The sequence below is a fragment of the Aristolochia californica genome, unplaced genomic scaffold (genome assembly GCF_029961685.1).
Source record: "Aristolochia californica isolate CCGP_79_NKW_82.1479 unplaced genomic scaffold, dmAriCali1.0.hap1 SCAF_10, whole genome shotgun sequence".
NCBI classification, from domain to species: domain Eukaryota; kingdom Viridiplantae; phylum Streptophyta; class Magnoliopsida; order Piperales; family Aristolochiaceae; genus Aristolochia; species Aristolochia californica.
Genome location: NW_027181771.1, coordinates 4,340,676 through 4,466,237, shown reverse-complemented (window position 1 = coordinate 4,466,237; position 125,562 = coordinate 4,340,676). Strand labels below are relative to the sequence as shown.

General features: G+C 38.6%; 6 protein-coding genes across 7 annotated transcripts; 4 read left to right on the top strand and 2 right to left on the bottom strand.

The window, feature by feature from the left end:
* The first annotated feature begins 13,806 nt into the window (after positions 1-13,806).
* On the top strand, positions 13,807-14,445 carry LOC137941050 (LOB domain-containing protein 12-like). The gene is made up of 2 exons (XM_068786286.1): positions 13,807-13,962; positions 14,113-14,445. Exons 1-2 carry the CDS (start codon positions 13,807-13,809, stop codon positions 14,443-14,445), a joined length of 489 nt encoding a protein of 162 aa, XP_068642387.1.
* Positions 14,446-17,976: 3,531 nt separating this feature from the next.
* Positions 17,977-48,591, top strand: LOC137940640 (uncharacterized protein At4g17910). 2 transcript variants are annotated; one of them, XM_068785793.1, is made up of 17 exons: positions 17,977-18,263; positions 36,037-36,159; positions 36,253-36,316; positions 36,416-36,461; positions 37,128-37,246; positions 37,437-37,510; positions 37,826-37,916; positions 38,008-38,097; positions 39,051-39,124; positions 46,026-46,113; positions 46,456-46,582; positions 46,678-46,782; positions 46,883-47,012; positions 47,133-47,184; positions 47,870-47,914; positions 48,137-48,235; positions 48,321-48,591. In XM_068785793.1, exons 2-17 carry the CDS (start codon positions 36,110-36,112, stop codon positions 48,471-48,473), a joined length of 1,407 nt encoding a protein of 468 aa, XP_068641894.1. In that variant the 5' UTR covers positions 17,977-18,263; positions 36,037-36,109; the 3' UTR covers positions 48,474-48,591. The 2 variants fall into 2 exon arrangements, with proteins under 2 accessions (XP_068641894.1, XP_068641896.1); XM_068785795.1 differs by having other exon boundaries at positions 36,025-36,159.
* LOC137942810 (uncharacterized) lies at positions 25,569-26,126 on the top strand. The gene has a single exon (XM_068788546.1). It carries the CDS (start codon positions 25,569-25,571, stop codon positions 26,124-26,126), a length of 558 nt encoding a protein of 185 aa, XP_068644647.1.
* A 6,464-nt stretch (positions 48,592-55,055) lies between the features above and the next one.
* Positions 55,056-58,388, top strand: LOC137934225 (subtilisin-like protease SBT4.3). Its single transcript, XM_068778501.1, has 10 exons — positions 55,056-55,171; positions 55,242-55,333; positions 55,462-55,553; positions 55,663-55,909; positions 55,992-56,490; positions 56,580-56,674; positions 56,995-57,216; positions 57,309-57,420; positions 57,514-57,727; positions 57,817-58,388. The coding sequence occupies exons 1-10, from the start codon at positions 55,082-55,084 to the stop codon at positions 58,341-58,343; spliced, it is 2,190 nt and encodes a 729-aa protein (XP_068634602.1). The 5' UTR covers positions 55,056-55,081; the 3' UTR covers positions 58,344-58,388.
* Positions 58,389-60,718: 2,330 nt separating this feature from the next.
* Positions 60,719-111,248, bottom strand: LOC137934213 (E3 ubiquitin-protein ligase listerin). The gene is made up of 16 exons (XM_068778491.1): positions 110,868-111,248; positions 110,647-110,749; positions 110,260-110,322; positions 109,766-109,843; positions 93,426-93,517; positions 93,099-93,201; positions 92,166-92,318; positions 85,316-85,971; positions 84,598-85,069; positions 83,676-84,169; positions 81,527-82,271; positions 80,538-81,255; positions 78,601-79,637; positions 62,211-62,675; positions 61,520-61,750; positions 60,719-61,240 (listed from the first exon to the last, which is right to left on the bottom strand). Exons 1-16 carry the CDS (start codon positions 110,921-110,923, stop codon positions 61,013-61,015), a joined length of 5,694 nt encoding a protein of 1,897 aa, XP_068634592.1. The 5' UTR covers positions 110,924-111,248; the 3' UTR covers positions 60,719-61,012.
* Positions 111,249-121,022: 9,774 nt separating this feature from the next.
* LOC137942809 (pentatricopeptide repeat-containing protein At2g06000-like) lies at positions 121,023-121,895 on the bottom strand. Its single transcript, XM_068788545.1, has one exon. The coding sequence runs from the start codon at positions 121,893-121,895 to the stop codon at positions 121,023-121,025; it is 873 nt and encodes a 290-aa protein (XP_068644646.1).
* Positions 121,896-125,562: the final 3,667 nt, after the last annotated feature.

Here is a 125,562-nt window from a genome sequence, read left to right as displayed (position 1 = left end):
GTATTTTGAATACACGGTCAATCTTGCTCAAATATTCAAACCTTTGGGTTGTTCAACATAGACTTCTTCTTGAATGTACCCATTCAAGAATGTGCTCTTTACATCTATTTGGTACCATTTGAACTTCTTGTTACAAGCATATGATAAGAGGACTAGAATTGACTCTAGTCTTGCCACATGTGCGTATATTTTTTCTATATCAATACCAGGCTATATCCTTTGGCAACTAACCTAGCTTTGTTTCTCACTAGTTGATTCTCTTCCTTTGCATTGTTCCTAAAGACCCATTTTGTTCCTAACATGTTGATTTTTGGGTCTAGGTACTAGAGTCCAAAACTTTGTTTCTTTCAAATTGATTCAATTCTTCTTGCATTGCCATGATCCACAAGTCATCTTTTTCAGCCTCGACAAAACTTTTGGGCTCAAGTATAGAAAGGAAGGTACTATTTGCCATAGTTTCATGAGTTTCACTTCTAGTTACAATTTTTCTTTGAGGGTCACCAATGATTTTCTCTAAGGGATGATCAACCATGAGCCTATAATTCTTTTGCTCCATAGGTGGTTTTTCATGGTCATTCAGGTCATTTGGGCTTTGTTCAAGATTTTGGCCTTGAGGTTGAGATCCCGGGGATTAATCCAAGGGGCTTCCCTCTTTGTCATCGTAAATTGGAGTTGGGGCTGGATTTGGGGAATCGGATTCAACAAACTCAACTTGAACCGACTCCAAGACTCTCATAGATGTCTTGTTGTAAACTCTATATGTTTTGCTATGAGTAGAATAACCCAAGAAAATTCGTATATCAGTCCTATGGTCAAACCTCCCTAGTTTTCCTTTGGTTCTTTCAATATGAACCCTTTTACATCCAAAAGTCTAAAGTAAGTAATGTTGGGAAGGGTGACCGTATACAACTCATATGGAGTTTTGTTGAAAAGTAGTCTTATGCTAACTTGATTTATGATACAATATGTGATGTTTATAGTTTCAGCCCAAACCTATGTGGCATGTTGTATACGTGAAGCACAGCTTTAACCATCTCAATTATGGTGTGGTTTCTTCTCTCAACAAAACCATTTTGTTAAGGAGTTCAAGGATGTTGGAAGATACGATAGACATACACAATTTGTAGCAAGTTGGGCATTCATGATGTTCTCTTATCCCCAACTTGAAGGGGAGTGTTGAAATATGGGCCCAAGCCCACATGACCAAGGAAGGCTCTCGGGTCCAAGTGTGCGGAAGATGGGTTGAAGCCCACAAAACCAAGGAAGACCTACACACCCAAGAAATGTGGAAGATAGACTCAAGGCCCATAGACCAAGGAGAAGGCCCACACAGTGGTAGCATTATGGTAAAAAAAGAGTAATCTCATAAAGATGACACGTAATTAGTTTAATTTCTAATGCATAATTTTAATATTATAAAATTATTAATCTATAAATTGAGCTTCAAAGGAAGGGCTAGGACACAAGTCCATAACCCTTGTCTTCCTCCTTTTTTCTCCCAATGGTTGTCTTTTTTTTTTCTTCATTATTTAAAACCGCGGAGTCCTGAAAATCAACATAGTATCGGATCATTGATGTTTTAAGACTCGTAGTATGGTCTTTTTAGAATTTCTAGCTTACTGTCTTGGCTAATCATTCAGAGTTGTCCAATCCATATTATTTTTCTTTTCTTCTTCCAATTACTAGTATCATTGAACCTTTCAAATTTTCAATCTTTGAATGGCCAAAATATTTAACACTTTCAACAGTCGCGGACTATGGCAGGGGCAGTTGAAATGGTCGGCCCGTCGGCGGGTGTTTATCAGCAACCACGATGACCACAAATTAATTGGGCGTGTCCAGTTCGGTGGGAGATAGCAGAGAAAGAAGCCCCGAGAAAATATGATTGGTTGTCCTACCTCGCACTCGTCGAGATGATCCGCAGTGCCGGCCTCAAACTAAGAGTCTCCCTCTCTTTCCATTCCTCTACTGATCCGACTATTCCACTCCCGCAATGGGTTTCTCAGATTGGATTCCATCCTGATATCGCATCTAGCATCTTCCCGTGATTGCTGGTTGGCATCTTCATTCGGAGAGATGCTATTCATCTCCGAGATTTTTTATTTTTTTTTGCCATCTTCAAAAATTTATCATCGGTTGGAAGCTTCCTTCCCTGATTATCGATGTTGCCTCTCTATGATTGTCTCTGCTTTTAATCCAGAAGTTGCCTTCTCTTTGCCAGTTTGGTTTCAGTTTCTTCTCCTCACCGTTCGCTTATTTCTGGAATAAAGCTACTGGATCGTCACTGCTTTCCAGTTTTAGTTTCCATCTAGCTAGTCCAAAATCTGGAAAAATATTTCAAAACAGCACAGGTAATCACACTTCCAGCTTTGCTTCGTCTATTTTTAGCAGCCATATCGTCTTTCGTTACCAGCTGGTAGCTCACTGTTTGACTTCCATCCGAAGCCTAAAATCAGCTAAGAAAAGATCCGCTATCTTTCCTCAACTCTTTCGAGAATATCTGACGAAAATAACTCCCAAGTTGCCCTCCCGGATTCAAGTGAGCCAACGATAATTCCGCTCTGTTCGGAAGCGGGGAAGATGATGATTTTCATAATTAAATTGACAACTTAGGTGCTGCAACGCTTTTAATCCGCCGAGCGGGCGGACGCCAGACTCATTCTGGGTCGGGTCAAACTCAGATTGAGTCAACTCGGTTTGGTCAACCTGACTTGGTCCACTTGTTTTTCTGCCTTGGTTATACATGTCTAGGTCCTGAGTTCTATATAGGTTTTTCGCAACTCAACTATATTGGTCTGATATTTGACTCGGCTTAACTCGACCTTTTTCTTTGACTGAATTATTATCTTGGATTATTACTCAGTTTCAACTTATAATTTAGTGCAACTTCCTTATTTAATGATGGCCTATCTCAGATTATTTTATGGGTTATTTTTAAGAATTTTCTTTATTTGGTACTGTTATTGGGCCCAGACCCATTTCCACTCCTGCTATTATATCTCTTTGATTGAGACATTATTATTGAAGGACTTCTCGGTTGCTGACTGTTGTCAGGATTGGTTCTTCTGATGAAGAAAAAAGCACATGATGGTCCCACAATATTATCTTCTAGATGATTACCCATTACCTCCCTTAATTGGCATCTTTACTCCAACCATTTGAGAGTCGGTGCCTTGTGTCGGGACACCATGATGGAGAAGTTTTATTACATTTATGAGCAATGCCTATGGACCCACGATCTACATAGGATAGGAGTGTGCCCAACATCCAACATGAGCCATTTGATTGGAGTATGGAGCGATGTTTTATGGCTAGGAGTAATTTTACTTTCACTTATATTATGCCAGTTGGGTCTCTTAGAAAATAACAAATAGACCACCACCTTGAGGGAGAGTATTGGTAGATATGGTGGACTGTCATTTTATATGGGAAGATCCTATACACCATTTACAACAAGTTGGGCATTCATGATGTTCTCTCACCCCCAGCTTGAGGGGGAGTGTTGCAAGAAGGGCCCACACACCCAAGAGATGTGAAAGATGGGCTCAAGACCCATAGACCAAGGAGAAGGCCCCCAGGCCCACACAAGGGTAGCATTATGGTAAATAAAGACTCATATCATAAAGATAGCATTGATGTAATTAGTTTACGTTCCAGGGTCTAATTGTAATACTGTAGAATTATTAATCTATAAATTAAGCTTCATGAGAAGGGTTAGGACACAAGTCCACAACCCTTTTCTTCCTCTTATTTTCTCCCAATGGTTGTCTCTCTCTTTCTCCATGAGCTAAATCCATGGAGTCTTGAAAATCAACGAAGGACCTGAGAATGTATGGTCTATACCATGCTTTGTGCAATAGTCTTCGAAGTGTGAATTTTAAAATTCTCCTCCATGGCCACTCCCAATTTTGATAATGTTATAGCCTTGCTCTTTTTGAACTTTTTAACACATGCAAAGGTCGAAAAAGCATCAACCATATGGGTTAGGAAATCTACCCATGTGAACCTTGAATAATCATCTACCACTACTATGGTAAGATGCTTCTTGTTTAGGCTTAACATTCGAGTAGGTCCAACTAGATCCATATAGATTAGTTGAAGAAGAAGAGAGGTTGAAACTACATTCTTTGATTTGAAACAAATTTTATGTTGCTTTCCAAGTTGGCAAGCATCACAAGATTTCTCTCTTACAAATTTTTGGTCTAGTAGTGCTTCACTAGTTTTTTTTCACTAATTTGTTCAATGAATCTATTCTTATATGTCCTAGTCTCTTATGTCATAACCAAGATTCATCAATTTTTGCACCCAAACATATGGCAGGAGTTGAGGGTAAATTGACTATGTTCACTACATAGAGATTCCAATTTCTATGTCCCTCTAGTACTAGTTCATCATTTTCGTTCTTTACTAAGTATTTGTATTTTTCAAATAAAACTTTGTTTCTTTTATCATAGATTTGATTAATGCTAAGTAAATCTTGCATCAACCCTTCAACATAATATACATCGGATATGAAAGAGGTTGAGGTATTGCTTTTACCAATTTTTTTTTATGGTACCTTTGCTATTGTCTCCAAAAGTTATATGACCCCCATTTTTAGGTTCGAGTTCAACGAACTTCTTCTTATCTCAGTTCATGTGCCTCGAGCAACCACTATCCAAAATCCAAACGTTTTTTTGTGACTTAGCTCAGAGACAAACCTACATCATGAAATATTTAACTCTTACAGATTCATTTTAAGTTGGGTCCCTTTGAGATAACATTTGTTGCACTAGGTGATTTGGGCTTCCAAATTTGTTTGCTCGTGTTCTTTTGGGTTACCAAAACCTTTTTGATTGTCTTGGGTACCCAACTTTGTTTGATGTCAATTGCATTCTTAACATTGCAAATGTGAGCATATTGACCCATCTTATTGCAATAGTGGCATTGGATGTGAGGAATGAGAGAGAACTTCTTAATTTGCTTCTTTTTTCTCTTCCCAACTTTCCCCTTGGGTGTGGATTTGAGAGATAGAATTTTGACTTGTTATGGTAAGTCTAAATTCTTGTTTTCAAATGCAATTTTTATTACATGATAAATTTTTTATCGATCCACTTTGTCGTTAAGCATTGATTGTGTAGCTTTTATTAGCTTCCTTCAAGACACTAAACTCTTCCTCTAGGTTTGCAATCTCATGTAATTGAGCATTGCATTTATCCTTATATTTGTTTAGACTATGAATTGTTTTTCTAATAAAAATTCAAGTTTGGTTTCATAGTCCGAGTCGTTTACCTCTTCAGAAGTCATAAACTCATTATCATCTTAAATTCCATGAGTCCATCATCATTATCTTTTTCTTTCGGATGGCTAGAATCTTCATCCATAGCATCCCAAGTTGAGATCAAGATTTTTTTCTTCTTGTTCTTGGTATCTTTGTCTGTGGATGGGTTTCTTCCTTCAAAATTTGGGCATTTGTTCCTTCTATGCCTTGGTTTCCCACATTCAAAATAAACATAAGTTTTTCTAAGTGATTTGTCATTTTGATTTCTATGTTGGTCTTTTTTGAAAATTTTCTTTTTCCAATAAATTCTTTGAAGGTGTCTAGTGATGAAACTGATGTCATCGAAGCTTTCTTCACTAGAGATGCTTTTAGCACTCATTTTAGCCTTGAGAGCAATAGTTTTTCTTTCGGGTTAATCTTCCTCAACTTCTTGAGGTTCTATCTCATATGTGAGAAAGATTCTTGAGCTCATTTCCCTAAAATCTGCATTCTCATGAATGACGGTCTTCCTCGTGTCTCATGACTTTGGAAGTGCCTTAAAAAGCTTATCATTTTGCCTATACAAAGAAATCTCTTGTCCTTGGATTTTCAACTCATTGATTATATGAGTGAATCTGGAGTTCATCTCAGTTATTGATTCTCCCCCTTTCATTGTAAATTCGTCATATTGAGCTATCAATATGCCAATCCTAGAGTCTTTGACTCTAGTGGTTCCCCTCATGCATGACCTTTAGCTTTTTTCCATACTTCCTTGTTGGTCTTTCATGTAGAGACACAATTGAACTCATTGGGTCCTAAACACATGACAAAAGGTTAACTACCTTAGAGTTCATTTTGAGCTGCTCTTTATCTTCCCTAGTCGGCTCATCGAATTCTTTTGCAACTAGAATGCCATTTTCATGTTTTTGAGACTCAAAAGGGTCATTCTTGGTTACATGTCATATGTTCCAATCCATGGATTGGAGGAAGAATTCCATCATACTTTCCAATAGCCATAGTTTGTTCCATTGAACGAAGGAGGATGGTTGGCAAAGTATCCTTCGGGGAGGAGCAATTTATCTTGAGATTCTATTTAATTGTTTCAAAATCAAGGGGATTTTTATTCTAATTAATTATTTGGCCTACTCAGATACCAATTGTTGGTCCAAGTGGTTTCTCAAAAGGGGGGTGAATTAAGATTTACAAATTAAAAGCTTAAGTAGGGCATGTAATGTAAAGCATGCAATATAGAAAATTCAATGTAAAAAATCAATTGCACACCATAGGAGCCCTTATTGGTATTCATCGCCCAAGAACCCTTGCTTGAAAAATTCAACTATTCCAAGATTTAATAGCTAGAATTTACACAAAGAGATTCTGACTCTCTTTAAGCCACATGTAGCTTCTTAATAAAGGTTTTTTACAAATACAATCTCCCCATGAGATTGGTTAGATTCTAGGTCTAGTTGGCCCTTTCTATCTAGATTAAATAGGTTTTAGATGAACCTTTCACAAGATAAAAACAAAGATAGGAAAAGTCCTCTTACACATGTTTACTAGGAGAGTACCTTCTCCTTGTGAGATCCAAACATCCACTTCTTTTCAGCATAATGATAGTATGTAGGAGTTTTACTTTATGAAAAACAAGGTGTTGAATTTTTGGAAAAGAGAAAAACTTTATTGACTTGTTGTAATATGAGTATATGAGCCCCTATTTAAAATAGAGGAAAGTAATAGAGTCCAACTACAATTAAAGTACCCTTGTCCCAATTACACCCAAAGTCTAATACTTAAAGATAAGTCCTAGCATAATTAAATAAATCAACATAAATAGAAGACTAACATGACTAAAAGACCTTTAAACTGAGACTCTTCTATGAGATCACCTTTTGTGAGACTCTTGTAAGACTCCATCATATTAATTCTGTCTCTGTGAGACTTCTTACTATGAGAGTCATGTAAGAGGCTTCCATATATTCTCATATAGAGTAGATTATGTGGAGACCTTCTCTCATGTTGCTAAATTTAATTTGGTAATTATCCTGTTATCACTTGCTTCTAACTTTGGATGACCCATCTATCAACTCGATGTCAAAAATGCTTTCTTAAATGGTGATATACGCGAGAAAATTTATATGATTCAATCACCTGGTTATGTGGTTGAGGGGGAGTCCGTATGCCACTTAAAGAAGTTCTTATATGGGTTAAACAACCCCTTCGGGCTTGGTTTGATAAATTTAGCCTAGCACTACAAAGGTTTGGATTTTGTTGATGTTCCATAGATCATTCAGTATTTATTAAAGATACCTTGAAAGGAAAGATATTATTGGGAGTGTGTGTTGATGATATTTCTTTAACTGGCAATGATGCGAATAACATACAAAAATTCAAAAACATAATATGTCATGAATTTAAAACTAAAGATCTTGGACTTCTAAATTATTTTTTGGGCATAGAAGTTCTTCAATCCAAGTATGGGATAATATTATCTCAGAGGAAGTATATCTTGGACCTTCTCGAATAAATGAGAATGATGGGGTGCCACCCAGCTGACACACCTATGGATGCGAATATTAAATTATATACAAGTTCTAGAGAACTTATTGATATTAGCAAATATAAAAGAGACTTGTGGGCAAGTTTATCTACCTCATTATAACTAGAGCAGACATATCACATGACGTAAGTGTGGTGAGTTAGTTAATGCATAAACCACAACTTACCTATTGGCAAACCTTGGAGAGAATATTACGATACTTAAAAAGAACCCTGGGAAAATGATTACTTTATAAGAAAAATAGTCATTTCAATATAGAAGGTTTCTTAGATGCAAATTGGGTTGGATCACCTGAAGACAAGAAGTTCACTTCTGGATATTGCACTTTTGTTGGAGGGAACCTGGTTACATGGAGAAGCAAGAAGTAAAATGTGGTTATGAGATCTAGTGCAGAAGCAGAATTCAGGGTTATGGCTCACACAGTCAGAGAACTCTTATGGACCAAGTCTGTATTGTGATAATCAAGAGGTTTCTATATCTTCTCTTCAACCGAAGGAATAAGTAGAGGAAAGAGTAGACAATATGCAAGGTTGAGGCTCTCTTTCACTCAAAATCACTTAATTTGTAAGACTTTGAGAATAAAAGCTTATGGATTTGCTAATAACCTCTTTATGTGTGGTTTGGTGGGATATTTATAACTTCCCAAACCCTAACTACCCATTGTTTGCCCATTTAAAAAAAATAGTACATTGATTGATTGATCAATTGTGTATAAGAACTATTTCTCTATCAGGATGTGACTTATTAATTGATGGATTGGTCGATCAAAATATTTTTGTTGGGTTTGTTGAAGAGCATATATGAAAGAGTCTTACATGACTCTCATAGTTAGAAATCTCATAAAGCCAAAATTAATATGGTGGAGTCTTAGAGGTGTCTCATAGGAAGCCGTCTTACAAAAGAGTCTCAGTTAAATGTGTTTTAGTTATGTTAGTCTTCTATTTATGTGTTCAATTGTTCTAGGATTCATCTTTTAGTGTTTAATTTTGGGTGTAATTTGGATAAGAGTAGTGTAATTGTAATTAGATTCTACTTGTTTTCCCTATTATAAATAGAGGTTCATTGTACTCAAATAACATCAAGTTAATGAGTTTTTCTATTTTTCCAAAAATTTAACATGGCATCATAGCAGGTTCTGTGAGTTGGCTTGGTCAACACACAAAGATAATGTGATCCTTTTCTGATTAATCATCTCTAGTAGTTTAGGTTCTTATCCTATCTTTTTTCTTTCTTTCCTGTCCCAGTACCCATTGTTTTCTTGGTGTTTGCACCTCTATACTAAACTTTTCATATTGCAAAATATATATTGATGTAAATATCCTCGAGTCTACTTTCCAATAAAAAAATTTGGCAATTGAATTTTTCTACAAAGCGTCAATACTTGAAGCAAGAAAGGTCAGGCTACAAGAGAGGTTTGAGCAGCAACAAAGAGTTTCAAGTTTCAAGATATTTTAAACCATCAAGAATGAGAATTTATATGAAGAACTATATATCACAAGAAATATTTGTAAGTCTATTTTCTTACCTATCCAATCAATTCTCAATTTGAGTTTTCTAGATGAAGATATCAATTTTGTAAGAGTCAATGGTCATGTTGGCCAAAGAAGACAAAGTACTTAGTTCGATCAGATTAAATAGTCCAAAATCTATCAAATTATTTCTCTCAAAAGAAGTATATTTTATGAAGAAAAATTATACACGAGTTAAAGGTATTTAAGTCTAGTTATAGATGGGAAATACTTAATGTCAATCTGATCTATATTTAAGAAGATATTTGCATTGGAATGGTCAAGGGTCAAACTTCTTAATGAAGAAAATCAAGAGGTCATAAAATATTCAAGAATGAAGCTTTTTATGTCAGATTATGTATCACTTTAAATCTCTTTGAGTCTAGTTACTTTAGCAAAAAACCTTTTATTATTTTGAACTATATTTTATGAGATATTGATATTAGAAGCACCTAAGGTCAGATTTGCTAAAAATCTCTTTTTTTTCTTATTTTCTCTCCTAGTATCTCTCCATGCATTGGCGTAAACTGAGTTCCCTTTTCTCCTAAAATCCAAGTTTTTATCCAAATTTCTCTTCTAATTTGAGAGTTTTTCTCAAACTTAATCACTTTATGATGTGCTCGTTCAAGATATGCAAAAATTTCTTGCTTCGATATTGTTTTTATGTTTTACGTTTTTTTTTACTTGGTTGTGTATCATATGCATTATCAATTCCAAAAATTGTGATGACCCCAAAAAAATTATACTTGGTCAAATTTATTAAGTTTTACCGCTATAGTCTCCCCTGGTTTTAGAAAAAAATTGTCACTTTGGAAGTATGACTGTTGCATAGTGGCCTCCTTCTCGTTAAAATTATTTTTCTCTAGTATTTCTTCAGTTTATCGTCTTGTGTTTTTATCACTTCAGAGCAATGCTTAGACCCACTGCCTAAAAATTATAGGAGTGTGCCCAACATCCAGCTTGAGTCAAGTCTTTTATCCTTCACCCAAAAGGTTATTTGTGTTTGAACCACCCTTAAAAAGTGAGTAGTCTAGGTTATTTGTGTTTGAAACACCCTTATAAAGTGAGTAGTCTCTTTGGTAAGCCCTAAAGTTGGGTTATTTTTTTGCCTTTGAAATTGACCAAAGTGTGTTTTAGACTATGACCATTTTTTACTAGTGTATGAAGCTTTGTCATATGGCTAGGAGTGATTTTATTCTCTCATATTGTATTTTGTCCAAGTTGGGGCTCTATGTCCTTTTTATCTCCAGATTAAGGGGGAGAAGTAGAAGAAAAAATGCACAAAAGAGATATTTTGTTACACATGTTGTGGTATTTTTTATGTGACCAAAATATTTAAGAAAGAGGGAGAAAAACTGATGAAGATTTAATATTTATGAAAAAGTTTTAGCCAATGAAGATTGAACAGCAAGAATCCTTTTCATTGCAAATTGAAGTTATAAACTGCAACTTGAGGGGAAGTGTTGAAAAACAGATATGGAAGTGTCTTACATGACTCTCACAGTAAGAAGTCTCACAAAGCTCCATGTTTAACATTGTATCTTCAGAGAAGGAGTTTGGAAGTTTCTCTTACCTATTAACTGAGTTTTGATATACACCAATAACTCTTAAAATCTATTCTTCACATTGTCTTCTTCTTCAAGAGTTGTCTTTCAATGATGTTTGTGGTCTTGAGTAGGCTTAATCGTTTTGAGGCTTTAGACCTTGAGATACATATCTTTTGAAGGCAAAGTATTTGAAATACCATTATTTATTAAAGTATTTTAGAATTAATTTATTAAATACCCTTATATTCAAATAAATTTTTATTAGAAAGTAAATATAATAGATTGCATAAGTGATTAAAAAAATGTTAGATTATGGATCCACTAGTTTTGTAGCATTATTGAGTTCCACATTACATGTGTAGACTCATATTAGGTAGTCTATTTTGTATATGATTTGTTTGGGGGTCTCACATAAGATGTATGAACCAATAGAAAAAGTGAATCTGTTATCTTCCACTTTTTATGAAAGAGTTTCATTCCAAGAAACTACAAAACTCTGGGTTTTAACATGAAAGCTAGTCCAGGCATTAAAGCGTTGAGGAGGCGTGCAACAGCAAATAGAAAAGGTTGAAGAGAAAGGGAGAATCGGAAAAGACGAAGGGAGAGAGACAAGAGAGCATTAATTTGCCCGATGCACCGTGCGTTACGAGAAAGGCAAGAGCATGGAAAGCGAATCGAATCTTCGTCTCCACCACCAGGCCGCATTAAATGTGCATCGAAGGTCCCATGTTTTTTTCTTGTAAGCTTAGAGAAAGATGTCTGTTATTTCTCCCTTGTTTATTCCTGCCTCCCTTCTGCTTAGGGCTGGAACTACGCGCTTTCAAATGGAGACTCCCTCCGTAGATAAATCCAAGATCGTGACAACCAGGAAATGAGCGCTGTTTTTTTCTCGGAACGCAAGAACCCCTGCGATTTCAAACATGTGAGCCTCATTTAATGCTACTTAGACTTGGGTACTCCAACTCTTCTTTTCAATCTTCATCTTCCTAGAAACTACAAACCCTAGTCACCCCAGTTTTTTAATTAATTATTCAGTATTCGACCGTCTTCGTTTCATTCATCTCCCATCTCTTCCAACTGGTTTCCTTTCTTCTGTTAAGAATACTTAATTAAGAGTTAAGACCCCCTCGAGAGCCTGAATTATCTTGCAGTGTTTTTTAATCCACATTTGAGTCTGACGAGGATTCCAAGAGTGTCTGAACTGTAACTCCACGCCGAGATCTTGATGACTATCCAATCCTTCCATTCATATCAGTCCCATATGGAAGAATGGTATCTTGATTCTGTTTCAAATTTAAAACCTCGTAGCTTATTTTTTTTGAAAGTCTTTATGACTATGCGACAAACATTTGCTTGAAAACACGGAAATTAATTTCATTCATGGGATGGGATGGCGTTTTAGTTTCTGCTTTGGAGAAAGAACTGAATCATGGGGTGTCAAGTTTCTCCATGGGAACCTAAACCTTGATCAGGGCGACGTTTGCTTCATTAATTTAAACCCATGTGAATAGGTTCTAACAGAGCTTCTCAATTCTCTCTCTAAAATATAAAAAAACAGCTTGACCTTGGATATATATATGAAAGAATCACTGAGACACCCAGACTCTCTTCAATTCTCAAAACTTCTTTAGTCGTAACTGACATTCCAAACTTAAACAAAGCTTCCTACATCTACTTGATTATAAGGTGTATCTACAGAAGCAGCAACGGCATTTAGATACGCTACGAGTGAGGGTTTACTGGTATAGATTCCATCGGTGGTGAATGTAAGGCAACATTCACCCATCTGTACTCCATCATCGATAGCTTTCTATCACTACATGGGTGATGAAATATGCTAGGAATTAAATGCCTTAATTCAATACTAACCAGAGTAATAATAATCGTAAAAGAAGAAATAATCAAACACGAAAAAATACAATATATATACATATTCGCCTCAAGGTGAGACTACGTCCTGTCTTCCGCTGCTACAATAATTCACTATAATGAAGAAGTAGTTTACAAGAGAAATTACACACACTCAAGTGTTTTTTTCTCTAACCTTTCTACACGAATTGATGATAACCCTAATAGCGACGCTCCCCCAAATATAATAAAAAAACTAGAGCAACAGAAATACAAAAGTGAAATCTCAAAACTATACTTAATGAAACAACAGTCAATATATCGTCGATCGTCGATTCATGTACTGACTCAGGGTAAGGCATTAATTAGATTGGAAATGTAGAGAGAGATGAACCGGAGTTGGTAGAGGACAATATTGAAAACGATGGAAAACCCTAACCCTAGGAGCCGGAGATTAGAACGGCTCGACGTGAATGTTTGTTTCCCCAGCTCTCGCTTTCTCTCTCTATATAACAAACTCCTTTTCACCTTCTCTCTCTAAAAAAACATCGCTAAGAGAGAGAGAGAGAGAGAGAGAGGTAGTCAAACGAACGTGTAAGCCAGACCCTTGCATGGATTGAAAAAACCTTTACGCGGCTCGGCGGCGGTCAACATTTGTGTTTTGCACGACCCATTCCCGGTTAATTATTAAATCATGCAGCTCAATTTACTAAAACACCACATGCAGTGAAGGCAGCCGTTGATGTCCGTGGGCCACCACAGAAAGAAACGACACTTGTTTCCCTGATGTTATATTTGGCGACCGATGCAAAGACTGCAGGATGGACGGTGGAGATTGTGAGTTTCGGAGGGCTATTTTGGGTATTTTAACTGAGGAGGGAGGATGCTTATAGATTACTCATTATTGTGTAATATATTTAATTATATCTATGTAGGCTTACACGCTCTTGATTAGTATAAATAAGTACTCTCCGTCTTCCTCTCTTCCATTCTTCCTCGTTGGGCTTTTCTTTTCTACCATTGTCGTCTCCTTCTCTTTGCAAATCTCTCCTTTTCTCTCTCTCTTTCTTTCACAGTTTATTTCTGTCGAGTTGTAAGGAGGTTTCCATGGCTGGAAGCTCGCCCTGCGCTTCATGCAAACTGCTTCGACGTCGCTGCGCTAAGGACTGCGTTTTTGCACCTTACTTCCCTTCTGAAGATCCTCACAAGTTTGCAATCGTGCATAAGGTCTTCGGCGCCAGCAATGTCAGCAAAATGTTGCAGGTAGCGAGCCATCTCTTCTCTCGCATATCCTCCCAGTTTTTTTTTTTTTCTTTTTCTTTTTTTTTTCCCATGAAAGGAGTCTGGATTATTATAATTCATAAAGAAGATCACGGGCTAACTTATTTCCGTGACTCATATCTTTTGTTACAGGAGCTTCCAGTTCATCAGAGAGCGGACGCAGTGAGTAGTCTGGTTTATGAGGCAAACGCAAGAGTGAGAGACCCAGTTTACGGATGCGTTGGGGCCATCTCCTACCTCCAGAACCAAGTATCTCAGCTGCAAATGCAGCTCGCTGTCGCCCAAGCAGAGATCCTATGCATTCAGATGCAGCAGGAGCCTCAATTGCCGACCCACCACATGGACCTAGATGACAAATCAGTTTTGATGCCAAGTAATCTCAACACCCTTCCTCAGTTCATCAACTTCGGCTCTTCCAGCAATGTAATGCAAGAACCTCTTAAGAGAGAGTCTCTTTGGACCTGATATCATGTTTTTTACTAATTAATGAAATGACAAATCTCTTTAACCGATCCCTCTATTGTTGTCACTGATCTTTTATTCCCATAGGTGTTCATTTTAATTTCTTTTTCTTTGGTGCCCATTAAAGACAGCAGCGAAAATGCAAGGCGAAGTCCATTGAAAACTAAGAATAGCATTGGAAAGCTTAACGTCGCAATGAATATATATATACAGGGCAGATCACAGCAGCAAAGACGAAGAAAACTGAAATCAGTTAAAACCCATTAGAAATCTTCCATAAAATTACTGAAGACAGCACCACGTCCGATCGAAAGCCACAAACTAATTTGAAAATGAGGAAAGACAAGGACGACAGTGGATGAGAGAGGGAAAAGCAAGGTAAAGAAAAGAGTTTTATATAGGCAGCACACGTAGGTAACTTAAAAGTAGCTGGAAGTGATTGGGAAGGATTAGTCAACCCTAGCATGTGAGATGTGGTGTAAGTTAGGTTTTTGTTTTTTCCTTGTTAAACAGACAAAACAAGCTTCCAAAGGATTGATGGCACTTGGGGGGTGCAGTTTCCAATTCCTCCAAATCACACAGAATTCAGCTTCACAATATTCTTTCTCCTTGACTCTTCTTGCTTTGGTGTTCACGTAGGGGAGCAGTTCACAGGAGAAGATCGAGACTCTTTCCTTATGGCATCCGATCTACAAGCCCTAACTCAATTCATTTTTATTATGCGCTTCTTCTTCTTCTTCTTCTTTCGATTCCTGAACCTTCATGGTCTGACAGTTTACGGAAACTCTGAAACGTTAGTTTACATATTAATGTGGCTTAGATTGATCGACACATATTAGAAGACAAATCATGAGCGAGAAAAGTAGTTTTTTAGACAGAGAAAGCCAAGCAAAACTTGGAATTTTCTTTTGAGGGCTCGAAGGTAAAATATAATGGATGTCTAAATTTGAAGCTTGCTTTGTTATTATGCAACTGCGGATTCTCTATTAAATTTGAGTAAATTGTTTGTCTATTCCTCTTTATCTTCCCTTGCTTTGCAAGATGTTGAATTTAAGGATTCGAGAGCTTGCGTTCAGAAGAAGACGATGGAAGTTGTTGTTGGCCGTCATTCATTACTTAATTAATGGTCTTGTCTCCACAGAGACCTTTGATCAGCTATCAAGGAAAATTATAATTTAAAGCTCCCACCAGGAAATTACAGGTAGCTGATAGCAATCAGTAAGACTAACCTGATGAAAAATGGGATCCAAAAGATGAAGTTGTACTATTAACTAGGAAATACAAGCTGGGACACTGAAACCAAAAACACTAGACTGTCAAATTTCAACACAGTTTCATCACTCCTAAGCTTGATCTAATCTTCTTTGAGCTTCAACAAAGAGGGAGTTCCACCTCTTCAGTGACCTATAATCATGTCGGCAGGGTTTGACATGAAATCACCCCACAAAGTAGTCCCCATAGTCCTCTCCTTGTGTGGGACTTTGAATCAAAGAAAAAGAAATTAATCATGGCTTGTAGATGGAAAATTGAATGTCATTCCCCATAGAAAGTATTGGAATTTGAATTGAACTCAATTGAATTAGGGTGTATCTTTTGGGTTTTCAAACTCGTAACTTGCTTTGGCATCAACAGTAAGTGAAGGGCAAACCGAAGTCAAACGTTTGGCTTTTATTGGGACCCCCTCAAGTTAGATTATACATATCAAATAGTCCTAATTTGTTATATAAATAAGTAAAAAAATTATTAATTTTTTTTTATAAATATATTACCTAGTTGTTCCAATGACTAAACGTAAGGCTAAGAAAATTTTCCACTTAAAACTGGATCTCTAATAAAATGACAATCTATTTCAACATGCTTCTCTCTTATAAAAATACCAGATTTCGGCAATAAAAATAACTGCCTAATTATCAATGAGGAAAATCAGCAAGTCATAGGAACTAAATGGGTTTTTAGGAACAAAACCAATGAGGAAAATCAAGTAGTGAAAAACAAAGCTAGGTTAGGTGCAAATGTATATAACAAAGAAGAAGGAATTGATTTTGAAGAGACTTACACACCCATGGCAAGCCTAAGATAAGGTAAGTTAGGATTAGTATTAAATCATGCTTAATAAGTAAATGAAAAGCAAATCAAACAAAACGGTCCTAAAAGGCTTCATTCTTCAATCATTGCTAAAATTCCATCTAGGGGAAATTTAAAAAAATAAAAAATAAATCTTTCTTAGACAAATAAAGAAGCAAATGCAGGCGAGTCAGGAAAATAAGAGAACAAATATATGAACCATCATCGGCCCTCCAAATTGGATGGACAGTGATTCTTTGTTTTACCTTTCGTTTCTTCTTCTCTTTTCTAATGAGTACTTCCTCAATCAGGAAACACTGATCATGCCTGCTTCACCGAATCCCTTCCCTCAAAACCAATGAATACTCCAGCCCATGCCACCGACAACGTCATGAAATGCACCTCCTTTCGATTGTATGTTTGGATAAGATAATAGTTGTGGCACAGTACTATCATCCCTTTCTGTTGTTACTTCCCGAGGAAAGCTCAACCCTTCCTTCTACATAACACAAGACCAACACAGTGGTACCAATAAGTATTATTTTAATCCTTCATGTGTAGCCATTAGTGGATGGATCAATCTCAAAAAATAGGTATGTCTATGAATGTTTTGAGCTTTGCTTTTTTGAGCATGGGGCCTAAGTTATAGGTTTCTGTATGGGTCAAAATAGAGGTAGTGGGGGGCAATGCTGTAAGTGGGCGCAGATGTCGACAGGGGAGAGGTGCATGCTTCTTCCTTGGATGTGAATTACGAGGAAACTACAATAGATAAATATTAAATTTAGGATACACAATATCCATAACTAGGATGGATAAAAAAATATAAAAAAATGATTAAAATTCAAGTAACAATCAATCCCTAGACAAATTGGTCGATCCCTTTGGGTGGCAAGAAATAAGTTGCATATGAACAAAACAACTAATTATCATGAGTTTGACCAATTGCGCATCCAAACAAGAGAAACCAAGTTTTTCTTTTCTTTTCTGTCTTATTTTCTATGGCCATCTAAACAAGAGAAAATAAACCTATTTTCTTTTCTTTTATTTTCTCTTTATTTTCTTTTATTTTCTTTTCCAGGGGTTTCAAACAAACCCTAAGGAGTCTCCATTGAAACAAAGTAATCCCTCTTTCTCTAATCTTCATCTTTGTTTTATTAATTCGAGGTATGATTTTGTTTTTTAATGTTCTTTTTTAGGTTTGGTTGAATATGGACTAATATTAAGAGATCCAACAAATTTGAATTGACAATGGAGACTGCATATTTCATGTTGTTGTTTTGAGAGACTTTGAACTTCTTATTCTTTTACGTCTAGTTTGGTAATATTTTGAATATTAGGTGTATGTTCAAAACGTAATAGTGAAATATTTGTAATGTTTGCAGTTGGGAATTCTTATTAAGAGAAATGAAAATTGGATTCTACTTTATGACCGGTGGAAATTCTATTGTCTGGTTTTTATGAAGGTAATGAAGGTATTGGGGTGATCAACTGATTCTTACGATCAAGTTTTCGTTTACGATAATATAATTTTATCACTTGAAAGAGTGGAATTCATATTCGACTCCACCTTTCCAATTGCGCTAAATTTTGAAGTGCTTTGACGGGGCCAAAAGAAAGTACAGAGATGTTCTCAATGTGGTTGAGAGAGACGGAGAGTGTTTTCTATCGAGCCCGTGGCGTCATCGCCGTGCAGTTGTTTCTCCGTCGCCAATGAGGTTCTCTGCCTGCCGGACCGCGTGACCTGGGTCGACGTACAGGTACGCTCTCTCTCTCTGCTTCTCTCTTTCTCATGCGACCTGTCTAGTTGTGATAATTTTCTTGGGGAGAAAGCACTTTGGATCTACTTGACTAGGTTGATTTATATCTGGGCCTTTTCCCCTTCATTCTAGTTCCCATTCGTAGGATAGGATTTTGACGCTTCTGTCGCATTTTCTGCATACTGAATTCTTTCATGATTTTTATTGTGTACGCATTGGTTTTTTCGGCCACCTGGATTCATATGATGATTGGGACGAGTTTCATGGTTTTTGTTTTCAATTAGATTTGAATGTTTTCTACCTCGCTTTTCGATTTTTTGTATTTGCCCTAGTTCTGTCTCCTAGCTCTATTGTGGGCTCATTTGATTTCCTTTGTTGCTTCAGTTTGCTAGAATCCTTGATTTTTCGTTAAGGTTTTCGTACGCTTTTGCACTCTTATGGTGCGATTCCTGCTTTGGGATTGAATTCCTAGCCTTCCTGCGGTATGATATGGACAAGTTTCCTGTCGAAAACTATTTTTTTTTTTTTTTTGCATCCTAGACTTCTCACAAGGTCTCCTATACATTCTCACAATATCTGATACGGTGTAGTTAGGATTGGTGTTGGTTTGGTTAGCTTGCTGGCTCTCTTTTGCTCTCTTTTTGTTGAAGAAACTGATCTTCTCTATACTTATATTATCACTATTATCCTGAATTGTTGGGAGAAATTTAATGGCGACAGTCCCTTTTCACTTGTGCTAAATATCACAAGCCCCTTTGTTTTTCCATTTGTTTCTACAAACTTTGATTTGTGATCACCAACTCTTTGGAGTGCCATTATATTGTGCATTAAGATGTTAATGTAGTTGACATGGGTTTATGATGCAACTGAAAATACAGATTAGTGTAGCAAAACGTAGTCACTTAATAGGTTGATATTGATCTAGATTTTTTTTTTATAAGCAACTTCATCCAGATTTTATATACTGTGCCCCATTCATGTCATTACTGATCTCATTCAGGGTATTTTCCAAATATGCCCATCTTAGATGTCATATTTTCAAATACATACACTTGGATGTTGTCTATCCAAATATAGGATGATTCCAATTATGGAAAGCTGAATATATTAAAATCAGGAAATAATAATATTTTTCAAAATATCTAATTAAAAATCGGTTAAAAGATTAAAAAAGAGGGCCCACTTCTCCCCTTTCTTCTTCTTGGTTGGAGAAATGGAAAAGGAGAAGTGGGCTTTTCCCTTTTCCTTTTCCTCATGGACAAGAACTACCAATGTGGAGTTGACAAGAATTCCTGCTGTATACCCTGTTACGTTTTATCCCAATAGTAGATTGTAAATCTGATTGCTCTTGCTGTTAGTGTCTCATATTTTTCATACAAAACAGATAGATTGGCATGATTAATTGGAGGTTTACAGGATCCAATATGTTTTCATATAAAGTTGATCATTGCTTTCATCCATTGACTTCTGTTTCTAGCATGAGAAAATATTAGTATTATGTGCTCACCCTGACCAAAAATGTAAGTTGCCAACCAAATTGAACAATGTGTGCATCCTTCAATAGTCATGTTCTTAGATAAGAGTACTTAAAAGCATACTTATGATCGATTTGGAAATCTGTTTATAAGTGGCTTCCAACCTTCAAGGTCCCGACCACCTTCTACCTGGGAAATGGGAGGATTCTGTTGTTCTTGGCCGATCAGTGGTGCGGTTCTCGTCCCCTCTCTGAGGAATACTCGGGGCTGTCCAGGATTGCTATGGACCTATCATGGTCGGTAGCAGAAGTTTGGAGTAATCATTCTTGGAGTCTTCTCTTCCACTGAAGTTTGAATGATGATGAAGCTATAGCCTTCTGCTCCCTTCTTTCCAGTCTTAGTCTCAGTAGTACCATCCTCCGGGAGGGAGTGCCAAATAAATTGATTTGGAAGCCTAGCGTCAGTGGTATATTCACAGTTGCTTCAGCCTATTTCCACATTAGGGAAGTTGTCCTCAGCCTGACAGAGCACAAGGCAAATCTTGCCTAGAGACTCTCAATGCCTAAGAGAGTAAAATTCTTTATTTGGACAGCCATAAGAGAGCAAATCCTCACTGCAGACAATCTTCATAGGAGAGGCTTCGCCGCTTGGGATAGTACCTGCCCCCTCTGTGGCATATGTGAGGAATCAGTACAGTATGTTCTTCTACACTGTTTTTTCGTGGAGAGTTTGGATGATAGTGTTCCAAAAAGTTGGCATTCAAGTGGGGCTCCATCAGGATCTATTTGGCACTTTTTAGATGGTGTCGGGGACTCATGTTCCTAAAATTGGCCAGCTTCTGCTTTCTGCTTGCCTTGCTCATATCCCTTGGTGTCTACGGCTCGGGAGAAATAATCGGAGATTCAATTCCAAGTTCAGCAATCTAGATAGTACAGTCTCTTGCGACGTGGGTATGGTTTCCAGCTAGCTCCACACCAGAAAAGAATTTGCTCCTTAGGCTGGTGTCTTCCTTCGATGGAATTGGTGTTTTCTGGCCCACATGGTGGCTCCCTAGAAGATTCCGATCATGGTAAAGTGGGAGCCCTCCCCCTAGCGAGTGCATTAAGCTGAATTTCGACGTTAGTGCTCTGGGATGCCTTGGATCAGCCGGGGCGGGGGGTGTATTCAGGAATCATATTGGAGAGACTATTCTTACCTATGCTGGGCCAGTTGGCATCGCGGATTCCAACACTATGGAGGTGAATGGTCTTCATTTTGGTTTGAAGATCTTCAAAGACCGTCTTCAAGGGAAGCTGTTGATGGAGGGAGACTCTAAAGTGGTCATCAGCTGGTGCTCTAGTTCAGCCTCCCCCCCTTGGCGTCATTGGCCAATTACTTCATCTATTGCAGATATTGTATCTTCCATTTCTTGTACTTGGAATCACATTCCTAGGTTAGCCAATTTTGTGGCTGATAGGCGAGCTAAATTTGGAACTTCCCAACAATCTCTCATTGTTGGGGATGGTTCCCCCTCCTTGTAATCTTGCTCTTTTGAGCCTATTAATATAACTCAATATATTTAAAAAAAAAAAATACTCATGATGACCTAGTTTTGACATTTTTTTGGTAGTTGTTGGTAAGGGACCCCTTTATTATTCAAATCAATTAAATTTGTAAGAAGGCAATGAATTGTACACATGGATGTCATTGAGCAGTCCTCTAGCTCTCTGGGTCATGTCATTGAGATGACCATTCACTCAATTCTCCTTTAAGCTTCCTCCCTCCAACAAATGCTATGATGAGAAGACATTTGAATGAAATAATGAATATATATCCAAACCTCATTGAGTGGCAGCCTCTTCCCCAAGTATGGATAAAGTTGAATTTTGATGGGTCCTTTATGGGGAGTCCTTGGCAGGCAGGTTTTGGGGGCAGTATTAAATATCACAATAGTGCTGTTCTCCATAGAAATGGGAAGCTTGCTCAATTATTTTTTGGCCCTCAGGTTCTGGAAGGAGATTCAGCAAATATAGCTAAGCTAAGAAATCATCCCCTCCTCGGTTCTACGCTACATCTTTGATGAGATTGTCTATCTGTCCTCCTCTTGGAGGGTGGGATGGAAGCATGTGTCTTGTTCTTCCAGTAATCTTGCACGTTTATTAGCAAAGGAGGATGTCTGCTAGGCCCATCTGGCTGTTGGGAGCTCCCTCCCTCTTTCATTTAGGGATTAATCCCCCTCATAAAATGTTTCAAATATCATTTTATAGCTGTTCTTAATAAAAGTGATAAGTTCCAGATTTCAGCAACCTTGAATCAGGAGAATTCTGCCTTGAATAGAAGAGAAAATGTGTAGTGGAGGAGAGAGAGAGAATGAAATTGGATTGATTTGAAAGCGGGTTGGTTCCAATTTGAGAAGGAACAAGATCTACCTAAACTCTGAAAATTTAGTGTTTGGTGTCAATTCTAGTCTGCCTTGAACTTGGCCAGACTATTCCTTTTATTAGCATATACTTGTGGGCAACAATCGACTAAAATGGCCTAATGTGCCTACTAGTTTAAAGTCTTCTAATAAATCATCAAAATTGATAGAAATAAACCCACACCAGAAATTAAATTCTAAAAGCATATAAGTAGATGCTAAAACATGTAAGTGTGTCATTCTATTGCCCCTTCAAAGAATCTTATTCTCAATGTTCAGAAAAACAAAAAGGATATTGCAAAAATAAAAAAAAGCGCAAGTCAATTTCCCACCATAAGATCGGTCGATGGCTGGGCGAGGGGTCGGTCAAGGAGTAATTTCCTCCCACCAACCATCTGGGGAACGAAGTAACTCCCACTCAACGACCACTCCCTCTGATCCAGCACCTCTAGTAGGACAGTGCCCAGGAAGGGGCGAAGATCGAACCAGTCTGGGGAAGCAGCACCGGCAGCAGCAGCAACAAAAAGGTAAACAACCGGAAGAAGAAGACAAGAAGGAAAAAGAAAGTATTGACTCTGAAGATAGTTCAGGCGAGAAATGGCAAACTGTAATCTCGAGATCCTCACGCCGAAGGATCCTAGTGGAGGATCCGACCAGATACGAATTCCGGAATGGAAAAGCAAAGCTGACTTTTCGAAAGAGGAAGGAGAAGAGTGGGGAGGCCATCCAGATTCATGCACTAGAGGGGGGAAAAATCATACATCTCCCTCCCGATCTCCATAGTCATCTATTTCCTATACATCTTTAGGAAAGTCCAATTAGGGAACACGAGAAGAAAATACAGCATATCACTCCTCACCGGGGATCTGGAATTCCAAGTACACAACCAGTATCATGGAGGACTTCTTCAATGCGTCATCTACCAAAGACGTGGCCAAATGATAATGGGTATGATTTTTCTCCCACAGCTCTCCACTTCTGGAATGGGATGGAAACGCTTTGATCAAATTCTCCAGCAGCTAGCCACACCCCAAAAAATCCACTCACAACCCAACACTTCACACCGGTCAATTCTGTCGCTTCCACCAGATCCTCCACCAGAGAAGACTCAGGTCTACAAAACCAATTGTCCAACACCACCACCAATATCACTCCCCCAAGTTTCACCCCAAAAAAACCAGTTCTCTATATCCCTGCCAGCCCACATCGAATCTGAGGGCAAGCACAAAATGTCCCTGGCAGTGCTCTTGGAAGATCCGGAAATTTTTTTCACCAGCAAACAACTCCAAGAATGGCTGCAAAAACAAAATATCGTGTCCACTACAATCATCAAAGCTCATGAGAGGAGCTGGCTAATCAACTGTCATTCGGAGGAGGACCGTAGGAGACTACATTCACTGAAGACAGAGACTAATTCAATGATCCTCCACATGATCAATTGGAGCCCAGAACTCACAGCCCCCATCTCGGGGTAATGGGTGATCGTCAAAGGTCTTCCGGTGGAAATCCGATGCCGGCATACTCTGGAATGCCTCACAAAAGATTTCGGAGAGCTTATTTGGGCCGAAAGCCAGCCAATGCAGTTTCACAAAGAAAAAATTTTCATCCGGCCAAAATCACCGGTAAGTGGTTTACAGTTTTTTCATATTTCCTGCGGAAAAACCACGATCTGGGTCTCCATGGAATTTGGAGATCTGGAAGTCCTTCCGGCAGCCAACTCGGAAGAAACCTCACAAAACATAACCCAGGCTGAGCCGACCCACCAGTTGCTGACTCGGAAACATCACTCGGAGCTCAATCGGACATGGGTTCCAAAAAAAAAAAATCCGACCACACAAAATCAATCCCCATATCCCGAAACAGTCCAATCAATACCAGTTCACAGTAATCCTCTTAATGCCTCCGCCGAAAAAGCTTCAATCCACATAAATGCCTCCGCCGAAAAAATCCCATCTCTGAAATTGCCCTTGCCCACAGTGCCACTCCCCAGTTTTCCCAAAGCATCTGGAATACATCTGTCCCCAAACCCAAAATCTGACAAGATCTCTCAACCTGATCTACAGCCACATCCTTCACCTGACAAGGGGATTCTCATTACTTCCCCATGCTCACCTCCATCGCCGTCACACTCTACCTCACCTCGACACAAAAACCAAAAAAAGAAACACTTTCCCCCACACACCTTTCTCTCCATTTACCAAAAACCATCACCACCCTCTCAAATCAATGGTATTTCCAATGCCCCTCCGATCTGGCAACCTCGAGCCCCGCACCGTACTTCTTCACATAAAAAAACACCTTTTCAACCATCAAATCCACAACCGTCGACCACATCAATTCCCAAAACCCCTCAGTCCACATCACGCCGCCGCCCCGTCTTTTCATTTCTACATCACCCCCTTCCCCTCCGCCGCTCCTCGATTCCCGAAGCAGTACCACTCTCCTGTCATACGTCAACCTCTCAATCCACATCACGCTGCCCTCCCGTCCTTTCATATTTAAATCCCTCCCCTCCCCTCCGCCGCCTAAAGCTCTCGTTTCCCGAAGCCGTACCCCTCGCCTGACATACACAAACTCTCCCCCGTTCCGCGGCTTCTCTACCTCGATAAATCCCCTTTCCTCCCCACTCCCACCCACATTCTTGGCTCCTTCTCGAGGATTACCTCCTGTGACCCCCCCTATCTCAAACCTTCCACATCAACTCTCCCAGCATCCCGCTCCTCTCGCCGTCCCATCAGACCCTCCCTCTCTGACACAAACCTCCCTATATACGGCCACCCCTCGAGCCCCGCTAAGCCCATCCCTCCTCTCCAATGAATCCGCCTGGGATTTCGACCCCCCTTTTTACTCCTTCCCCCCTTTATATTCACTCTCCCACTATCCTCTGCCTCACCCCCCTTCGTATTATCTTCCTCCACTCGGACACCATGGAAAACCCAACCCCCAAAACATTCACCCCTCCCTTGCACACCAATACTGGAAAACAAATCGCCAACACCCCTTACCGGTATACCTATTCCAGAAAAAAGAAAGAAGGGAAAAATAAAGCCAAAATCAGCACCCCCGCACCTTCCGAAAAAAACACTGACAAAGATAAAATCAAAGACACTACCCCCCCACCTTCCCCCCTTCAAATCCCCCTCCTGTCCTTCCATTGGAATTTCCCCCTGATTGGTACGATCTCCCCCTTGCTTTCCCCTCTGGAATCCCTCCAATTTGGTCTGACCTCCCCCCAACTATAACCTCTGAATCTACCCCAACCAAGACCTTCATTCCCAATCCGCGGGATGAGCTCCTCCTGTTTCTGCTGGAACAGAAACAAGACTTTCCACAGGAGGAATTTTCAGAAATGACGGAGCTCGCCAACATCTTCGGTGCGGGCTACTCTGAAGCTGGCGCCGTGGCGCGGAATATCAACACCCACCGTTCCCCATGATCGTTCTATCATGGAATGTTAGAGGTCTCGGCTCTTTGGCCAAGCGAGCCCTCATCAAAGCGGCGCTTTTTGATGTTAAACCAAAAATTGCTATTCTTCTTGAAACTAAGATACAGTCTTTTGATTACTTAATTGTTTGTAATTTATGGTATGACACCAACCCAGCGTGGGCAAATGTGGGTGCAATTGGCCATTCTGGTGGCATAATTGTCATCTGGGATCCAATTGCTTTTGATGCTATTTCCGTCATTCCGGGGCAATACTCAATCGGTCTCCAGCTCCTGGATCACAACCTCGGTACTTCTTGGGCGCTAGCCGGCATATATGGGCCAACTCGTTCCCGTGACCGAGCATCTTTCTGGGAGGAAATCTTTCAGCTTGTCCAATTGTGGGACCTCCCTTGGCTCATTGGAGGAGACTTCAATGCGACTCTACTTTGCTCTGACAAAAGTCCTTCTGCCTCCCGAACCTCATCAACCATGAGAGCTTTTTCTGATTTTATCAATAGTCTTGCTCTCTCTGAGGCTCCTCTCTCGGGGAAAAAATTCACCTAGAAAAATTGTCAGAATCCCCCTATTTTGTCTAAATTGGACAAATTTTTTGTCAATATAGAATGGAACCTCCTCTTTCCCAACGCCTCTGGCCAAGTCCTAAACAAAATAGGATCTGACCATTGGCCTATCCAACTCAACTCTCGGCCAGTTACGTGGGAAAGATCTCCCTTTCGGTTTGAGAACGCCTGGTTACGTGGGAAAGATCTCCCTTGTGGGATAAAAATCACCGAATTTCTGCTACTTCCCAGAAAGATTCGATTCACCGCCGCATTTCTAAGCTGGATCTACTGGAGGAACAGAGGTTAATCTCTCCTACTGATTTACTGATTAGAAATAATTTAAATTATGAATATCTTACGTTTCTTCGTTCTGAATCTGTCCGTTGGAAACAACGTTCAAGATTTCGTTGGATGGCTGAGGGTGATGGAAATACAAAGTTTTTCCATTCCATCGCCTCGGCCAGGAGGAGGACTAACCGTATCATTGCTCTCTGTAATGGAGACCAAGTGGTAACGGATAGTGCCTCCATTTCTAACCTTTTGGTGAAGTATTTCTCAAAGCTATATTCAGAAGTCTGTTTCAGAAGACCAAAAATCCATCAGCTCGACTTCGAGCGCATCTCAGTTGAAGACGCTGCTGATCTTGAAAAACCATTTTCCTCAGAAGAAATTGAACGAGTTGTCCTTGGCCTTCCTAAAGATAAAGCCCCCGGACCAGATGGCTTTAATGGTGAGTTTTATCACTGTTTTTGGGACCTGTTAAAAAATGATGTTTGTGCCCTTGTTCACAATTTTCACCAAGTGGGAATAACTCACTCTGGAATCGGCGCATCTTTTATTGCACTTATTCCTAAAAAAACTAATTCGGAGGTTCCTAAAGATTTTCGCCCTATTAGTCTCACTTCCAGTTCATATAAAATTATTGGGCGTTTATTGGCTAATCGGCTAAAAGTTGTCCTTTACAAGGTAACTAATCCTTGTCAAAGTGCTTTTATCTGAGACAGAAACATCCTGAACTCTTCTCTAACAACTCATGAACTCCTTGATTCTTTCAAAAAATCTTCCCTTCCAAGGTTTGTTCTGAAAATTGATTTTGAGAAAGCTTTTGATCGGGTTGATTGGAAACTGGTGGACTATCTTTTTGACCGTATGGGTTTTGGCACAAGATGGAAATTCTGGATGAGGAGCTGTATTTCCTCTCCTTCTTATTTTGTCTTGGTAAATGGGAAACCTCGAGGCTATTTCAAAGCTTCTAGGGGGATAAGACAAGGCGACCCCCTTTCTCCATTTATTTTTACTCTCGTTGGAGAATACCTTACCTCTATGATCCGGTTTGCTAAATGTTCGGGTTGGCTCAGTCCTGTTTTTTCTGATCCAAACCAAGACGTTCCCATTCTTCAGTTTGCTAATGATTCTATCTTTTTTGGAGAAGGGTCCATGAGACAAATCAAACACATGAAAGCAATTTTGAACATCTTTGAATTGACGTCTGGTCAAAAGATAAGCTGGGAAAAAACATCAATTTTTGGATTTAATATTGAAGCCTCTATTCTCAGCTCAATGGCGAACTATCTGGGTTGTAAGGTAGCGTCCGTTCCGAGTACATATCTGGGCTTACCTTTGACTCCGCTCCTGCCTTCGAAAAACTCCTGGTTTCCGGTTGTTGAGAGGCTTGAGAAGCGTCTGGCTTCTTGGAAAGGAAATTTTTCATCCAAAGCTGGTAAACTGGTTCTTATAAAATCTTGCCTTCATGGAATCCCATCCTATTTTTTATCTTTGTACCATTGTCCAGCATCTATTCGGGATAGAATTGAATTGTTGAAAAGAAGATTCCTATGGGATGGGCCAAATGGGGAAGAAAAGTTTAATCTTGTAAAATGGGTAGATATTTGTAAACCAATTGTAATGGGGGGCCTCGGGATTCGGGACATTGCTACCACAAACAAGGCTTTGCTCTTAAAGTGGAATTGGAAGTTCAGCATGCAATCCAATCTACTGTGGCGCCGAATGGTTGCAATTAAATCCGGAACAGATAATGGCTGGTTGACGGACGGGGGGAGATTTTACAAGTTGTCCCCCATTTGGAAGAAAATTGCCAAACTCTTACCTACCTTCAAATCTGCCGTCAAATGCTACATTGGGAGCGGTACAGATACTCTATTCTGGTCGGATTGGTGGATAGGGTCTAGTTGTTTAAAGGAAAGTCATCCTCGATTATATCAACTGTCAAGATCTCGTAGCTCAATGATTTCTAACCATTGGCAGTCTTCGGCGGCTGGAATCTTCATCTCAGGCGAGCGTTGAATGACTCTGAAGCTGTTGAAGCCACCTGTCTGGTCAATTTGCTTTCTGGTGTGACTTTAAAAAGCTCTACCGCTACACTCATCTGGACGCTCAACAAACAAGGTATGTTCTCTACAGCTTCAACGTACCATCATAGGATTTCATACCCGCCTCCCCACGCAGAACATACTGCTGCCTTTGCATGGTCACTCCCGATTCCTCCTCGAATTAAGTTTTTCATCTGGACGGTATGTCGTAAGAAAATCTTAACTTCTGACGCTTTGCAAAGACGAGGCATTAATACTCCTAATCCAGAATGCCCATTTTGTAACACATCTCCTGAAACAGCAGATCACACGCTTCTATACTACGAATTTGCTCATAAGATTTGGACCGAATTAATGGACAAAATCGGTTTATTATATTGCTCTTCGCCAGATTTGCAAAACACTATCTTAACTTTGGTTAGCTCTCGTCTTCCGAAGTTGGGGAAAATTTTAATCTCTTGTTGTGTTGGGCACATTGCGTGGAATTTATGGAAAGAAAGAAACAATCGTAAATTCAATCAGAAAGCTATCCCTTGGAATATTCTTTGTGAACATATAATCGGTCAAGTTAGCTCTTGGGTTCTCCTTCGCAAAGAATTCTGTAATTTAAGAGCGACAAACATGCGGGAAAATTGGCGAAATGTTGCGGGTATGTCTTTTCCATCGAAGGTTCCTATAATGGTTGAATGGACCAAACCTCCTCCTGGACACTTTAATCTCAAATTTTGATGGAAGTGCTCTCGGGTGTCCGGGGCCAGCTGGTTTTGGCGGAGTAATTCACGATGATCAAGCGAATCTTCTCTTCACTTATGCGGGTCCAATTGGAGTATCTGACTCTACTTGTGCGGAATTGCATGGTTTGTTCAACGGACTGAAACTCTTCAAACAAAAAAAGGAGGGTGCTCTCTTGGTTGAAGGGGATTCTCAAGTCATTATTAACTGGTGCTCCAAGCCATCAAAACCTCCTTGGCATCATTGGGAGATTTTTGATGAAATTTGTAATTTAACTTCTGGTTTACAATGCACTTGGAAACATGTTCCAAGATCTGCTAATCACTTAGCCGATGCTCAAGTGAAAAAAGGAGTTACCCTCCAACATCTTGTTGTGGAGGAAATGTCTTTTTAGCTTCTAGGTATGTAATTTTTCTTTTGTAATACATTCACACATCCTCTCAAAAAAAATATTGCAAAAAGAAATGCTCTTCAGCATTGGAATCTGGAAATTTTTTCATCCCGTTGATACCCCAGTTTGTAGAAGCCCATTAGCATCAATATGCTAGGTGCAGAGAATGTTGTGCCAACTCGTCCAAGAGGAATCCATTGTCATCACATTGTAGAGAGAAGAGGAAACAACTACCTCCAGAGTCATAATATCAGCCATTGGCTTGTGGAGTTAGAATGTTTCATGCCAAAAAAACTGTGCACACTTTGTCAGTCTGTCCACCACCACTAAAATGAGTGAATGATTGCTCAAAAGTGGTAGTCCCTCTATGAAATACATAGAGATGTCCTCCCAAATCTGCTCAGGTATAGAACGCAGTTGTAATATCCTCACGGGGAAGGTTGTTTCATGCTTCACCCGTTGGCATGTGTCATAAACAGCCACAAAATTCTTCATATCCTTCATGAGCTGAGGCCAAAAGAAATTCTTGCTAATACACTTGTATGTCTTGAAGTTTCCTTCATGTCCTGTAGAAACAGAAGAATGGAATTCTGTGAGTATTGCCCAACATAGAAGAGCATCCTTAGGCACATATAAACATCCCTTGTAGAAGGGATCCTGCTGGACTTTATGAGAAAGCCATTGTTGTGGCTGTTAACAGCACTATTTGAATAAAACTTGAGTACTTCTACAATTTTCAAATAGGTGGCCTGCCATTTATCTCTATAAGCCAAATTGTTGAACAAAGCCAATGGCAAGAAACAGGGAAACACTTCGCAAGATAGAGCATCTGCCATAGGGTTTTCGGTACCCTTCCAATTTCCAATCTCATAATCATAGGTCAAATTGTTCGCCAACCATTGCTGCTGTTGGTGACAAACAATTCACTTGTCTAACACGTTCTTCAAGGATGTGTGATCTGTCAAAATTTGAAATCGTTGGCCTAGAAAACAAGGCCTCCAATGCTTCATAGCCACAACCACAACTAACATTTCTTTCCCATAAGTTGAGCACCTTTGCTAAAAATGAAATCGGATGTCCTCTTGGCTTAACACCACACCAATACAGCCGTGAGTGCGGAAAACAATTTACTCTGTCTTGTGGTGCCATTTGAATCTAGTGGTACCTAGATTGGAGATCCAACCTGAAAAAAATTCTAGCGCCATGCAATTCATCCAACAATTATTCTATAACTGGGGTAGGAAATTTGTCCTTCAAAGGAATACCATTTAAAACCCTACAATTAGTGCAAAAATGCCAACCACCATGCTCTTTGCCTGTTAAGAAGATTGGTGAAGAATAAGGGTTGTACTTGCCTGAAATTTCCTACATCAAGCATCTTGTTAACAAGTCTTTCAACTTTAGTTTTTTGGTTATGAGTGTGCCTGTAAGCCCAAATATTGGCCGGTGGTGTCCTAGGAAGGATTAGAACGGTCTTTGTAATTGCCTTGCCCTCTGTTGCTTCGAGGGATAACATACCCATTGTGGCTCTTCAATTTGCCATCGACCAGTCCTGCCTGCTGGAGTATGAACAAACACTTTAGTGGAAGGTTCCCATAGGTTGGCTTGATCTTCCATTTCATCAGCATTGGCTGCTTCATCTAGCTCTTCATAAAGTAATAACTGAAAGTCCTGTGGCAAGCTGGTCATTATAATTAAATCATAATCCTTGCACCCATTTGCTGGCCATTTCCCCCTAAGAAAGTTTATGAAAGTCTTAGGCCCAGTGATGGCAGCTGGGCTCTATGGCAGCCTCGGGGCATCCTCTTTCCATGGCTCAATTTTGGGTTGTGGGAGTGGAAGTGGGTCTTGGAGTCATCCCCAGGTTTTGGAGGATATAAAGTTTCTCCTCCTATATGTTAGCCAGCCCTGTGGCCTCCACCATAATTTTAGGAGTACAAAGAGTTAGCTTTTGTGGCCTACTCGACTTTCTGGTCCTCTCAAGTGTTGTGGTAATAATATATTGTTCGACTCTCGTGATCCTTGTAGTGAGCTCATCATGATTTACAACTGTTGGGTCGTCAAGTTGCATAATCCTTGTACTATTGGCAGCTGTTTGGTTGAAGGCCTGCATAGGTCTCAATCTTGCCGAGTCACCCTTTAATCAAAGCTTCCAACACTGTGGATTTGGCTTTAAGTGATTGCGCCAATGTGTCAAACTTGACTTGGACCCTCTTGGATCCTTCATCTAACCTATCATAATGTGTAGCCAAGGATACTAAGGTAGGTTTTATCTCGTTTTCGTCATTTGGGTTTTTGTCGAACACCTAATATGCCTTTATGTGCACACTTAACAAAAAAATCTCTTGGAAGGTCTGCAAATCCTCTGAACTGAACAAATATAGAAGTATTGACCTTAAGCTCTTCCTCTGATAAATCTTCTAGTATCCATAGTCGCAAGTCATCCACTTTGATACCAATTGATACATAGAGAGAGAGAGAGTGAGCAAATATAGAAGTAAGCTGATACCAACTGATGTCTAAAGGATTGGGTGAATTGGGTCTAGCCAAAGGCGGTATTATGGCCTCCGAGATAGCAATGCAGGCCATGGTTTGGTCTCTGTATTGGACGATGCGGCATTCAGCGGTTTCTCTCTTGCAAATAGTGAGGAAATTGAAATGCTAGGGTCTAGACCAGAGCTCCCCGGTTCACGGCAGGGAGTCGTGGCCTCTGAACTGAATGATGAAGGAGGCGCAAGCAGCCATTAGGATGGTGATGAAGGCCTGATGAGCCCCGGTCCTTGCTATCACCCGAATGCAAGGAGTGTCGTAGAGAGCCACTCATGTGATCGACATCGAGGTTGGGCCATAAGCAAAGTGAAATGGGGCAGTGGGGGACGTCGCAGAGCCTCGGTGATGTTGCTGTCGATGCTTCTGGTGATGAGTGGTGGTTCAATTGGTGTCACCATCGTTGTCTTCAGTTCTTAGAACGTCGTGTCGGATGCCAAGTCTGGAAGTCCTCTCTGCATCTTTAGCAATGCGGTAGTGAGGTGAGATCGGAGCACAAGCTAGCCGTCGGTCGTCGTCAGCGGTGGTTGCTGGTTCTTGCTGGCCGCAAGAGCCTTGTAAGGTTGTTGGACTTCTTCCTCGAGAACGGCGACGGGGGTGACTGCGATGTCTGTCACGATCTGAAGGAGTTTCCGATTGAGGACGATGATCGCCTCTCACGCTCCGGCGTCGCTCATCCCTCTCTTTGATTGCTCGAATCTCTCTCGCTCGATGCTCAACTCTCTCACGCCACTCGACTTGCCCGTCTCTCGTCGCACGCTCAACTCGAGCATGTATTTATGTTGTGTTAGAAGAAACTTGTGCCGTATGGTGCTGGAGGCCATTTGCTTAATACATGCTGAATTGCACATAAGATTATCACAACCTTGTTCTTTGCAATTTTTTACATGGTATTAGAGCATTGATACACACATGGAGCCTTTTTTGAAGGATTTGAAACTCTGCTGGAAGAACCAGTGAATCTTTTTCCTCCTTATTTTTCAAATCCACACGCAGTTGAGTTTCTCGATCTGATTTGTCCAGAAAGCTTTAGATCTTTGTTAGAGTCACGAGAGAAGGGTTGGTTGAATCCCTCCAAAACTTTATTGTGGAGTGGTGGCCCCTCTCTATAGGTTGTATTTTCTTTCCTCTGTTTATAATATTCACACATTCCATAAAAAAAAGGGTTGGTTGCATCCAAGACGATATCCTGGTTTTCTCTATCACTGCAAACATCGAGTCTACTCGAGGTCAGCAGAGTCAACTTGAGGTGTACCTTTCCTCATAGAGGTGGCTTGAGCAAGATGGAGCCGATTCTAGCACAAACTTATTTGCTAATTGTGGTTTCCAGCTGTCCTGTTTGGTAACTTTCAGATTTCCTATTGATCTTTTTGTTTAAAATTATACTTTGGCACATCATATTTATGATCATTAACTAAAAAATAGTGACCTGTGGCTATTAAGTTGGACAATACCAATTTTCTCGTTTGGCAAGATCTCATCAAAACCTTTTTATTGATCATATCAATGAAACAGAGACGGTTCCACCTAATTTTTTGTCAGTAAAGAGCTAGACTGACAATATGGTGGAAAATGACAAGGGCAAGGGACAGGAACCTTTCATTGCATCTAACCCTGAATACAAAAAATAGAATTTATGAGACATGTGGGTTGTTAGTAGCCACTTTGTCTGCATACATATTCTCTCTCGTCACTGAAATTCAGAATCCATTAGAATATTGGAACATTTTGCATTTTACTGTTACTATTCAGACTGCTGCCAGTGTATTTCAGTTAAAACTGCAATTACAAACATCAAAGTGAGGTGGCAAATACGTCACTGAACTCCCCAACCAAGTCAAAACTTTGTGCTGTCAGTCGCAGATAGTTGGTGAATTTTTGTCATCAAGGGACGATGTATCTTATATACTTTGTGAGTTAAGATAAAAGTACAACATGTTTGCTTAAGCTCGTGTTAGTTTCAGTTACCCATCTTTGAGACTTTGCTCTCAATGCTCTAACAGCAGAAGCAGTTTCTCCTCTGATCTCAGACACTAGTATGGTTTCTCAAAAATACCCATCTTTGGAAATACTGAACTTTCAAATGTCTCTGTGGCTGACTAGAACATAAATAATAGATCTAAATGATACACAAGAAGAGGGGTATACCATTGAACCTGAATTTGCCGACTCCAGTCACGAATTTCATCATCGAAGTGAAGAAATCTCCATGAAGGGCCTTACTAGAATTGGACCGTGATATGACCACACTGTAGTCGCCTTCTATAATAAGGGGACCAGAGAAATTTTGACAAAAAATCCTTACTCCACAAAGGAGGGCATGGAGCTCCGCTTCGAACAAATCACATTGCTCAAATGGCACAGAGTTAATCTGTCTCAAATGGTCCTGTCTTCTTTGAGATCCTGTGAAAATTCAGCTTCAACCGTTTCTTGTGCATCTTTTTGTTTTTTGGTTTTGCTTTTTATAAAGACCACATGTCTAAGTGGATCTTTAAGATAAAAATTGTGAGGAACACTTAAGTTTCTTTAAGAGGATGGTGGCTTGAATCCACCAAGATCCATCTTGTTAGTTTCATTTAGGATTAATTTCCAAATGAGTCCCTTGTAGATACCATATTTCGAAATACAATTATTAAAATGTCAGATTCTTAAATCTGCCTTTCATCAGCATTTAGTGGATAAATATGGTCTTGCTCTTTGTGGCCTTTGATTGAGATGTTTGAAATCATATGAAATACTATACTACTGCAACAAATTTAAAAAGTTAATAGTTGAAGGTAGAGTGGATCTGGGCTCTTAGCCTCCCTCCTCTACCGCACAACATAAGTGAGGGAAGGAGTAGGGTAGTGGGCATCCCCCTAAACCTTGTTTCTACTCTTCTGTTTTGTGATTGATTACAGTGCACAAGAGATGGGAGAGGTAGGCCTTTGCTTCCCACTCCCGTGCAAGAAGGCCTACTTCCAATGGGACTGGGAGACTGGTGGGTACACCTCCCCTCTCTCGACACCAGGAGAGGAGGGAGTGGTGGCCTCCCTTTTTGTATAATATAACTTTTTGAAATAGAAATGTAATTTATTTTAGATATATAAAACAATCAACATGAAAAGCCATGTTACTCCTTAAATTAACAGTTCTGATATGATTCCATAGGTTGTGTTCACAATTTGACCACATTTCAGAATACAATTTCTGAATGATTGCAACTTAAATTCTTAGCCTCTTCTCGACTTTACTGGAGAGTTGTTAGCTCTTTAATTTGCATGATCAGTGTGAAGTGGGGTCCAAGGCGCATCCCCAAATGACTAACCATCTTAGGAAACCTCTTTTCCAACTAATAAACTCAAGATCTTTGATCTCACTAATCCATATGGTACTATTCATTAACACTCTCCCTCAGGTGTAGGCACGTGGATAATTTGGGTGGAGGCCCACATACGAGTACTCGCTCTGATACCATGTGAAATTGGGTTCAATGGGACTATTCCTACAATCAGAAAATAATAATGAAGTTTTTTCCTTTTTTCTATAGAGGAGTTTTAACACAGGTTATTTTACTTTGGTGAAATAGCTGTTGAATTTCATATTCAATTTTAAAGATGTTTTGCCATTTACACAATGGATCTTGTCCACTTAAGTCAGCATTTTCCATTGGTATTTTTGAAAGTCAAAAGCAGTTGCATTGTGATAGCATTAGAGCTCTAGATTTCTGCACTGTTTAGGGAAGGGCACTAATAACTAAAGGAAAAGGGTTATATGACAATTTTAAAAAAAAATGTAATTAGTTTTTCTATAGCAGAATGAAGTTTTCACAACATTCAAAAACAATCCTAGTTTTTCCTAAAAACTTATAACCAAAAAACCCATATCCTGCTTTTTTTGGCTTACTTATTTCCATGCAGGGACATTAACAGGGCTTTTGTTTGCTGGATTGTTGGTGGTTTCACCTGTTTGCGCCTATTAGTCATCTTTTTTTCCTTCTATTTGATGGATCCTCTTCAAATGTCTCTCAATCCAAACAAGCATCTCAAGGAAGAGTACGCTTTCTTGTTATTTTTTTCTATAAAATGCTGAAGAATTTTTTTTCTGATGGATAAAATAGAATGATATTCTATTTTGATTCTTTTCAGATTTGTGAGCAACTTGACAGGATCTTCCATGCTCGAAATTGCTTCTCTCTCCACAATTGTCCCCGTAGTTGTTTCAACTAAGTTCACTATGCATTACCTTGTCATTCATTTCAAAACCAATTTTTTAGGATGTATGACTTTTATGCACTTTGAAAATTTACAGATTCTTATGGTTCTACGACACTGGAACTGCTCCAATAACTTGACTGGTAGCTCTCTCCTACTTTATTCAAATGAAAGTTTTCATCTTTTTATCTCATTTCAGTGGAAGTTATTTTGGTTTACATTTATCTGGTTTAATGGTGGCTCTGTAATTTGGAGTCAAAACTTTGTTTATAAATTCCTCTGAAGAAATTCATAATTTCTGTGGGAAATCTGATATGATATGAACTGATGTGAGATTAATTTTCTTTTCGCTTTTTGATGCAAGAACACAATACTTCCAGGAATATGTTGCTTCATGTCCCTTAAAGAAATATGCAGTCTTTGTGCTCAAGCGTTTTCATCATAACATATACCTTTTGATTTTCATTGCAAATTAGGTTCTCAATGATTTTGGTAAAAACATAGATTTCACATTTACTATTGCTAATGTAAGTTCATTTTCCTGTAAGTTTTACCTACCTTTTGATATTTCAGCCACTTGGTGTTGGCATACTAATCCTTTCATCTAATGACTGCCAAAAAAGTATTTTCTGTCTGAAATTGAATAAATAAGGGGCATCTGGAAGCTAATTGGCTGACATGAGCTGCTCTATTTTCATGGAAAAATTGTCAACTGAAACTCCTCAAAGTTTCAAGTCATTTATTCTATTAAAAAAGAATCTTTTCCCCATTCTAAATAGGACTTTTCTTTCTCGGTTTCTATGTGACAGTGATATCTCATAAAAAGAATGATGATTTCGCTCGTGGTAACAAGTTTTGGAGGGATTGCATTGCTTCGCTTCTTATGGATTTTCTTTGGGTCATTTTACCCATCCTTTCAGTTTTTACGGTATGTGCTTTTTCTTTCCATCAAAAGCTGTGTAGTTTCCTCCTGAAAGAAAGTTTAGTTCTTAGTTCTTTCTATGTTAGCTGTATTATTTTTTTGTTTAATCTTGTACCCTAGTCCCGGTTTAATTAGTGTTTCTAATAAATGCAGTTTCAATGAGGTGCTACAATATAGTTTCTCATACTGATCTCAGGTTTTATCAGACTGGGCACATTTCTTTGCAGTTTCCCTGATGTTGATACTGCTTTTCTGCTTTTTGGTGACAAGGTAGTATCTTCAATTTTTACTGTTAATGTTTTTATTATTTCCATTTGAAGTATTGAAGCTTTCCTTAAATATTACTGACTTGGTCTCATATCATTCAAAGTTGTATTGATGCTTTACCTTTTGTTCTTTCTAATTTGGTAGCTTGATTAAGCTAGTTGCTTTTTTTGAATGTTCTATTTTCCTTCTTTCGATGATGTTCTCATCATCAAAAAAATATTCAAGCTTTGCGTCCACCAATTAAGCATATGAATGGATTTTAGTTTTGAACTGCATCTAATGTTCTTCAGCATTTTATTTCTCTCTTTCTTACTGCAGATATATGGTTTCTTCTACTACTAATTCTGAGGAAAGGATTGAATCTGTGTATTCAATTAGGTCATGTATCTCATCATACAGAGTGTCCATGGTATGCTTGTATTATTTTACTCATTTACATTGTTTCTTATTGGAATCATTTCGGTTTGTTATTCAAAGAGACTGGTTTATATTTGGTGTAGATGATTGTAACATGCTTATGCATCCTGGCTGTTGATTTTAAAATATATCCTCGAAGATATGCTAAGACTGAGACGTATGGTACTGGTCTGGTGAGTTCTTCAATCGACCAAAAGTTTCTTTATTTATCTGCAGATGTTATTTGGCTCCTTGCATGTGAATCTTCATTTCAACATGAGCCCTTGAAATTCAAGTTGACATCTTTTCTGCTGAAATTCCTTTTGCTTTCAATATGTGGCTATTATATACTGAAAAAGAAGTATACATTTCCTGTGACATTTTTATTTTTTATTTTGAAATGATGCTGAATTTTATGAAGACAAAAGCTCAAGAGAGCAAATTACAAAGGGGGGGAGCCTTCCCAAACAATGAGAGATTGCTGGGAAGTTCCGAATTTAGCCAATTTATTAGCCAAAGAGTTGGCTGATCTAGGAATGAGTTTCCAATTACAATGATTAGAAGACACAATGTCAGTAATACAATCGGTGATAGACCAGTGACACCAAGGGGGGAATTATCTTTTGAACACAAGCTGATGATAGTCTTAGAGTTTCCTTCAATAATAAGCTTGCCATGGAGACGCTCCTTGAAGATTCGAAGGCCGAATAGAAGAGCACATACTTCAGCTGTATTAGAATCAGTAATACCCACCGGTCCAACATAAGAAAGAATAGGGTCTCCATTGTTACCTCTGAAAACACCACCTGCTTCAGCTGGCCCAGGACAGCCAATAGCTGTTCTTTTACATTTCCTATTACATAAATCTATGAGATGTTCATTTTTTTAATTTAATGTTAGGTATTTCTGTGTCTATAGTTGTTTTTATCTATTTTTTGATCCTTAGTTTGATTCATTTGACATAAGTTGGTAATATTACCTTTTCTATTTTCCCTATATCCTGTATTTGACATTTATGCTCTCCATATTGTTCTATCACCTTTCCATTATAATCTCCACCTGTACCAAGGGAGTTTAGAAAGATGTTTACATGTATTAAATGTTATTCTTAGGAACTTATTGATATCAGATTACTGATGTCTAACAGATGGATCTTGGGGTAGGCTCATTTGTAGTGGCAAATGCGTTGGTTTCTCGACAAGCACGTAATTTGATCTGTGTGTAAGTTGTCTTTTCTTTCATTTTAAGTTAACAAGGTACATTTTACTCTGTTTTGTCTTTTCCACGATCACAAATCCATTTTATCTTTTCCTTCTTTGGTGTTGTTAGTCTTTTTGTTTTTTCTTTTAAATGACTATAGTGTAGTTTGTCATGTCATGCCTGTCATAGAAATTGGGAATCAAGACCACTTTTATTTTGCTTGAACCTAAATGACCATGTGAATCAAGACAACACTTGTACCTATATGACCATGATGTAAATGTTGGATATTTCGAAACAGTATTTGTGCACCTTAGAAGTTACTTCGGTTATGACTTTTTTATGCTTGGTTTTTGGTTATTTATTGGACACACTGCCATCATATTGAATTTTCTGATGGTCAATTTTGTATGCTATATGTTGATTATTTGTCAGTGTTATGATGTGAAGAACAGTTAGCAAAACAATCTCATAAGTATAGATGGACGTGGAGTTAGCACGAGTAACCTAATCTTCTATGTAGATTGGGATTACACGAGAAAGTAAGGCAAGGTTGCTATCAACTCAGCAGAATTGAAAGATAGAAAAATGAAAAAAAAAAAAAAAAAACAACTCAACTGAACCAGTAGCAGTACATGTTTTATTAAATTACTTAAAAAGCTCTCTATGAGACTATGAGGTGCTTACTGTGGAGAGTTATGTAGGAGTTGAACATTATGAAGTAGAAAAGAGAGGAGAATGAGAGAAGAAGAGACCACAACAAAAAAAAAAAAAATGAGAAAAGAAGAGAGAAAGTGTGAGAAGGCTGCACCAGAGAAAGCAGCAGCTAAGTCGACCCCTAACTCCTTTTTATTAACTCACCTAAAGTGATTACATAAATGGACAAAAATACTCCTCACTCCTGAACAACTCGTTACTTAATAATTACATGCTAGATTTCTCTAAAAACAGGACCAACTTGATTCTAATAAAAACATAATGACATCTGACCTAAGAGGGGTAACACATACAAATGTGGTATGGTTGAAGTTTTAATTGAACGTACCTGGTTGATGAATAATCGAGCATCTGCGTTGCTGGAATTTGAAAGAGAAGAAGAAAAACAGAGAAGGAGAAGAAGAGAAACGGGAAGAGAAGATGGAGAGGCAAGATGGAGAAGAAGATGCGTTGCCTTGCCCAGCTTCTGTTTGTCAGCTGCTTTATTTGGAGAGGAAACAGCCCTGACTTCAAGTACCATTTGGTCAACTTAGAGGAAGTTTGCCTCCCGAAGAGTTTTGGAGGTCTCGGAATCCGGCTCTCCAAAGACATGAATCAGGCCTTGCTCCTTAAATGGATTTGGAGACTCAATTCATCTGCTCCAAACCTTTGGAAAAATATGGTGCTTTCAAAGCTCGGCATTTCTTCAAATTGGCAGACAGAAGGGGGAAACAGAAGGAATTTATCTCCTATATAGAGGTTGCTCTATCTCTTAACTCCTACTTTCTCAGCGGCAGTCCGATTCTATATGGGTGATGGCCATCATATCAGATTCTGGGAAGATTGGTGGTTGGGTGATATGCCTCTTCAGAACACCTTTCCTAGCCTCTTTAGAATTTCAAGATTGAGGAATAGAACCATTGCTGAAGTTGCTGATAATGGGGGATCGAACCATCATATCGTCGTGGCCTATCTAAGTTAGAAGCTCTTGAAGCCAGTCGTCTGTTGGACGCTCTGTAGCCAACCAGAATTCAAGCTAACAAATCAGACAAATTAATCTGGTGGCTAGATAAAAGTGGCTCTTTCTCTGTCTCCTCCTCTTATCTTGCTATTCGAGGAGGGATCACTCATGGTCCCAAACATGCAATAGAATTCACATGGCGTCTTAGCACCCCCCCCCCCCCCCCCCCCCAAAAAAAAAAAAAAATTCTTCATGTGGAGTGCTTGTCGTAACAAGATTCTCTCTGCTGACAACCTCAGAATTCGGAGTTGACCCCATTTGCCCTTTCTCCCATGCAAAGGAAGAAACTGTTAGCCACCTGCTTCTTTTGTGCCCTTTCTCTTGGGGGATTTGGATGTCGATTCTTAGCAAAATTGGGCTCCAATTCTGCTTCCCTGAGGACTTGACAACCACCTGTCGTATGCTTGTTGGGATTCCTATCTTCGGTCTTGGGAAATTGATGATCTCTGCTCTATCTGCATTCATCCCCTGGGGTATCTGATTGGAGCAAAATCAACCATCAGAAATAATTGGAGAAGTCTAGCCCAGATTCACTCTCTTCGAAGCCTCTTGTCATCTGCGAATGGACCCCGCCTCCTGCTGGAGTCCTTAAGCTGAATTTTGACGGATCTTCTCTTGGTAATCCTGACTTAGCCGGTTTTGGTGGCGTGATTTGTGACTCTTTTGGGAACTAGATCGTCTCTTTCTCCGGTCCTCTTGGTATTGTAGACTCCACGACGGCTGAGCTTCAAAGCCTTCTTAATGGGCTTCGTGTTTTTCGCGACCATTGCTCCGAACCTATCCTGATTGAGGGAGACTCTAAGGTGGTGATCTGTTTGTGCGAGAATGCCTCTTCACCTCTGTGGCGCCATTGGGATGCCTTTTTTGAAATTCTGGATATTGTTAAGCTCTTTGATTGTTTCTGGTCTCTCATTCCGCGATCAACAAATTTTGTGGCTGATGCTTTAGCCAAGCAAGGAGCCTCCTTGCAATCTATTGTTGTCAGGAGTTAACTCCTTTTGTTCTCTTAATAAATTCACATTTATAAAAAAAAAAAAAAAAAGAGGCAAGGCAAAGTGTCTCGATGTCAAATCGGGCTTAACAAGAAATGAAACTAACTACCAGCAAAAAAATAGATATTTAATGCTATTTAAGAAAAACAGTGCAATACCAAATAGAGGAGTTAGAACGACGTAACCTTGTACACAGGTTGGGGCTGATTGAATCGACGTATGTAAAGTAGACGAACAAATGGACAGGCGAACCCTAGAGCATGAATGTTTTTTTCTTTGTTTTCACACATGCGAAATTGGACGTGTGCGTTGAAGAATCGCGTGCCATCTTCCCTTGCTGGAGCATTTTGTTGTGGAGCATTGGGCTGTCCTGGGCCGGTTGGAGCATGCGGTGTTTTCAGAGGTAACAATGGAGACCCTATTCTTTCTTATGCTGGACTAGTGGGCTTTGCTGATTCCAATACTGCTAAAGTAAGTGCTCTTCTATTCGGCCTCCGAATCTTCAAGGAGCGTCTCCATGTCAAACTTATTATTGAAGGAGACTTAAAGACTGTCATCAGTTGGTGTTCAAAAGATAGTTCCCCCCCCTTGGCGCCACTGGCCTATCACCGATTGTATTGCTGACATTGTGTTTTCTATTCATTGTAATTGGAATCTCATTCCTAGATCAGCCAACTCTTTGGCTGATAAATTGACTAAATTCGGAACTTCCTAGCAATCTCTCATTGTTTGGGAAAACTCTCCCCTTTGTAATTTGCTCTCTTGAGCTTTTGTCTTAATAAAATTCAGCATCATTTTAAAAAAAGTCTATTTTTTACCCTATTAAACCAATTCTCAATCTGAGTTTACCAGAAGGAGATATCAATTTCACTAGGATCAATGGTCATGTTGGCTAAAGAAGAAAGAGTACTCAATTCAGCCAGATTATAGAGTTCGAAATCTATCATATTTTTTCTCTAAAAAGAAGTATATTTAGAGAAGAAAAATTATACTTGAATGAAAGGAATCAAAGTCTAGTTTAAGGAGCAAATTTCATGTCAATATGATCTATCTATAAGGAGATATTCCATTGGAGTCGTCAAGGGTCAAGCTACAGAACGAAGCAAATCAAGAGATCATAAAAGATTCAACAACGAAGTCTTTTTTTGTCACATTAGGTATCAAATTAAAGCCATTTGAGTCTAGTTTTTTGAAAAACAAACTGTTTGTGATTTATTAGTTATATTTTGAGAGATATGGATATCAGAAGTGTCAAAGGTCAGTTATGCCGAAAATCTCTACTTTTCCTATTTTTTCTCCTATTATCTCTCCATGCATTGATGTGAATTGAATTTCCTTTTCTTCTATAAACCAAGTTGTTTTTTTGCCAAATTTTTCTTCTAATCAGAGAGTTTTTGTTAGATTTAACCACTCTATGATGTGCTCATTCATGGTATGCAAAATTCTGCTTTGGTGTTGCTTTCAAGTTTTGCATTTTTGTTACTTAGTTGTGTATCTTTTGCATTGTCAACTTCGAAAAATTGTGGTCACCCCTCAAAAGTTATACTTGGTCAAACTTGTTAACTTCTACTGTTATAGTCTCCCCTAGATTTAAAAAAAAAAAAAAACAAACAAACAAACAAACAAACAAAAGGTCGTATTCTAAATTTGTTTGAAAGTATGAGTGTTGCATAGTCGTCTCCTTCTTATTAAAGTTGTTTTCTTTTGATATTTCTTCAATTGACCATTTTGTGTTTTCATCACTTCAAAGCAAAGCTTAGACCTATTACCTAAAAAGTATAGGAATGTGCCCAACATCTAGCTTGAGTAAAATCTTTTATTCTTCACCTAAGAGGTGATTTGTGTTTGAGCTACCCTTAAAAAGTGAGTAGTCTCTTTGTTGTGCCCTAAAGTTGGACCGTTATTCCTCTAAAATTTAGTGTATTTCAGGCTATGACTGTTTTGACTAGTGTTTGGAGCTTTGTCGTACGACTATGAGTGATTTTCTTCTCTCATATTGTGTTTTGTCCAAGTTGGATCTCTATGTCATTTTCATCCCCGGCTTGAGAGGGAGAAAAAGAAGAAGAAGAAGAATTACAAGAAAGATATATTTTATTCCACATGTTGTGGTAATTTTTATGTGATGAAAATATTCAAAGAAAGGGGAGTACAAAAGATGAAGAATTTTGCATCTATTAAGATTTTTGTTTTCAGCAAAAGAAGATTGAAAACCAAAAATCTTTTTCCTTGCAAGTTGAAGTTTGAGGGGGAGTGTTGAAGAGCAGGTATGGTGGAGTCTTATATGAATCTCATAATAACAAGTCTCACAGAGCCAAAATTATTATGGTAGAGTCTTACTGAAGTCTCATAGGAGGTCTCATAAAACAAAAAAGTCTCAGTTAAATGTGTTTTAGTTATGTTAGGCTTCTGTTTATGTTTAGTTGTTCAATTGTTCTAGGACTTGTCTTTTAGTGTTTAAGTTTGGGTGTAATTGGGACAAGAGAAGTGTAATTGTAATTGGATTACATTTGTTTCCTATATTATAAATAGAGGTTCATTGTATTCAAATTACATCAAGTTGACACCACAATATCATCCACATATACTATTAAGACCACAAATCTGAATGATTTTTTTGTCACAAATAAGGAATGGTCATAATGACTCCTAAAGAACCCGACGAACATAATAGTTTTACTGAACTTATCAAACCGTGCCCTTGGACTCTATTTTAGACCATAGATGACATTTTTATGTTTAGCCGAAACAATGGCCATCCCTCACTGCCAATGAAGTCAAAATAAGCATAGAACTTTAAGCGAGCCACAGGAGAGGAAGTCTCAAACACATAAGTTTGCCTTTTCCACCAAAACTTTCCTTATAACCTTCAATTTACCCATTAACATTATACTTGATTGTATAAACCCAACGATGACCCACAATAGCAACATCAGAAGGTGGGTCTGACAGTATCCAATTAACCTTTGAAGTTTGTGTCCATCTCCACATCCATGACCTACTTCCAATGTGGAGAAGGCAACACCTCCTATACAGAACTGGATATAGAACACAAGGACAAAGAGAAGGCTAAAAACTTGATAGAAGAAGAGAAAGAATCAAATGAGACATATTGAGAGGACTAAACACCCTTCTTAAGAGCATTAGGAAGGTCCAAATCACTGAGACATATTGAGAGGACTAAACACCCTTCTTAAGAGCATTAGGAAGGTCCAAATCACTGAGGAGTTGCAGATGAAGAGAAAACTGGCAGGAGTGAAGAAAAGGGAACTCCACTCGCTTTCTTTGGGGTCTTCCTTCATTGATAAACTTGCAACAACTTTTGTATTATTGGCATGGGTAAGGAACAGCCCCCAGTGGAACATGTAGAGCAACGTCAAATGTCAACAAACAGGAACTCATAAGATTCATTGGAGAACGAAAATAGGGTAGATCCTCATATAATGTCACTTCGAGTGTGACATAAGTTTTCCTAGCGAGGGGATCATAGCACTTGTATCTTTTTTGATGATGCGAATAACAAAGGAGCATAAATTTGACAGACCTAGGAGACAATTAACAACAAATGGACTGAGAACGTGAATAAAATAAACAACACAAAAAGCACAAGGACAAAAATCAAACTGTCGAATGTGAGGTTTTAAGACCTATAAAGGGTCTTGTCCTCATAATACTTATGATGGCATGTGATTAATTAGAAAGTATGCAGTAAGGACAACATTACCCTAATATGATTTTTGGAACTTGCATTTGAAACAATATAGTTTGGGTAACTTCTAAAAAATGGTGATTTTTCCTTTCTGCCACCTCATTTTGTTGTGGGATATATACACATTGGATGCATACCACGAGTTAAATTTGTGATTCATAAAGTCTAACCCATTATTTTCACAAAAAAAAAAAACCCTCTTAAGATTGGAACAAAATGAATTGATACACCAAACTGATTTTTTATTACATCATAAAAATTCAAAAATACATCAAAGACTTTTGGATTTCTCCTTGGGACATGTACCCATGATCTACTGACGTCATCAATAAAGGACTAAAGGGTTGATAACCTAAGACACTGGGCACTAGAAATCGGCCTTGTACATTCGAGTGAACAACTTTAAACATGCTTGAACACCTATGAGTCTGACTGGTGGACTGGGTGTTACCATCAATGGTTGTTTTGCACAACTCTATGATTATTACTAAGGTATCTTTTCCTTAGGAAATGGAAGGATGCAATTCGATCTGTTACTCCACTATTACTGCTTGGATTTGGTCGACTCATTTTTACAGCAGGGGTGGATTATCAGGTGAGGGACATATTCATACTTTGATTTTGCTGTGGGTTCAGGATTTGATGCCTTGGCTGAAACTTCTAGCTAGGCAGTCAAAATTCATCTTCAAAACTGAAAAAAAAAAGGAAACCCAGTGAATGTTCAGGTGTTTGAATTAGAACAATGCTTGCAAGTTGATGCTGTTCATTTGAGATGCTTGATAATTTGTTAGAATTTCATGTGAAAATGAACTAAACATAGGTTTTCGAATCCATTGAGAAACCATTGAGGAGCTCCATGTGGTTTTCTTCGTGTTTTGCTTCCACCCTTGATCTTATTGTTAATACCTGTGCGTATTCATGTGTTACCTCTTTATAGGTTCATGTGGGGGAATATGGTGTGCACTGGAACTTCTTCTTCACGCTTGCAGCAGTATCTCTCTTAACATCAATAATTTGCATCCGCCCTTGTTATTCTGGCCCACTAGGCTCCCTGATTCTTATAGGTATAGGAGTCTGTGATTAGCTGGATTTATTTGATTCTGTGCAATATTTATTAAATATGGTCATACATAAAACAAGCATTTTAATTCGTTTTCAGGTTACCAGATGTTTCTGATGTGTGGCTTGAACAATTATCTCCTTTCTGATGAAAGAACTAACAACATTGTCAGCCAAAACAAGGAGGGCTTTTTTAGCATATTTGGTAGGTTGAAACCATGAAGTATCTTGGCTTGGTGCATGTGTATGTGTGAAGGCACATTCATGCGTATTGTTGACTCTAGGCAGTGTATCTTAATTTTCAGGATATTGGGGTATGTATCTTGTTGGCGTCCAATTAGGAAACCGTTTATTGTTTGGGCATACTAAATCTAAGCAGATTAGAAGCATTGTATGGATAAGAATGAGCATCTGGATTTTCTGTATTTTGTTCTGGTATGGCATTCATTACCAGGGAAAATAATTACTTATTATCTTTTTCTCTTTTGTCCCTAGATTTTCTTTCATATGTTTTTTTCTCAATGATTTTGAGTCCTGCAATATATGCTGGTACAGGTTGATGACAATCTTTCTTGACAAGTATGTTGAAAGAGTTTCTCGACGAATGGTAATGTACAGTCTGTTATTACTATCTCTGAGTTGGGGTTGCATTCTAGAAGTGAGTTTGAAATAACTAACTTTTTTGGGAAAAAGGATAATGGGGTACTTTATTTAAGAAACAGTGCTTGTTTAAAAAAGTCAGTGGGTTACACGTGGGAAAAGAAATTTGGTACTTTGCCTCCATTTTTTTTCCAAGTGAGAGGGTTTATAATATGGAAGAAAACGAGTTCAAAACATAGTAAATAATATAGCATCTGAATAAGAGGAAGAGGAAAATTGTCAAACCTCAAGATATAAGTGGAAAGTATTGCCTGTAGCTCCTACGAGATTCCATCTTTAGCTAGTATCTGAAAAACCATTAGCAGCTCTTAGTATGTGCTGCCAGGGAGAGCTAAAAAGGTCAGATCTTCTCGGGCTGGCCCCCTTCAATGATTAGAAGGGAAGAGGGTAACAGTGTGTAAGCTAGCTGTAACCCTATTGTGAATGGTCCTGTTCTCACCTTCAGCAGAGTTACTTCAACTAGCTGGGCCTGAGAAGAAGAGAGAGCTCTTTCTCCGCTTCCCCTGATCATTTGTCTACACTAGCAAGGCCTGGTTCTGCAGGATTACTGTACCACTTGAACTATTGTATTCTTTTTCTTTTTTAATCATTTCTTCCATAGTTTGCTGATTCAAAGACAATTTTCAATGCAGTGCAATTTGGGCTATGTTACCTTTGTGCTCGCTCAAAATTTTCAGGTAATAATTCCGTTTTCATATTGAACAATCATGTAAATTTGTCGGTCAATTTGCCCTCCTGTTGGAATTTCTTTAAATCGACTAGTATGTGCACCATGACTGAAGACTAGACAGTTTACTGTTTTCTTATGTCTTGTCTACTTCTTGAAAATCTAGGAAGCGTTGTATAAGCCGTCACTGGCTATTCTATAAAAGCTAAAATTTTGGTACAAATATTTGCAGGTTTTGGCAATACTATCACTGTCAGATTTGATCCCTGGGTCTAAGCTTTCTTTGTTAGAGGAAGCGTTTAACAGGAATTTGCTAGGCTTGTTTGTGTTGGTAAGCTGTAAATTCTTCATTTTTCCTTAAAAATGCCTTTGTATATAAAACTCCTAACATGACACGTTAATTCCTCTCACTGCAGGCAAACATACTTACAGGTGTAACAAACTTATCTGTTGATACCCTCTCTGCCTCTCCCCTGGTATCCTTCAGTATTTTGGTACTTTACACCTTTGCTTTGTCTCTCCTTGGAGGTTTTGCCCTGTTTGCCGGCGTGAATCCAAAATTTTGGTAAACTTTAGATGTTTGAAGTTATTTAGAGTGACTTGTAATGCTTATTCAGTGGACCAAATTGCTCGTGAGTACAATCTCCACCATGCGTTGCATTTGGTAAATTATTCAGCTTTCGGATTGCTGGATTTTGCACATTGGTGCTATAGTTGCCTCGTGCCCCTTAAGTTCTTTCTGTCAAAAATCTTGGACATTTTTCTATCTGATTGATGAAAAAATGCATCTAGCTGACTTTATACTGCATTGAGATGTGGCATAGGGATGTAAAAAATATGTAATCTGTATAATGTTTATTCGAGTATTCATACTTAATTCTATATATTGTTTGTTTAAGAAATTGACTTATGTGAGTGTAAAAAAAAGTTGAAGATTTTAAAGGGTAGATGAAGGAGGTAGGGTGGGTTGCCCCTTCCTCTCCTAGAATAATCTAAATTAAACGAGAAACATCTTTATTGGGATTGGGCATGACCTTTACTTAAAATTGAGTATAATATATATATAAATAATATTTATATAAAATTTGGCATGATTTTTTAACAAGAATTTATAATTAGAAAAATATTTTCAAAAAATATGAGACACTAATGGTTCCTATATTTCTACTAAAAATGTCTTTTCAACATTTATTGAAAAAACCACTAATAGTCTCTAGAAACGTATTTCTACTAAAATATCTTTTTAATTTCTTCAAGAGTCATGAGGAAGGGACAAAGAGTTTTTTTTTCCTTGTTTATGATCTCGCACGTAGGGGTGACTTCGAATAAATTATATATATTAAATTATGCATACATTTTAAAAAAAAATGAAAGGGGAGGTTTCAGATTGTATTTCAATAATGGATTAAAATGCACCAATATTAATTTTTTTTACTCCAATTGTTGTCTAGCTTGTTTTCTATTTTTTGAATCTGGCCATAAATTTACTCTGGTTTCCTTAGTTCCCCTAGATGAAAATTTATATTCTAGGAAAAACTAGAAATATTTTCCTATGATACATATTCCCAAAAAAACCTTTAAATAAAATCCTATTACTATTAGTGACTTATTAGAAAATTACAAGAAATATTTTAAAATTTTTTTAGGAAAGTTTAATGGACCTTTTATTGCCTCTTATAGGAAACAAATAAAAATTAATAATCAATCCAATATATTATTATACTTATCAATAAATTTTTAATCAAATAAAATGTCAAACACAAAATTGCAATGAAAATTGCTTCATGCTAAAAGTATTACATCATCAACTGTTAAATATTTATTCAAAAATTTTCTTTTCTATACGGTTTTCTACCCTATCTTGGTAGGAAAATATTACTTAGAAAATTATATGATTTTTAATAAGAATTTTTAATTAGAAAAATATTTTTAAAAAACATGAGACACTAATAGTTCGTAGAAACTTATTTCTATAAAGTATATTTTTAATTTTTTCAAGAGCTATAAGGAAGGAGAGTTTATGGAAAAAGGTTTTTTTTTTTTTTTTTTACTTTACGATATAGCACGTGCGAAATCATCTTCGCGCGGGAGGAGGGGGGATATTATTTCTCCCCTGAACTTACTGGTTCTGGTTTTTCGTCGAGACGACGCGGAGGGAAGGGGGTTACGGCGCCGAGGAGGACCTGTTGTCAGGGATGATGGCCACGACGGAGGCGGTGACGAGGAGAGGAAGAAATCGAATGGACGACACAGAGGCGGCTGATGAGCAGTTGTCGACGACGACAATAGCTGACGTGAGGGGCTTGGTGGTGACGAGGGGAGGAAAATTCCTCCCCCCCCCCCACTCCCGATCCCGACTCAACTCGAGCCGACGAACCGAACATGGCTTCGATCGAGCTTGGCTCGTTAATTTAAACGAGCCGATTTCGGGGCTCGAGCTCGAGAAATAACGAATTGAACCGAGCCGGCACCGAGCCGAACTCTAGCAGCTTACGAGCTGGCTCGGTTCGAAGCCACCCCTAGGCGTGGCATTGAGTCGAGCCAAGCTCAAATTTGCATATATTTGACTTGGTTTGATCAGAATACATCTAATTTGAGCTTGAGTGTAAAATTGGAATCGATTTTGAACCCTAAAATTTTATCTAAGTTTGAGTTTAAGTTTGAGCTAGGTTTGAGTTTCAATTTACAATTAAAACTAAAAATAAAAAGTTAAAAAAATATTGTAACGAACTTGATACCATTGAATTGCGAGCTAATTTATAATAACCAGTTTCATAGACCTAAAAGAAATAGTAAACAACTCCATCAATAGTGTTTATTCCATTAGCAAACAACAACATTAGATGTTGAGGGACCCAAAAGAGCTAAACGATTGATCGTCTTTGAGGTTTGAGGTAAATAAGAGCAACTATCAACCAACTAAAGAGGGAATTGACGAGAGAAATTTGAGTAAAAAAAATATGTTAACAAGTTTGGAAAATTGTGAACTTGGCTTGTTATACTTAACGAGCCTTATTTCAAGTTTGAGTTCGAGCTGAGTTTAAGTAAAAACTGAATGAGCTTAGCTTTTTTCAAGCCGAGTTCAAACGGTTTGCAAGCTGGTTTGGCTTGATGCCACCCTAGATAGAACTAAGGAAGACAAGAGTGGTGGGTTTGGTCCTTGAGGTTAGAAATGTCTCGACAGAGTGGAGAATGGGAATAGAAATAGGAAAAGATCCTCATTGGAGTTTTTATTTTTATTTTATATAATTTATACCTTTATAAGAATTTTATTAAACTACCATTACATGAAATTGGTTTTCGAGTACACATACTTGCTAATAAAGACCATTATAGGTTGGATTAGTCTGCTAATAAAAAAATTTAATATTTGGATGTTTAGCTTGAATGAATCCAGTCCAAAAGTTAAAATGGATCAGAATGGATATTAAATTTTTAGATCTCATTGAATTGGAAGCAATCCCACCTGATCTATAAATAAATATTCTATTATTTTTTATATATTAATATGTTGACATTAAACATTGTTGTTTTATGTAATGTTAGACAGTTTAATTGATACATTTTAACTGGGCTAGCAAGAAATATAAAAATCTTTGCTTTTCAATTTAAGAAATCGAAGTTTGTTTTGTAGTAAGAATACTCAATTCTTGGTAACAACTCTTGTAGGAGTATATTCACCAAGAATATATATATGGGCATAATATAGTAATTTCACAATTCTTTGTCAACTTAAGTCCTTGAAGACTAGTCCTACCAAGAAAAACACTTAAATTTAATGAAGAGGAATGCAAGCACAGAGACAAATCAATGCAATAAAATACAAAAAAAGTTCTATAGTTGTTCATAACCAAACTCTAGTTGTCAATTTAGTTCAATGTATCTTCACATCTTGGAGCTAAATATAAAAAATAAATTGCCAAGTTACACTTATAATAAACTTAACTAAGTTACACAAGTCTAGACCTAAAAAGGGATTAATAATAAGTCAAATAGACACATACCTATATGTAAGAATAGCACTACACAACAAATGTTTTGAAATTAGTGACAACACAACTCACTATACACATAACAACTCAATCTCAGTCGCAAAGGCTTTGCAAGTGAGTGAGCTAATGTTTAGGACTTACTTACACAAGGCTTGCCCAATGACAATATAAAGGTTACTTGCTAATTATTTAGAACAATTAGTATCTTTTAAGTAAACTATTTTATAATAATTAGTACAAACAAAAATTATACTCCGTTTGTGTGTTCCAAATATGAGAAGAGTGATGGCCTAAGTGGATTCTCAAGAGGGGGGTGAATTGAGATTCTAAATTCAAGATTTAACTATGCTAATCGTTCAAATAAGTTGTGATAAAATTAAACACATAAATTTGAATGTGTATATAAAATGATATAGATAAACACAATCAACACACATGCACACACCATGGGGACATAATATTTTTTGTTATCGATGTTCCCCTATTGGTAGTCACCGCCGAAGAACCCTTGTTTGAAAAATTTTCACTATATGCTCTAATAGCTAGAAATTACAAAGAGTTTCTGGCACTTTTAAGCCACGTGTATTCCCAATTACATGATTTACAATCTCCCTAGAGATTCAGTACAAGGGACTAGATTCCGGGTCTAGTCAAGCACTCCCCTTCTAAATTCCTGGTTCTAGAAACCAATTCCTCTAGCTTTCTAGGCACTAGAGAACCTATAAAAGAAGACATTAGGAATACAAAAGTAAAATAAAAACTTACAATTTCTTCTTAATATGGGACACAACCCTTCTCCAAATGAGTACCAAGCTTCCAGATGTTTAAGCACGAATGATAGAAGTGAAGGAGCTTGATGGAACTAAGTATGCTTTGGAAATTTTGGGAGAAGTAGGCAGATTTGAGAAAATGAACTGTTTTTCTCTCAAAGAAGGTAAAAAGGGAAAATTTACACTCAAATTAATTTTGCAGTGTTTTGGATATGCAAGTGAAAACTCGTAACTCTTATTCGTCAAGAGGTTTAGAGGGATATTTATATCTTCCCCAACTCAAACTAGACCTTTTTTGCCCATTTGCAAAAAATAAGACCGTTGATTGATATCGATCACTAGTAAGTGACTAATCGATCAATCAATCAAAATGACTACTTTTTTTTGTTAGACAATGACTTATTGATCGGACTGATTAATCAATATATTATCATTGGTCCAGAAAAGTCAAGTTGATCGAACAATCAATCAAAATTCCCTTTGGTTGTGCAATACAAGTATGATTGATCATTATATTTTTAATTGATCGATCATGCTTGTAATCCCTTACTGGCAAGGTTCTGCTTGATCGATAAATCTGGAGGGATGATCGACCATTCCATGTAAAATTTGCTTGCATGGACATCTATGATTGGTCAATCTCTGAGGGATGTTTGATCATGTGTTATAACATAAAATGACCACGTTTTCACATGATCATGCTTTATAAGCTTAACCTGTGCACTTCTGGATGATTGACCATTGGCAGAGGTTGATCGATAATTCTAGTGCTAGTTAATTTAAATTAACTTTAAAAATAAGGGAATTAATTACTCTAAGTGCTCTACCATGTTCAAAAAGATGTGTAGGATATTTTTAAGTTATGTATGAATGCAAAGTAAGTCCTAAAGCTTTTTCATTAGTTCAAGTGATATTTTAGACCTTGATTTTTGTCTCTTGATGGATGTGTATATGAAATGCTAAATTTATAATTATTAGATTGATTATTTTTGTTGTCATCAAAATATGAATGAGAGTCAATACTCGTCGACACTTTCTTAGACCAACCTTGAGTTTTTCCACAGGAGTATTTTTACTTTGAAATCAATTAGTTAAGAATGTAAATTTAGTTGGTATAATTTATCGGAAGGGATATAGGAAAAGGGCATACTCTCATTCTTGATTGTATTGTAAAATCAACTAATGTGGGCAACATTATAAGTTGACCCTTGTAGCTTCATATGTAGATTTTATTTTGGCCTTTTTATATAATGAATTCAATTCGCGTAGCAACATTTGGGTTGTGAACCATTATAATTTTTTACGTATTTATCAAACTTTCGATTAAATTTACATAGGCCCTTAATTTAGAATACAAGATAGAAAATTTTAATTCACTAAGAGTATGGACACACATCACCCAATCTAAAAGAAGATTAAAATTTGAAAAGAAAATTAACCAAAAAATTGAAGTCATAGAAAGAAAAATAACTCCATTCATCTAAGCAAAAGGCATGAATGGTAGGAATGTAATAGTGAACATGTCAAACATTCTCATAAATGAGAAATTAATTATTGAAGGCATGAGATGTCATCAGGTCAATGCATGGGCTATACACTTATTGTCATGTGCTAGAGATAAGGACTTGCAACCTCATTGATATGTGAGAGCTTAATAAAAAGAAAATTATTTTGATTATTATTATTTATTTATTTATTTTTATTATTATTATTATTACCATAAACAAACCTCTCAACTCTTCCTATTTATCTTCTGATCTCTGTTTGCAATATTGCTCATAATTTCATGTCCTTGAACTGATGTGGTCTCCACTAAAGCATGACCAGATGTCTCGTTTCTAGTCTAAAAAAACCTCGAAGGATTCTTGAAATAGCCAAAGTGATCTGCAAGCTTTACCTTCTCCATATTTCCCATTAAAGAGATAGCTTGTCATTTCCGCTGATGATCAATATAAAGGTTGTCTCACAACTTGTTCGAGTAAGAAGTTAGATGACTTCTACATCTGTTTCGACTTTTTTCCTCGTCAGGATTTGGCTTCTTTTCAGAGAGATCGGACCCAGTTACATTTTTGTTGTTTTCGAAAAAGAAGATGAAGGAAAGGGAACTCCCGATCGGATCAGTTGCACGTCAAACAGTATTGTTCCAGACGGTTCATTTGGATGTGAAGTTCAGTTCGTATGATAATGGCGCCTGAAGTTGAAGTAGAAATCAAAGAAATAGATGCTTTTTCATTCTATTACTTTCTGTTTCATGGACTATCAACCCTTCCACTGAGCGTTCTGATGGAAATATTTAGTTTCGACCCCACTAAGATCTCTCTTTTGTAAACTACAAGCAAGTGTTCTTAACTCTTCTCCGCCCAGAAAATAAATTGAAGGCACTAGCCCCTTCACTTCCTCACTACCCATAATCCAATGGCAAGCCTAAATTATCTCCTCATCCTTCTCCCTTCCCTTCTGCTCGCCCTTCCTAATCTCTGCTCTTCTCTTGATGCAGATAGAAAGGTAAAAATTCTTGTTTGCCGCGTTGCCTGAGCTGAACCTAACCAGGCGTTTTCTGTAAACGCTAATGCAGGTCTATATTGTGTACATGGGCTCAATCCCTAGAGGACAGTATGAGGCTAGAGCTCATCATCAGACAATTCTTCAACGAGTACTGCGAGGAAGGTAAGTATTTTAGAAACTAATCTAGGCCATCATATATGAACTGCAGTTAGTTACATCCTTCTTTGAGTTTAATTTTTATTTAGTTCTTTTATCACTCCCTGATATCTCCTTCTGGTTCTTCCGTGCAGCTCGGTTTCCGATTCCTTGATATACAGCTACTCGAGAAGTTTCAATGGTTTTGCAGCTAATCTCACATCCGAGGAGGAAAGGCACATCGCCGGTGAGTAAACAAATGATGATTTAACTTGTTTAAAATGGGTGCACCGAGTAATCAAAGCGTTTCAGTCAAGAAGTAGTTTAAGTTTAAGCTCGTTGCACGAATTTTACAGATATGGAAGACGTCGTCTCCGTTTTCCCTAGCAGAAATTTCGAGCTGCACACGACAAGATCATGGGACTTCGTCGGTCTCCATGGTTCAGCCACAAGAATGGCTGCAGTTGAAAGTGATCTCATTATCGGTGTTCTTGACAGTGGAATCCGCCCGGAATCTGATTCGTTTAGAGATGACGGATTGGGACCTCCTCCAAAGAAGTGGAAGGGCATCTGCCAATCCACAAAAAACTTCACCTGCAACAAGTATATTTAATTTCCTGTACGATCGATCAGCAAATCGAAGTGGTTTATTACGTTATTTCTTAATGTCTTTTCTGTGATGCAGTAAACTCATCGGTGCTCGATTCTACAAAGGGACCAGCTCGGACGGTTCTGCAATAGACATGGTTGGACATGGAAGCCACACTGCGTCCATTGCAGCTGGGCGAGATGTGGGAAACGCGAGTCTTTTCGGTCTCGCACAAGGGACTGCGAGAGGTGCAGTTCCCTCAGCACGACTGGCTGTTTACAAGGTCTGCTCTTACCTCTTCTGCATGAGCTCGGATATTTTGGCTGGTTTCGATGATGCGATTGCGGATGGTGTCGACTTCATCTCCGTTTCTCTTGGGGGTCAAGGAGCGGCTGACTATCCATACGATGTGATTGCTATTGGGAGCTTCCATGGAATGGCGAACGGAATCCTCACTTCACAATCCGCTGGTAATTCTGGACCGGAGCCTGGGACTCTTTCCAGTGTCGCTCCATGGATGTTTACAGTGGCCGCCAGTAGTACAGACAGAAGGATTATCAACAAAGTCTCATTAGGAGACGGACAAACTTTTGTTGTAAGTACTTGAAGTTTTGCCATTAATCATGCATCAACAGACAAGGTTTTCTCATGGCTAACTGATGTGTGAATTCATCATCGTTGCAGGGAAATGCTATCAACACTTTCAGAACGAAGGAATCCAAGACTCATTTGATCTATGGAGGAGATGCAGCCGATAGTTGCAGCCCAGATGCTGCCAGGTATTTCTATATATATCTATATATAGGGTTGTTCCAATACCAAAGGTAATTTGGTGCGAAACATACAAAACGGTTATCTCAGTCGTCCGATCATGATCAATGGTGCATAACGAGGTGGAGGCGAAGGCGAGGCTGAAGAAAGGGAGCGGGGAACGGGAGTATTTCACGCCATTGATCATAATTGAACGGCTGAGATAAGTATTTCGCACATTACGCACCAAATAGTCTTTCGTATTGGATCAACCTTTATATTAGACTAAAGGTTTTATTTTTTATTTAAAAAAATAACATAAGAACCGAACCATCAATTGTTTCTGCAGATACTGCTATCCTGGTTGCTTAAAAGAAAGTCTAGTGAAGGGGAAGGTTGTTTTCTGCGAAGGAATGACTTCCAAGCTTGGTGGTCCTATCAAGGCTGGTGCTAAAGGTGTTATCATGGAGGATGAAACGTACAGTGATATTGCTCTTGTTTATCCATTGCCTGCTTCTCTCTTCTCTGTCAAGCTTGGAACAGCTGTTAAGTCATACATAAACAGCTCAAAGTAAGCAATCTTGGCTTTTGATCTAGTTTAAATTGTAAAGTTCTGAACGGCAACTGACAAGATTAATCACAAGAACTCAATCAACTGAACAGAGAACCTCAAGCAAATATATTAAGAAGTGAGGAAATAAAGGATACAAAAGCACCAATAGTCGTCTCATTCTCTTCCAGGGGACCAAACAGCATTACAAGTGACATACTCAAGGTACTTAATTAGCTTTATCCAACCAGAAATCTGATATATTTCAAGATTTTCAAGCCTCACCATCTTCATTAATGGTTTTCGCGTGAAATGCAGCCAGATATTACAGCTCCAGGAGTGGCCATCCTTGCTGCTTTTTCCCCTGCAATTTCCATGACGGGTAGCAGTGATGACAAAAGACACGTCAAGTACAACATCATATCTGGGACTTCTATGTCCTGTCCTCATGTCACTGGTTCTGCAGCTTACGTTAAGTCGTTTCACCCCTCATGGTCCCCTGCAGCAGTAAAATCTGCGTTGATGACCACTGGTAATTCTCAGAAAGAATTCGTTTCTTTCTTCTTTTTTTGGATTGAGGTGTATCAGGCGTGAAGGGTTGATGGATTTTGGTGGCTACAGCTTCCCTCATGAGTCGTAGATCAAACAAGGATGCTGAATTCGCCTATGGAGCTGGCCAGATCGATCCAGTCAAGGCAGTTGATCCAGGTCTGGTTTACGATATCCAAAAGAGTGATTACATTCAAATGCTATGCAACCAAGGCTACAGCACAAAGCAAATTCGGCTGATTTCAGGAGATACAAGCACTTGTCCTCACGTTCCTGTGGGAACTGTGAGAGATCTCAATTACCCGACAATGGCAGTCAGGATCGTAGCAGAAAGCAGCTTCTCCGTCAACTTCTCGAGGACAGTGACAAACGTGGGTTCCCCTGATTCAACCTACAAGGCCACGATCTCCCCTAGTGACCTTGCCATTAAGATAACAATTACTCCCGGAGTCCTAAAGTTCAGCTCCAAGAACAAGCAGAAGTCGTTTGTTGTTACTGTTTCAGGAGGAGGGCTGGAAACTTCTTCCCTCATCTCTACTCAGCTTGTCTGGTCTGATCATGTTCACAGTGTGAGAAGCCCCATAGTTGTGTATACCTAAAATATAATTTTACTTGAGCAGAATAAAAACTGGTTTTCCTAAAAATCCTCCTTTTCTTCTTGTAAACTTATTTTCTTTTGTTACTCCCAGATGGGGACATGAACCTGCTAATCTATTTAACACATTTCATTAAGCTATTTTTAAAATTTAAAAATATTGGAAAAATTATTTTTTTTTGAAAATCTTATTTATCGGTACGTGTTTTATTACGTTCTATTTAAAAATTATATTCTAATACATTTAACACTTTTTATTATCAATTTAAGATATTTTAAAAATTTTAAAATATTTTCATTTTTAAAAATCCTATTTATCGGTACACATTTTATTACCTTCTATTTATTGTAATAAAAATATTTTATTTGAATAAAAAGAAGGTAATGAAACATGTACTGATACATAAGATTTTTAAAAACTAAAAAAACTTTTTTTCTAAATTTTTTAAATTTGAAAATATCTTTAATTGATAATGAAAGGTGTTAATCAAATTAAATTGATTTTTTTAAAAATTAATATATAAAATTTATATGTAATCATAATAAATAGAAGGTAATAAAATGTGTACCGATAAATAATATTTTTAAAATAAAAATAATTTTTAATATAATTTAAAAATTTGAAAGTATCTTAAATCAATAATGAAAGGTGTTAAATAGATTAGAATATAATTTTTAATTATTTAATAAAAAATATATTTTATTAAAATAAATAGAAGCTAATAAAACAAGTACCGACAAATAAGATTTTAAAAAACGAATATTTTTTTCTAATATTTTTAAAAATAAAAAATATCTTAAATCAATATATAAATTTTATATTTTATTATTTGAAATATAAGGTAATAAAATGTGTACCTATTTTTAAACTCTAAAATAATTTTTTCAATTAAAAATCGATAATGAAAGGTGTTAAATAGGTAAGATTATGATTTTTTAATTAATTAATATACGAATTTTATATTATATTATTATAAAAAAAGGTAATAAAATATGTACCAACAAATAAGATTTTTTTTAAAATAATTTATTAAAAAATATTCTATTAAATTAAATAATATCTTTAAATGATAATGTAAGGTATTAATTACATTAGAAAATATTTTTAAATAATTAATAATAAAATTATATATTTTTAATTATATTGAATTGAAGATAATAAAATAAAATATTTAAGATTTTTAAAACCAGAAAGTAATGTCTATAAAATATTTTTTATTACAAAATAACTTAAATCAATAATAAAAAGAAAATGAGAAAAAAAAAAGGTAAACTAACATGGAGTGCTGACATGGTGCGTAATGACGTATTATGTGGCATGGCATTTTACATGGATGATGAAATGGTAATTTGATGATGTGTCAAGTGACATTAAACCTCATGTGCTGATGTGGCATAATGATATGGCCCAAGTGGTCAAAACTGATATGTGGACTATTAAGTTTAGAAGTTATTTATTTATATTAATATTTGTAAAAAAATTGGGTAATTTGATGATGTGTCAAGTGACATGGCATTAAACCTCATGTTCCGGTTATCGTCACAGCGTTTACCTTCCACTTCGACGGTGAGGATAGAATCCCTGTTTGCCACGGAACTAATTGTGATATTCTCTGCTCATCATTTCTTCCTTGTTATGTAACCTCCTTGGACGCGGAGTTCATCCCATCGGAATAGAGCTGCAGAAATCTTCCGATATGACGAGAGCTGTTCGGCTTTCCCTGATCATATCTACTCTCATCTATGCTGCTGTTGGTTTTTTTTGCTATCTTCTCTATGGGGACTTGACTATGGCCGACATACTCGCAAATTTCGATCACAGTTCTGGTTCAGATTACTTCTTGATGATATCGTTTGCTTAAGCTATTCCCTGCATCTCATTCTCGTCTTTTCTCTTCTCAACTACTCCTTGAGGATCAGCATCGACGGGCTCAGTTTCCCCAAAGCTCCAACTACCCAGGCTTACGCCCAGTTGCGATTTACTGCAGTCACTATCTGCCTTTTTGGGCTAGCTTACCTTGTAGCTGTAGCCATTCCGAATATCTGGTTATTTTTCCAGTTCAAAGGATCCACGACTGGAGTGTGTATAGGCTATATAGCCTTTGTCTTCCCCGGTGCCATTGTTCTGAGGTATGATAACAAAACACTGGATTTCGTATGATTTTGCTGCTGACACCGTCAATGACAAGTTCTCTCCAATTGCAGAGATAAACATGGGATATCATCAAGCAAAGATAGACTTCTAGCCACTACAATGATGATGATGGCAGTACTTGCAAGTTCAATGGCGATTGCAAGCAACATCACCAACCTGCTTAAAAGCAAATTGTGATATTCCCAGTTTCTTTAATGTATGATTTACTAAGCAAATTACACTGCTCTTGAAGTATAAATATGTAGCTATCGTTTGAAACTGGAGACATTTTACAAAGCTCAATTATCTGGAATCAAACTTCCACTGTACAGGGAGAATATCACATTGACTACATTCGGCTATCAAAACCAGTTAAGAGTTCAGCTCAGCAATAAATACAGGACGAACAGAGGGTGGGCACAACAAAATATAACTTTTTAAGTCTTTCCATAATCCTCCCCAGTACAATAACCTGCCTATATAATATCCAAAATCTTGAACTATCTGTTGGTTTACCCCTCAATTTAGCAAGAATAATGTCAAAATGGGGTCTGACAGAGAGGGCAAGTAGATTTGTGTGAGGTTGAGAACCACTTATAAAGACAAGCAGAGTGAAATTTGTGTTTGCATGTCTTGCATGCTAGCTGGGGAAGGCTGTGATTGCTGGTATGGATGATGCTGTAACAGATGGGACATTCTTCCACTCCTTCAAATTCTTTGTCAAAGTTGCTTTTCCAGATCCTTATTGCTTCAGCCAAAGCCCCATTCTGCATTCAGCAAAAAGAAAAAATTTGTTTAGTGCATTAATGAGGAGAGTTTAAAAGTCACCAATGTATCATTAACAAAGTTGAGAATGTTGGGCACACCTCCTGTCCTAGGCATAGAGATGTACCATGCTTTAAGACAGCCAATACCACTCTATTATTTGAAGTGCCAAAATTTGTATATAGGATCACAACAATTACCACGTAGGATTGACAGGTCCCATCAACAAGTACTTGAAAGTTTTTCATTTAAATCTACGATAAAGTTTCTGAGTAAATCACCTGATTACGAACAAATGCAGCCAAAGACAGCAACCACTTTCTTTGCTTTACTTCACTAATGCCAAGACTCCTTGTACAATCAACATCCACAGGTCTCAGAGGGTAACAAGAGGGAAGCTGGATAACCAAATCCATTCCTGACTCCTCCTTTTTGTAGGTAGCAATGACCTCATACGCTGATTTGCTCACACAAACTGAGAAGTTCTCATCTCTAAGAGCTGCCCCTTTGATCTGAGAAGTTATAACCAAAATAAGCAGAAAGGGGCTTTCTCTTTTTTTGTGGTATCATACGTAAACCAGGCAATGAAATAAATATAAAATTACCATTTTGCAAAATAATCTCAAATCATACTTGAGTGCAATGTCATCAAGTGGAAAAACCATGGAGTTACTCAACTCTATGGTAGCAGATTTGTTGCACTCAGGCATCCCAAACTAATCAATAAAAAGTATTCAGCATAAAGATCAGGATTCCGATATCTTATGCCTGAACTAATACTAGCACGTGCAGTTTGTACTTTTTTTTTTGAAAAGGACGTGCAGTTTGTACTTTACCAGCACAACAAGTAGACGTTTTTTTCCTAGCAAAATAAATAAAAATAACCAGAAAATTTTCATGCTTTATAGCTGGATTTAAAGGCTAATATAAACTTCTTAATTAATTAATTAGCCATGATTAGAAATCACATACCTGAGATAATTCATCTGCAAGTAAAGGAGGACTACACCACATCTTTGTAAAAGACTCAATGGCAGATGAAGTAGCCCGGTCACGCAAACCTGCAAACCAGCTGCGCACATAACTGGGCAGAAGCCGAAGCATCAACCCATAAATTGCACCAGCAAGTGAGGCCATCTCCTGGCTCCCAACGGGACAAAGACACTCCACAGCAAACAATAGAGAGCAAGTGGTGATGGCACGTTTAGCTGAAGCTGCAGCCCGGGAAGTCTCTGGCAGAAGTTCCACTTCTTTCTTCTTTGAAATATTTGGACCAGATTTCAGTGGAATATGCTGAAAAATGCAATCCAGTATTGATGAACTGGCAGATTCCTGAACACGTTGAACCAGTCTCTCCCGTGTTGAGGATGAGGAAGATGAAGAGGACAATGATTGTAGATGAGTCAGCAACAAAGCCCAGGCGAGAAAGACATTTACCTGATATAAGGAAAGTGCTATGATGCCATTGCCATAAACAGCTAAAATTGGAGAAAACTATGTAATATATCAATACATAACACTAAGTACAAGAGTGTTAGTGAAGTCTCGATATCACAGAAAGGGGAATGAGAGGTTCCATTTCCAGTAAACCAGAACATCAAGCACATGGACCAAAATCGAGTTATCAGGCTTCTCTGGGAGAGTACGTTTTTGTTAACAGAAAACATTTATTGGAGATACAAGAAAGTGTTAATTATACCTAACGGGTATTTTGGTCATATTGGATTCTGAGGGTATAACTGTAATTATCCTCCACTAGTCTTGGGTTCTAAAGTCAAGTTACTATTTGGCATGTCTTCAGTTCTAGAGTCAAGTCATAAAAGCCATTTTCGTCAGCCAACACTAATTTTTTATATCCTTCTTTTCCACATCTCCTTTCTTTTTCTTCTCCTATTTCTTTGATTCTATAGTTAACATGAGTATTAGTCACCTTTCACATGGTATGATAGGAGTGATTGCACATCCTGATAAGATCATGATGCTCTTTTCTCTTACACAACCTGTATAACACTGAACTTTGGGGAAAATCCCACCTGTTTGTTCCCACATGTAGTAAAAAGTCTCTCTTTTTCCTTTTAATTTGTGCCACAACCCATGATTTAAAGGTGTAATTTCAGCTTGAGCAGTCCATGATGCTATGGTACCTTTTGTTGGGATTAAAATTGTGCTTGCTGCCCTACTGGAGCCTTCATCCTAGGTTGGTACAGAGATTTTCTGGGAGGTTATATATCTCAAATTTAATGCTGCCATGTACTGTTTTGTTCATCTATCTACTTTGTCGGATGGTTATGTTATGGTCCCTCGCCATGGATCTAGTAACTCGGCGAAATACTGATGAATCCAGCACGTACACGGGTTTACTCTCCGTAAAGAACCAAGAATTTCGTCTCCAACCACTCTAAAGTTGGAAACAGAATTCTTTTTCTCTCACAAATGAGTTCAGACACTATTCACGCACAGGTAATTTAATAATAAAACTCAACCTTATGAACTTAGGAAAATCAATCTCAATTTACCTTTTTTAACTTAGGTAAATCGTATCCCCTGTTTTTGCCGTGAAATACCCTGTTTTGCCGTGAAGGGACCCTGTTTCGCCGTGAAGGAAGAAGAGTTCTTCCCGGACAGGGTTCGATTCTCTTCCTTCGTCTTCCGTCCTCGGTTCCGTGAATGAAGCAAGCCTCTTGCCGTCACGATGAAGCAGAAATTCCTCCGCCCTCGTCTCGGCTGAAGAAGGGGTTCACACAACCCTTCTTCCTCCTTAGTTCCGTGAAACACCAGGTTTCTCTCCACCCCGTCAGGTAGAGATTTCCGATTCTCTTCCCTTCTCAACCTTCCCAACCCACTCACACAAGCTCTAACGCCGAAGGAAAGGTTCACGCCCAAAATCCCAGAAGTGGGAGCTCGAGGAGAACCTAGATTAACCTAATGTACTCTAGTTTAAGCTAAATCCGAACTTCGGTTTTATTTCTCCATTATTACCCCTTAAATAGGGTAATTAACATCAACATAGGTTAGGGTTAAAAAACCCAATTCTACCCCTACCTTTAAGCCTTATTACAAATCAATAAAATTCGAAATTAAAAGCAACATAAATAATAAAAGTAAAGTAGATGACTCAGTATTATTGAGTCCATAACAGGTTAATTAGTGCTGTTTGATTGATATTTTGTGGAAACATTCCGAGTGCAGAGCATATATACTAGTGGTCGTGTTAAGGCTGTTTCCGGTATATTGTGCTGGCTTTTTGGAATCTTGCAACTCGTGATCATTATGTTAGAAAATACATCCAGGGTATTTTGCTCATTTTACCCTACAGGGGTAATTTTTGGTCATTTTACCACTTTAGTGGTTAATTTTCTTTATGTAATCTTGTTCTGTATGTTAAATTATATCAGTAGTTATATTTTCATGTAAATAGGATGTGTAGTTAGGGAGATAAAAGGATAAATGAATAGGGCATTTTTGTAATTTGTAATTCAAAAGACCTATTTAAGAAGTCTAGGAATTCATGTACAGTTCCCAAACAAAGCCTTTCAGGGTCTTCAGAAATTTCTTCTTCTCCTTCTCCTTTTTCCTCCCAATTTTCTCCTCTTCCTTCACCCAAATCATGATTTTTACATGGTATCAGAGTAGTAGATCATTGTTGGGAGTATTCTACTACAAATTGTTGCCAATTTTTAAGAGGACGACCTGCTGGAAGGAGAAAATGAGTTGAGAAAACAGAAAAATCAGCATTCATTGGCATATGACAAGAGATCAATGTATATCATCCGTTTACTACAGATGAAAATGAGTTGAGAAAACAGCAAAATCAGCTGCTTGTTGCAAAAAAATTGGACGGTTTATGTTGGAAGATGGGGTCCAAGCCCACACGACCAAGGAAGGCCCACATATCCGAGTGTGTTGGAAGATGGGCCCAAACCCACACGACCAAGGAAAACCCACATATCCAAGTGTGTTGGAAGATGGGCCCAAACCCATAAGACCAAGGAAGGCCCACACATCCAAGAGATGTGGAAGATGGGCTCAAGGCTCATAGACCAAGGAGAAGGCCCATAAGCCCATACAGTGATGGCAAGATGGTAAATAAAGAGTCATCTCATAGAGATGGCATTAATATAATTAGGTTAAAGTTCCAGGGGTATTTTTTTAATACTGTAGTTTGATTAATCTATTATTTGAGCTTCAGGGGAAGGGTTAGGACAACAAGCCCATAACCTCTTCATCCTCATGTTTTCTCCCAATGAGTCTTTTATTTTTCTCCATGAGCTAAATCGATGGAGTCCTGAAAATCAACATGGTATCAGAGCATTGTTTTCAGGATTCCAGAAACCCATTATTTTTTTGTTCTCATATTGATTCATTTTTTATAGTTGCTGGAATTCGTTTTTTTATTTTGTTAGTCTTTTTCCTTCTTGCTTGAGTTGCATATTTGTCTCTGGCGTTGCTGGAAAGGCTCTCTGGTATGGCTTCAAGGACTCTCCAAGGTGCTTCCAAAATTTGTTTATTGCTGCTGCTCTCAATTTCTGAGACTCCGGTTGTCTCTCAGAAACCTTGTTGCCGTGTTTCAGAAAGGTTTACTGCTCATAACAAACCAATGAGACGTTGTAGTCTGAATTTTGAGCACGGCGAGTGGAGCATAATAAGATTTTTTTCTCTCTCTGGGATCCTACGTTGAGTGATTCCCAGTGATCAAGAATTCTGCAGTCCGAAGACCAGCATAGCAATAGCACAAGATCATCGTCCCTGCTGATAGTAGATTGATCACCATTGATTATACCTTGGAATTATTTTGCTCTCGTGGTACCTTGGGCTTCATCTCAGCAGGGAAGCAGAAGCCTAGACGAATTGCTCTCGTCGTTGATGAAATCTTTCCTTGCTGCTGCAAAGGTGTGAATGGCAATCACCAAGGTGGCAAGCTCAGACGTATCTGTCTCTAAGATCAATCAGGAAGCCATTGGTCATTAGCCACCTCGGAGATTATACATTGTTTGGGACGTTGCTATTTTTATCAGAAGATCGTGATCTCTGTTTAGGTATCTCTGTTCTGCTTCAGCATTGTTAACAGCAAGATTTCTGTTCGGATTGCTGTTGTTTTGAACGTCCAAGCTCTGTTCGGATTGCTGTTGTTTCTGTTCGGTATCTTTCGTTAGCAGCAACAACTTCGTCTTCAATTAAGCACTAGATTGTCTCACAATACAGCAAGTCGTATCAACTTCATTGGCATCGACTGCAGGATGCAGCCTCTGCTAAGGATCCAGTTTCTGCTGCTATGATTTATTTCTGGAAGTTGCTGATTGCAATCTCGTAGCATGCTAATCAGCCTATTGGGTGGTATTCTGCTGGACCTCGCTGATTGCTCTCTGGACGATCTGGCATTCTGCTAGCATCGTTATTATTGGAAAGTTACTGATTTATTAGAATCAAGGATCCAACAGCGTTGTTCCTTATCTTGGAAAGCTCTACGCTAGAAAGCTGAAGCTATCTTGGCAAATTGCTGGATTGACTGCATTACATCCCGAAAGTTATTGCTATTTTTTTCAGAAACTCCTTTGGTCTCTTTTCTGCTGTCTACTGATCTCTCTGCTGGACTGCGCTAATTGCTTTATTGGTTAACTACTGCTAATCTGCATTTTTTTTACAATCCCCGAAGTGAAGGCATGGATGGTTGGACTTGCTTTCTTGTCGTTTGAGTAATCCAAAGCATGCCGTTGCTACTCTACCACCTCTTCGACGTTTGCTACAGAGAAGAGGAGAATGAAAATCATATAAAGAAGCTGATCTACTCGAAGAATATTGCTGGAAAAAGTCTAGTTCTATCACGCTGCTATCCAGGCAAGCTTCCAGTCAATTTCCGTTCCCGTATTGAAAAATTTCCAGTTCAGTTCCGCATTGCTACTGTCTCTGTGATCATTCAGGAAAGATTTTTCCTATCGTATAATCTATTTTTGGAAAGTTTCCTTTACTGCTCGGCAATCACCAGCCTGGAAAGTTGCCATTTTCTGGAGGATAAAGACCCATCTATTTCTGGTTCGGCCGAGTTAATCTGCCGGATCTTCTATTTCCGGAAGTTGCTGATCACAACCCGCTGCTGGTTTCGGAAATTCCTCTGGTTGTCTCCTTCACTGGTTTAATTTTTTTTCACCGCAGAAACAGGAAGGAAGCTGAGAATACTGTTTCTGCCAGGAAGAGAGTTCTTGTATCTCTGCTGTTCGTCGCTATCCTTGGTTGCTGATTAATCTCGAGTAACTGCTGCTTGCTCGGGAGAATAAGCGTCCCCGACGAATCAGCCAGTTGTTTCCGTTGCCATTGTCGGAGAAGACAACTCTGCGAGATTCCGTTCTGCCAAGTTTTTTCTGCAATTCCGCTCAGTTCGGCACTGCGGGAGGAAGACGAAGACAGCCGAATATCAAGTTCCCTAAGTTAGGAAACTTGATTTAATCGAGAGCCTGATTGCATCCCGGACCGGGCAGAGTTAACTCAACGATGCTGCCGACCCAAGCTCAGCCTATGTTCTGCCGAGTTAACTCGGCTCAACCCGGTCCAGGTCAACTCGGGTCTGGGTTAACCTGACTCGGCCCACTTGTTTCTGCCTCAGTTATACGGGGTCCTATTCCGGGTCCCAAGTTATATGCCGATTCCTCCCGTGACTCGGCAATATTGGTCAGATATTTGAGTCAGCTCGTCTCAGTCCTCTGTCTTCGGCTGGATTATTATTTTGAAGTATTGGCAGCATATTCCTTGGTCACCATATTATTTGGTACATATACTCGCATCGGATTATTTCATGGGTCCTTTTACAAAGATTTTTATTATTTGGTATGAGTTATTGGTCCCATGCCCATTTAAGTTGTTGCTATTGTGTCTCTTTGGCTTAGACATTATTATTGAAGGACTTCTCAGCTGCTTGATTGTTGTCAGCATTGGCTATTCTGATGAAGAAGAAAGCATATAGTGGCCCCAGAATATCATCTTCCGGGTAATTACCCGTTACCCCCCTTAATTAATATTTATTACTCCTACCATTTGAGAGTCAGTGTCCTGTTGAGGGACACGGTGATGGAGGAGTTTTATTACATTTCTGAGCATTGCGTATAGACCCAATACTTACAGAAGATCAGAGTGTGTCCTACATCCAGCATGAGTTATGACTGGAGTATGGAGTGATGTCATACGGTTTGGAGTAATTTTAATCTCACTTATCTTATGCCAATTGGGCCTCATGGAAGAGACCACCAGCGTAAGGGGGAGTGTTGGAAGATATGGAGGACTGCCATTTTATACGAGAAAATCCTATACACCATTTGCAACAAGCTGGGAGTTCATGATGTTCTCTTACCCCCAACTTGAGGGGGTGTTGGAAGATGGGCCCAAGCCCACACGACCAAGGAAGGCCCACATATCCAAGTGTGATGGAAGATGGATCCAAGCCAATAAGACCAAGGAAGGCCCACACATCCAAGAGATGTGGAAGATGGCTCAAGGCTCATAGACCAAGGAGAGGCCCATAGGCCCATACAATGAAGGTATGATGGTAAATAAAGAGTCATCTCATAGAGATGGCATTAATGTAATTAGGCTAAAGTTCCAAGGGTATTATTGTAATACTGTAGTTTGATTAATCTATAAATTAAGCTTCAAGGGAAGGGTTAGGACAACAAGTCCAAAACCTCTTCGTCCTCCTGTTTTCTCCCTATGAGTCTTCTCTTTTTCTCCATGAGCTAAATCCATGGCGTCCTGAAAATCAATAGTTTAGGTGCTGAATTTGATGTTATTAAAGCCTAGATGTTAGCTTCAGATGAAATCCCTACTCTCTCTAACACTTTTAATCGGATTATGAAGGTTGAAAAGACTATTGTACTTGGAACAGGTAAAGGAAGTAAGATAATGGAAGCCACTGCTCTTAATGCGTGCAACACTACATCAACCCCTACAAATTCTTCCGGAGGTAGAGGTAGAGACTGAGGTCGAGAGGGCCAAGGCGGAGGTAGAGGACGTGGTGATTGTAAGTCAGAAAGGAAGTGTTTTCATTATCGCAAAATTAATCATTATTCTAACAGGTGTTGGGTTAAATTTGGGAAGCCTGCATGGGCTAATTCTACAACTCTTGATAGTGGAAGTGGGAGTTTAGATTCTTCTATGTTGGTTACACCGGGTGCTCCAGATGATATGCAACAATTGATACATTAGCAACAGTAGATTGCTCAATGCATGACCTAGATCTCTGTTGCCTTGACCTTAGCATTTGTACCTCATGCTTCCATCCCCAGTTCATAGTTCAACCAGTTTTGACTTAGGTATGGCAGCTTATCATGTTCATTCGTCACCATCTTGGGTTCTTTGCCCCTCCAAGTGGCTAATATCTTCTCGAACTTCTCAATAAGGGGGGACTATAATGGTGCTGAAGGCTGAGAGTCAAAAAGGCGGAGAGCCAAATATGTTGCTAGCATGTTCTCTAACGCACACCACGTAATCTACCATATCACGAAGCACAGAGGCGTGCATGTGATAACCAAGAAGGGTGGTTTTCTTCCAATTGATATGTTGCCCAAAGGCCAACTCAAATAAGCCCAAAACTTCATGCAACTTTTTAATCTGATACATGGTACCAACACCAAAATAAATGATGTCATCCACAAACTGGAGGATTGGAATATCGAAGACCGTGCAATCCGTCGTGGAGAGAAGCCATCCCAAATCCTGGGCCGAGTAAATTAGGGACGAGAGGTATTTTGCCACCACATTGAAGAGCAAATGGGATGAGGGGTATTCTTTTCTGATTCCTCGGGATCCCCTAAAATAGCCGCATACAATCCCGCTGAACCAAAATACCCCTAAGTTACAACTCTCAACACAACACAAACTGGAGAATACATATCATATAACCCAATTTGTCTCAAAAAGACATGTATTCCTTCCTACTCAAGGCCTTCATTAATAAACCTCCGAGAAGATTTGTAGTTTTGACATGAAGTAGCAACCTTAGCTCTCACCATTGCATTTTGAATAAAGTGATAGTTAGCCTCGACGTGTTTAATCCATTCATGAAAACTGGATTGTTGATAACAAAAATCACAACCTAATTATCACACCCCATGACCAGAAGATTTTAAAGAATAAACCCAAACTCTAAGGTGGTGATCGACTGGTGAGAGAATGCCTCTTCATCTCCGTGGCGCCACTGGGATGCCTTTTTTGAAATTTTGGATATTGTCAATATTTTTTTATTGTTTTTGGTCTCTCATTCCGAGATCAGCAAATTATGTGACTGATGCTTTAGCCAAGCAAGGAACCTCCTTGCAATCTCAGCAGGGTGGAGATTCAATTTTGTATGGCGGCCGATTTGATGTCATTCAGTAAATTTCTACTTGGTATGTCCCTTCCTGGTCTCAGCAAGGTGATGCTATCGGCTTGTGCTAGCTTTATACCGTGAGGTTTATGGAATGAGCGCAATCGCAGAAGGTTTGAAGGAAAAATCAAATTTGCAGATTGGGTGGCGGATCGAGTGGTTGGGCATATTTCCTCTTGGCTCCTGACAAAGAAGTCTTTCTCCTCATTTGTGGGAACTATTGTCCGTGATAACTGGTTTAATTTGGCTAGGCTGCACTTGAAGACAAATGCCCGGATTATGCAGGAATGGACCCCTCTTTTGGTAACCTTGGACTCTCAGGGTTCGGCGGGGTTATCACGGATCACCTAGGTAACCAACTTTATTCATATGCCGGCCCTCTAGGTATCTCAGACTCTACCTCGGCAATGCTTCACGGCCTCCTCAATGGGCTTCGAGTTTTTCGAGATAAGTGCTCCGGCCCTCTCCATATCGAAGGGGATTCGAAGGTGGTCATTGGTTGGTGCGAGCGTGCATCCCCTCCCCCGTGGCGTCATTGGGACATTTTTTGGGAGATTATTGAAAGTTGTTCTTTATTATCTTGTATTTGGTCTCACATTCCGAGATCTACAAATTCGGCAGCCGATGCGCTTACTAAAAACGGAGCTACCCTACAATCCATGGTTGTCAGGGACATGCTCTCCTCTTTATAATTTATGCAATTCTCTTGTTTATATATACACATCTCCTTTTCAAAAAAAAAAAAATCTCTTGTTGTCAGGAGTTAGCTCCTCTTTTTTTGCTCTCTTAATAAAATCACATTTCATCAAAAAAATAAACCCAAACTCAACCATAGAGACTTCTCCCATAATAACTCACGGCAATATGAGTCACAACACTATACTTAGCTTTAGCACTAGATCAAACCACTATTTTTTGTTTTTACTTTTCCATGTTGCTAGATTACCACCAACAAGGTGCAATACCCAATAGTTGTCCTATGGGTTGAACTTAGAACCTACAAAATCCGCATCTACAAGCCGTTTAATGTCAAAATTTCCATTTGGTCTCTACCATAATTCCTTTCCTAGTGCTCCTTTCAATAACTTTGAAACTTTGTCGATTGCATCCAAGTGAACTTCAATTGATTGTTTCATAAATTGATTAATAATACTTATGATAAAAACAATGATGCTAAGCATGTTAGTGTCAAGGGTATTTTGGATATTTTATAGACTTGGTGTTTTCCCCTCTACAATTAGGAGAGTATTTGTCTATTATGGTGTACATCGGATCCAATTTTCAAGTTTATATGATGTATATACTAGGAGATATATAAGTAATTGAGTCTAGAGGGGTATTTATGTCACTGTACTAAGTTTACACTTAAGTGATCTATTCAATAAAAAGGTAGGTCAAATTTTGACCTTTGAGAAAAGTGCCACACACTGCAGCACTTCAAAATTTTCTTTTCTCATTTTCCTCTATTATCTCAATTTCACTTATTTTTATCATCGTATCAGAGTAATCGATCTGATTGTTAAGGGGTTTTAGTAAAAATATTCTCGTTCTCAACTTGGAAAATTCTCCAGAAGGACTTCAGGAAATTGATGCTGATTAAAGGTAAAGGTTAAGCATGTTTCCTTTTACTTGTGCCATAACCCTAGGGATAGTTTTATAAGTTTTATGTGCTCCTAGACAGTTTTTTGGGTTCTCTATCCCAATACTATGCCTACGCAGGCCTTCTAGACCTATAGAGTGTGTTTGTATCATCATCATCAGGACTGACATCAGCCTTCATTGACTTCTACTACTGATTCACTTTGATTACAATACAATAACAATGTAATCATATCAGTTGTGTTTTTGGATGCCCTAAGTTTACATCCTGTGAGGGGCCCACACTATATGCGCAGGTTGTTGGATATATTTTTGATTGATTCTTAATTGAATTTTATTGTTGAACAACATTCTATGTATTATTTGATGTGCCCTAAGTAGTAATCAAGTCTAATTTGGGACAAATTGTCTACTCAATGAAAGGAGTATATGAGGGAAAGATATAATTGGTATTACTATAGATAAACTGAGTGATACTCGCAAATTATTTGAATTGGGCCAGATCCATAAAAATTTACTTGAAAGCCAAGAGGAGAGCTAAATATATAAAGAATGATCCTCTACAACCACTTACAGGCGATTGGGAAATAGAGGACAATCAAGTTATGACCTAGCTGCTCAATAGTATGGATATAAAATTTAAAAAGCAAGTCATAAATTGTGAGACTTTTTTTTTTTTGATAAAGATGTATTTATATTAACAAGAGAAAAAATACAAAGGAGGAGGGAGCAGGTCCCTAATAACAAGTGATTGTAGGGTTGCTCCCTGCTTGGCAAGCACATTTGCTGCTAAATTTGCGGATATCGGAATGTGAGACCAAATAAAAGAAAATAGGAGGCAATTTCTAGAATCTCCCAAAAGATGTCCCAATGGCGCCACGGGGGAGGGGATGCACAGTCACACCAACCAATGACCACCTTCGAGTCCCCTTCAATGTGAAGGGGACCGTTGCACTTGTCTTTGAAAACACGGAACCCATTGAGGAGGCCTTGTAGCTCAGCTGACGTAGAATCGGAGATGCCTAAAAGGCCGGCATACGAGAAATGCTGATTACCGGAAGGATCCGAAATAACACCTCCGAAGCCAGCAATCCTAGGATTACCAAGAGAAGAGCCATCAAAGTTTAACTTAAGGTAACCGGGTTTAGGAGGGGTTTATTCTTGCATGACTTGGACCTTTGTCCCAATGTGCATCATTGCCAAGTTTCTCCAGTTTTCACGGACAATGGTACCCACAAAGGAGGAGAAGGACTTCTTAGTCAGGAGCCAAGAGGAGATATGGCCCGCCACTTGGTCCGTGATTCTTACCGCTGATTCACTTTTTGCATCGAAACGCCTTCAATTGCGTTCATTCCAAAGCCCCCATGGGATAAAACTAGCACAAGCGGAGATCATCACTTTTCCGAGACTAGGAAGGGGAGTACCTATGAGCGACTTGCTAACAAATTGTGAGACTTCCAGACAAATTTGGACCGTCCTCAAGTCCTTATAAGCTCAAGAGAGTAATTTGTCAAGAATTCCATTCTACACTCAATTGTTTGCCTTGAAGAGGAGAGATAGACTTGTAGTGGACTACTTCAATGAACTGCAAGAGATTCTACAAGAGATTGAAATTTATCACCCAATTACAACAAATGAAATTGATCTTCAAAAGTAGACACATGAGTTGTATGTTGCTAAATTTCTAGATGATTTTAGCTCAGACTATGAAGTAGTTCGACCTCAGATTCTTGCAGCAATTGATGTACCATCCCTCACCAAGGTATTTTAATCAAGTTAGTCAGGTTGAAGTGGTAGTGGTTCCATCTGAAAAGGGTACAAAGGCAATTGTGCTTCTTTTTCAGCAAGTAAAATATCGCTCAGAAACCTCCAATAAGCATGGATGAGATCGTCATGGTCGAGGCAGAGATGTCTCTAGCTGTAACAGAGATCGTGATGATGGTAATAGTGAAAGGAAGTGGTATAAGTATGGTAAGCTTGCCTGGGCTAATTCAAGTGTTACAGAAGATAGGAAGGCCTCGACTATTGGTACTATTTGGCATTCTTCCTGGTGCACCTGACGAGCTTCAGCAGCTAGCTCAATGCATGGTCCAGTTGACAACTACCTCATCATCGATGAGCCAGAATGTTCCTACTGTCTTAGCTACTATGGCTAGTTTAGGTCAAGTTTCTCCTAGAGTCATTCACCCGATGCATCTATGCACATGTCAGGTACGTCTTCAGTTTTTTCCTCTCTTAATCAGTCCTCACAATTTAAGAATGTAACATCAGCAGATCGTTCTCTCCTCTGCAGACGGTGTTGGGATAATTAAGCCGACCTCCTCCTTATCCCTCCTTATCCCTAGATCTGTTTTATTTGTTCCTAATTTCCCAGTTATTTTATTGTTAGTGAGCCAACTTACAAAGTCCTCACAGTGCTATTTAACCTTTTTCCTTAATTGAGTTTTCTACGGCATTCAAATAAAGAAGACAATTGATTCAAGGCATGAGAGTGGACGCCTTTACAACTTGGAAGGTTTTGTAAATTCATCACCGTCAGCACTCCAAACAACTGACTCCTCCTTCCAATGGTACTTGAGGCTACAAAATCCATCTATAGAGAAGCTGACACAGTTGTCTCCAGAGTTGCATTCCACTTTGTCTTTTCAATGTGATTCATGTCAGTTGGGGAAAGACCATAGAGCCAATTTTTTTCTCATCCACAATGTAATCAGAGTTTATTTGAGTTAGTTTATTCAAATTTATGGGGTCCATATCAGGTTCCTAGTCTTTTCAGTTGTCAGTAGTTTGTTTCTTTGTTGATGATTATAGTAGGCTTATGTGGGTATATCTACTTCGAGACAAGTCAAAAGTTTTTTTATGTATTCCTCAACTTTTACAATGAAATAAAGAATCGATTTGGTACTCCAATTCATGTCTTGCATATTGATAATAGGCTTGAATTCATGAACAATAAGTTTGCTTCTTTTTGTACAGCTCATGGGATTCTTCACCAATCTTCATACATGAATAGACCTCGGCAGAACAGAATTGTTGAAAGAAAGAATCACCATTTGAGGTTGCACACACTATGATGATCCAAATGAAGGTCCCTAAACAGTACTAGGGCAATGCAATTCTCACAGTGTTTCTTGATTAATTAGATTCCTTATTCTGTACTTGGTGGACAAATACCATTTGAAGTACTCAAGCCCAATAGTGAATTATTTCATCTCTGCCTACATGTATTTGGGTTTATTTGTTATATTCATATTCTTGGTCCTTCAACTGATAAATTGTCTCCTAAAGCAATTAATTGTGTTTTTCTTGGCTACCCACATTCTCAAAAGGGGTATAAATGTTACTGATCAATTGTCTCCTAAAGCATTGAAATTGTGTTTTGTCAATTAATTATAGTCAGGTTGGGATATGTCTCAATGGACATAACCTGTTTTGAAAATGTTACATTTTTTTTCACAGTTAGTTGAATCTGATGTTGTTCCAATGGGTGTTATGTTGTTGCTCCAATTCCTGTGGAGGATATTCCAAATGGTGTGTCAGTTCCTGAAAATATTCCGATACTACCCAAGGTCATTTATGTTAAAGCGACTAGGCTTGTTATAGCCTTTGTGGTGAGCATGGTCAGCCAAGTTTATGAAACACCAAAAGAAAAAGTCATTTAGAAGTTGTCTTGCGAATATTGAGATACTTGAAATGTGCACTGGGAAAAATGACTATTGTATTAGCTACATAGTTGTCTACAAATTATAGGATATTCAACATTGATTACGTTAGGTCCAAGTTGGATAGAAAATCAACTTTTAGATATTTAAATGTATATTGGAGGTAACTTAGTGAACCGAAAGGACAGGAAGCAGAATGTAGTTGCTCATTCAAGTACAAATGATGAGTATAAGGCAATGGCTCATGCAGCCAGTGAACTCCTGTGGGTCAAATCTATGTTATAAGAATTGGGTTGTCCTGCTAAAAAAGCTATAACGATGTACTATAACAATCAAGCCACCATCTTCATTACAAGTAGATTCTCACTTTATCAAAGATGTTGTAATGAGTGGAGTCCTGGTCACTCCCTATGTCAAGACAATAGGTTAATCTGGTTATGGGAATTTTTGTAACAAGTTGGGGCTTCGAGATAACTTCAACTCGAGGGGGAGTGTTAAAGTTGTAAGTGTTAAGGGTATTTTTGGCAATTTGCTTTTGAATCAACCCTTCCTTGTTTTCTCTTATCTTATTTCTTTAATTTTCTCTTCAAAAGGGGCAGGGCATTTTTTTTTTTTGAGTAAAAAGTGTAAACGTCATTAAAAGAGTGATGAGTACAATACCTGGCTTAAAAGGACCTTCCTCCACAACAAGGTGTTGGAGTGAAACACCTAATTTAGCCTAAGTATCCGCTAGATGATTAGCTGATCTAGGAATGTATTTCCAATTACATTGCAATTGAGAAATTAAATTACAAATATCAAAAAACAGATCCCAGTGCCGCCAAGGAGGTTTAGAGGACTTCTCACACTAGTTGATAATGATTTTTGAGTCGCCTTCGATGCAGAGAGGGCCCACCAGACGTTGCTTGAAAAGTTTTAGTCCATTGAATAGTCCACAAAGCTCAACGGTGGTTGAGTCAAACAGTCCAATTGGCCCAGCGAAAGAGAAAAAAAGATTTCCATTTTCGTCATGGATAACTCCCCCACACCTAGCAGGGCCTGGGCAATCAAATGCGTTTCCGTCAAAATTTAATTTGAAGTGTCCCATCGGAGGGGACCAAGTTTCCATAGCCGAGGGGCGGGATGGTTATGACATTTCAGCTACCAACCGCCAGTTTCCTCGAAAGTTGGAGTTTAACTTTTGAAATTCTTTACGCGTGAGTATCCACATGGAAACTTGGCACATAATTTTTTCAATCAAAATGTTACGAGGAAGAGATTTTAGATTGAATTTTCGGTTATTTCTTTCTTTCCATAAGGCCCAAATGATATGACCAATGCAGCAAGAGATCAGTAATTTTCCGAGCTTTGGGAGATGAGCACTAGTAACAACGAGGATTGTGGATGAGAGATTCTGAGAAGGGCAATATTGCAGACCGATTTTGTTGAAGAGGCCGGTCCAGACAGTATGGCAATAGTTGCAGTGTAACAAGATGTGGGTGGCAGTTTCGGGAGAGGTTTGGCAAGGGTTCCTCGATGGATTAAGGAATCGGATGTGAGGATTTTGTTTCAACATGCGCTCTAGATAAAGAACTTTGCTCGAGGAGGCGCAAGTAAGGACCACGCAATGGATGCGGGTTGGGAGGTTTGGGGGGTAGGGGAAAAACAAGAAGTTGTAAGCTGAGATAGTAGAAAAGGTACCTTGTTTGCATGGAGTCCAGATGAGTGAATCGGGTACATTTTTTAGCCGTACCGAGGATAGACAGGTGATGAGGTTGGAAGCTTCAAGTGCTTCAGCATCTAACAGCGCTCTCCGGAGATTTAAATTCCATTCACCGGAATTTGTCCTTTGGTCAGATATGGTCACATCCTTATTTCTTGCCAAGGAAAAAATTTGGCTATGGCTGATATTGATGTAGCTCGGCCCCACCCACCAACCTGACCAAAATTTTGTCAGACCTCCCGTTCCTGTGTAACATTTGACTGCTTTTTTGAATTCAGGTAACATTTTTACAATCTCTTTCCACACGGGAAATAGCTTATTATATCTTCAACCTTCGGTCCACCAACCAGTAATTTTGTTTGCTTTAGCAGAAACAATAGTTCACCAGATCAAATCACGATGCATGTTAAATTTCCGGATCCATTTAAGTAACAAGGCAGAGTTAGTTGTAGCTGTATCCCGGATCTCAAGGCCTCCCATGGTTATTGGTTTACATACCTCAGCCCATTTCATGAGGCTGTACTTCCTTTCACCGTTTGGCCCACCCCCACAGAGATCTCCTTTTTAGGAATTCTATTCTTTTTCAAACGGAGGCAGGACAACGGTACAAGGAGAGGAAATAAGAAGGAATACCGTGGAGGCAAGATTTGATAAGGACAAGCTTACCTGCTTTGGACAAAAATCTTCCTCTCCAGGAAGCCAGACGGCCTTCCAAAATTTCAATGACAGGGTGCCAAGCACTTTTGGAAGGTAGAGCAGATGATAGTGGAAGACCCAAATATGTACAAGGAGGAGATGCAATTTTACATCCCAGATAACTAGCCATAGAATTTAGAACAGAAGGGTCAATATTGAATCCAGTTATGGATTTTCAAAAATCTTGTGAAAAATAAAAGAGGCAAAACAAGATTTCGTTCCTAATCATTCTTGAACAATAGGTATGGGTTACTCAGTAAAACAGGTTGAAGATTTAATGCAAGAAAATTAAAATTGACTTGTAAGAACACATGTATCTAGGAGTAAGCAAAAAGAAAAGGACACATTATTTACCCGAGTCTGCTCTGCTAAATCCACTGCATAAAGCTCAGATGGTGCTTTCTCAATCAAGTAGGAAATCTCATCTCTAAACCTGAATGGTTCCTCTGAAGACAACATAGATTGATCAAATCTATCATCCCTGGTATCTTCTTTTCTGACAGCAATATGGTCTATTGGCCCCGTAGAAAGAATAATATAAGCAGCAACTTGCAAGGATGCAATTGGTTTGGAGGAGAAAAGAATTGCGTACAAGGCACTAATAGCCCCTTTGCTGAGACCCCAAAGTTCAACAGATTCCATTGCAGTTCTCCTAACATGGTCTGGGGAATTAATCACGTTAAAAGCAACTAAATCCCAAAAATGAGAATCTTTAAGTCGGGCTGAGGCTATAATAGATGAACCATCTCTACCATATGCACTTGCTATTGCCTCGGAAATGCCTGTTGCAAAGAATAAGCGAAGAACATCTTCAAGAATCTGGTCTTTAACATGGGCTTGTTTTTCTGTTTTGAACCAATGAGAGATCTCAGAACCCTGTGCTTGTCGAAATTCTGTGATCCCACATATCAGAGACAATATGAAAAGGGGAATCCTAGAAAAATCCATGAGGGAATGATCTAAACATTTAACTGCTTCCTCAGTTTCTTTTTCAGAAACTTCAAGATTAACGGAAGTAGAAGACTTTGTGATGGATTCAGCAATCATCTCCGCTACTTCTTCTATGGGGACAACAGCAGCTTGAATCCAAGAACGTATATTGCCTAACAAAAATTCCAAATCCTCCTCACAAAAATTCTGCCAGCAATACGCTAGGGAAACTGCCATCAGGTTCGCTAGAATCATTTTTCCTGATTCTGAAAGTGGCTTCTCCATATTGGATGAGTCAGCTGAAGCCTTAGTGGGACAACTATTTTTTCGAAATAAATCAAGCAGTAACTTCTTCTCTGATTGTCTAATATCTCTTGAAAATGCCAATTCTAAAGTAGCCAAACCACCTGTTGGATTTAGTGGAAAACAGGATATAACCAACTGAATCCACTCCCCAGTTTCTGAAATAAAATAGACAAAAGAAAACTTGTAAGAAACATAAATTAAAAGATATAATAGTACTGTTTCAACACAAAGGAAAAATAAATAGCATTAATCAAACAATGCTAACAACCAATAACATAAAACGTTCTTTATATGAACAATCAGCCACACAAAAAAAAGGAGCACCAGCAGTCCACACCCATCTTGCATATATCATTATTTTTCATTTTTTAAAATAATTTAATTTACAATATAAAATTCTGACTAGTGTTGAGGACATAGGATCACTTGTGAAATTTGAACTTTCACCGGCCCATCAGGAAATCAGGAAGAAGTCAGCAGGACAGGCAGGATATATTCGTGAGGAACAGAGCATCCATAGTAAAGCTTCCCAATGGCAGGTCTCAGCCAACTAAGCTCGTGCCATACATGTAGGCTATTTGGTACATTACTATCTTCTAATAAACATTCCCTATTCCAACTGTAGAATTGAAGAAAAATTAAGGAAAGAGAAGAACTTGAATCACGTAGAAGAGAAGAAGCAGCAGGAGGGTTTGCGTCAACCAAGGAAGAGGAGCAGTTCAGACATCAAACCCCCTCCCAATTCCCTAATACTGAGTAAGCTACATGTAAGGACATAATGACCCCTCACTTAAGACTACCCTGAAGTTACAGACTGTAACATGACCATAGTCCCTTAGCATCATAAATATACCCATCAAACCCTTACAAGATCCTGTAATGAGTACAACAATCGAACCACCCTTGGACAGTACAATGACAGGAATACCCAACATCTTTTTCTTTTGTTAGTTTAGTAAAATTAACATTTTTAAACAGAGTGAAGGACAAGAAGAGAATCACACAAAGTCTAGCAATAAAAACATAAAGAGTACAAAGAAAATCTCAGTACTTACTTCCTTGTTCTGTTTGGGGTAAAGTCAAAGGTGGTAAAGAAAGAGCACTATCAAGCCAATTTGAAATTGTGTTGTGCAGTTGCTCCTCCTTCGAGGAATCAAAGCCAGCAATGTTACTTGGTCCATCTTCACAGGAACTTTTACTCAGTAACGGTCTCATTATAACATTCAGGACAAAAGGAAGGATCCTCAAGCGGCTTCTATGTATGGTTGTTCCAATAAAAAAGTGTTGCAAAAGACGCGAAAAAAGTGAAAAAATATCCCCCTTCTCCCAGATGCTATCCTTAATCATAAGAACTGAGAATAATGAAACAAGGCCACGAAGGAAGGGGTCTTGAAGATTTTCCACCTCATCATCCATGGCAGACCATGCATTGAAGAACTTCAGTTGGAAAGAGGCCCCATGAACGATCATGCCTTCAAGTAAAATATCGATAACTGAACATATCAGGCTTTCCTCATAAGAAGAATTCATATTTTTTGCATGCATGCTCAAGAATGGTAACAAAGATCCTAGAGCACTGCCACCTTGCCACTTCCATGTGCACAGTAGTTCAGCTGCAAGCCATGCACGAGAATATGATGCTAGTGGAGAAACAGGGAAGATTTGAGCTTCTTCACTTGAAGCATGTGAAATAGAACCACAAATTACTCTCTCAGCACCGAGACTGGAAATAAGTTTGTCAACAAAAGCAGTGAACTGGTGATGGTTGAATTCCTGAACCCAAGCAAAGATTAGGAATTTCTTTAAGTAATAAAAGATTCAAAGAAATAGAAATATCTATCCACAATTTCCTGTCAGCAGAACGAAAACATTAAATAGCTTTATAACAATAACTAAGAAATATGAATAACAGGGTGCAGTAGTAAAGTGAACATGTGAAGAGTTTAATAGCCAAATAATGCCTCTGAAAACAGAAATAAACAAATGACAATGATATAAAAAATTTGAAATATAAAAGCTCTAAATTCAACTCCTAGAAACTTACTTGAACATCTGAGTGTGTACTTTCAACTTTCAGAGAAGTTGATCTTCTCCTTCCTCCAACATCCAGGACCACCCACAAAGACCAGTACTCTGCATCAGATAGGAGATGGTCTAATACAATTTGCTCCTCCAAGTGGTCACGGCACGTTAGCTCAAGGACAGCTAATGCCCACTTGGAACAGAAATCAGGTATTTTAGATGCACCATAGGCATCTCTATCAAATAGAGCACATCTCACTGCCTGAACCAAAATGCCTTGCAACTTCTTGAGGCTGTGAGAACTAAGGCTTTTACAAAATTTACTATTTATTTTACCTAGAAAAGCATGAACCAATTTTCTCAATTGTAATTTGAGAACATCATTGCCAACTAGATCTAAAATTGAAGTATCTTCTATTAGTGACAAAAATCTCCCTTCCTGGGCAATAATTAGAACAGCAGCTAAGATACTTGGAACCAAATCTGAATTCCCATCTAAAATCTTCAAGCAAAAGAAACTTCCATCAAGAATTTCAAGAGCAAAGTAAGCATTCTCAACAATTTGTGCAAGGGTAAATGTAGAGTACTGCTTTAAATCTTTGGTTTCAGAGCACTGAATCAAGGAACTTGTTTGCTTAGTCCACGATAGACATGATTCTGCAAGAAAAAGGGCAAGCTTTTTTGTGATTTCTGCAAGCACAAAGGTCAAAGCAGGTCCAGAGAGAAAGCAATCTTGGCCATCCTCTTGTGTACCTCCAAGAACAGCCCTGCGATGTAGTGAGATAAAGAAAAGAATAAGATTGTAAAACCTAACAGCAACATTTATTGCTTTAAAACATGAGATTACAAATAATACGCTACAAGGTCTAAAGCCTTCAAAAGATTTTTTTTTTTAAATATTTTTCAAAAAAAGTAAAGATTTAAAGGAGAAAACCACAGAAGTTGGCTGATCATATTGAAGAGGTTCTGTGATCTATGACAGAGACCAGAACGTCAATCCTGATCTAAACCCTTCAAATAGCCACAAAGAAAGATTTCAAGGAGAAAACTACAGAAGTTGCCTGATCTTACTGAAGAGGTTCTGTGATCTATGGATACCAGAGCGTCAATCCAGATATAAACCCTTTAAATAGCCAACAGAAAAATAGGACTGGATTCATCAAGCTGAATGATTAGCCAAAATGACTAAACGCTTAAGAGGCCTGCAGCTAAACCTTATAAACCAACAACTTTTCTTAATATTAATCTATGTAGGACAATTCCCACTAATAAAGAAGACTGGATATATTAGAGGGAAAGAAGTCATAACTTAATGAGTCTGGCCATATAAAAGTAATATAATTAATATAAGCTCATGGTAGCAGACAAGAAAATTTTCACATGAGCCTGTACTGGGTCCAGCAAGGTCATTTGGACCCAAATCTCAACACAAGAAGTCTGAACCTGATTGTGATACAAATCTGAACACAGGACATTATCCAGTGGAATCCAAACATATTGGAGGTGTCAGGAACCAGATCTAGCCCACTTTCATCCTCAGCAAGATAATAGCTGATTTTTTTATCTTTTAAATCTCAACCAGGGTTTGATCAACACCGGATCTACTTTGCAGTAAAGAGGCTTGAACATTATTAACAGCACAAAATGACATATTAGAAGTTGAGATCAAAACTTCCTTGGGTGCCTACAAATTTTCTTCCCTATTTCCTGTAGTATTTTTTTCTATATCTTTTTTTTTCAAGATGATATAAAATTCATTCAATAGTGAAGGAGGTCTACATTTCAGAAACAACTAACTGAGGAAAACAGCTAGCAGTAAAAGTAATTTCCAAAGAGATTAATATACAAAATAACTCCAAAAAATAAAAATATGAAAAAAGGAAAAACTCAGCCTGGGTCAAAAGGATAAATCATTTTAAACTAAACTAGCCTGAGATAATCTTAACCTAGACAACCGAACACAATAACATTCTTGCCCCCAACCGTTGTTTAAGAAAATCTACAGTTGAACATTTGACAACAACAGAGCGAGAGACTCGTATACCTTTGGGCTACATTCATCAAACAAAAACATTTTATTAGCATTACTAACAGAAAAAACAACTGTCAACTTATCCTTCTCACAGCTTTCCACATACATGCTAATCATGTTATATTAACGAAATACTTACCATAAAAATCGAGTATGTGTTGTGTCAAAAGAACAATGCTGGCAGATAATAGAAATCGCAGCCTTATCTAGCAACTCATGATTCCAGAGTTCTGCACTCATCTTGTTTTTTCCAGTTCTCCCTCTCACTTTTTCCATAAGCATTGCCAACACAGCAACACAATCAAGATGTAGACAACTTCCATCATACCCTTCTAATTTTGTCGCATATGTTACTATGGTACTCCATTGTTTATGGAAAAGTTCCTCATCCAGCAAAGCAAGTAGCAGATCTAAACGGGAACTAATGGACCCATTGGTTCTATCCAAACACCATGGAACAAGGTCATTTGTGAAAATTTGCATAAAGTTGTCCAACATTAGTCGATCAGCATCTTCATTAGCAAAATGAGCATCGAGTTGAAGTTTATTTTCAAGAACAAACTTTGGTATTACAGTGCGAGGACCAAATACTGTACAAATAGCAGACAAAAGTCTAATACCATCTGGAGAGTCCTGTAATCAAAGAAGAAAAGGTAAGTATGTAGTTACTGCTTATGCACTTTCACATACATATTTTCATACCAGGGACTGCTACATAACTAAAGAACACATTAAAAATGTAAATAGACAACTCATAGCTTATGCATAATTTTGAGAACTAAAGGTAGAAATGTCCAAACATTATAAAAGTAGGCACCATATTAGTAAGAGACTGGTCATGCGGTAGGTATTACGCTGAATGATGTGTGGCCCAATGGGCATTTTAGTCATTAAACTGGTAATGAGACATTTAGCTTCCACCTCACTTAGGTTCAATTTGCTTTTGTTTGTTTGTTTTTAATGTCTTTATTAGGGAACCACTGAATCTCACTTGGCTCATAGTCCAATCTCACTTAGCTGAGGTTTACCAATGATGCATTTACAATGTAATGAGCACTTACAACAGATTTAATCAATTGAAAAGAGCTTGCCACCAGCGGTCCTGCCAAAGCAACCAGAGGCCACATTTCACCCTTGTCCACAACATGCTGCTTCAGAAGGATGAAGAACTGCATAATCTGTTCAACATGTTGTGAAGCTTCCCGTGACTCAAATATTTCCAGACAGTACTTTAGAACCGGGCCACAAAAGGCACCAATCAGATTAGGTTCCTTTAAATGAATGTCAGACACAATCTCGATAATGCATGTTCCCAACTCCTGAATGTAGCTTCTGGAATATTTAATGTTTCTCAATTCAATAGGCTTCTCATGTGCATCACTCTGTGATGATATTTCTGGCTCACTAGACTGAAAAGTGCCATGATCTTTTGGGGATGACAAGTATAGATACTCATGCCACAAAACCTTCAAGACGATTTGGTCAATCAGAGCGACCTGTAACTTGGTAAAAGCATCCATACCTTCCATGTATCTGCCAAAAAAATGACCATCATTGAGAATAATAGTGAGTATTTCATGACAACACCAAACAACAAGAAACTTGTAGGCACATAATAATTGTCAAGCACATTAAACTTTCTTGTCATTTAATGTGCATATACTTGAGCTCCATCTCATTTTCCTAAATAATAAAGATAGAAACAACAAAAAAACTAGAGAAGGTTCTCCGGTTACCCGGTAATGAAAATTACTCAGTAAAGCTCAGAAAAATTCATACCTTGATGCATTACAAACTGCCCAAAGAAAACATTCCTTAAGTGCCTTGAAAAAAACTGGCAGATCATCAGACGAGTAGAGGGGCTTCCTTCCAGTCCAAAAGTTCTGGAAGAAGTTCAAAAGGAACTGCTCTCCTGCCACTGCTTGAGGAGGTACAGTTTCTAAGAATGGAACTAAATTTTGGTATGAAATTTGTTGAGACCCATAACAACCATTCCTGAGAAAATGCCACAGTCGTGATAATACATTCTTCTGGACATTGGTAAGAGACCAACTCTCTGGAAATCTTTTTGAGAATAGCAATATCATGTGCCACATGGATGAGTGACAAGTTGGACTCTTCTCTTGGAAAGCACCAAGTATTGATGCAGAAAGAGTCTTCAAGTTTCCTTCATTAAACAAATGGGGCATGTGCTTGATGAAACAAGCAAGCACAGAATATGTAGATGAACGAATTCCAGGAATCTGAGACTTAAACATTTGAAGAAAATATTTGTGACTTAAAAAGATCTTTTCTGCAGATGAAATAGCAGCAAATCTAGCCTTAGATGCATGCTTGGAGGATTCTGCAGTTACATTGTCCGAATCAGTGGTGGACTCTATTCCCAACAAAATGTCAACAATCGTGGCCAAAGCCAACAATGAAGATGAGATTACCTGAAACCATAAGTGAAAACATTGGTATTTCTCTCTCTGATATATTGAATATTCACACACTTTCCTTCAAAAAAATAAGTGAAAACATTGAATCATATATATTTGGAAAATATAAAAAATTAATAAACGTGCTAATTTTGCACAGAGAAACAGGAAGTACTAAATAACAATGATTGTGGATGAAGGTAGTGTATAATTGAGAAATAGGACCACCAGCGAGTGATATTTCTCAGCAGCTGGTCTAGTTTATGGATTAGTTTATTGTTAACTGTTTTCCCTGTATTATGTTTAAATCAGAAACATATTTTTAGGAGCAGTAGGCCTGGTTGTACTACCAGGCCCTAGTATCACAAGTTACAACTGTTTCATCATTCACATGGGAGTTTCATTATGTTGACAGGGGTTGCCATTTGGCAATCTCCACCAGTTATAAACTGTGAGATATGACACATTTTGTTTCAATTTGTAGTTACAATGTAAAAAAAAAATAACCTGACAGGCACCGACCTGGTGATGTGAGTAGGTCAGTTTGAACCTGGATCAACCAGGTTTGACTCGGCCTGTAGATGATGTTATATGACATCATACATTTATGTTAAAAATAAAATAAAACAATATAAGTATGCTTGGGCGAGAGCCATCTCCCCGTCTGCTTGAAGGATCTCCTGTCCTCCTGTCATCACATGACAATGGGAACACGGAAGAGGGGTGGAGGTGGGGATGGGGTGCAGCCCACACCCTCCCTGCCAAGCAATATGACAGAAAGGGCAAGTCTCCTGCTGGTGTCAAAAGAGGGGGGAGGAGACTCTCTGTCTAATAGAGGATATTAACCACATGACAAAAGGACGTGGTTGACCGGGCCAGGTCAACCAGTTCACTTGTTGAACAAGGAAATCTTATCTGGTCAACCATGTTTTTACCTAATTCTGTGTCTAGTAGGATACAGACCCAATGAAGGACTTGGTGCGGTTCATCCTAGTTCAACTGGCCAGTCTGGTCCAAGTTCAAAACACTAGATACAAATGAGGTTGAGCAGACCAATTAAGTCTGGTTCATCTCCATTCTGAACTCTCTTTCACTTTCTCTCTCTTTCTACTTTTTCCCTTAGCTTATCCATTCTGTTTTCCGAACATGTACGGCCTTCAAATCTCTCCAAGGCAATAAAATGCTGGTTTTCCTTCAACCTACTTCATGAAGCCTCAAATTATAACATTACCAACTAATCAGTATCAAAGCAATGGCTTCTCTAGGGCATGAAATTCAAATACATATGCCGACTTCCTGAATAAAATATAGTAGCCCAGGAAGCTGTTTGGTTTCCAAATGTCCAATCCTTCCTGTCCTTTTTTAAGTAAACTTTCATTTCTTATTCCGTTCTTTGTACCTATTGAAAGGAAGATTAGGTCATTTCTTCGAAACCCTATTACAGGTCTCCTATACACAAATTTATTTATTTTATCCAATTAAATGTTTCTCTTATGCACAAATTTGCCTTGTCTTCTATATCTATTCCATAGAATTATGAAGAGGCCTTGAGTCTCCCATGGAGAGCAGTCATGAAAGAGGATACGGCAGTAATGCATCAGAATGTTACATGAGAAATCACACCTTTACCTCCTATGAAGAAGATTGTGGCCTGTAGATGGGTCTTCACTACCTTTTCTTTTTTTTGAAATGGCAAATAATTCATTGAGGAGAGTGTTGAACTTCTGGAGAAGAAATATAAATCATTGATTTTATTATAAGTGTTGAATTACTGGGAAAAAAAGAAAACTTCATTAACTTGTAGAAAAGACCAGAGTTTGAGTGAAAGTCCTGATTGAGCATCCATTTTGATAAAGATTCTGAAAAAGGTGAATAAAAGATGAAGCAATTTCTGCTCAATCTGTAATCTGCCCATCAACAGTTTTTTAATAAGTTTTCTGTTCTTTATGTAAATGAAACTCTACGCCTTCACTGAAGATGAAGTTCCAGAACATGAAGCTATGGAAGATAAAGTTCCAGTCTGTGTCTTTGATCCATCAACACCAAAAGTTAACCAAAGATGCCAGCTTTTAAGCTTCCTATATTATTACTTATTCCAGGAAAAAAACTTAAGGTACACTCTCCTCATCACATGATCTTTATTATTTCACTCTCTCGTTGATTAGAGAACAGTGACCTTACCAACTTGGAGAAACTAGATATGTCTCGCCAACACCTTGCCACCTTTGCGAGTTGTATGAGGGTTTCAGAGGATCAGCTTGATGATATAATGGGACCTTTCCCTTTTGACTGTTCTCCCTACACGAACCTCCAGTCCACCTTTGAATGTTAAACATCATTTCTTGGAACGTGTGTGGTCTTGGTTTGTTTCAGCAAAGGGCTATTGTTGGAACTTTCTACAGACTAATAAAAAATCTATAGAATTTCTTCAAGAAACGAAGATAAATTCTATGAATGACACTCTTGTCAGAACATACGGCATAATTCTCAATTCAACTGGTTGCAGTTCATGCAAATGGAACAGTCGGAGGTATTCTTTTGCTGTGGGATTCCCAAGTTGTTTGATTTTGTGGCTAGTGCAGTGGGAAGATTTCGATTGCTATTGTGCTAACATTCAAATTAGATGGGTTTGTCTGGTTGGCTCTCTCTTTATACCCTCTCCATCCTAGAGAAAGGCAAGATTTCTGAGTAGAATTGAGCTCTTATATTCTTCAATGGCCAATTCCTTGTGTTTTTGGAGGTGAATTCATTGTTGTTTATTTCTCATCTCAAAGGCTCAATGGAAGAAACCGTATGAATTCTTCTATTACTCAGTTTTCTGAATTTATTACAGAATGCTTTGACAGATATCCACTATGTCAAGTGGCAGTTATAGCTGGGCTGATGGAAGGAGGACACCAATTTTATCAAAATTAGATCAATTATTAGCTTCTAAGGATTGGATCCATCATTTCCTGCTTGATGCTGCTCGTATTTTTGCCAGGCCAGCATTTTTTTTTTTAAATAGTGCTGAGTTATATTAAAAGGCTCAAAAGAGCAAGATTACAAGAAAGGGAAACCATCCCAAACAATGAGAGATTGTTGAGAGGTTCTAGATTTAGCTAGCCTATCAGCCACAGAATTGGCTGACCTAGGAATGTGATTCCAAGTACAAGAAATGGAAGATACAATATCTGCAATAGATAAAGTAATTGGCCAATGTCGCCAAGAGGGGAGGCTGAATTAGAGCATAAGCTGATGACCACTTTAGAGTCTCCCTCAATCAGTAGCCTCCCTTGAAGTCTGTCTTTGAAAATCTTCAACCCAAAATGAAGAGCATTCACCTCCACAGTGGTAGAATCTGCAATGCCCACAGGCCCGGCATAGGAGAGAATAGTTTCTCCACTATGATTCCTGAAAACCCCTCCTCACACCAGCCGGTCCTGAGCATCCCAGCATTTGATCACTACCCAAACTATTAAGCATAACAAAATGGTGCTACTGACAGATTCAAAGCTTGTTTGATTGCCAAGGGCTATACTTAGACCTACGGCTTTCACTTTGAGGAAGCATTCTCCCTACTGCCCATGCTTAATAAAAAGTTCTTATCTCCCTAGCTGCTACCTTTCACTGGGATCTCCATCAAGTTGATAACAAAAAATACCTTTTTACTTGGTGGTCTACAAGATAAAGAGTATATGACCCAACCACCTAGGTTTGTTATCAAAGGGAAGAACCAGTATAAATTGAAGAAATCTATATATGGGTTGAAATAGTCTCCTTGGGCATGATAATTTTAGCACAGTTATCATGAAAAATTGGCTTCAAAATGTATGTTGTGGATCATTTTGTGTTTGTCAAAAAGACAAATGGAGGCATGGTACTGATGGTAGTTCATTTGGATGAAATTATTATCATAGGCATTCCCAAAAAAAATTGAAATAGTGCAGAGTTATATTAAAAGGCTCAAAAAAGCAAAATTACAAGGAAGGGGAACCATCCCAAACAATGAGAGATTGTTGAGATGTTCAAAATTTAGCTACCCTATCAGCTATAGGATTGGCTGACCTAAGAATATGATTCCAAGTACAAGAAATGGAAGATACAGTATCTGCAATAGATGAAGTAATTGGCCAATGCCGCCACAGGGGAGAGGCTGAATTAGAGCACCAGCTTATGACCACTTTAGAATTTCCCTCAATCAACAACTTTTCTTGAAGTCTGTCTTTGAAAATCTTCAACCCAAGATGAAGAGTATTCACCTCCGTAGTGGTAGAATCTGTAATGTCTATAGGCCCAACGTAGGAGAAGATAGTATCTCCACTAAGATTCCTGAAACCCCACCCCCCCACCCCCCACACAAGCTGGTCCTGGGCATCCCAAAGCACTACCGTCGAAGTTCAACTTAATGCAATTACTGGGGGGAGGCTCCCACTCAGTCATGATTGGAGTCCTCTGGGGGGCCGCCATTAAATAGTAGATGCTATAGGCATTGCCAAAATTGAAATCCAAAAGTTGAAGCAAGGTCTGCATGGACACTTCCAAACAAAAGATCTTGGGTTGTTGAGATAATTCCTAGGAATTGAGATGTTGCAATCATTCTTCACAAAGGAAGTATGTCTTCAACCTGTTGAAAGTAATAGGAATGCTTGCGTGTAGATTAGTGGAGACTCCAGTGGACCCTAAAATAAAGGTAACAAGAAGTTCTAAAGAAAATTCCAGTGGACTCCACCAAGTTCTTTCCAGTTAGTATCATAATTCAATATATGCATAACCCTCATTTTTCACATTGGCTGGCCTTAGAAAGAATTTTGCAATATCTTAACGCTTGGTTTGTAAATCACATGGACATGTTCGTATATAAAAGGCTATGCAGATGCTGACTAGGCAAATTCCCAAGATAACATAAAGTCAACTTCAGGGTGTTGTACTTTTGTTGGAGGTAATCTAGTTACTTGGTGAAGTGAAAACAGAATGTTGTAGCCAAGTCTAATGCATAAGTATAGCTTCGGGCTATGGCTCATGCAGTCTAAGAGATGTTGTGGCTGAAATCATTGCGAGAGGAGTTTCACTTGCCAAAGACAAGTGCCAATATGTCTATAATATAACAACCAAGCAGCTATCTCTATTGCAATAAATCTAATGTTTCATGACCACACCAATCACATAAAGGTGGACTGTCATTTTGTCATAAGCAAGTAGAAAGACCAAACCATGACTATAGAGTACATTTCCTCAAAAAAACAGATAGCAGACATTTTCACCAAAGCAGTGGGACTAGGACCTTACATGATGCATATTCTGAGCTGGGCATCTATGACGTGTATACACCAGCTTGAGAGGAGTATTAGAAGGCTATTTAGAACTTACTATTTTTCTGTTATTTCTATAATTTGTCTTCACTACTCCTTTATCCTCACTTTAAGTTATTAGGAGAAGAGTATCCATGTCCTTTGTAATAAGTTTTTATTATAAACTTTCCCTTGTTTTGCATCATGTGCATCTCTCTCTCCCTCCTTATCTTCCCTCAGCTCACCTCTCAAACTCAATCTCTCTTTCATTCTTTCTCAGTCCCTCTCTAGATTTCCTCTCAATTTAACAACTTATGGAAGCCAGAAACCTAATATATATATTTATTTTTTTATTTTATTTATTTATTTATTTAACCACCAAATGTGGATTGAATAATGTAAAAATTGATTTCTCTCATACTAAATTTATTAGTTGTCCCATGGATTTATGTCAACATTTATTTGAGATTTTGTTTCTTTTTTTATCATTTTTAATGATAAATTGAGATAGTGGCATTGTCAAAAATTTGATGAAGTAAATGACATTCTTATATATATATATATAGATAGATAGATAGATAGATAGATATATGTGTGTGTGTGTGTGTATAGAGGGATGATCCATTACGAAAAGCCATTTAGTGTGAAACATGTGAAACACTATCTCAGCCATCAGGTCATGATCAACGGCTATCTCAGTCGTCCGATCTTTTGTATGTTTCACACCAAATGGTTTTTTGTATTGGATCAGCCGTGTATATGTATATATTATATATCTTTCTCAAAAAAATGTATATATTATATATCTTTCTCAAAAAAATGTATATATTATATATATGTATATATATAATGCCCATAAAATATAGAAACAGTTGTGACAGTTAATTATATAATAAATCAACTCGGAATAGAAAAGATGGCAAGAGAATTATTCTATACCCGCTGATGCATATCTTCTAATTCATCCATTGGAACTGCTTTATCAGACATAGCCTGAGGTGTGAGCTTTAAGTTCTCATCTAAATATAGAAAAATCTCATTTGCACATAAAATTAAGGCATCCAACCTCTTTTCTGCAGTCGGAAATGCCGCCTATCAATTAGCAAAGAAAAAGTCAGCATAAATATTGAAAACATACGGGATGAGGAAGCACACTGAATATTAGGAGCTTCTAAGAATGAGTCACATTGAAATAGATCAAACCTATTTTATAATCAGTTCAACAGTTTCATTTTTAGACTCAACAAAAGATAAAATGGCCAAAAAGAAAAATAATTGGGCATGTAAGCGTCTGCTAGATCATCATTTACCAAGGATGCCAACAATCTTGAATGCAGAAAAAATGAAAGAGCACCCAAATGTATTCAGCATCACCTACCAAGCAGATAGTTCGAAATGGATGCTAAAATGTGCCAAAAGAAAGATGACAGCCTTGGGATGATAATATGCAACAGAAGTTAAAACAACCCGACAAAAGACAACTGAAAAGTAAGTTTAAAAGCATGGGGGCTGGCCGTGTCAAAGGAAAACCAATTCAACCAGGTTGTATCAACAGGTTAACCGCACATTACCAAGGTCGCATGTCCAGTTTAAGTAGCCAGGTCCATCCCAATAGTGGCCAAGGTTACACATGCTACTTGTCTAAAATATCTACCCAATATTATAGTGACCGAAAATAATAACCCTTATATACATGCTGAGAGATACACAAAATAAATAGAATCATCACAAAACAAAAATAGGGAAATACTTCTTGACAAATCGTTCACAACTGAAGGAAGGTACAAAATGAGCAATAGAGACTGTAAAACCTATTCCACATATTGTTAGCCATTTAATCCAGTCATCTGGCAAAGACAAGAAAGTAAGAACCTGTAAGGATTGCCTTGCAGCCTGTGACACTTCTGGAACTGGGTCAAACTGAGAAAACCACCATGGTCCCATCAAGAATTTCAGATGAGGTGCCAGGCCCCTCCTACGCAAAAAGAGCTTTCAAAATAAGACAAATGTCAAGCCAGCCACATCATGAACAAATTATGCCATTGAGAAACTAAAGGACTAATTCAATTCCAACATGTTTTCATTTCAAAGAACTTTATTTCCAGTTGTGAAGAAGGCATAAACTCTTTGTTGCATTCAGAAACATGTCTACGCTAGCTTTTGGAGCTAAACTAGACTTGTTTACAGATAAGACTGTACCTGACAGTGCTCACAAGACAGGTCATGGTCTCATTAGAAGCTCTCCTGACCTCTCTATTGTAGTCAAATAAGAGTCTTTTGTACTCAAATGCCTGTAAAACCAGGAACAAAAAGAACAATTGCCACTTGTAAATAGTTGACCGCCATAATAAAACCAGGTTCTAATTCCTTGACATTTCTCTCATGCAATGAGGAGATCTTTCTGATAATGAAGAGAATTTCTATGATAGGGCAGGGAGTAGGGACCGCCACATGGAACAGAGATCTAACAGAAAGGGTCCACATCAAATTCGTGTATATAACCACTATCCTGGACTAGATATGCAAATGAATAACCCATATCAAGCTAACATTGTTTTATCTATTTGTTTGTGTAACATAACTGCACTAAGTTAATAATTTAAGCCATCTTGTGCCTCTGGTGTCATTAAAGACAGAAAACAATATAGAAAAAGCTCTTAAAAGGGACTAAAAATCAGAAAAAAATACAAAAGGGTAAATAAAATCAGTGAACATCGAAAGTAAAAGAGTCCTAACTAATAAGAATTGTAAAGTAACATCTGAACACACTAATGAATCTACTATTGAGTCTGCACCATGATCAGTACAAATTCAACGAATTTTGAAGATGCTGACTAGTTGCTTCAACCTCATCATAAATAGGGAGAAATAGCCTTGTTGGAGCTTTCCCTGAGAAAAACCACAAAATGACTACGGATAAATCTCCTTCAATTACAAGGGGCAAAAAGGGCTCAAAGTTCAGCCTCGGAAGAATCATATTTGCCCAAAAGAGGCAAGGCAAACATTATAAACAATAACTCCCCCTCCTCCAGCAGATCCTAGGCTACCTTATAACTTATGAGGAATCCAATGATCAGAAGAAAATGCAATATCTCTAAATTGAGCTAGAAAGATGATGAGACAAAGAAAAAACACTGATCCAAAAGGGATAAAATAAATTATTCCTCCAAACCACCTCCAAAAGATCTACATTTATTACTGAAAGTTCAACTAGTTCTCTCTTTCCAAAGAGCACAAATTGCAGCTACAAAAGATGTTTGCCGTATGATAAAGTCCAGGACCCTTAATTCATGATTCTTGAAGTTTAAGTTTAAGTCCAGGGCTCTCTCCTCTCCAGACTCAGCAGCACTACTATTCGTGAGCATGCAGTTGATAAACTGAGATGGAAGCCTAGCATTAATGGCCGATTCACAGTTACATCCACCTACTCTCACATTTGAAAACAAGATTACATCATGCATGAGCACAAGGCAAACCTGGCATGGAAGCTCTCAGCGCCTAATAAAATCAAATTCTTCGTGTGGACGGCCATTAGGGAACATATTCTCACCTCTGACAACCTCCATAAAAGAGGTTACACCGCCCCCGATCGCACTTGCCCCCTTTGTGGTGTGTGTGATGAGACAATCCAGCATATTCTCTTACATTGAGACTTTTCATGGCAAGTCTGGATGAAGATATTTCAGAAGATTGGTCTTCAAATGGGGCTACATCAGGACCTTTTTGGCACATTTGAGATGGTTATGGGGATACACCTTCCTAAGCTGGGCAAGATAATTCTCTTGGCATGCCTTGTGCATGTCCCATGGTGTATATGGCTAGAGCGAAACAACCGGAGATTCAACTCCAAGGCTAGCAACCCGGATAATGTAGCTTCTTAAGCAGTGGGCCTTATCTCGAGTTGGCTACATTCTAGGAAGGAGTTTGCTTCTCTATCATGCGTCTCCCTTCGAGAAAATTGGGGTTTGATAGCATACATAGCGGGCCCCTGTAGGAATCCGGTTATGGCCACCTGGGATCCTCCCCCTTACGACTGCATCAAACTCAATTTTGATAGCAGTGCTTTAGGTTGTCCTGGGCCAGCTGGAGCTGGTGGTGTTTTCAGAGATAGCAGTGGAGACCCTATTCTATCCTATGCAGGGCCGGTGGGTATTGCTTATTCAAATACTGCTGAAGTGAGTGTTCTTCTGTTCGGCCTCCAAATCTTTAAAGAACGGCTCCATAGCAAGTTGATTATTGAAGGCGATTCAAAGACTGTCATCAGCTGGTGTTCAAAAGAAAGCTCCCCTCCTTGGCACAACTGGCCAATCACTGATTGTATTGCTGACATTGTGTCATCATTGGAACCTCATTCCTAGATCAACCAATTCTTTGGCTGATAAATTGACAAAATTCAGAACCTCCCAGTAATCTCTCATTGTTTGGGAAGGCTTCCCCTCGTGTAATCTGCTCGTTTGAGCTCTCTTAATAAAATTCAACATCATTTCAAAAAAAAAAAAAAAGTTTAAGTTTTAGGTGAAAAGGAGAGAAAGCAAATGAAAAAGAAGAAGAGAATTAGAAGGAGAACGAGAGAAGATTGGACAAAGAGGGAGAGTGGAAATATAAGAACAATATGGCAACTCAACCCTCCACCTCTCTTTAATTTATAAACGATATATAATGACCATAATGCCCTTAGGGCTACATCATCTTAAAGAAGAAAAATAAAAAAGTACAAAAGAGAGTAGAACTAGCTTGAATACATAATAACTCGTTTTATAACTTTCTTTTGAAACGGTGATATTTTATTTCAAAGCAAAGCAAGAAAATACATAAAAAAAGGCATCCTCTAACAACAAGAGATTGAAGGGAGGGACCCAATTTAGCACACAAGTCAGCAGTTGTGTTGGCTGATCTAAGTACATGAGACCAAGTACAAGTAATAAAGTATACAATATCCATAATATCAAGAAATAGCTACCAGTGACGCATAGAGAGAAGGAGGCGGTGAAGCACCATCTGATGACAACTTTGGAGTCCTCTTCCACAATAAGTCGACCTCTGAAGCGATCCTGAAAAATGCAGAGGCCGTGAAGGAGGCCTGAGAGCTCAGCTTTAGTCGAGTCCGCAACGCCGAGAGGACCAAAATATGATATAATAGCTAAGTCTCCGAGATCAAAAATCACCCCAACAAAGCCAACCAAACCCAAATTCTCAAAGGCACTGCTATTAAAATTAAGCTTAAAGTATTCGGTGGGAGGAGGCGCCCAAACAGCCACCCAGCGGAGTGCAGAAGGAACGAACATCTAAGCAATAATCTTCTGTTTGGTGTGGATAGGAGCACATGAGAGACAAGCAAATTCTTTTTGAGTGTGGATCCAGATTGAGATGAGGCCCTTAGTAGTACAGATCACCTCAGCAGTGGAGCAAAAGGCAAAATCAAACCGTTTGGAGTTCCTCTCCTTCCAGAGGCACCAAGGGATGTAAGCAATGCAAACAACTAACAAGAGTTTGACGAGACTGGGAAGGCAACCCCCAAAGGGGTAATAGCACATGGTGCTCAGGTCAGGGGGGATGCAGAAACTGAGGCCCATGCTGTCAATCATAGAAATCCAGACTTGCCAAGTGAAAACACAGTGAAGGAGAAGGTGGCTAATAATCTCAGCCTCCAGCCCGCAGAAGGGGCAAAGGGGATCAAGAGCAGTATTGTCATTCCTAATAAGGTTGTCAGCTGTGAGAATCTTGTTGCGGCAGGCACTCCAAAGAAACAATATCATCTTGGGAGGAGCCAAGAGACGCCAAGCAATGGCGACCGAGTGAGGGGCAGGAGGTCAGGTCCAACCCATAAGATGACGATAAGCTGAGGAGACCGATAAACGCCCGTTGTCATCAAGTAGCCAGATCATCCGGTCAGCCATCTGGGGGCGAATCTTAACACTACCAAGACCGTCAATCAAGCCACAACTAGAAATGGCCTCCTCATCAGTAAGGTCGCGCCTCAAACGAAGATCCCAAGAGCCATTTCCCCAAGCATCAGAGACAGAGAGATCACGACAAGTGGTGAGCTAGAGAAGCAACGGGTAGGATGAGGCAAGAGAGCCATCACCCAACCACCAATCCGTCCAAAAACATAAGTTGGAGCCGTCACCAACAAAAAATCGGATGGCAGCGTGGAAAGTTGAGAGCAGATGAAACATGGCTTTCCAAATAGGGGTGAGGTGACAACTGATGCCATCAGAAAATCATCTATCCCCAAGACGCCGCATCTTGGAGGCCACCATTGGTTTCCAAGAGACCTCGAGGAGGAGTTGAGGTTCCAGAACCACTTAATTAATAGGGTGTAACCCATCTCCTTAGTGTGTCTAATCCCCAGACCGCTCAAAGACTTCGGCATACAAACATCATCCAAACTGAAGAAATGATAATGGAACTCATTGCCAGTGCCACACCACAAGAAATGCCTCTTGATCATGTCGATGCGCCGACAGATCAAGGCGGGGTAGGGCTAGAACGAGAGGAAGTAATTGGGTATACCCGCAAGGCACGAGTTGAGGAGAGTCAGTCTGCCTGCTTTGGAGAGCATCCTACCCTTCCAAGTGGAGAGTCGGCACTCAAGCTGCTCAATGACTGGGGCCCATAATCCCATCTGGGGCCGACAATCAATAAGAGGAAGGCCCAGGTAGGAAGAAGGGGTAAGTGCAATCGAGCATCACAAAGTGTTCGCCATGAGCTGAAGAAGGGGCGGGTCAATATGATATCCCATGATTGTTGTCTTCCCCCAGTTGACCTTCTAACCAGAAGTGATCTCAAATAGGCGGAGAAGGGCTTTAATGTCGTGGACCTGATCGAGCATGCCAGTATCGAAGTAAATAGTATCTTCCGCAAATTGAAGCAAAGGAATATCAAAGCAACTCTAATTAGAACGGCCTCAAGCCAACCAATACTGCAGGCAGAGTAGAACATAAAGGATAGGTATTCAGCAATAATGATGAAGAGAAGCGGGGGGAGGGCATCTCCTTGCCGAATGCCACGCGAGCCCTAAAAGAAATCGCAGACTGTGCCATTGACGAACAGAGAGTAAGAAGCTGAAGAGATACAACTGCGTATCCAAAATCTCCATTTGTCCCCAAAACGCATGTGCTACAGAATGTCATCTAGAAGGGACCAACTCACCCGGTAAAAAGCCTTTCATGAGGACAAACCGCAGGAGCCCCAGCTTGACGAAATGATCAACAATCTCATGCATGGCCATAGTGGAGTCAAGGATGTCGCGGCCAGTAATAAAAGCACTATGGCCCCGGTGGATGATGGCGGGAAGAACAACCTTGAGGCAGTGAGCCAAGACGTGAGCGATGATCTTGTACGGGCTTGACACGAGGCTGGTCGGTTTGAAGTCATGAGGGTGCTCAACATTAGCTTTCTTTGGCACCAGAGCAATAAGAGGTACCAACACTCTTAAAGGTGATCCCACGATCATAGAAGTTGCGGACCATGGAAATGACATCCGATCTCAAAGTGGGCTAGCAAGTTTTGTAAAATTTCCCATTATACCCATCAGGCCCTAGGGCTTTCTCTCGAGGAAGACCCAAGACCGCATCTTCCCGCATCTTCCACCTCCAAATCCGAGAAAGGAAACTCAATGAATGCCCGCCAAGGTGGGCGATATCGAGGTGAAGCAGAGGCTAGAAAGACAAGGACAATGGTGGCACTCCTCCCTATAGAGATCTGTGAAAAAACTGAGAAGAGCATCAGTAATAGAGGCCCTATCCAAGGTAACTTTGTTGTCAGTAGACAAGGAAGTAACTCGGTTAGTCCTCCGAAGGGCGGAGGTAATAGCATGAAAAAAACTTTGCATTGGCATCAGCCTCGGCCAACCACTTGAAGCAGCTGTTGAATAGCAAATATAGCAGAGTCTTACATGACTCTCAATATAAGAAGTCTTACAGGGCCAAAATTATTATGGAAGGAGGTCTCATAAAAGAGTTTCAATTAAAAGGTGTTTTTGTTATTTTATTCTTCTATTTATGTTCAGTTTTTTAATTATGTTAGAAATTATCTTTAAGTGTTAGACTTTCAGTGTAATTGGGACAAGGGTAGTCTAATTGTAATTGGACTCTACTACTTCCTCTATTATAAATAGGGGCTCATTTACTCAGATTACAACAAGTCAATAAAGTTTTTCTCTTTTCTAGAAATTCAACGTGGAATCAGAGCAAGTTCTGTGAGCTGGCACAGTCAACCCATAGAGATAATGTGATCTTTTTCTGATCTATCATCTCTAGTAGTTTGGGTTCGTATCCTATTTTTTTTTCTCTTTTCAGTTCCAATACCCGTTGTTTTCTTTAAATTCACACCTCCATACTGAGTTTTTCATATTGCAAATTATATATTGACGTACTTTCCAAGGCAAATCGAATTTTGGCAATCGGAGTTTTCCACAAAAAGAAATCGATATTTGAAGCAACAAAAGTCAAACTGCAAGAGGTTCGAGCAGCAACAAAAAGCTTCAACTTTCGAGCCGTTTTATGCCATCAAGAATGAGGTTTTATATGGAGAATTATATATCAAAAGAAATATATGTAAGTCTATTTTCTTACCTATTCAACCAATTATCAATCTGAGTCTTTTATATGGAGATTTTGATTTTGGAAGAGTCAATGGTCATGCTGGCAAAAGGAGAAAGAGTATTCAGTTTGGGCAGATTACAGAGTGTGACATCTATCAGATTATTTATCTCAAAAGTATATTTTATGAAGAGAAATTATACTTGGATGAAAGGTATTTAAGTCTAGTTTCATAAGGAGAAAATTTCATGTCAATATGATTTATATTTAAGGATATATATAAATTGGAAGAATTAAAGGTCATGTTGGTATCTTGTTACAAGCGAAAATCTGAATTTAAACCGAATTTTTTGCTTCACTTTTTGAGTTGTTGTTATTGATCAACAATATCAGGAAAGTATTTCAATTACCCCTTTTTTATCGGTTACCTTTCTCCTACCATCCTTTTTTTACTCTTACCAACCCCTTTGGCCCAACCTCTTATGCGTTGCTTCAATCAGTTTCTCTTTTTATATACATATGGGTGTTTTTTAAGTACATTGAGGCTTTTTAATGAGTACCCTTAAGTGGGTTTTTATCATCGTCCTTTGAGTGATAGGCGTTATCCTTTTTATTGATTATTATCACTACTTTTGATTGAAATCCTTTGAGGTGGGTTCCAAACTTTTATATACATACATCACCCATTTTACTTTTTGAGAGTATGTGTTTGATTGAGTTCTTATCCTCGGGACACCTTGATGGATGAGATAATAAATAGGAGTTATGTTTTTGTTTCAAATTTGAATTACACCGATACCTTCCAGCTTGAGGGGGAGAAGTAGATAAAGAAGTACAAGAAAGATATATTTTATTTCATATGTTATGGTAATTTTTATGTGACCAAAATATTTAAGAAAGGGGGAGCACAAAAGATGAAGTTTTTGCATCTAAGAAAAATTGTATTTGTGAAGAATTTTTTTTGTTGCAAGTTGAAGTTATAAACTCCAGCTTGAGGGAGAGTGTTGAAAACCAAATATGGAAGAGTCTTACATGACTCTCAATATAAGAAGTCTTACAGAGCCAAAATTATTATGGAAGGAGGTTTCACAGAAATGTTTCAGTTAAAAGGTGTTTTAGTTATTTTATTCTTCTGTTTATGTTCAGTTGTTTAATTATGTTGGAACTTATCTTTAAGTGTTAAGACTTTTTTTTCAATTAAAAAAAAAAAAAAGTGTTAGACTTTGGGTGTAATTAAGACAAGGGTAGTTTAATTGTAATTGGACTCTACTACTTTCCTCTATTATAAATAGGGAATCATGTGCTCATGTTACAACAAGTCAATAAAGTTTTTCTCTTTTCAAGAAATTCAACACGGGCCCTTTGCTTCCATTGAACCCGTTCAATGTAAAGAATAGTTTGAAGATTGCATTGAAAGGAGATGCGGTTGGAGAATTCAGTATAAGGGCTTGGCACATATTGGCGCATAGTGGGACCCCTTTGCTTCTTGGTTACATCAACTTAGAAATTTCTTAATGGATGGATAACTAATGTTAATTCTCCTAATGCTGTCATGGCTTGGCACATATCGGGACCTTTAAAAGTCCATTTCTTCTTGTGGTGTGCTCTCTTAAACAAAATTCTCATTGTGAACAATTTGAGAAGAAGAGGAAATCAGATGATTTATCCTCTTAGTCCACTTTGTAATAGGGAAGACAAAACAGTTAATTACCTTCTATTACATTGTCCTTTCTCTTGGAGAATATGGACTCATATCCTAAACGAGATTGGACTACAATTTTGCATTCAGATGAATCTTTTGTTATGTGAAGAATGATTCTTGATATTAGAATTCAAAAGCTGGGTAAGATCATTCTTTCAGCTTGTTTAGCCCATATTCCATGGGGAATTTGGAAAGAACAGAATGATAGAAGATCTAACTATAAGTTCAGATCCGCAAATGAAGTTGCTTCTAGGACATATCTCTTCATGGATCCATACTCAACTTGAGTTTGCTAGTATGAGGGATTCTTCCCTTCGTCACAACTAGTTCCCATATGACAGTTCCTTCTCATCCTCCTAACATAGTTATTTGGACTCCACCGCCACCTGGACACTTAAAACTTAATTTTTATGGTAGTGCTATTGGGAATCCTAGTATCGCCCTCAAATATGTAGAATTCCCCATTATACCCATTAGGCCCCAAGGCTTTATCTCGAGGAAGACCCAAGACCGCATCTTCCACCTCCAAATCCGAGAAAGGGAGCTCAATAAATGCCGCCAAGGTGGGAGATATCGTGATTTTTCTAGAGCTCGTCTTGTTATTTATTCATGACCTATGGGAATTTCAGATTCTACTTCAACTGAGTTGTTTGCTCTTCTTCAAGGGCTTCTCATTTTTTCTTGATCATTTCAATGTTCCTTTTGTTATTGAAAGAGATTCCAAGATTGTCATTGGCAAGTGTTCAAAGGCTGCTGATCCACCTTAGCGTCATTGGACAATTTTCCATCAAATCATTATAATTGTTTCTTATTTTAATAGCACTCGGTCTCAAGGATTACTGGATTTTAGATTTTTTAAATGTATGAGAGCGCACCCATGCACGAGAGTCCGAGCGTGACCAAGCGAGAAGGGGTGGCCTCTCCTGCCACCGGCCCCACCCTGCCCCCACTTGTCGGCCGCCACATCACCGGCAGCCCCTCCGTCGTAAACTCCTACGACGGCCACCGGCGCTCCTAGTCACAGGAAGGTCGTCCCTTCCAGCAACTGCCAGAGACTAGAAAATTTTGGAAATGATGCCGACGAGCATCCGAAGGAACCCAACGATGCGGAATGGACCGTTGTCTCCTGGCGACGACGACAGCAGCACCTTTTCCGCTTCTCTTACGGAAAAAATCGAGTTACAGTCGAGAGGATGAAACGTAGCTCGGGTCCAATCATTCAAATCAGCTCAGCAAGCGGACCAAAGCTGTCTTTCATCAGCGTATCCAGCGTGGCCATTTCTGCCTTCGTCTAGCAGTTTCTACGCTGCACGGAAGCAAGGTCGGGAAGGTCTAGCTCGGCCTTCACCTTCTCTGTGACCACATTCCGTAAGCTTTTTTGAGCCAGCGCCCACTCCCCCCAACCCCCCCCCCCCCCCCCCCCCCCTCTCCTAGCTCCCAAAAACCATCTGCCTACCCACAAATCTTCTTCATGACGGGCGTCTTGCACTGGCACAATCAATCAACATTCATACCACCTCTGAAACTAACAAATTCAGTATCCTCCAAAAACTGAAGGCCGAAATGAATGTTACATATACCCCCAGAATTTCCTTCCTCACCTCCCAAACCTGGCTCTTACACTTTTGCACTCAGCTGGAGAATGGTGGCCCTCGCACCACACACCCCTTCAGGCATCATGGGAATCACGGAATGGCTTCCCTTGACACCATCCAGCCAGTTCGGGCAATGGACGACTATAACTAGCTTTTTTTTTTTTTTTGAATGAAGATGTATAAGCTATTAAAAATGAAGGGAAAAATTACAATACCTTGTTAAACAGGGTCTTCCTCCACAACAAGGTGTTGGAGTGAAACACCTAATTTAACCTGAGCATCAGCTAAATGATTAGCTGACTATAACTGGCTTGCCAGTGGAGTTATGGCAACCTTTGGTCTTCTCAAGCATCAATGACAAGTTTGGGTCCATCATTGCTTTGGACCCACTCACTGAGCATTGGCATCAACTCGATGAAGCCCACATTCTCATCAACCCACTCCGACCCTGTGAAGGGCTGCATTTCAGATACATCATGGTAGACAACGCTCGGTTCTGGGTCCAAATTGACATTAGTGCTATGGCAGATTTCCGACATGCGGAGTATCCTGCTGTCAAGGAGCCATCTAGAGACGGGCGCCCCCCCAAATGGCCTGGCTTTGAGAGCTGCACGTTCTGACTCCGCTCTTCCCCTTGCAGCCCTCACACGAGCCGTGCTGCTGCCCTCACAGGCCCCCAGGCACTCTTGTGCCCCTACCCGCCATGTTCACCCCTCTTATTACCCGCCTACGTGCAGCAAAAAAACCCTCACCACCTACAACCTCCCCCAGAAATTAACCCCTCTGATCAGATTCTTGTCAACCCCCAGCTACCACCTACTAACACTCACCCCGTATTTACATCAGAAAAAAGCCACATCCTCACCATGCCCACATTTGGAGGTTGTCGCGTGTCCCTTGGATACGCCCTACCTTCCTTTAAATTCACCCCTCCCTCCCCCCCCCCCCCCTCCCGATGTTGACACCCCACCACCTTAAAATACCATTCTAACGCTGAATCAGGACAAGCGAGCAAGCCCCTCAAGGTCGCTGCCAAAACCACCCCCCATAGCCACGTACCAGCGACAGAATAGAGGTCAACCTCAGAAACTGCTTCAAGGGGAACCCAATGCTCAAACCCGCTTCCCTTGGGATCTAGAAACGGGCCTATTTGTTTTCCCGGAACTAGGTGAAAGATTCCAGCGTTTCATTGAGGCACCTCTTTGAAAAATCGAAGAAATAAATAAATGATCAATAATTGTGCTCTCGTGGAATGTTCGCGGAATTGGCTTGTCGCGGCATTGTGCGTCTATTTGAAGCCTCATTGCCTCTACTAAATCAAGCATTGTTGTTCTTCAAGAAACTAAGGTGGCTTTTCTCCCCCTCGGGTTTGTTTGTGATATTTGGCCTTTGAAGGAGCCCGGTTGGATCACTGTGGATGTTGTTGGTTCGGCGGTAAGCATTCTTCTTATCTAGGACATTGGCACCATTGAGGTGATTGATAGCTTTCAAGGAAGCTACTCTCTTGGTTTTAAGTTGCGAGACAAGTGCTCGGGAAACATTTGGTGTCTTGTGGGGGTCTATGGGCCTACTAGACGTAGCGAGAGACACCTCTTTCGTGGAGTTTCGGATTATTGATCGATCATGGTGGGTACTCACTTCGACAGTTGGGGCCCCCTACCATATCCGATTCAACAATGCTTGGATTAATGACACCACCTTTGATTATTCGATCCAATCCTTTTGGAAGAGGATTGTTGCTATCGGCCCGAGTGGGTGCTCCCTCCCGGTGAAACTCAAGCTGCTCAAACTGCTTTTATGCTCTTGGGCACTAGAGCACTAGTCCACCCGTTCGGCGGAGAAAGCCTCCGCCCTCGCTCTGGTGGCTACCATTGACACCGATGAGGAGTCAAGAAGCCTGATCTCTGCTGAATCGGCTCAGCGCTATGCTCTCTAGGGGCAATTGCAAGCCTTCACTCATTGCGATCTTGTGCATTGGAAGCAGAGGACCCGGTTCAAGTGGCTTTCAGAAGGAGATGCAAACACTAAATTTTTTCATGTCGTTGCCACTGCCAAGAGAAGAGCCAACCATATTACATCACTCTGTGTCAATGGTCAAGTTACCTCAGACAAATCCCTTATTTCTAACAATTTGGTGAGCTTTTATGTAGATCTTGACACATAATGCCAACCAGTTCGACCCTTCTTTCAAAGGGTCAATCTTATGGCTAACCCTATTGCAGCCGCCAATCTCATTGAACTCCCTTTCTCCAGCCAAGAAATTGAGAAAGTAGCTATGAGGCTCCCTCTGGACCGTGCTTCAATAGAGAATTTAACCATCACTATTGGCCCTTCATTGGTGAAGACATAGCCCATACGGTGCACGCATTCTATGGCATAGCTTACAAGAGTATAGGGGCTTCATTCATCGTCCTTATTCCCAAAAAAGATGAGGCGAAGCTTCCTTCGAACTTTCGGCCTATTAGCCTCACCACCAGCACTTATAAGGTGATTGCTCGTCTCCTTGCCAATTGTCTCCAAGCGGTACTTCCAGTTGCCATCCACCAAGGACAAAGTGCTTTCATTAAAGGGAGGAACATTCTAGATTCAGCTATGGCTAGTCATGAGCTTCTTCATCACTTCAAGACTTTGAAGCTTCCCAGGTTTGTTCTCAAGCTAGATGTTGAGAAGGCATTTGATAGAGTTAATTGGAAACTTTTAGATATTCTTCTGGAAAGAATGGGATTCGGTGTCAAATGGAGCAACTGGATTCAAAGTTGCATCTCCTCTGCCTATTATTTGGTGCTTCTGAATGGAACAGTGTGTGGCTATTTTAAAGGAACTCAGGGCATCCGTCATGGGATCCCCTGTTCCCTTTACTTTTCAACATAGTGGTGGAATATGTTTCCTCCTTGATTTATTCTGCCAAGGGTTTAGGGTGGCTCCTCCCCACGGCAGATGCTAAGGCATTTGATATTCCGATTCTTTAGTTTGCAGAAGACACCATTTGCTTCGGTGTGGGCACCATGGATCATATCAAGAAACTGAGGTTTGTTCTTAGTCAATTTGAATTGGCTTCAGGTCAGAATATAAACTGGAGGAAAACCACTCTTCTGGGATACAAAATTGATGGTGCAGTGCTTAGAGATATGGCTGATTTCTTAGGGTGCACTCTTGGAGAACACGCCATCTACATACTTGGGTCTTCCTCTTTTTTATTCTTGGCCCACGACTGCACTTTGGTCCCCACTTATTGAGAAGTTTGAGAAGAGACTTGCCACTTGGCGGGGCAAGCTCCTATCCACAGCGGGTCGACTCACTTTGTTAAAGTCTTGCTTGGATGAGCTGCCCAAATACCTCTTGTCTTTTATTCAATGTCCGACATTTTGTGTGTCCAGAGATTGATGTTATTCGTCGTCGCTTCCTATGGAGAGATTCAAAAGACACATTCAGATATCACTTGGTCAATTGGAAAGAGATTTGTCAGCCTCGGGCTAGGGGTGGTCTGGGTATCCGACCTACAAAAGACATGAACAATACCTTCCTTCTTAAGTGGACTTAGAATCTCAAGGCCAATCATAGAAATTTGTGAAGAAATATGGTGAGATACTATCTTTAGATCCCAGGCCATTGGTGGAGAGAGGGCAGCGCTCGCCACCGCCTATCCCCGATTTGGAAATTCGTTTACAAGCTGCTTCCAACCTTCAAGGCCGCGATCTCCTTCTACCCTAGAAATGGGAGGACTCTTCTCTTCTAGGCCGATGAATGGTGCAGTTCCCAACCCCTTTCTGAGGAGTACTCGGGGCTTTCCAGGATTTATCGTGCTCACTGACGAAATCATGGAGTAATCAATCTTGGAGTCTTCTCTTCCGTCGGGGCATGAATGATGATGAAGCTATAGCCTTCTGCTCGCTTCTATCCAGTCTTAGTAGTCCCACCATTCGGGATCGAGTGCAAGATAAATTGATTTGGAAACCTAGCATCAATGGTATCTTTACAGTAGCCTCAGCCTATTCTCACATCAGGGAGGACGACCCCAATCTGCCTGAGCACAAGGCGAATCTCGCTTGGAGACTCAACGCCTAGCAAGATAAAATTCTTCACATGGATAGTCATCAGGGAGTAAATCCTCACTACAGACAACCTCCACAAAAGATGCTTTACCGCTCCTGATAGTACATGCCCTCTTTGTGACGCCTGTGAAGAGTCAGTCCAGCATGTTCTCCTGCACTGTGGCTTCTCTTGGAAAGTTTGGATGGCAATCTTCCAGAAAATTGGCATTCAAGTGGGCCTTCATCAGGATCTATTCAGGGACTCGTTTGCCTAGAATTGGCAAGCTTCTTCTCTCTGCATGCCTTGCTCACATCCCATGGTGTCTTTGGCTCGAGCACAATAATGGGAGATTCAATTCCAAATTCAGCAACCTGGATAGTACGATCTCTTGCACCGTGGGTATGATCTCTAGCTAGCTCCACATCAGGAAGGAATTTGCCCCCTAGGTTGGTGTTTCCCTTCAATGGAATTGGTGTCTTCTGACCCATATGGCAGGCCCTAAGAAGATTCCGGCCATGGCAAAGTGGGAGCCTCCCCCTAGTGATTGCATAAAGTTGAACTTTGACGGGAGTGCTATGGGTTGCCCCGGACTGGTGAGCACGGGAGGGGAGTCTTCAGGAATCATAGAGGCGAGATTGTTCTTTCCTATGCAGGGCCAGTTGGTATTCCTGATTCCAACACTGTTGAGGTGACTACCCTACATCTTGGATTGAAGATTTTCAAGGACTGACTTCACGGGAAGTTGCTGATTGAGGGGGACTCCAAAGTTGTCATCAATTGGTGCTCCAATTCGGCATCCCCCCCTTGGCGGCATTGGCCAATTATTTCCTCTATTGCAGATATTGTAACATCAATTACTTGTACATGGAATCATATTCCTAGATCAGCCAATTCCTTGGCTGATAGGTTAGCTAAATTTGGAACATCCCAAAAATCTCTCATTGTTTGGGACAGTTCCCCCTCCTTGTAATCTTGCTCTTTTGAGCATTTTAATATAACTCAGCACTATTTCCAACAAAATAGTACTTGGTCTCATATACCTAGTTCAGCAAATGTTGTTGTTGATTCTTTGGCTAAACAAGGAGTCTCCTTGCAATCACTTGTTATAAGGGGGGGCCTCCTTTAGTTTGTATTCTGTTTCGTGATTAATTAATCATCTCATTCAAAAAAAAGAAAAAATTTAACAAGAGTCTTTGTGGTGACCCCACACCAAATGGTGCAGGAGGCACTATAAGAGATCATGATGCAATGTTTTTGTTCTATAACATGGGGCTGCGCAGAAATTCTGTTGGAAGGTTACTCAAATAGACCATTTCATTGGGCCTCTTGAGTTAGAAAGCGATTCTAAATTTGTGAGTAATTTGTGTGAGAATGCTATTGAACCCCCTTGGAAATCTTTTTCCTTCTTTTTTGGAATACTATCCCACTCGGAGACTTACTCCTTTTTTGTTTGATATTGGCATATACACATCCTAGACACCTTAAGACTTGAACTAAAGACCTAAAGATAAAAATTCAGCTACGTGCCACTGAGCCAAAGATTCAAATGCTCAGATTTGATCATTTCTACATTGAAATTCAAGACTCCATAAGCTTTGTTCTCTATTGGGCCCATGATCCACATTCAGGAATAACTAGTTGCCTCTATTAATACAAGACTGACCTTCAACTCCTTCCTGAAGCAACCTTATTTTCACACGTTGTCTGATTTCTGTTTTTTTATCTTTTTTTTTTTTTTTTTAAATGATGCTGATCTTTTTTAGCACATGAAATAACACCTCTCCTCAAAAAAAAAAAAAAAACCTCTTCGCTCTTTTCGCCCCTTCTCTCCTTTGTTTGTCAATGGGCTGTTGGGTTCGCCCCTTATCAATTCGTCCCATATGAAAGAGAAGCATCAACATTCTCTTATTTGACATTTATTTTTCTCACTTTTCCATTGTTGTACTATTCAATCTTGAAAATGTTCCAAAAATGTAAGAATCCTGCTTATTCTATATCCCTTTTTTAAGAATTTCACCTTTTCCAACTAACTATTTCTTGCCACTCACATGTAACTTTTCTTTCTTTTTTTGAAAAATCACTCACATGCAACTTGATGAAGCAGTGGTTTATTTGTTCATAATGATGAGAATTTAAATTAAAAAATGAGAAAGAAAGAATGAAGCACTATGTATTTTTGAATGAAGCATTATCCATAACAACGAGATTGAGCAATTCAAAGATTCAATTGATTTTCTTTTTTTCCTGTTCTTTGTGAGGTGGAGGGAAAGGGGAATATGTATGAGAAAGTAGATTTCATTCAGGACATAAAAGTACAAAATGCCACAAGGGAGCAAAAGAACAAAAGGAGAGAAGAAAGGGAAAATTACAAAAATGCATATTATGAGATAGATGGTTGTTTCAGTGGATCATCTTATACAATTTTACTTTCATCAACATTCAAGCCTTTTCCCTAAAACACTTCTAACTACCCATGTCAGATGTAATGAAAGTTTAGACTAATATTAACTGTTTCATGTTAAACACTGTCTTGTGAGTGTGAAGCATGTGAATTGGACTTGCTGCAACCACCAATTTAGCTTCATGCAAGAGAATAGGGGATTCACTGATAATTATGATGAAAATTTTCCATTTGATAAACTTTGCCCAATGTGGGGCAGAACTTACCCATTGTGGAATAACCAGAGCAACTTCTTCTCCAGATTTTTCCTTGAATAGTGCAGATAGAGACATCAAAGCCTTGACCTGTAAAGAACGACAAGGAGTATAAAGTGCAAAAAATATAAAATCATGAGAATAATTTTCAACAGAGATCACTAACAGTACTCAAGGCCATTTGGATTAACTCAAAGTGTGGGTAGAGAGAAAAGTCTTTGAGCTGAAAAGTATCATGAGTAATCAGATAGTGCAAATAACGAAGCAAAGTAATTCATGGCCAAGATAGGAATCTTTAATGGTAACTTAAGATAACATGATATAGTTCAACAAGTCTAGACGCAAATCCATAGCACATACTAGTATTTCATGCCTTAACATTCTCTTTCGAGGAATATAGTGCCCAAAATACACATCATACAACAAAAATTATGTCATCAGAACAATTACATACATGACCAAAAAAATACCAATTTGAACTTGATAATATGAAACCACCATATTACCTTTGTTGTAGGATCTTTTCGGCCAAGCCTTTTTAAGTGTTGTGCCATATCACCATCAACACCCTATATACAAGAACAAATTAGAGTGACTAGTTTAAGAAACAATAACATTCAGTTTGAGATGTGAAGATGTCAACATAAATTAAACAGACGCATGCATACTCCTAAGTCGGGAGCATCACCCAGTGTTAAGCATTGAGCTAAGGGTCATAGACGTTCTGTTTTTTTCTTTTTTTGTTCTAACTTGATCATTTCTCATGTTTCTCCAATCGTTCATACTGAGCACTAAAACTAAATAGCTGGATATAAGCTTTACTAATCGGTTAGGACAATTAAAAGGAAGAAGAAAACATTACAGATATAAAGATGACAAGATAAAGCAACTACCGAAACAGCAACAGAGTCTTCCCCCGGCAGAAGTCGTGAGCTTCCAACATAGCCACCAAACCCAATAGTACTAGCCCCAGAAGGCAACAGGGATGCAGCCAGACTGCAAAACACAAATTTGCCACAGTATTAATTTTTCACGGCCCATGAGAATTTGAAGTTAAAATCATTCATCATTCAACTTCTCAGAACCAATAAACCAGAAGAAAAAAAAAAAAAACCTGCTACTGGAAGGACGGCCTTTTTTTCCCGTCTCTCCTTTCTGCCTCCCCATCATCCGCAGAGAAAGAGAACACAAAAATTTGATCCTAACAATTACAGCTCAACCCGCATCAGTAATTAAACTTTTCCGACACACAAAATAGGATTCAGTACTCGCTGGAGAAGGGAAACGGGAATTCTTCGCTCCAAGGATATAAATGCCAGAAAAATAAATTAAATTCCTATGCTAAGGTGTTTCGACTTCCAAACGCAAAAACCCGGAGGCCCTTTTCGCGATCTTTTTATTGGGTAATCGGGTATTTTGCGACCACTTTTTGGTAATCGAGTTTTTGGCGGCTTGGCATTTGCCAATCAACCAGAAGTCCAACGCGCCAACTACAGTAAGGGCTAAATTAAATTCCTCTCAACTACGGTGTTTCGACTTCCATACGCCAAAACCCAGAGGCCCTTTTCCAACCTTTTTATGGGGTAATCGGGTATTTTGCAACCATTTTTTGGCATTTGCCAATCTACAAGAAGTCCCAGAAGTCCCAGAAGTCCAATGCTCCTACTACAGTTAGGGCCCTCTCACATATTACACACTCCATATGTGAAGTTGCAAAAAATGAAACACGGTAGTAGCACCTTGAATTGCAGCTAGTAATAACTGGATTTTGATTGACTACAACTCAATTCCTACTAAACGTTGCCACACAAATAATGATAGTTAGTGTGCCTTTTCACATGCAACAAAAATTATGTGTGAAGCATATGAAGATTTATGTGTTGCTATCAAGAAATATTTTTTAATGTATTAAAGATTTAGAACCATTTTCAAGCCTTCCTTGTTATTAATATAAAGATTATAAAAATATAAGAAAAAAAAAAGAGTTAAAGTTTCAAGCACATTAGTAGTATTATGGAGCGTTTAGGGAGACCGACTAAAAGGAATTACTTTCGAGTCTTCATAGGTCAAAAATACTAGGGAAGAAAAAATTGTAAACATGTTTCTAGAGCCAAAAAGGAAAATCGAAGGGATGAAGAGACAATGATGACAATAAGGGGGGGTTAATCCACAATGAAGTGGAATGAATTTTCCCCGTATTACCTAGTTCATCCCACTTATGGCGTTAGTGTAGAATGACATCAATTGAAGTGAGATTACACCACTTCATTCAGTCAGGCAAAAACGGGGGAAAAGTTGTTTCCCGCTTCCATGAGCGACGACAACGATTCCCCCCCCGCCCCGAAACAAAAAAAATTCTCCTCATTCGCTCTCTTCTCCTCTCCTTCTCCCTCAGCCTTTGTCTCCCGACGATTTTTTTGGCCCATCTGCTTCCTCTCGTCTTCGCTCTCTCTGCTTTCTCTCGTCATCACTCAATTTTTTTTCCCCATCTTCTTCTTCTCTTCTACGCATCTCCACTCTGTTTCTCTCTCGGCCTCACTCTTCCTTCTCCCTCTCTTGTCTCCCTCTCTCTTTTCCCTCTCGGCCTCCCTCTCTTCTCACTCTTAGCATCCCTCTCCCTTCTCGTTATCGCTCTTCCCTTACCTCCTCCCCCGATTTCCTTCGATTTTACCTATTCCGGTTGCGATATCCTTCAATTTTTTACAGTTAAGTGTCGATTTCTTCAATTGGGCTTAGATTTTCCCATTCGGCTGTGGTTTTCTCCAATTTTCAGAAGGTAAGCCGAAACCCTAGTTTTTTTTTAACTAATTTTGTGTTCTATTTGATTTAATTTTAATTTCTATCTAGGGTTTGGGAATTTTAGGATTTTTTGGACTAGTGTTTAGGGTTTGGGGCTAGGGGTTTTAAGGACTAGGGTTTAGGTTAGGGTTTAGGGTATATTTGAATTCGATTAGGGTTTTAGGGTTTAGTGTTTAGGGTATATTTTAATTTGTTTAGGGTTTAGGGTTTGTTTTTGCATTGTTCTAGTCATCTGCAGTAAAATTAGTTTGATTAATTTTGAAATGTTTTACAATGTTCTTGAATACGTTTGAAGTGCTATAGAATGCTCTTGTCATGTGGTGAAGAGATTTTGGAGTTTAGGGTTTCCACCACATGGTCCAGTTCAAACAAGGCTGAGTTGCCTACACAGGCGCCCATTAGCCAACGAAACCCGACCCCCATCACTAACGATGTATGGTTCGTAGTAACTGCGAAGTCATATGGGGCTCTACCATTGGTATTCGATGAATTTGGAGTTATGAGTTTGTTTTTGCATTGTTCTAGTCATCTGTAGTGAAATTATTAATTTTGAAATGTTTTACAATGTTGTTGAATATGTTTGAAGAGCTATGAATTGCTCTTGTCATGTGGTGAGGAGATTGTGGTGAGCGACTTAATTGGCTTAAATACTATGCTGGTGAAATGTAGTCAATAGTTTTAAGTACACTATGTATTTTGGGACGATTGTTTTGAAGTTTAATTATGTTTTTTTAATTATGACTTTATAAGACATATCATTGATAGATTATGAATGTTATTATGGTTAAGATTTGGGTTTTCATGATTGTTGTGTTCTTATAGTGTGGATGAATATTGTGGGTGTGTGATTGGAGATGGTTTTATATAGGTGTGATTGAAAATAGGTTATGATTGAAGATAAGGGTATGTTTTTGTGTTTATGACATTTAGGAAGAAACAAGAATTATTGTTGTAGTCATCATTGTGGTTGTGGTGATTTTATTTGTAGGTATCCATGGAAGACAAAAATAGGAATGCAAGAGGCGTCGTGCATTAGAATCCACAAGAGTTGCACAATTTCGAGATACCATAACAACTAGCATGTGAAGTGATTATTACTGGTTATACTTTATTACATTTGAACATGTATGTTGTTGTTCGTATGTACTAAACTAGTAAGTTGATAATGTTAAATGCACGAACTCATTGTTAAAAATAATTTACGTTAATTATATTCGTTTTTGTTATTTTATACTTTTTTCACGTGTTTACAATTTATTCTAGTCACATGTAATTAGTATATTAATTTATAATAAACTGTAATAATTAATTGGTTTAACTATCCAATTGTTATAATTAATTAAATAAATGGTTTTACATTTTGTGTTAATATTTTATTAATTATTAATACGTAAAATAATTAATTGGTTTAATTATCCATATAATTTAACCATTAGTTTTTCATTTTGTGTGAATATATTATTAATTAATAATATTTAAAATATATATTATGTTATTGATAAATTAATATATTTATTTATTTATTATGTATTTTTTATTTTTATTAAAATAGTGAGTTTTAATTTTAAACTATATCTTATGTTATTAAAAAATAATTTATTTATTTTATTATATTCACTTATGTTATTTTAAACTTTTTTATTTATTTTAAATAATTTATTATAGTCACACGTAATTAATATATTAATTTATAATAAACTGTAATCATTAATTGGTTAAATTATCCAATTTCTATAATTAATTAAACCATTAGGTTTATTTATTATATTCTCTTATTTTATTTTTTATTTTTTTAATTAATTTTTTATAATTTATTCTAGTCACACGTAATTATTGTTTTAATTTATAATAAAATATAATAATTAAGTAATATAATATAAATTTTCATTAATTAGGATATTAATATATTGTGGACTACACGTTAAATCACTTATAAGTTTAGTAACCTCGTTTATTTTGGTTAATTATATGTTTAGGTATATGTTTTATTTAGTCTATTATAAAAGGTTACTCATTCTCTTCTTTATATTATACTTTTCATTTGGGGGCACTAACACTAGAATTTGTTTTTCAGCCACTTGAACTCGTCTACACTAACACCCAAAAATGAGTTGAAGTTGAATCAATTCATTTCACTTCAATTCAAATTTTCACTTCAATTCAAGTTCATTGTGGACTAAGGAAGACAACTTTCCTTTTTTCTAGTTCATTGCAAGCACATACAGTTAGACTATCATATGGATTAAAAAACTCTACCTAGATACATTGTCTCATATGGATTAAAAAACTCTACCTAGATACATTGTCTAGATAAAAAAACCAAATCCTTGAAATAAAATAAAACATTTGGATATCAAACTTGACGAAATTATCTAGAATTAGCATCCAACATGTTGAGAGAGTAGCCTCTTTCCCCTTTCTCCCTTGACTCTTTTCCATTGTTAGAAAGGGTGGGAAAAAACTATCTCCTTGCTCTTCACAAAATGAGCCGAGAGTAGGAGATCCCCCGTTTGACAACATGAGGAGGCAGGTTCTCATCTTCACCTTTCTTTTTTTATCAATAAACAAATAAATCCGGAGAGTTTCACATGTTGAGTATTGTAAATTTTATAAGTAGCCTTATATGCTAATACACTTATAAGTTGTTGTTGGAAGACAAGGCCCAAGCTTATACAACCAAGGAAGTTCCAAAGATCTAAGAGATATAGAAGACGGGCTCAAGGCCCATAGATCAAGGAGAAGGCCAATAGGCTCATATACATTGATGACAAGATGGTAAATAAAGAGTAATCTCATAGAGATGACATTGATATAATTAAGTTAAAGTTTCAGGGTTAAAACCTTAAACCCTAAATCCTAAGTTTAAGGGTATTATTGTAATATAGTAGTTTTATTAATCAAGTTCAAGGGGAGGGTTAAGAATCAACATGGTATCAGAGTTTTGATTTTCGGGACTCGTAGTTATAGGTTCTTTTTAAATTCCAAATCTTTTTTTTCTTTTCATGTTAATTTCTTCCCCGAACTATAACCTTTGATTTTTCAAGTAGGTTCAATATTTTTTTTCTCTTTGAAACTTTTTGCCAGCCATCTTCGCTTGTAATCGTTTGGAAAAACATAAGACACGATGTTGTCTTGCATTGCCTGGAAGACACGTTCTTGAATAATTCCAGTACGTTGATGATTATTCAGCAAAGCTTCAATGCGAAAATAATAGGTGTTCTGAGGAGTATAATTCGAAGCAGGAAGAGCAAGAGGAAGGATGCAGCAGTCGCTCTTGACCTTGTTTGGCCGACGTCCGACTACCCCAATCTCCACAGAGTTATTGAGTTTAATCTGCCTCTGTTTGGCGTCGTGGGGAAGAAGAAGACTTGATCCCACTTTGTTTGGCTGACGGGAAAGACGACCCAACGTCGCCGGAGAAGACGACTCTGCACCCGAGAGGAAAAATAATTCTGTTGCATGGTTTACGCGGGAGAACGATGACGCCGTGCATCTCTGGACGATTTCTGTCCAGAGTCCGTCGGCGCTGGGGAAGAAAAAAATAACGATTACTTTTGTCGAAAAGTTTCCTCCCGAAGAGAAGTTTTTCGTCCTTCTCTGTTCGGCGCCTTTGCCGAAGAAAACGAAGACTCCTTCGCTGGCTCTACTACTGGCGCCGCCGAGCTTCCCGAGCGCCAGCTATGAGTTGTTGTTTTTCGGAAAGTTGCCATCGTTGACGTTCCCCTTAATTCTCAGTGATGTCTCTTATTTCGGAGAGTTTCTGTTTTCGTCTCGCCTTCAAGATCTCTCTGGTTTTTATGCGGAAATTTTCCTCCCGAAGATATGGTTCTCTGGTTTTCACTGTTCGGTCGGGGAAGAAGGCACTGTTTCCTAAGTTAAGAAAGTTGAATTAAATCAGCGTATCCTGTTTTGCCAATTCGAACTCGCCCTAGTCAACTCGGACCAATGAGCAACGAACCATTTCCCAGCCGATCACTGTTTCAGCACCAGCAGACCGAGCCAACCCAAACCAACTCAGGATGAGTCAACTCGGTCAAGGGTCAACTCGGGTCCAGGTCAACCTGACTCGGGCCACTTATTTTCTACATCGATAAATGTGCCCAAGATTTTGGAGCCACTCGGTAATTTTTTTTTCTGGCTGGATTATTATGTTTTGAAGAATTGATAGATTATTCATTGGTCAGCACATTATTTGGTCTAGAGATTATGTGCATTGGATTATTTCATGGGTGATATTACAAGGATTCTTTTGGGTTGTGTTTAATGGGCCCAAGCCAAGCCCAATTCCACCTGCTGTTATTGTGTCTCTTTTGATGAGACATTATTATTGAAGAAGAGGTAGACTCATACCATTATTTATTTATGTCCCCATAAAAAAATATCTAATTGTTGTGGTTGGGAGTCCGTGACGAACGAACTTCATCCCGTAAAAAATATCAAATTGTTGTGGTTGGGAGTCCATGACGGAAGAACTCCATCCCCGTAAAAGATATAAAATTTATTTGTGGTTGGGAGTCCATGACAGAGGAACTTCATCCTCGTAAAAAATATTTTATACATCATTTGTAGCAAGCTGGGAGTTTATACTGTTCTCTCACCCCCAGCTTGAGGGGGAGTGTTGGAAGACAACCCAAACCCACACGACCAAGGAAGATTCACATATCAAAGTGTATAAGAAGATGGGCCCAAGCCCATAAGACCAAGGAAGACCCATGGATCCAAGAGATATAGAAGACAGGTTCAAGGCCCATAGATCAAGGAGAAGGCCCATAGGCACATATACATTGATGACATGATGGTAAATAAAGAGTCATCCCATAGAGATGACATAGATGTAATTAAGTTAAAGTTCCAGGGTTAAAACCCTAAACTCTAAACCCTAAGTTCAGGGGTATTATTGTAATATAGTATTTTCATTAATCTATAAATTGAGCTTCAAGGGGAGGGTTAAGAATCAATTCCATAACCCTTCTTCCTCCAGTTTTCTCCCAATGGGTTTCTTTCCCTTTTTTTCCGTGAACTAAAAATTCATTGAGTCCTGAAAATCAACAGTTGTTATAAAATTTATGTACTTAAAACCTACATGAACTAAGTATTTATAAGGTCAACAAGGAGTATGGAAGAAGTTGTTAATTTCTATAGTTGCATGAAATATTCCTATGTTGGAAGGCCTGAGTGGCACCTTACAAGTACAAGGAAGATACACACATGAGAGTCAAAGTGGCATAAATAGAAGATTTAGGTTATCGAGGTAGTGTTTATTTAAGTTAGTAAATTTTAAGTAGATTATGATGTAGTTTTATTCTCCTTACTTGAGGAGAGAATCACTTATCTTGGATTCTTCTTTTGTTATAAATAAAGAAATAAGGTACATGGTGACACATACACATGTTTTTGCTTTCCTCGTCCCCCATTCTTGTCGATCTCCTCCTCTCGTAAATTGTTAAGGTTTGTGATTTTCACATGGTACCAAAGCAACAATGATTCTAATGGAGAAATGAAAGAAGAAAAAGAAGAAGGGGGAGAGGAAGAAGAAGAAAAGGAAGAGAAAAGGAGATAAGATTCTCTAGTTTATAGGTTTTCTCTTTGATTTTCTATGAAGCCTTTTTGAGTTCCTCATTTTCCCATAGAGTGGTTCTCACTATCATTATCTAGTTTCTTCTTGTTCTCTCATGTCTATTTCTGAAGATGGATTGTTTAGTCCTACTATATTTGTTGTTTGAATCAACAAATGATTGGCAATTAATTGTGTGATTAGTTGAGTTAAAATGCAATTCAAATACTTTTTGAACATTTAAGAAAAAAAAATTATCCCAATTTCTTGGTAGAGGTCCCAAGGCTAGAGCCATATGTAGGAGGTCCTTAACTTTGGTTTTGGTGGGGGAATTAGGTCCCTTGAACAAAACTCTGACTTGCTAGGATAGTATTGGGCTTGAGGGGGTTATAAGAAAGGAAACTCATGTGACTATGATGGAATGACGGCTTGGGATGTCGGACTCATTGGCCAATTTCTAGGGTGAGCAAGGACTTTTTATGAGGTTTTAATGATAAAATGGATATAGTAGAAACTAAGTACTTGAGTTCTTCATTTTCCCATAGAGTTGGATGTCCCTTTGCTTGGGAGGCAAACAAGCTTCTCCTAGATTTTCTCTGGCTGAGTTGGCACCACTTCTAGAGCCTTCCAAGGAATATTATTTTGCTACTTTGTTGGGGCTTCCTTCTAGTGACTTCTTTTGGACTATTTTACCCCTATACAAGCAAGTTCTTCCTCCTTTGGAATCTAATTTATCTTTTGCCCCTCCTTACTTGGCACTACTTATTTGGGCCTTGAACTAACAGTTTTGCCCTTCTTTCTTGGCATCACTCTTCTCCTTCTCTTTCTTGGACTTCTTTTCCACTTGGTGCATTTTTATTAGACACAATTGACTTTCTAAAGACTCCTATATTATGACTCAATACTACTAGACTCACACAAGAGGGGTGGGTTTTCAAGTGTGAAAATCGTGTATGCATTATGCAAAATAATGGACTAATTGCTTTTATAATGAAGAATTATGAGTGTTGGGCCCTAATGGGATCCCATAGGGCTTGACTACACTGTGAATAGCGTCTCTAAGCTCAAGCCTTGCAGTAAAATTTGAAATTCATTGTGAAGGTTTACCAATGGAGTGATTAGTCATCTTTGATAGCAAAATAACTCAAGTTGGTTATGATCCTAAAAACTATGAAATTAATGTGGGGTGGGGGGGGGAAGTGATTTGAGTGCGCAATGGAAAGTGGAGTGTGAAGTATATTTTTTGTGTTAGTATGCACAATGAAAGTGCAGTGTAAATGTCACTTTTTCCCCTAAACCAGCAATCTTTCTCATGTTGTTGCTCTTCCTCTCTTTTCTTCCTACTTCTTCATCTTCTCATGTCTATTTTACTTTGTTTTAACATAACTCAAGTGTAGTAACCTTATGCTTGCTTACCTGGTCTATTCCTCTTGGTTGTGTTCCAATGTGGCGTTTACAATCACAAGTTGAGCAATTTCTTTCTGCAAATCAAAATACCAAAGGCTAATCGTCTTCTTTAGTTCATCTTTGACTTCAAGTCTCAATGCAAAGATCAAGGGAATGAAATGCTGAGTCTTAATGAGATTTGTTTGCCAAAGCTGTATGTGGTTCTCTCTAGTGGAAGATCCAATCTCCTTCTAAAGTTGGATTTCTCATTGTTCAAAACCCGAGGATTTCATGGCTTTTTTAGGCCCATTTTTTCTTTTTTTAGATAATCTTGTGGGAGTCGAATATCAGGGGATCTACGGTGGTTTTCAACTTTTCGTTGCTTTTTTGACTCATTTTTGCCTTGTGAACTTCGTGCCAAGAAAGGATAAATGGGGAGACAAAATTGGGTTATCCCTTCTTTTTCACACATTTCCTTTCTTCTTTGCTGGTCGTTAGAGCAACAGGTGGGGAGCTCAAGTGACACACAATCTGAAACCATTAATATTTTATGAATTCCAATTCCAATGGCCTCGATAAGCTTCTCAATTATTATGCTGTACTGGAAACCAACTAGGTGAGTTTCTTTTAGTTTTATTGTTTTTGGGTAAAAATGGTGATTCCTTTAGGGGGGTTAGTCCACAATGAAGTGGAAATGAAGTGGAAAATTGAATTGAAGTGAGATGAATTGTTTCCACTTCAAGTCATGTTTGGGTGTTAGTCCAAGCCAGTTGAAGTGGCTGGAAAATAGATTCCAGTGTTAGTGCTTGGAAAACAGATTTCAGTGTCCTTTTCTAAATAAATAATTATAGTTTATTATAAATTAAAACAATAATTACGTGTGACTACAATAAATTATATAAAATTAATAAAAAATTTAAAAATAACATAAGAAAATATAATAAATAAACATAATGGTTTAATTAATGATAACAATTGGATAGTTAAATCAATTAATGATTATAGATTATTATAAATTAAAACAATAATTACGTGTGACATGAATAAATTATATACAATTTTAAAAAAATAAAAAATAACATAAGGGAATATAATAAATAAACCTAATGGTTTAATTAATTATAGAAATTGGATAATTAACCAATTAACGATTATAATTCATTATAAATTAATATACTAATTACGTGACTAGAATATATTATATAAAATTATTAAAAATTTCAAAATAGCATAAGGGAATATAATAAATAAAAATAATGGTTTAATTAATTTTAGCAATTGGATAATTAACCAATTAATGATTAAAATTCAATATAAATTAACATACTAATTACGTGTGACTAGAATAAATTATTTAAAATTAATAAAAATTAAAAAATAACATAAGGGAATATAATAAATAAACCTAAGTGTTTAATTAATTATAGAAATTGCATAATTAAACCAATTAATGATTACACTTTATTATAAATTATTATACTAATTACGTGGGATTAGAATAAATTATTTAAGATCTTGTTTAGGATTATTTCAAAGTAACCAGATATTATAGATGTATAAGTCACAAAAATCTGGTTTTGAAGTATCGTTAGAACCCATTTCTTGCAATAAACCGCACACTCTATCTGCCTGGTTACTTTGAAATAATCCTAGAATAAGACCATTGTAAGTAATCGCATTTGGATGACAACCAAAAATTGCCATTTCATGAAAAATTTCAAAAGCCTCACTAATATTTCCTGATTTACACAATCCCTTAATAATAATATTAAATGTGCAAGTATCAAGAGTAAAGTGCTCCATCATTTGTTCTCTAAGGAATCTTACTGCTTCAGCTGTCCGGTTGCTTCTCACCATGTAATTCAAAAGAGTATTAGAAACATAAGAACTAAGCTTATATTTGTATGCCTGGGCTTGATGCACTAATTCCACAACAAAATCTACCTTACCCACCTGTGCAAAGGATGTTACCAAGACCCCCAATATTGAACCATCAGGATAATGACCATCAACCTTCATCATATCAAAAACGTCAGTGGCAGAATCTAAATGCCCTCTATGACATAATCTTCTTACCAGAAGTGCATAACTGGGAAAAATATGCTTCAACTGGACAGTTGTACGTGTAAAGTTGAAGAAGTCCAAAGAAAGCTTAGGACTTCTAAAGTGTTGAACAACTTGGTAAGCGATGGAAGGACTCAAATTATGCTGAAAGAATGTCAAAATATCTTGAGATTGAGAGCAAATGAATAAGGTATAGATAACTTTAACCACCCACTTTCCAGGGTTTTGGACTCCAACCTGTCGCCTATGAGCAAGCAACTCAGAGTGAGAAATGGCAATAACACGATCATTAAAACTTGAAGCGAGATGACTTGTTTGTAACGATCGATGGAGAACCATTTAAAACCCTAAACAATGTCAAAGCAGAAGATGGAGCTCATTTGTAATACAAAATCCACAGACCAGATCAAAATCTTAGGGTCTTCATTAGTCCTTGCCCATCTTCAGACAATTGGAAAGCTGAAGCTTTTTTCACATGACAAGTGCTTTCGTTCAAGGGGCTGCTTGAGGGGTGGGGATGATCAGAATGGGGCAGAAGAAAAGCCCTATGCCAGAGAGACTGATTTAACAGATTAAGAGAGAGAGAGAGAGAGAGAGAGAGAGAGAGAGAGAGAGAGAGAGAGAGAGAGAGAGAGAGAGAGAGAGAGAGAGAACTTTAAAAAGAAGAGTCAAGAGTTACATAACATATTTCCTAAAAATGGAATTGGCACAACACTCGTGCTACTTGTTTGAAGAAAGGAGTTGCTGTTCTAACAAAGGTTTCATCAAAATTTGTTCTGCAAAAAAAAAAAGGGCAGATGTTATATATTTTTCAAGAGAATAGCTATTAATTAAGATAATAAGCCTTTTTTAAGAAAAAAAAAGACCTCCGTACAGATAGGATGCAATAAGAATTCCAGTTAAAACAACAAAAAAATAAAATTTAAGATCTCGTGGAAGAAGGATGGAAATATTTTCATTTCATGAAGAGAGACCATGGCATAGAACCTCGTCAACAACATTATGATTGTGTGGTAGTTCTTCTAGGCCGAGCTGGGTACTTGACAGATGCTTATTAGTTTGTTGAAAGTATGTTAATAAAACCAGAAGTAACAATGTGGTGGGCACTATTAAGTGCCTGCAAATTCCTTAAGAATATAAAGTTAGGACAATATGTAGCAAAACAGATTTCTGCTCTTGATCCATCAAGTGCTGGCCACTATTATGTGCAACTCTCAAATCTTAGAAAAGAAGAAAAGAATTTTTTTTGAGTATTATCTTCTTAGCACATCTCTCTATAGGGCATTTTACTTTCCAGATCTTTAATTCCCCCTTTTCAATATTCTCAGATTTTAAAGGTTCATACCAAGGGTAGTAGCTGAACCTGCTACATATATATCATCATCAGATTTACTCTCCTGAGTATGTACCTATCGACATACTCTTTCTTACATCCCCATGTTATCTCCAAGATATATGCCCATTTGTATATAAATCTCAGATTTTAGAGTCCGACCAATTTTCTTTTTACCAACTCTTGTTTTAAGATAGGGGTTGCAGCAACCATTTTTTAGTATTTTATAATTTTTTTAAAAGCAAACGGGGAAACGTTACAGTTCTCTTAGTCAATACTCTTCCAAATTATTTATTGGGGCACAATCAAATCTGTAACAAACCAACTAATAAAGGGGAGTTATGTTTAGAGTCGGAACAAGTCACTTCTGTGACGGGTGTAGAGATTTTGCTGATAAACAGTATAAGAAATAAAATTCATCACAAGTTTATGAAAGATAAAAACAGCTTCAATGAATGTGATATTATTGAAATTAATTTGGCCACAATAAAGATAAATTACGCACAAAAATTAAAATTAACTCAAACACAAAACTAAATTAGTTGAAAAAAAAATTAGGGTTTCGGATTACCTTCTGAAATTTGGGGAAAATCACCGCCGAATGGGGAAATGTAAGCCCAATGGAAGAAATCGACGCCTAACTGTCGAAAATCGAAGAAGATTGAAGGAAACCGAAGGATATCGAAACCGGAATAGGTTAAATCAAAGGAAATCGGGGGAGGAGGAAAGAGAAGAGCGAGAACGAGAAGGAAGAGGGAGGCCGAGAGTGAAAAGAGATGGAGGCCTAGAGGGAAAAGGGAGAGGGAGACTAGAGAGGGAGAGGGAAGAGAAACGCCGAGAGAGAAAGAGACGAGAGAGGGAGATGGGGCGAAAACGAGAGATAACAAGAGAGAGGGAACAGAGAACGAAGACGAGCGCCGAGTGAGAGGAGCAGACGAGAGCCAAGCGAGAGGAGCAGAGCGAGCAGAGACAGCGAAAAAGAGAGAAGAAGTCGGGCAAAAATTTTCGTCCAGAGACGAAGGCTAAGCGAGAGGAGAGGAGAAAGGAAATGAGCGTGTTTTTTTAGTTTCGGGGGGGGGGGGGGGGGGGAGGAAGAAGCGACGCCGTCGCTCGTGGTAATTGGATGACTTGAAAAAAAAGGGCGAAAACAGAATTCCGCGTTTTTGCCTGAGGAGATGAAATGGTGTTATCTCACTTCAAGTTAAGTCATTCTGGACTAACGCCATAAGTGGGATGAAGTAGGTAATGCGGGGGGAATTCATTCCACTTCATTGCGGACTAACCCCCCTTAGTTAGAAAAATCCATGAATGAAGCGGTCTATGCACACCATCAATTACCCAACCCATCTTTTCCATTCCTAGCTTGTGCTAGTGTTTTGGAAGGAATATAGAAAGAGATAAGAAAAATAACAAGGACAAAATAAAAGAAAATTCTCTCCTTCACTACCATCATTACCTCTGCAACAACATCAGCACATTAAACAACAAAGCAAAACCCAGAAAGAAGAAAAGGAAGAGGAAGAGGAATAAGAAGAAATAAGTAGAAAGAAGAAAAAGAAAATCTTCCATTGATGTAAAATCTGAAATGGGAACCCTCCTTGGGTCAAAACACCAAATGGGTGATGGGCCGTCGAGTTATGCCGTTACCTCATTGTTTGATCTTTGATCATGATCCTCATTATCTTCTCCATCTTCTTTGTCGCATTCATTCTCCACCTCCACCACAAGACCAGGAAGTGCCATCTCCTTCGTGACTTCAATTCGCTGTGGCTCGTTTGCCTTCTCCAGTAGCAAGCTCCTTTGCCTCCCGCACTTCCTTCGGGGGAACTTCTACCGATTTCCCATCCTCCTCGTTCTTTACATCTTCCGCCATGTTGGCGTCTACAAGATCTCTATCCTCGCCTCTCAAGGGCTCTTTTAGTTGGCCTTTTTCATCACCCTTTTGTTTCTTCTCAATGCTTCTCCGTGAAAACCCAACTACCAGGAACACATACACCCAATCTCCTTCGAGCCTAGAGTTCAATGTTGAGCATCAAGTTACGAGTGAAAGTGAATTCATTGGTCTCATAGAGGGGGGGGTGGGGATTAGTCAACATGACTCAGGACATGAAGATCAAGCGTATTACTCAGTTCATGTCCTGATGTCGTTAGGGAGCACCAAAGATCATGTCATGTACATGATTATCCATGACTCAGGAGTTCATGTCCCAAGAGTAAACGGCGGAAAGCTCTTTTCACCCGATTTGAGAATCATGTACATGACACTCGTGGAAGCTCTCTCGGGCCTCTATCGCTCGCACACTGTTGCCCTCTACGGCGTCCTTCTCTCCTTCTCTCCGACTCGCTCTCCCTCTGAACCTCCCCGCTCGCTTCTCCCTCTCTCTTATCTCTTTGTCTCTTCTCCCTCTCTTCTCCCTCTCTTCTCCCTTTTGGCATATCACTCCTTTCTCCCTCACGCTATTATCTTTTCCCCCAAAAGACCTTCCAATTTCTTGTGATTTCCCTTGTTCCAGTTTCGGTTTTCTTCGATTTTGACTTTTGGGCTTCAATTCGGCATCGATTTCCCCATTCGGCTTTGATTTCAGCCATCGGCTTCGGTTTAACAGCCATCCTCCCTCTCCTCTCCCTCTCGAACTCTGTCGCAGAGTACGGGAGGTCAAGCATCTGTTGTAG

Excerpts from the sequence above, each read along its gene's own strand:
- LOC137934213 (XM_068778491.1), bottom strand. The coding sequence starts at position 110,923 with ATGATGGGGAGGCAGAAAGGAGAGACGGGAAAAAAAGGCCGTCCTTCC. Across the intron at positions 93,202-93,425 it reads TGTCTTGTGAGCACTGTCAG|GAGGGGCCTGGCACCTCATC; the intron begins GTACAGTCTTAT and ends CTTTTTGCGTAG. Across the intron at positions 79,638-80,537 it reads ACCCCAAACAGAACAAGGAA|AAACTGGGGAGTGGATTCAG; the intron begins GTAAGTACTGAG and ends ATTTTATTTCAG.
- LOC137942809 (XM_068788545.1), bottom strand. The coding sequence starts at position 121,895 with ATGGTTCTCCATCGATCGTTACAAACAAGTCATCTCGCTTCAAGTTTT.
- LOC137934225 (XM_068778501.1), top strand. The coding sequence starts at position 55,082 with ATGGCAAGCCTAAATTATCTCCTCATCCTTCTCCCTTCCCTTCTGCTC. Across the intron at positions 55,910-55,991 it reads AAAAACTTCACCTGCAACAA|TAAACTCATCGGTGCTCGAT; the intron begins GTATATTTAATT and ends TCTGTGATGCAG. Across the intron at positions 57,728-57,816 it reads ATCTGCGTTGATGACCACTG|CTTCCCTCATGAGTCGTAGA; the intron begins GTAATTCTCAGA and ends TGGTGGCTACAG.
- LOC137941050 (XM_068786286.1), top strand. The coding sequence starts at position 13,807 with ATGGCTGGAAGCTCGCCCTGCGCTTCATGCAAACTGCTTCGACGTCGC. Across the intron at positions 13,963-14,112 it reads ATGTCAGCAAAATGTTGCAG|GAGCTTCCAGTTCATCAGAG; the intron begins GTAGCGAGCCAT and ends CTTTTGTTACAG.
- LOC137940640 (XM_068785793.1), top strand. The coding sequence starts at position 36,110 with ATGGATCCTCTTCAAATGTCTCTCAATCCAAACAAGCATCTCAAGGAA. Across the intron at positions 36,160-36,252 it reads AACAAGCATCTCAAGGAAGA|ATTTGTGAGCAACTTGACAG; the intron begins GTACGCTTTCTT and ends GATTCTTTTCAG. Across the intron at positions 37,511-37,825 it reads TTCTGCTTTTTGGTGACAAG|ATATATGGTTTCTTCTACTA; the intron begins GTAGTATCTTCA and ends TTCTTACTGCAG.
- LOC137942810 (XM_068788546.1), top strand. The coding sequence starts at position 25,569 with ATGATCGTTCTATCATGGAATGTTAGAGGTCTCGGCTCTTTGGCCAAG.